Here is a 144179-nt window from a genome sequence, read left to right on the forward strand (position 1 = left end):
GTATGTCCTGTATATGTCCCAGAGTGTGACCCCAGAGGGAAACAAGTGTTCAGGGTGCTCGTTCAGGTTTTACATGAAGTCCCCCATTATCTAAATTGTCATGTTGACAATGCATAGAGTACATGTCTGTCACATAAGATGTGGGGGTGGACGGACGGGGATGGGGACCGGGGGCTGTGTAGACGTCAAGATAACAATTGTGGCAACCTCTCTGTTGCTATAGTAGGATGACAGCGCGATGACAATACAACGCTCCTCTTTCACCAGCGTCCACTAACCCTGGCACACCTGAGCACAATTTACCATCACACTGCATGCTATTCACATGCCGCACAGAAGACGTGGACATTTGAGAGAGGAGATTCCAATTGGCCTTGTATCAACAGTGCTATAATGTTACACATCAAGCTTCTGATCTGACTGGATCCTTATCACACTCTTTCTTTAGGCTATTTGTATCGGAATGTTATAGAATTGTTCATTTAAAAGCATATTCATGTGCATTTTGCAATTAGTAAACCTATACATTAATTTATGATTCATATTTTGTAAACAAGTCTGTTGGAACTTCAACAGCATCCCATGATGAGTGAGTCTCAAGTGCTTCAGGCCAGAGTTTTAGAAGGGAACTTTTCAAAGCACTAAATAGGTTGACCCTGAGCACTGTAATTACACCAAATCACTCAACTGTCACAGGCGCTTAACTGTAAAAGGTTAAGTTGACATGTGACACGTCAAGTGTGTTGGAAAGTAACTGGAAAGTTCAACACACTTGATTCATGCCCCACTTTTCTGTCACCGCTGATTTTCGTTCTGTTCGATTAAACATGGCAAATTCCGAACGTTATTATAGTGACCGTCAACCCGCCAACGCTGTATGCGACGGTTTGGCAAAGGGATGTCTGCCAGGCTAGGCACAGATCGGCCCAAAGGGCCACGGCAAAGACCTCGGCAATTCAAACCTACTCACTTAAAGCCATTAGTGCCCTTGTGTTTATGCTCCTCTTCCTTTAGCCAACAAGGCATGGATGGCTCCCAAATAGAAGTGGTAATTAGGTCCTAAGCAGCTCCCGTCCTCAGACACAGAGACGCTGGAGTCGTGTGGGTCAGCTGGGTAGGCTGCCGGGAACCGTGGCACAGAGAGGCCCCTAGACCACTGTGTCCACTCACATGGGATCGTAAGGCGAATGTGATCCTGACACATTGTTCTGGCATGCATAATAGGGCCTTTTCAGCGCTTCTCAGGGGAGACCTGGGAGCCTGATCTTAAAGAAGTTACGTGACGTTGGCTTGATGGCTCACCCTCCTCTGTACTTTGGTCCAGCACACTCGCACGTACGAGAAGCCGCTCCATGACTCACTTATGTCCATTTTACGCAATACGAATAAAGTCGATATGGTTGTGAATGGAACTTTAGCTGCTCTGATTGATCGCGGCAGTGTGACTCGGAATGTGAGGAAGTGACATCATGGCTAGCCCAAAAGCTTGGGTCACTCCCACTCATATCATGAACTCCTTTTCTCCTCTCCCTTGTTTTCAGGATGGTCAGGCCAGGCAGTCCACTTATACTGTTGCACCTCCTCAGCATCTTCACCCAGACAGCAAGTACAAGTAGTAAGTCAATTTGAAAATGTCCCATATATCACTGGCAATGAATTTCAACCATGTTCTTTCACAAGCCAGTTCCTTATCATTTTATGCCCAGTGTATGCTATTGGCTCTATCCTCCTCCTCATTTAGCTAGCCCTGAGGAGATCCTGTACCCCTATGGACCTGCCGCCAGGGATCTCGAAACCCCCAAGATGGATGATGGGAGTTCTCCTGAAATCCTCATCCAAATTGCGTTCATCTACTTCAACAGCCCCTACCGCTCTATCTTTGTAAGGTTTGATTCAACCCATCACATTATCCATAATTACCTTTTTGATGGGAAGCAGCTTCCTCTGACCTCTCTAACTGCGGTAGTAAAAGGTAAAAGCACATCTCTCCCTCTTTCTGTTCACAGGTCAACAACAATGGCGTCATCTCCTTCAATGTGCAGGTGAGCCAGTTCACACCGGAAGCCTTCCCTCTGAGTGACAGCAGGTCATTCATTTCGCCACTATGGGCAGATGTGCACAATGGCATCCGGGGAGACGTGTACTACCGTGAGAGCACTGAACCAGACATTCTAGAGCGAGCTACGCAAGATATCCGCAGATACTTCAGGAACATGCCCAACTTCACAGCCACATGGATTTTTATTGCAACATGGCACCAGGTCACTTTCTACGGAGGCAGCCAGACAACTCCGGTAAAGTACAGATGTAGACCCTTACGGGTCCACTTGGGTAAAGTTTTACACTCATTGTTATGTTATTACTGAACATAACAGAATGCCGTTACTTTGCTGAAGCTATCTTTATTCTCATGTCAAAAGGTAAATACGTTCCAGTCAGTCCTCGTCACAGATGGGGTGGCGTTCTTCTCCATGTTCAACTATGGAGAAATCACATGGAGCACAGGGACTGCCAGTGGAGGAGATCCCTTAACCGGCCTGGGAGGGACGACTGCGCAGGTATTCTAATGACACCCCAAAGTCACATCCCTCTTAGCGTAAATCACATTGCTTTTCATTTGTCTTCTACTAATGTAGAAATTGCAAACGATAAACCTTTTCAACTTAATGTTACCCTCACAACGTTGACCTTTTCAGTCAGGTTTCAATGGAGGAGATGTCGGACACTTCTTCAACTTGCCCGGATCGCGGTCCAATGATATGGTGAACATTGAACAGACAACAAACGTGAATGTCCCTGGCCGTTGGCTGTTCCGCGTAGATACTGATCTGATCGACCCCGCCAATGGCTGCAGTTACAATGGTACATTGTGTGTGTGTGTGTGTGTGTGTGTGTGTGTGTGTGTGTGTGTGTGTGTGTGTGTGTGTGTGTGTGTGTGTGTGTGTGTGTGTGTGTGTGTGTGTGCGCGCGCGCGCAGGGTGGGGTGGGTGGCTTTTGAGAATCACTGGTGTAGATATAAAGCCCTGTACTTCCATGACTTCCTTCCGTCCTTTCTCAGGGCGTTATTACAGACGTGGGGAAATCTTCTGGCTGTCCGACCAGTGTACCCAGCGATGCCGCTGTCTCGACATGAACAACGAGGTGCTCTGCCAGGAGGCACCGTGCGGGCAGCTGGAGACGTGTGAACAGCAGGAGGGGGCCTTCTACTGTCAGCCGACGCGCACCAGCACCTGCGTGGTCTTTGGCGACCCTCACTACCACACTTTCGATGGCTTTCTCTACCACTTCCAGGGCACCTGCTCTTACCTGCTGGCGAGGCCCTGCTGGGAGGTGCCGGGGTTGCCCTTCTTCAGTGTGGAGGCCAAGAACGAAAACCGCGGGGTCGCCGCCGTGTCTTGGCTCCGAGACGTCACGGTGGAAGTGTACGGTCACACTATCACGCTGCCCAAGGGCAGCCTGGGTGCTGTCCAGGTCAGAGGCTGTCGTCTGTACTCCCGGTGATGAGGGGGAAACGCTTGAAAGTAAACCAAGGAGAGAAAACCTTCTTTAGAAGGTGGACTCAGGAGGGAGACTTCTCTGCATTTTTCCTCACATATGTTTGTTTTTTATTTTATTTATTTTTATTGTTTAATATTATAATGGAAGTCAATGGCACTCTGATCGGATGAAACCATAGCACCCTCTTAGGCATAGAACATAATGGAAATCAGATCTATGTCTGGCTTTCACGTCCTTTTCACAACAGAACCGTAGGACTTGGAAGGATGTTTTCACATCTGCTTTCAAACATTTCCCCCTCATGATCCTCTTAAATGTGCATGCATGCTAATCACTGCCTTCCTGAATGTCCCACTTTGTTTCTCTTGCTAGGTGGATGGTCTGATTAAAACGTTGCCGGTCCAGCTGCAGCTCGGCGCCATTAAGGTTTACCAGTCTGGAGTTGCCATAGCATTGGAAACCGACTTTGGGCTGTTGGTGACTTACGATGGACAACACTATGCATCCATCTCCTTACCCAGTTCCTACTTCAACAACACCTGTGGTCTCTGTGGTAACTATAACGATGACCCTGCCGATGACCCTGTACTGCCTGACGGGTCGCTGGCGGAGAGCGTGGTGGAGCTAGGGGGGAGCTGGCGTGTGGAGGATGAGGACTGGAAGTGTACCGATGGCTGCGCCCAAAACTGTAGCGTTTGTGAGCCTGCCCTAGAGGCCTTTTACTTTCGTCCTGACTACTGTGGCCTCATAAACAAAACCGACGGGCCATTCAGGGACTGCAGAGCGGTGGTGGACCCCACGGCCTTCGTCTACAGCTGTGTATATGACATGTGTAGCCACAGGGACAACATCACCACACTCTGCCAGGCCATCCAGGCCTACGCACTGGCCTGCCAGGCCCTGGGCGTCACCATACGGCCCTGGAGAACTCGCACCTTCTGTGGTGGGTTATCAATGCGATTATTGATTTATATATACAAATAATAATAATACTGATTATTTATTATTCCGTTTGAATGCTGCTGTTAACTATAGTTTGGCTGTTGTTATCATGTAATTTCCATTTCTCTCATTGGCTCAGCCCTGCCGTGCCCAGAGTTCAGCCGCTATGAGGTGTGCACGAGTGCCTGCCCCGCCTCCTGCTCAGACCTCACCTCTCAGCTGTACTGTGCCCACCCTTGTACTGAGGGATGCCAATGCCACACAGGTTATGTCCTGAGTGGCAGCCGCTGTGTACGGCGTGAGAACTGTGGCTGTGAATATAATGGCCTCTATTACCCCCGTAACGACACGTTCTGGGTGGGCGCTAATGGCAAAGGAGCCGATTGTACCCTCCACTGCAACTGTGGGCATAATGGGGAGGTATCCTGCGTCAACGACTCCTGTAAGGAGCCAGAGGTGTGCATGGCAGAGGGTGGAATGCTGGGTTGCTACCCTCGCAAGGAGGGAATGTGTTCTATCACGCAGAACCTAGTGACGTCGACCTTTGATGGCGGCTCCGTGCCCTTCACAGAAGACAGCTCCTACTTTCTGCTCAAGTTGTGTGGGCGAGTGCCAGTCAACGGGTCAGTCGTGGAGGTGAAAATGAGCCGGCGGACAGCGAGCAGGGGTCCCTTGTGGAAGAGGCCTATTTTGGTTCGGATGGCTAATCTAGAGGCTCAAATTGGAGGCTTTTTTGATGTTGTCAAGGTTAGTGTTTAGGGTGAAACATCTTTACGTTGTGGGGTCTTCTAGATTCCAGTTGCTAATTTATTAAAACCTTCTTTTTTTGGCATTGTAGTTGAATGATGAAGCTGTGGTGTTGCCATATGTCCACCCACGGGAGATAATGATGATCTACAGAGCTCCAGGCAACGCCACAGTGGTGGAGATCAAGAATCTGCTTCGTGTCCGCTACACACGCCAGGGACTTCTCAACATCTCCATCTCCACCATCTACTACAACGTCACCTGCGGCTTGTGCGGCGTCTTCAACGGCAACACCACCGATGACCTCCGACTGCCCAACGGCCACCAGGCGGAGTCCGCCGAGCAGTTCATGGAGGGATGGAAATCCCTCGCCGATGACCTCACGTGCAACGGCGACTGCGACGAGCTCTATCGAATGTGCACGGACCTTCGTTTGTACCAGAGCCCCTGGTTGTGTGGTATCGTCAATGACCCGGGGAACAGTACCTTCCTGGATTGTCACACAGCAGTCAACCCCTCGCCGTTCTTCAGGAATTGCCTATATAACATGTGTGTGAAGCAGGGCAACCGCTCAGCCCTGTGCTCTGCCCTGGAGTCATACGCCACTGCCTGCAAGGATGCTCAGGTGGGCCTGTCTTCCTGGAGGACTGCCACCAACTGCCGTGAGTATATACACACTCCGCAATGGGCACTATGCACACACGCCATTTTGGAAACTTGGGCCCCTTCCCTACTTCCTTCACAGGTGTTATCGCTGTTACTGGAAGTTCCATTCTGGTCAAACAGAGTCAGGGTGCTGCTATTGTGCGTGTTGGCTCATTGGAAACACTCTGCTACACCAGTGGGTCTCAAAGTGTCCTTGAGAGGGTTTCAAATGGGCCTGTATGGGTCCATTTGGTTCCATTTGTACATTCTCAGAGTTATGGGGGTGCTTTGAAAAACCACTGACACTAAATGGAAAAGAACCTTAATTAGTATCATTGGTAACACCTAAAGGAAGTAGGGACGCAGCACTGAAGTAGGAAGAGTTATTATGTGTGCATATAGCCCATTATGTACAGTACACTCTGATGGGATGCATTGATGATTCATTTTAAATGAAACCTCAGTGAAACATTTGTCTCATTTAGGACTAACAACGCTGGCTTCTGCTGGTCTCTCTCTCTCTCTTAAGTTTAACTTTTATTTCCTCGTCTTTACTGCAGCCCTGCCCTGTTCGGAGAACAGCCACTTTGATGAGTGCACCACCGCCTGCCCGCTGACCTGCACCAACCTGGATGAGCCTGTGGAACCGTGTCTACTGCCCTGCCAGGAGGGCTGCCAGTGCGAGGAGGGCTTTGCCCTGCAAGGCGGTTTGTGTGTGGCGCGCAGCGACTGCGGCTGCATTAGCCACGGGCGGCACCTGGCTACCGACCAAACGTTCTGGACTGACTGGGAGTGCCAGGAACGCTGCTACTGCAATGGTTCCGACAACAGCGTCTACTGCACGCTCGCACCCTGCCCACCCGAGGAGTACTGCCAGGAGAGAGAGGGTCTCTACATCTGCGGGCCGCGCACCGAGACACTCTGCGTGGCGGCCGGTTACGGACACTTCCTGCCCATTGATGGCATACCGTTTGAACTGCATAGCTCCTGCCCACTGAGGATGGCCACCAGCAGATGTGAGGATGAGGAGGAGGATGGGGATCACAGGACGATCATTGGGACCTCCCGCACAGTGCCTCAGTTCAATCTGGCTGTCCGCAATGAGGAGAGAGACACAGGCCAGGCAATATGGGTGAGGGGCTTCGTTTTGGAGGTCTATGGCTATGAGATCGAAGTGTCGCGGAGCTACAAGAACACCGTTACGGTGAGTCTTGATTTTATAATATTTTCATGTCTGTCAGAAAAGCTCATGCAAGACTTCCACGTGCCTTATTAGTGCTTATTTCTCTGGCTGAGTTGTGAAGGTCAGCGTTGTTGCATGTGCGAGGGGGAGTTATTTCTAATCAAGCCGATAGAATAACCAGGCAGAGGGTGAATTCCTCTTTGATTGGCTTAAGGTGTATCTGATTTCAATGGGCATCTTTTAACAGGCTGGATTTGGCTCAGACCAAACACTGACCCTGAGCGACATTTGGAATGGGTTCACAAACTGATTCAAAGATCTGAGGAGAGACACACGCACGCGCGCACGCACGCACGCACACACACACACACACACACAAACACGCACACACGCACGCACAGCCGCACACGCATGCACGCACGCACGCACACACACACACACACACACACAAACACGCACACACGCGCGCACACGCATGCACGCACACACACACACACACACACACACACACACACACACACACACACACACACACACACACACACACACACACACACACAGTCCAATTCACATGGAGACATACACACACCTCCCGTCTATTTAGCCATACAGACAGACAGAGATTATTATACATTAACAACATGACAGTATCCAAACACAGACACAAACTTAAGGTCATAAATGAACAAAACACACACGTACGTGCATATAGCATAGCATAGTGCATAGTCATAGTGTCACACATCCTCTCATTCCTTTGAAACATTTCAATCATATAATGCAGGTGAATGCAATAGTGCATTGATTCAGAAATCAAAAGGATTCAAAGTACAGTATGCATTAACCTCTCTCTGCCCAGGTAAATAAGGAACGTCTGTACGTCCCCCTGAAGCTGGGACTTGGGAAAGTCAACATCACCACCATGGGCATGCAACTGATTCTGGAGACAGACTTTGGCCTGAAGGTGGCCTTCGACTGGAACACGCTGCTCTTGCTTACCATGACCCGCAACCTCTCCGACAACTCATGCGGCCTCTGCCAGGGCATGCCATTGTCACCTCCCTCCCTCACGACCACTGACTGGGGAATGGTCTGGGCAGAGAGGGAGACCTTCTGCCAGGTAGGCTGCGGAGACGCCTGCCCGCGCTGCGGCCTGGGAGAGAGAAATGGGCCGGCCATCGACAATGGCAACATGATCGGGGGCAATGATAATGGCGACCCACCAACCATCTTACGCTTTCACATCGGGGATGGATTGTACGTGTATGTTGAGCCGGAGGCGGTGAGGCTTTGTGGACTGATCGTGGATCGAGGAGGTATTTTTGCACGCTGCCACAGTAAGGTTCCGCCGGCGTTCTTCTATCAGAGTTGCCTGCAGGACACCTGTCTGGACATGGGCGCACGGGACACCACCTGCAACTGGCTGCAGATATATGCCGGTACCTGCCAGACACAAGGGGTGGCCATTATTGGCTGGCGGACCGACACGCCTTGTGGTGAGCACGCGTTTGGGCTCAGCCTAATGTGAGGATGTAGAACTACGGTACTATTGGTGTTCATTTCACTCACAGTCCACTGCTCTAATAACGGAAACATCTGAGAAAATGGGGGATACATAAATATGATCATATTTGTGGTGTGCTGGTCGCTGACCAGACTGTTAAGTTAACTTTTGTAACGTCCACGGTTCAATCCCGACTGAACATAAGTTGAGCAATCGGTTTCCTGTTGCTCTACTATACAGTATAGATAAAAAGCAAAACCTGCCTAATATAATATGATGATAATATTAAATATTACGTAAGATGTAACATAATGAAGAAGAATGTTGCGGATGCCCAATTCTTTAAGACAATCAATGCTACTTTATTTGTGTCCCTTAATAGAGGTGGAGGGCATTGTCCCTATTACAGTGCAAGTGTTAATTCAGGTTGAGGCCAGTTGGCTGAGAAAGTCAAGGCATGTGGTTTTACAGATTTTCTCCACAAATCACACTTTAACATTCTGCTTTCCATATTACTTGTATCCCTCATTTCCTTTGGGTTCTTTTTTCACTTGGCTAAGCATTTTCGTGTCCCTACTATGTACTATATCCAATTAGCCCTTCACTAAATCCCACCCCAAAAAGCGATTGTCCAATGCCAATCCAAATAGTTTAGCAACGGTTGCTATGCAGGTCAAGCTTTCTTCACTGGTAACGTACCTATTGGACAAGGATGGGTTGGGGAGGGACTTAGTGAAGGGCTAGTTGAAAGAAGAAATTTGCACTTTGCTATCATGTTTATAAACAAAAAAATGGTTTAGTATACCAGTGATTATTAGCTACAGGTACAGTATATAGCCAGCACGCATGGTGCAGGGATAACATGATCATTAGCTTACAACTTTGTCAACTATACTTGCTCTCCAGTGCAGAGCTGTTCATCCAACAGCCACTACTCTAGCTGTATGTCGGTGTGCCCACCCCAGTGCGCCCCCGCCCGCGGAGGGAGGGACTGCAACATGGACTGTGTGGAGGGATGCCAGTGTGACCTTGGCTATGTCCTGAACGGCAAGAGCTGCATCCTCATTCAGAACTGTGGCTGCTACACCGACAACCATTACTACGAGGTCAGTCTTCACCATCTGTAGTGAAATCAGTGCATTGTACATCTGTTCTCTGGATCAAACATAGACAGCTGATGGAGGTTAAAGGTTAACCGATAAATCGGTTTGGCCTATCGGCTATCAGTAGCAGCAATTATGCAGCCAATGCGTCCCATTTTTATAGCACTTTCAACCTGGCGTCCCTAATTTGAACATGTCTTAATGATTTCCAAACTATCATGTAACCCTGGATAACCATACATGGAGAAGACTGGATCCATCAGGCTGGATTTGGAGGTTTTGAAAATCTAGCTTTCAAAAATCTCTTGTACGCTTGTATTGGCTAATTTAGATTTTTTAATTCATTAGAATTGATTTAGTTAATTAGTTAATAAATATTGGTCAAACATTGTTATTCGGTGGGCTAGGACAAAATCAGGATCGAATAATCGAACCCAGTATTATCGCGAGCAGGCTAGAGCAGGCTCTAATACAGCGGTAACTGGGTATGATAAAGATAAAGATATCCTACTGTTAAAATAAGCTCAGAACTGTTTTCAAAGCCCTATTATTCTGCCCCTAAAAACAACCTTCAATTCTCCTCCCATCAGCCGAAGCAGCTGTTTTGGAACAACGACTGCAGCAAGCGCTGCCAGTGCATCGGCCGCAACCTAGTCACGTGTGAACCTCGGCGCTGCAGGACAGATGAGGAGTGTGGCCTGCGCTTCGGCGTGAGGGGCTGCTTCACTCCTCGCTCGCAACACTGCGTGGCCTCGGGCGGCGGCGTCTTCAGGACCTTCGATGGGGCGTCCCTGCGTCTTCCCGCCTCCTGTTCCTTTGTCCTGTCCACCAACTGTCACAAGCTGCCCGACCTCTCCTTCCAGCTTATCGCCAACTTCGACAAGTGGAGCACGCCCAACCTCACCACCATCTCCCACATCTATCTCTACCTCAACGAGGAGAACATACTCGTCGATGGCAGCAATGTAAAGGTGAAAGCAAGGAGTTGTGCCCTCATGCAGGGTTTGCTGAACCAAACAAAGCTCTATAGGACAAAACTATATTATACTCGCTATGCTCAGCTCTGTAATGTGAAAGTTAGACATCACCTACACAATAGTCTGCCTGCATGGCCCATTGGGCACTTTACTACTTAGTTAGAACGATGCAAGTTGGAAATGCATGCCCCACCCAGTTATTATGTCTGTGTCCCTTTTATGCCTATATATGGAGTTATTTGCCAGGCATGCCCAAATATGGAGTCTATGCAGAACATTGTGGCCAGCTCCATATATGGAGATCTACGGATGATCAGGTGTGATCAGTTGGCTAATTTGGGCCCTGTCCAGAGCCTGGGCAGAGGCTTTTGTGCTGGTTCTGGACAACAGTGTATCCCACCGACTCAAGGGCACTGCACTCCCTGCGGTGGTGTGGAACGCGTGTGTCAAATTTGAAGTCGGTGGGGCGAACAGTTCTCGAGTTACGTGGATTACAGACGTACATACACCTGTACACAGGTACAGAGATGTGGTGCATTTAGAGATAGTTAATACAGTTATAATTACTTCATTTAATTCGTATTAACCTGATGAAGCTAAGCAAAGTTTGTGTTTGTTTGGAGTATGCTGCAGCCTTCTGTTTAAGTGGCACTATGTACATTTTTGTTAATTAATAAAATGTTATTTTGGCCAATCTGTATGGTAGAGTAGAGTATGTTGATACAATATAACATACAATTGAGGTGGTTGTATTGTATTTTGTCGTCCTGCTCTGCTATTGAGACATTTAGATCGTGTCAAAGGATCTGACACAAATGTTGACCTAATGGTCAAGATTCAATTTATCCCCTGGGCAAGCAGGCAGGCTCTATGGAAAAAACTTTCAGCACTTGCGCTGGAAACCAGGTTAAAAGTGAAGGTATAGATTGGGTAGAAGAGGAAAGTTACAGTGCAGCTTTAATACACTATAATAATAAGTATTGAGGAAACCCAAAGTACAAGCATTTAAATACTTTATTGTACTTTTAACAGTTGTGTTTATATCAGGGAATGTTTTTGGCTCATGATTTCGTGTGTGTGTGTGTTTACAATTCCACATTTGTGCTTGCATGTATCACAGCATGCATGGTGGGTACATGACATGTGTTTCAGCCTCTCTCGCCTCCTCTCATGTCCCCCGTAGGTCAACGGCACGCCAGTGTCTGTGCCCATGGTCACGGGTCTGTTGACGCGCCTGTCCTCCTCGGAGGGCTTCCTGGTCATCGAGACGCCCCAGGACGTCGTCATCCGCTACAACCGCTTCAACACGCTCAGCATCACCATGGGCCAGCGGCTTCAGAACAAGGTGTGTGGCCTATGCGGGAATTTCAACGGAGATCCCACTGACGATTACATCACCTCCAGGGGCAAGCCGGCTCTCAGTGCCCTGGAGCTGGCCCAGAGCTGGAAGACCAATGGAATGCAGAACAGGTGAGCCTCAAGGCAAATTATAATCGGACAACCTTGTCAATGTCACTCAACTGAAAAACGTACTTTTGAAAAGGATTTAAGGATATTCATTACTGGACTCACCTATAGCTGGTAAGAAGAAAGCACATGAAAGGCCTGGGCCATGGCTCAGTGGTCCAGGCACCTTGGCTGGTAATCCAGTCTGGCAGTGTGCCGCGGGTTCGACTCCCGATCCCGACGGCCTTTACTGCATGTCTTCCCCCCCCCATCTCTCTCCCCATTTCCTGTCAGCCTACTGTCTGTCCCTCCATGAAAAAATAAAATAAAGATGAAAGCCAAAAAAAAAAGCACATGAATAAGGCTAATAGTCCAAGCAGAAATGCAGAAGAAAATAAATAACAATATAGCTGCAAGCAGCGATAAGACGGGGCCAAGCAATAAGCCCTTTTAGGCTGCTCAACAGTGCCACTTTAGGCCACCCAGCGGTATTGCAGCTGTTCGTACCCCAAACAGACAGACAGAAAGACGATGCATGCCTGTTCAAAGTGCCTGTTAGGCACTCTGAACTGAGGTGCCGGAGATTACTGGTCAAGAAGTCCCTTCGGGCTTGGTCCCTTAATGATAGGGTCCAATAACAGCATGTTGTTGTGTGTTGTAGGAAACAGAGGTTAGTAAAAACAGAGAGATGTGTTCGGGTGAGCGGTGAGTTTCTTATCACCACGGTGTGACGTCATGTTGTAGTTTGCCTGGCCTGGCCATCGATAAGCGTCTGTGGCCCAAAGTCGGTTGTAGTATGTTCGATGTGTGCATTAACGTTGGCAGTAGTGAGGCGTCGCTCAACCGGCCGAGCCAGCTCAGTTGCTGTCACCTACAGTAGGTAGAGCATTAAGGGTAGAGATCTCTGTTTACCCTTAATTGAAATTGTATTGAAATGTGGGATTATAATTTGTGGTAGATTGGACGTTGCATGTATGATTGTTGTAAAATAGGCCACTCAGACACTTTGGAAGGCAGTCATATAAAACTGTAAGCATGTTTTATGACTCCAGAGATGATGTGCACCGATTTGTTAGAGTTTTGGACAAAATCTGTTTTTGAAGAAAAAGCTAAAATGGCAGATTATTTTTGTTATAGCATATGGGTTGTGCCGTCATGATAGGAATCCAGGGAAATCATTGTATGACAAAACAGTTAAATAGTTATAGGCAAAAACGCAAAGCAGCCTGGAATAATGCAAAGTTTGAAACTTATCGTCTCTCACTGCATCCATAAACCTCCGCTTTGAGCCTCCTCTTCTCCTCTTACCTGGCAGATCCATCTTCAGCATCCTTCTCCCAATGTACCCCTCATCCCTCCTTTTCACATGCCCAAACCATCTCCTCCTGGCCTGTCGAAGACAATAACTGAACACGTCTAAACTATAAACCTTTCTACACTCTCACTTAACCATGAATTTACTTTTGTATTTATTGCTTTAGTGTGTCTCCTATTGACAAATATTTGGGGTGTTCCTTTGATTGATTGATTGATTGATTGATTGATTGATTGATTGATTGATTGATTGATTGATTGATTGATTGAATACTGTGTTATCAGTTTGCAAAAGGTACAGAAGTAAAGTTATACAATAATGCTTAGGGGGGCATTCCACTCATTTTCAACATTTTACTATGTAATTAATATACCTTAGAGCTGTTGTGTGGAAATAATAAAAAATCCCCCCCCTTCTGTGTTTCCTAGAACTGTAATTATGAAAGAAATCAACATGAAAATTAACATGGTGAAACACATCTTGATGACATCATCAAGATGTGTTTCACCATGTTAAAGGTATATTAATGACATAGTAAAATGTTGAAAATGAGTGGAATGCCCCTTTAAAGGATAACGCAAAAGGCCCTAAGGGCTTGTTTCCATTGTGGTCCTGTGTATTCAATTCCTCATGCCTTCTAACAGATACTAAATTATACTGGCATAGGAAGGTGAATTTTGATTACATTTTTGTTTCTTTTTTTTTCTTTTTTTATGATGTTTTATTGGGTTTTTTTCCATTTTTTTAAATACAAGACATACAAGGAACATGGTACAAAAAACAAAAAACAAAACAACAACAACAACACCATCAATGACAAAACAAAACTGACAATAACACATACCCACCCACCAACCCACATTTTTGTTTCATCAGTTTGATATACTACTCATACACCCACAGCTGTGACGAGACCCAGTATGTGGCGCTGGCCCAGTCTTGTGACAACACAGCGGTTCTGGACCTCCAGGGGGAAGGCGGCTGTCAGAAGTTGACCCAGATGAAGGGCTTCTTCCAGCCCTGCCATGGCCTGCTAGACCCCCGGCCCTTCTACGAGTCCTGTTACCTGGACGGCTGTTACAATCACCGCAAGGCCCAGGTCTGTGGTTCGCTGGCAGCGTACGCTGAGTCCTGTCGCTCCCTGGGCGTCCTCTCCACCAAATGGATCACCCAGGAGAACTGCTGTAAGGGCACCCCCAGGCGCAAAGTCTCCAAACAACCACACCACACAAAGAAGGCCTAGCAAGTTACTATACTACTATTTTGGTGAATGTCTTACCTTACAGCCACATGGGTAGATAATATAGAGTATGGTAGGGCTCCATCTAGAGAAGATTAGGTATTATTGCTTGGTATGTGTTTGGGCATATTTGACCACTTTCAACCTGAGGTGAATATTTTGGTAATGTATGTATTACTATGTATACATACATTAGACAGAGAATGGGAAAACAGAGACAGACATAGCATATGGGAGACACAGGAGACTGGCGAAAGGATTTTATTCTTGGCCAGGAAGGACCACAATTCTGGTCCCAGAAAACACCATGGCCCTTATTTATCAACGCGGTGTACACCCAAAATTGGGTGTACACCTGGTGTACACCGTGTTGATAAATAAGGGCCCATATCTGGGCGGTATTCAGTGTTTTTTGTTTGTTTGTTTGTTTGTTTGTTTGGTACAACTACACACACAGATCATTGATTGTAAATGGAACTGAAAACATATAGGACGAAATTGCACACAGGGCTTTTTATGAATACCATGTCTCATTACGTAGAAGCCACATGGCTTCAGTGTGACAGCTAACATTGTGTGTGGACCTGTCTTTAGCAGAATGGATCTATGACCCCTGTGCAGGAGAGACCTGCAGAAATGTCACCTGTGAACAGGACAACGGAGGGGAGCTGTGTGGCTGTCCGGAGCTCCCCAGCGGCTCTTCTCTGGGTGAGTGGTAATGTGAGACAGAGGAGGCACAAAAATAAAGCAGAAAGATATGCAGAATGATGATGGTGGGGAGTTGTAACAGAAAGAACGATAGAAGTTGTATTTATAACATGCCCGTGAATTGCTATTATTTTATCCAATACATTTGAAGCATGTTGTCTGTCCGTCTGGAGTCTTTGGACAAATATGCCAATATGGACTGGACAACGGTTAACTTCAGACCAAAACTCAATCAGTGTGAGAGAGAAAGAGAGAGGGAGATTGTGTGTGGTGTTAAACAAGAGCTATATCAGTGAGAGAGAAAGGGGGGAGAGGAGGAGGGAGGGAGGGAGAGAGCCTATTTCACCCATGCAATAATGCATGCTGGGTACCGAAAGCTGAACACGCTGCTGAAATAAGACAAAATACATTAAGATAAGTTACGTTCATCACATAAAAAAACTAGTCTTTGTTAATCAGGATCTAAAGCCTGTAGATTCATACGCACGAAATTAGCTGATCTACAAGCTTGTGACCCCAGCAGCACCATCATACGACATATGAAGCATTAGTCATACTGTATTCCTCTCTCAGTTGGTGATGATGCCATCATCCAGGCGGAGGTGATATGTAAGCATTCCCAGATGGAGGTGTCCATCTCCAAGTGTAAACTCTTTCAGCTGGGCTTTGAGAGAGAGGACGTTCGGATCAATGACTTCCAGTGTGCCAGCATCGAGGGAGAGGACTTACTCTCATTTCGAATCAACAACTCCAAGGGACACTGTGGCTCTATAGTGCAGGTGTGAGAACCCATCATACTTGACATCAATGCTCCATGAGAGATAGGAACCCTGGCGTCCCTATTTTGGCCACATTTTGTTTACAGAATACAATACAACATTTACAGAATATTTTCAAGAATAGCTCAGATATCCGATCTTCAAGCTATGATGCATTTGTTTGTTTGTTTTCTAAATGTGGTGGTCACTTCTTCTCTCATAGTCGAACGGGACACACATCATGTACAAGAACACGGTGTGGATAGAGAGTGTGAACAACACGGGGAGCCTCATCACTCGAGACAAGTCCATCAACATAGAGTTCTCCTGCGCCTATGAGCTGGACCTCATGATCTCCTTAGAAACTGTCGTCCGGCCAATGCTCAGGTCAGATGGGGGACACGTCACTGTAAAGCAGGGGTCTTCAACGTTTTTCAGCCCAAGGACCCACTAGCTGAGAGAGAGAGATGGAGCAGGCACCCCCACTACATATTGTATAAAACTGTGTTGCAGATTAAGCCTTTTCATAGATTTCATAGATAGTTGGATTCATGCTAATTTTCAGATAGTTAACCTTTTAAACCCTCAATATTTAGTCAACTTGATCATTGGCTCTGTACCTTTTTCCCTCCACACCAACTCTACGAAAATAGGCGATCTACAGCCTCACAACGCCTTGCACTGCGAGGTGTTGTGAGCTTGTAAATCTGCTATTTTCAGCTAATGTTCCCATCACACAAAGATTTGGTGGACCCCCCAGGGGTCCCGGACCCCCTGTTGAAGACCCCTGCTCTGATGGCTTCATTTACAGTATACTTTGTCACATTAAGGAACTGAAATTAACTGAAATGATATACTGTACATAGGGTGCATGCTAAAAGAAAAAACATCACAGTTTCTTGTGCAAGTTAAGAGACAACCCATAGAAGGCACATAGCGGCAGCCAGCAGATATAGAATTTCACACATCACAGCACACACACCACAAATCTCTATCTCACGTAGCTGGTATAGTCAAGTCAAGCCATACTGTATTAATGTTAAAGTTATGTATTAGTTAGTTACTTTGAGATTAAAGAGTATTTGAATTGGTCAAACTAGCAATAGAATATATACATGTTCAGAAGCATCTTCCATAAAACTCAAAGGTTAAAGCCTCAATCTGTGATTTCTGAAGTAGAACAACAGATACACAGGTTTAGCCTAAATACCTAAATAATTATGTTTATACCAAAACATAATTATTTTACATATTGTGCTAATAGATTTATGGAAAAGAGCACTGGTGTGGGCGGTGCTTCTTTCACACTGCCTGACAAATCACAGATTGGGATTGGACTAACACATTGTTTCTGCTTTCTCCTCCCACTGCCATCCTCCAGTGTGATTAACCTCACCCTACCTACCCAGGAGGGCAACTTCATCACCAAGATGGCTCTGTATAAGAACTCCTCCTACCGCCAGCCGTACCGGGAAGGGGAAGTGGTGCTCAGCACGCGAGACATCCTCTTCGTGGGGGTCTTTGTGGAGGGCGCAGATGAGAACCAGCTCATTCTCATAGTAAACCAGTGCTGGGCCACCCCATCCCGCCAAAGCAACGACCGCCTGCGATACATCATCATAGACAAAGGGTAGGCTAACTGGAGGACAACATGTTGAATATGTGGAGATGATTGTCGACTGGTTTCCGTTTACAGCAAGCAATGGGCTCCAAAGACGTTAGCTCTCTATTAGAGGGACTGTCTCTGTGTCCGTCTGTGTCCCCGGAACTAGCCGCTGGACAGATCGGTGCCAATTTATGTGTACACTGGTCACTAGGCTAGTCCACAGAAATATTTACACCAAATAAAAAGAAGAAATTCACAAACACAACAGCATGTTTTATACTTGCTGAAAATTTAACATTTTCCAAATTTTGAGTCAAACATCATAGATGTAGATGACTGTTGCATTGTTCCCATGTGGATCCCGAAATCCACTTGATTACTGATCCTGATGATTGATGTTTTTGACAAGGTTGTAATGAGGCGAGGCCACAGTTTAAGAATCACTGACTATGTACATAAAGCTGCAATTTATATACTGCTACTATTTATCAGAGATAAAGTTTGAAAATCAATCAGGTAATGTATCAATCAGATATTACAGATCTCTCCGTACCCTCCCTCTAGTTGCCCCAACATCAAGGACAGTACCATCGGTATGGCAGAGAACGGCATATCCCTCACCTGTCGCTTTCACGTCACCGTCTTCAAGTTCATTGGAGACTATGATGAGGTCCACCTTCACTGCGACGTGTCCCTGTGCGACTCAAACGCGGCCACCTGTAAAGTGGTGAGCATCCCCCTGACTGACTCCCCGATTCCAACTGGAGGACTTTGTTGAATGTCCTTCCTTTTCTCTGTCTCCCTACACTATCCTGTCCAAATAAAAGCTAAACTGCCATCAGCAACACAATCTCAAAAGTGGAGAGCATCACTACAGTTTCCCTATACAAACACTTATTTTGTAAAAAGTGTTGACAAGCTGAAGTTTTCTACACTGTATTGATCTATGCATACTGTGTCCACAGAACTGTCCACACAATCGAAGGATGTACTCAGAAGATATTGAACATCAAGAGCACATATTAACTGTGGGACCCATCAGAAGGAGAGGTAAGCATGCATCTTGGCCTTGTTTCCTTGTTTGCTTGTTTGCATGTGTGTGTGTGTGTGTGTGTGTGTGTGTGTGTGTGTGTGTGTGTGTGTGTGTGTGTGTGTGTGTGTGTGTGTGTGTGTGTGTGTGTGTGTGTGTGTGTGTGTGTGTGTGTGTGCGCGCGCGAGTGCGTGCGTGCGTGCGTGCGTGCGTGCGTGCGTGCGTGCGTGCGTGCGTGTGTGTGTCTTTGAACGCTGTTTGACATCTTGGTTAATATTCTCACCAACCATACTACAGTTACAGTTTACTGCAAGCTTTCCACATGTAACCATTAACCACATAAGCACTGTCTATACACAAATACACATGATGAATAGCGAAAATAGCCGATCTATAAAGTGGATGAACCCTGGTCTCCTGTGTAGCAAACCAAACATCTGCCGCTCAGTCAATGGAGAATCACCTCTGGGTCGAGGGAGATGTTAGGCTTGTCTACTATGTCTATGAGGCAAACTTGTAGAGCATGTAGACCTTGTCTGGCTTGAGAGACAGATGCCAGATTACCCCTGGTGTCTCCACAGCGTCTAACTGGTGTGAGGTGAATAATGGAGGATGTGAGCAGATCTGCAGCAGCAAGGGAACAGGGCCTGTCTGCAGCTGTGTGACCGGAATGCTACAAAGGGATCGAAAAAGCTGCCGAGGTGAACACACACAAATGCACAGTCACACGTTCGTGCACAGCCACGCACGCACGCACGCACGCACGCACGCACGCACGCACGCACGCACGCACGCACGGGACCCAATGCCTCCCTGCTTGGCACTCAGCATCAATGGGTTGGATTGGGGTCAAATCAACTAATGATTCCCGAGTGCTGCGCATGCTCCAAGAGATGTGTCAAATGCAGAGAACAAATTTCACTGCAGTAACGTGTGTGACTAATTGTACGATTTGACTTTGTATCATGTAGTATTAGTAAACTGTAGTACCCTGTAGTACCAAAGAGAAGAATTAACAGACATCACGCTTATATTTAGTTATAACTGCACTGAATTCAAAAGATAACATTTTAGAAATCTATGCGCACCATGCAAAGACCATTCATCCTCCAATGCCCAGGGGGCAGCACCCTCATGGCTTCCAAACCATGGAGATTCTAGCTTGTATGGCACCCTGTGAGAACCACCCCCTCGCCTCTCGTATAGTGAGTGGGAGACTTTCCCCCTAGCTCACAAAGAGCTAGGATCAGGGAACCCACTCAAACAAAGTTAATTGACCCACACAGTGACATAACATTGACATGACCACCCTGCCCATGTCGTCCATACTAATCCACCACTGCATACCATTTAGTCCGGCCTGAGGAAGGTCGCAAGACCGAAACGTTGCTTTTGCTTTAATAAAGATCTCTGAAACCAGTAAGTGGCAGTGTGCGGGTGTCCCTCCTTCAACATTGTATATGCCTCGTCATCATCGCACCTGCTCCAAACCTGCCGGGTGTGCGGAAGTCATCTCTCTATAAACATTAGTTTTGCACAATGCTATATAGACAATATTTTAGGACAATGAACAAAAGAAGCCTGTCAGCTGTCGGACTAATTTAGAGAAAAAGGACAAGAAAGACATTACATATGCATTGTGGCGACTGTGGCCCAAGAGGTAGAGCAGGTCGTCCAATGATCCATGGGTCGGCGGTTCGAATCCCGGCTCCTCCTGTCTACATGTCGAAGTGTCCTTGGGCAAGACACTGAACCCCAAATTGCTCCCGATGTGCTGGTTGGTACCTTGCATGGCTTCCGCCGCAATCGGTGTATGAATGTGTGTGTGAATGGGTGAATGTAATGCACAATCTATGTAAAGCGCCTTGGATAAAGGCGCTATATAAATGCACCATTTACCATTACAAAAGAAGAGTATACACCAATGAAATTGTACATATTTAACATGATTTAACTTTATCTGAGTTTTCTTTTCTTTTTTCTTTGTTTCTTCCATTCACAGCTGTGAGCTCAAGCAGTAGCCTAAGACCCTTAGTTCTTCCTATGACTGCCAGCACTGTGATGTCCCTGCTCTTGGTTCACACACACATTGGTCTCCTCTGCTAACCTCCTGAGAACATGGAGAGGAAAGGTAAAACATCTAAAAAAAAGAAAGAAAGAAAGAAATAAGAAAAAGAGAAGAAAAGACCTGAAGAAGTGTTGGAGAAGCACAACATCTTGAAAAGCTTGAACGAGCCAATTGACCAGTTTTCTGCTAGTCAATCAAGAGAATGTTGTTCCTGCACCAGCACAGATGTTACTGACATGTCACTGAATGTAGGCCCGATTCACTTTCAGTTTGGTGGATTGTAACAACATTGCTCTATGTCTGATTTATACTGTGTTGTGCGATAGTGTAATGCACCAAAGATAGCTGATCTACAAGCTCATAACGCATTACATCGCAATGCATTAAAAGCTTGTTGATCTGCTATTCACAGTGCGACACTGACGCGTGACTAATTATAAATCAGGCTTTAGTTGTGCTCACCAGATGGAGTGATAAAAGTCACCATTGTCACATGTGTTTTTTTACACTGTTAATTGATTCATTTTTCACTTACAATGACAACAAAACACTCTCAGCATATCTCTCTCTCCCCACCCTCTCCCATATCCCCTTAACAATACTCTCATTCCCAAAAAGCCATACCAACAAAAACATAACAAATAAAATCTGCATTGAGATAGTATAACAAATTACAACATTTCAAAATGAACACCAATGTCACATTTATTTGCAACAGCACATGTAGGCTAACAGCACATGTAGGCTAACCTGACTCCGCCAGATGGGGCAGCAGAGAGTACACTGGGTTCCCCCCACGTAGGCTACATCTCCTCTGTCCATTGATTAAAAACAGCATCCACTGCTTGGCTAGAATCAGAGGAGAGCTTGTCTGTTATCTTCCATTTTGTGTGACACTTCCAGAATGTTTGTTTGACATGTAGAGTTTTTGCAGGATGGTGTACACTTTGTGATGGCATAGTTTATTACATTTATTTTGGATGTCCAGGTTGATTCTGTGAATGAAGTTACTATTTATGTGTGAAGACGGAACATTGTTTAATCCCTGTGGGTGTGACTGTGACCCATATGTAGAATAGAGCTCAGGATATGTTTCCACTGTAAGATATGAAATCACCGGTGTCCCTCTGCCAGAATTAACCAAATACACTGACTCAGAAATATGTCACTTGTGCCATGCTGTACCTTTAAAATACTTTCAAACTACAATGATTTATTTCTATTGTGATCAGTATGATATTTAGTATTCTGAGAGTTTAGTTACAAACTTCTGTTTGCCTGTCAAGATGGCCCCATGGAAATTACATTAAAGACAGTTATAATAACTGTTGCTCTTTCGGTTTGTGATGTAAATGTATGTGACAGAAAACATGTCTCTTCAATGTCATTACTGAGACTAATATTTTCCATTAGTGCCTATTTTGCTACCTTTGTACAAATGTACAGTCAATTTGGTTGTATTTGTATGATTTTTTTTTTAAATACTGGAATATCTTTTTTTATATTTTGATGCCCGTGAGGTTCTTATTCTGAGAGAAACAGCTCCATTCCAGTAAAGTTACCATAATAAATCAAAATGTTCTCTAAATCAATGTGTGTCACTGTTTTTTGTTTACATTAGGGTGCTCCATTTTCAATTCATCAGAACATTTATGCAAATATACACTTCTATGAAAAACTGGAAACCATCATATAAATAATAATGCCACCGTGAAGAGTCCCAGACAGGCCGACTGATTGATTGATTGAAATATTTATTAACAGTTTGCTGCTTGCAGAATGGGTACATTTCACATGAAAGCACTGTGAACTCAATACAAAGACTGTTACTGTGGAGATGTGTATGGACGGCATGAAATAGAAATATGTATCACACACTCATAGCAGCTGCAGCCATTCTAACTAATAAACTTAGCTGGCCTATCTCACAACATTTCCCCGCCCCCTTTTTACGCCCCCTTTTGTTGATAGTGGTGTTATTTTTTTTGCGGTCCATAGGCTTCCATGTTAAAAGAGGTATTTTCACAAGCCACAAACTACCGTTTTGTAAAGGTAAGGTTTATTCTACTTATTTGAGTTGTTATACCATTGTGGTTTCTTCATATTATTATCGGTCTTTGACATTTTAACATTAGGAAATGTACTTAGATTCTCCAGAGAAAAAAAGTGGTAATGCCTAATGTTAAATGACACCACTATCTACCGGAAGTGGGCGTGGAAAGGGGATCCGGTCTAGAGCCCGCCTACTGCAGGTCGTTTTCAGTTCCGCTACACACCGGATCTGCAACCTTCTAAGTGAATTGTTCCGTCATCGCTCCGCCTTCATTTTTGCCCACTAGTCACATGATAGACGCCAGTGTGGTTTCAGCCAACGTCACAGCGTTATTTACAACGTCACTTTGTCCTTGGTTAGTGGATGGTTTCAGACAAATTCAGAGGAAGACAAGCGCATGTTGAGCTCACACTTCTAGTCTAGTGCGTTTTCAGTTCACAGTGGCCTATGAACGCACACGGCATCAGGTAAACAGCTCCAGCCATGTCAACGTGGCGAGGACTACATGTTACTGTGCGCACGGTTCCCGGATTATTTAGTTGCTTGCGGGTGACCCGACGACGCACGTTGCTTTGTGGACACAGCTGTCAAAGCTTAAGCACTGGAACACATCTGCAGAAAGACTTCTTCAAAGGTGAGGTTTCACAACAGCAGCAACATCATTCATTAATATATGTCATTTTTGATGAATTGAACAAGGTGCACCCTCTTGTAAACAAGTGTAATGCTTTATTGGGTCGTCCACTCACAGTTAACAGTCTTTGTATTGAGTTGTGCTTGAAATGTACTGTAATTCTGCAAACTGAAACTGTTAATACATATTTCAATCAATCAATCAATGAGTGTTTCTGAAACAATCAATATGCATGGATGTCAGACTCATCTCAGAATCGTATCATGCATTAATTGTTGTGCAACAATGTTTGCTGTAGATCTTGAGTCAGAGTTCAACGCCTTTAGACAGAAGGCATCAGCTGCCCTGCCAGGGGGTGACTGGACCCCCTTAGACACCCATCCTCGCCTGCCACCGGAGAGAGCAGACATAGTGATCGTTGGAGGGGGTGTGGTGGGATGGTCCATCGCCTACTGGCTGAAAAAGAAGGAGCTGATGCGAGATGCTGTTCGTATACTCGTGGTCGAGAAGGACCCAACGGTAAGAGAAGTTCCTTATTATGTCATCCCCTGAGGCCTGAGCTGAAGTTTATTATTTATTTGGACAGAGGTTTTAGATAATCTTGTGTAAAGCACTTTGAATTCCATTGTTGAAATGTGCAAATAAATATGACAGTCCTCCTTAGCCGCAATTTGCAACTCTAGATTTTTTTATAATGGGATGAATCTAGAGTTGCAATACCCTCCATTGACTCCCTACTACATCTGCTTGTATTAAACGACGTTAAACTCACCATCATTGCAGCTGTATGCCAAGCTTGAATTATCCTCTTTCAATCTGCCGAGCTTGTTTTTCATAAAAATCCACCGTAGACATGTTATGAGCTACTTTCTGTCAAGAAAGTGTTGCAGTTTGGAAGCACTCGTTTTCTTTAACGGGTCATGCTGCTGCCTCCTGCATTATGTGCAGATTCGAAACAGGTGGTACGCAGGGTCGTTCAGTGACTTACGACGAGTGCTTCCAAACTCCAGCACTTAGAAAAAGCACAGAATTTCTTGACAGAAAGTAGCTCATAACATGTCTACGGTGGATTTTTATGAAAAACAAGCTCCGCAGATTGAAAGAGGACAATTCAAGCTTGGCCTACAGCTGCAATGTTTATGAGTTTAACGTTGTTTAATACAAGCAGATCGCAAACGCAATTTGGATGAGTAGGGAGTCAATGGAGGGTATTGCAACTCTAGATTCATCCCATTATAAAAAAATCTAGAGTTGAAAATTGCGGCTAAGTCCTCCTGGACTGACGGGACCCCTGGTTTGATATGCATCAGTAGGACCCCCCCATATCTCTGAGAGTGTACAAATCGAAGTATGGAACTGTCCATTTGGTTCCTATCAGTCATTTGGCTGGGCACCCCCTGGAAGGAACCCTCTCTGTTCTGGTGGTTCCTGGACCCCACTTTGAGAACCACTTGCCCAAACCATTGTGACTAGTGGATAAGTTATGGAAAGTGCAGCTATGTTGCCAAAATGGCTCTTACTTGCCCATAATACAATTTATTTTAATTGGATCAGTCTATAATGGTTGCTCTCTGTCCCTCCAGTACTCCCAGGCATCCACTGTGCTCTCTGCAGGGGGGATCCGACAACAGTTCTCCCTGCCTGAGAACATCCTGCTCTCCCTGGCCTCTGCTGACTTCATGAGGAACATCAATGTAGGTCACATGGAACTAACTAACTGACTAGTGATAGCGCATGATGACCTACTTCAGATGGAGTCAGGTCACTGTGCACGGTGAATACATTAACATAAACACATCATGAAATGGTTTCCTAAAATGATGCAAGCTATCATTTGTTGTCTTGCGAGAGAGCGTCTTGCAAATCCAGTACACCCGCTTGTAAATGTTTTACATTGTCTCTCTGTTTGCAGGGAAATGAGTTACAGTTTTAAGGTTTCTGAATCTGAGGTAGACTGTCACATTGTGTTCTCTCAGGAACATCTCGGTGTTCTGAATGAAGATCCTGTGGACCTGCAGTTCAACCATTCGGGATACCTCTTCCTGGCCAATGAGAACGTGGCTCATATCATGGAGGAGAACTACAAGACACAGAGGTATCTTACCTGTACTATTCCATATGGTGAGCTCATGGTGTCTCAAATGTCTTTCCATTACCATGCTGTTTATTAAAAAAATGTCTTGCATCAAACTAGGAATGCTGGAGCAAAAGTATCTCTTCTATCCCCCACGCAACTGAAGGCCAAGTTTCCATGGATCAACACAGACGATATCGCACTTGCTTCATATGGTGAGTGCAAATTAGAAACTGATGTCATCAAATATTTCATAGGTACATATGCAAGCTGAGAACAAGAATGCCGATCATCCACTGACCAATTGATATTGATATGTGTGCAGAGAGCACAGCTAACACCACACTGACCATTTGATCCAATGACCATGCATGTTGTCTCATTTGTTATGATGATTACACAAATTTGAGATGTGTATTATTAGCCAATCAGCTTAAAGGCTAAAGGGATAGAGAGAACTACATGATGTATTAGTAAGGACATGAATATTTCTGTAAACATCTGACAACTGTATACAAAGACTTTAGCTCTCGAAAGGAAAAGGACTGTTGGGAGAGATAGATAGATAAAACTGGTGGTCTGGGACACCTTTCCGGGGTCTTGGAATCTGCTATGGCGGTCACTGAATAAACGAAAGATGACCAACAACACTCTTGTCTTCTTCATTTCCCAAAAACCCACATCAAAACAACCTTGATTTAGGAGTAACATATACAGTCAGTTGCACTTGTTATGAAGTCATACTGTAGGTGAATAGCACCTTTTACACTCAGGCAAACATTTTTTATGAAATGCCAAATGTGCATCAAACGACACAGAAACATTCTGAAATCTTACGCAACAAATGGTGATCTCATCCAGTGATAGAGCTGCTCGAGCTCCAACATAGCCTATAGCAAATAGTTCTAGCAAAGTTAAACATAAACCTTTTCATCTTCCTGTGCTCTGTCTCTTCCCGTCTCATCCAGGGTTGGAGAATGAGGGTTGGTTTGACCCGTGGACTCTGCTGAATGCCTTTAGGAGAAAGGCCATGTCCATGGGTGTCCAGCAGTCCATTGGAGAGGTCACAGGTGTGTAAAGGCCACACACACACACACACACACACACAAAATTGTCATCTATTTGAGCATAGGGCATAGATATTATGTTGGCTTGCTTTAGGTTTTGGGCTGGCCTGTACCGGAATTATAACTGTCTGTGTTGGTGTATCTCCTACAGGTTTTAGCTATAGAACAAATATAATGAACACTGTGGAAGGAGACTGTATGGACTTCAACAGGATAAGCCATGTTAAAGTAAGTGTGACACACCTTGTAGCTCAGGTGGTTTGGCAAAATCTCAATGGAAATCTGAGGCACATAACTATAGAGGGTATGTGCGTGACATACCTGACAACGCCTACTGAGTGGCAAGAAACTACTTTCTGGCCTTTACAGCCCATACATGCAAACAGATTGCATTGCAGATTGCATTAAACGATGTTAAACGACATTAAACTCACTTTGCCACTTGATTTGCCACTCAATTCATGCATGCAATCAACTAATGCTTGCAAGTCAACCAGTTATGCAAGTTTCAGTATCGATATTTACATGAGTTAACTGGAGGGGAGTCTCCTTCAAGTAACGTCAGAACCGGTTTACCTTTAGCAGAGAACTGCATCTGTGAGAAGTAATACAATCTTACTGCAAAGTTAGCTTTTAGTGCTTTACACAAGATTATCTAAAACTTCTGTCCAAATAAATAAACTTCAGCTCAGGCCTCAGGGGATCACATAAGGAACTTCTCTTAAAACTGACATCCCATGAGATCTGTGCAGATGGTTGTGAATATAATTTGCGCAGTAATACAATTTACTTTTTAGAAGAAAGTGACTCCATCGTGTCAACAGGTGTGTAGCGGAACTGAAAATGACCTTGCGATCAGCTTGCGATGTGTGTGCAAATGCAGTAGGCGGGCTCTAGACCGGATCTGAGCACATGCAAATAGAAACCAGGTTACGCTGTCAAAATACACACACGCAATACACACGCAGCTAACAAAATGTAATAACCGGATTAAGGTTGGCGAACATGCGCTGCTCCGTGCTTGCGGTTATGGTTAGGTTAGGGTTTTTTAGGTAGGTTGCGCAGTGAAATGTTGATGTGGCATACTTACGTGGACAATTGACTGGCAAAGTGAGTTTAACGTTGTTTAATGCAATCAGATAAGACTTTTCAGTTTTGGGTGTATCGGCTGTCAAAGCCAGAAAGTATTTTTTTGTCATTCAGTAGGTGTTCCCGCATAACGTCCGGGTATGAGGATGTCACGCGCATACCCTTAATCAGATTATAAAAATGTCTTATAAATCCTGACAGTTTTCTGAAAAAGCTATGTTTCCATGTCAGTCGTTCTTCGATTTTTCAAAAATAGCAGACCTACAAGCTCGTAGCGCGCCACTCGGTGGCGCGCTATGAGCTTGTAGATCTGCTATTTTTCAATAGCTAAAGCATAACATAATGCTAACACCAAAAGGGGTTCCCGCCCAAAATGGGTTAGCCATTACAATGTTTACAATGTAATGTAAATCGTGGACTCATAGGAATTATATTTTAATATGGGTTCACCTGCCAAAACCATTCATACTAACCTTGTGAGCATTCTGTAAACATTGTACATTGAACATCATGTACTGTAATCGTACATAAAATACAACAAATGCTTTGTGTCAAATAGGTTCAGATGCCCAACAGTCGGGAATATCAGCTTGTTAAGACCGCTCTTGTCGTGAATGCAGCAGGAGCATTCTCTGGGAAACTGGCAGAGATGCTGGGCATTGGCTCGGGTCCCGAAAGCACCATGGCTGGCATCCCCGTTCCTGTGGAACCTAGAAAAAGGTAGCTAAATGCACCAAATTCCCCCATCATTTTTCTGCAGTATCAAAATATTCATGAAAATCATTAGTGATACAGTTTTTGCATGTGTATTTTATTGCAATTATAAATCATCACTCAGCCTAGTTTAGTAGTTTCAAACTTAAAATAAATGTCAAACAAATATTAACTAAGGCATGAACCATCCATTGGACACCAGACTTAAGTTGTTCCATTTATCAAGTGGCTTGATGAGTATTTACACCCCTATAGCCTATTTATGCCCAATAAACTTCAAATTCCATGTTATTTTATGTTAACTTTTAGAAAGTCCAGATACTGTAGCGATTTCAGTCCGTTCCTGATGTGTTTTTTTGTAAAGAGCAACATAATGAAATAACTAATGACAAAATGAAAGACAATTTCAGTCACCAGGAGCAGGGATGTTTGTTTCAATGAGTCTAACATTGAGTTGGAAATGGAATAGTTGTTATAGGAGGGCTTTTCTTTTCTTGAATCACACAACAACAACATTGAATCAACAACAACTTAAAAACTGTCTGGGTCGCACACAAATGTCTGAGTAGACAGACGACAGACCACAAGTGTTTTAAAGTGATTTCTGGTATTCAGTAATTTATTATGATGCAAGTGAAAGCAGCAAAAGCAAGATAGAGATATTTAAGACGACAAGAATGTCTTGGACAGTTATGCAACTTTGAGTTTTGTAACTAATATAACTGTCCCTTTCTCTTTTCCAAAGGTATATCTATGTACTACACTGTCCTGATGGACCGGGTCTGGACACTCCTTTCCTAGTAGACTACTCTGGAGTGTACTGCCGGAGAGAGGGACTGGGTGGGAACTACATTGCTGGGGCATCGCCAGAGGAGGTCTGTAATACTACTTTGTGGTTTCCCTCCCTGGTTTTCTAAATGTGGAATCTATTACACTTACAGTATGTGTCTTTCTGTCCCAGGAGGAGGAGCCTGATACCAGTAATCTGGAGGTCGACCACCAGTTCTTTGAGGAAAAGATTTGGCCTCACTTGGCCCACCGTGTTCCTGCATTTGAAAAACTCAAGGTAGGTGTAGGCCTATGCCTATTTCATGCTGATGTAGTGCGCCATGATATGTCCTGCTTTTTCAGCAACTTGTTTTCAAGGGGGTCCTGTTGATGTATGTTAATCTTCCAAAACCAGAAATGGGCACTCTATTGTGCAACCATTGGAACTTTTACTTTGGACATTGTGTTTTGTAGATCGTAAAACAGACATTTTCAGTCAGACAATCTTGGATTGAATAATATATTTATTTGGCGTCAAGGCGTCATTTCATTAATTCCCCATAAACATGAAACTATTATAAGGAATACATTATCTGCCAAATAGATATTACAGGGAATTAAATAGACCCCTCCAAAGGAGCCCACAGGTGGATGCTGGGGTGGGGGCAGTGGTGTAATGGTGGTTTTTTTTTTGGGTACCACAGCGTTTTAATGACGTTGCGTGCATGCAAGCACGCACATGCACACGCGTACGCCTACATGTGTGCATGCGTACAGAACAGCGCACCAGTAGTTTACTGGTGTATAAATAGTAGTAGGAAACTTTAGGAACTTTTATAAATCTTCTCAAGGAATGCCTTGAATTAAAAGGTGTAAGCCATAATACAAAGAAAAACAACTAAAATGTTTGAAGGAATCTTTTCTTACTCGGTGGAGGACGAGGACGAGGCATTCTTAAAGGGGTATTCCACTCATTTTCAACATTTTACTATGTCATTAATATACCTTAGAGCTGTTGTGTGGAAATAATAAAGTTCCCCCATTTTATGTTTCCTAGTACTGTAAGTATGAAAAGAATCATTAACATGGTGAAACTGTTCATACTTACAGTTCTAGGAAACACAAAATGGGGGAACTTTTTTATTATTTCCACATAATAGCTCTAAGGTATATTAATGACAGTAAAATGTTGAAAATGAGTGGAATGCCCCTTTAAGAACAGTATTGTTGGTGGTATTACGTTCTACGAGCATGACACCACTGGGTGGGGGTGAAGCTAAGCAGAAAGCGGCATTATAAAAACGATGTACGATAATTATCATATCTGTACGATGTTTGCCCTCAAAAATGCTCAAATGTACAATAATTTCTCCATATCACCAAAACATTCGCGATCCGTTTTGGACTAACTGACCCTGGATCTGTACTCGGCGGCATTAAAAACACCGGTCGCGTCTTTCCAGTCCAGTTTCAGCCTTTTATCTGTGCAAGGTCTAGGAAGTTGCCTGCTTTGCAGCATATGTGATATGTTTTTGTCTCATAGGAGTCTCAAACAAGGTTTCTTACACTCAATTCACTCTTCGTGAAATTACACCTTTTACATTCTTTTTTGGCTGTGTACGATAGTTTTTTCAAACACGATAATTGTAAGCCTCCGGTACGATAATTAAACATTTCCCATCTGGCAACACTGAACAGAATGAGTGAGCACTTCGCAGGGAGGTTTAAATGACCTGCTAGATGGAGTGAGGCGTGAGCATGTGAACTGAACTGGCTCTGCAGGCTTCAGAAAGACACAATGACAGCATAAGAGCTTTGTGCAGGGTACTTATCCTACTGGTTTTCCTCCTCATCTCAGGTTACCGGTGCATGGGCCGGCTTTTATGACTACAACACCTTCGACCAGAATGCCATTGTGGGTATACATCCATTGGTCAACAACATGTACTTTGCCACAGGGTTCAGTGGACATGGCCTCCAGCACTCCCCCGCAGTGGGGCGGGCTGTGGCAGAGCTCATTCTTGATGGAAAATTCAAGACCTTGGACCTGAGTGGCCTTGGCTTCAGAAGAATCCTGGATCAGGAACCCATGTTGGAGAAAAACATTGTCTAGAGTCTAGACTCGGTTGTCGTGAACTGGTTTTAATGCCAGGAAGTCAAATTTGGCATTGACAAATGGCCATAATTCCTCTGTTCAAGTTATCTCTGCAAGGTGGAGATAGAGTGTGGCATGGGATTTACACTGCTATCCCAGAGTGTGGCATGGGATTTACACTGCTATCCCTCTGACTCATGATATGTGCTGGTACTAGTCGGTCAGACGCATGCAATTCACTGGCATAAGCCAAGGCTACAGGCTGAAATGCCAATTCTCCAAAGTTGCATTATAGTTGATAATCTATATTATGTCTCTCCGGTCCGCTGTCATTTGCCTTTTCATAGTTCAGTCATGATATGGCTTACTGGTCTCAATCGGTTCTCAGTTGCCGTTTGTAATGGCAATATTTATCAACAAATGCAGTAGATTCCCTCAAGACATTTATCTTTTAGCTAATTCCGATCAGGGATTGCTGCAGCAGATCATTTTTTTCCATCCGTTTCTGTTTTCTGCATCTTCCTCGGCATATGCTCTCTCACCGCATCTAGTATAAACGTCTTCTGCCTTCCTATTTTCCTCTTTGCTGGCAGCTCCATCTTCAGCAACCTTCTCCCAATGTATCCCTCATCCCTGCTCTGCATGTCCAAACCATCTCAACCTGAATTTGTTCTCACATTGCATATCAATTTTATATTGTGGTATTTTTTTAAACATTTAAAATGGCTAGTAAATAAAATGCAAAACTCATTACAAGTCTGAAGACAGTCCAACAGCTGAAACAGCTTTACACTGCGATAGTGTAAGTGGATGTGAAATGGTTTCATGCTGAGCCACGCCCACGCCGGTACGTGAATGTGGTCTTACAAAAATGTTGCTTCCCTCCCTCGGACATGCTCAGACAGATATGCTGATGTCTGCTGCTGTTGTATTTTAGAATTTTGATGCTGGTCTATGAATTGGCCTTTAGGCTTTAACCCATTTACGGCCAAGCTACACCAGGCTTTTCTCGTGCGTTTAATTTAGGTCCAGTCCTATTTTAAAAAACGCACGCACGGGCCGCACGTTTAGGGTAAACGCACGAGAAAAGCCTGGTGTAGCTTGGCCGTTAGGCCTGACGTTGAAATTAAAAAAAAGTCCTCTGAAAGAATATATATTCAAAGATTTATGCCGCATTTTCACGATTTTTCAAAAATAGCAGACCTACAAGCTTGTAGCGCGCCACTCGGTGGCGCGCTATGAGCTTGTAGATCTGCTATTTTTCAATAGTTAAAGTATAACACAATGCTTAGTTAAAACACCGAAAGGGGTTCCCGCCCAGAACGGGTTAACATCATGTAATATCATGTTACAAGTGATGACAACACGCAACACTACTTTTTGATGTGTTCTCTGTCCAAAGATTCCATACAGCCGGCCTACTCTAGTTGCCTCGTAATTATGTAATGACGAATGTGACACGTTGTCAATCATTGGTTAATCATGGTTAAGTCAGTCTGTAGGTTTTAGCAATATTCAACCAATGAAAAGCACTGTATTAACGAGAGCTTGTGACTAAATAATGCCTACATTAGATCCATTGGAACACAGGTTCTTTTTTTCCATTTCCTGAAAAGTAATGGTTTTGGATATGCAAGATTTCCACCTGACAGTGACTATATGCATATCATCCACCCTACCCAGCACCAGACAGACACCCTACCCAGCACCAGACAGAACACTGAAGGCAACTCTATTGAGCACAACCTTCTAGTTCTTTCTTTTCAACCCTGTCAACATCTTAGAACCCTTAAGACTTTTTAGTAGAAGTAATAGTGGTTTATTTGATGGTGACAATTACACATTGACAAACTGATTACACAATTATCAGATGTGTTAATATCAAAGTATTTGTACTGTAGATACGAATAATATCTGAATCAAAACAATTCACAGTTGAAAAAAGGAAGCATGTTTCAATATTAAGAGATGTGTTTGTAACCCAGCAGCAGAAAATATTGCCTGTTTGGAGTCTACAAATATTGATTTTAAGATTACTGTGAAGGAACTTTGGATATTTTACTCTTTTACAGTATGCAATACGTTTGCAGCATTTGACCAGTTACATTGAATGCTAATGCATTTAATTCATTTTTGTTGTATTTGTATGTATACTATATGCATTTGTATACTGCTACTGTTGGGGAGAAATCCCACAGGTGTCATTTATTTTATACAATTTATTTTGAATACCTCACCAAGATGCTCCAGCAAGGCCATGCAAATGTTTCAGTTGGAGCCACTGTTCTGCAGAAGCTGTTCTTAGAAGATAAATGGTTTTGAACATAACAGTTTGGGTGCCAGTTCAGTTAATAGGTCTAATATCTGGCTCCCCCTAGCGTTCAGATAAGCTCAGTCTGTAGAAAATAGAAAATTCCACTGTATCTTCTATGAATCAAACATTGTGAGACATTATTGGACTAAGTAATATTTAATTGCAGACAAACTTATCAAATATTTTTGTAACAAAGTATTTGTTTGGATGCAAGTTTTTCATCTATTGTGCACCCATTACAGTGGAATGTACCGGTATATTTTCCAGGAATGATCTTTGGGAGGAAACTGGGGCTGACGAGTAGTGCGATTTTATGAATGTTGAACTATAGTTATAATTTTAATAAACCTGAGTCACAAAGATGTAATTTTGTGCTTTGAGTTAATTGCCACCAGTACGATATGGTTGTGGGTCAAAGTTCAGATAATCTCCCTGACCTCGTGTTTCATTGAATAAGCCCACAATGTTTCTTGGAGGCATGGCAGTAAAATCCCCTAATAATGGGTCATTGTGTTTTATCCACAATCATCATAATTCACTTTCTATTGACGGTACTATACTTATAATAATAGTTGCACTAATCTCATGCCTCGTAGATGATTGAGGCACTTACCAAGTACATTTACCATTCACTTGTCTGGGCACAAAAGTCACTTGTCCGAAGCACAAGCACACAAAAATACATTTTAAATGAACTGTAAGTTGGTTTTGGTGAATACGTTGAATATGTTTGAATATTCTCAGTTTACAAGTTAATAGCCCTAGAATGTCTGTGATCTAATATATACATTTCATGTATTCCAAATACACAGCCATGGATCGTTTCTATCCACGCACGTTTAGCAGACTGACCTTGTCTGCATTTAAACTTGTATCACTGCGTGTGCACTCACCCAATAATTAATTCCTAAGGCTTGAAGTCATTTTGGGGACTAGTTTCATATTAATTTGAAAGTTCTGGCAGAAAACGTATATTTAGTCAAATACGGACGACATTCTCTCCGGCGAGGAGAGAATGTCGGGCTTGTACAATTTACAATTTAGGCATTTAGCAGACGCTCTTAATCCAGAGCGACTTACATTTAAGCAATAACAAAAGCATGGCATACATCACATATATAAAAAGTAGTTATCATGAATCATGCGTAAACTAAGAACGTAACAGTGGAGTATCTATGTAAACTATACATACTATACTATATAATATATTATACATGTGTACTATAAAGTGCTATGACTACATAAAGTGCAATTCTAGAGCTGTCTACGTAACAAGCTATAAGTCTGTTTAAAATACTATCTAAGTCTACATAATGTGCTATCTAAGGGGCTAGGCTAGGGCAAGTGCTACGGGCCATGGTGGAGTCTGAAAAGGTGGGTTTTCAGGCTACGGCGGAAGATTGGGAGTGAGGCTGCAGTTCTGACTGTGATGGGAAGTGCATTCCATAGTTTTGGAGCCAGAAGGGAGAAGAGTTTGGGACGTGTGGAGCGTTGTCCCGGCGTTTTTAGTGAAGGTACCTCCAGCTTCCCTGCGTTGGCTGATCTGAGTGTGCGGGAGGGTTTGTAGGGTACGATCATACTTGTGAGATATGGGGGGGCCATGCCTTTGGTTGCTTTGAATGCCAGCATCAGAGTTTTGTATTCTGTGCGGGCAGCGCGGGTCCGGCCTGTCCTAGCTCTGGTCCATAGCCTTCTACGATTCTGCCCTGCAGTATAAGGCTATGTGACTTTCAGTTTTAAATCTCAAATGGAAATCAGACCAGCCTCTCCTCTTTTGTGGAAATCTCACGAACGTTTGACCTACTCACCAATACAAAGACGGTTTGTGTCAATAGAAAGCCTACTTTCCTTAGTGGATGCACTCTGAGCCCCCCACCACGCGTATAAATGGTACTTTTTGGCCAAAAAGGGCTTTTGTTTCCACCGGAAAAAATATATATTTTAGTTACTCCGCTGCGCCCTCTACTGATATTGCCCAGAGAACTGCCTCATAGAGAATATTTTTCCTCCGGTGAAAAGAAATCTCTTTCTGGCCAAAAAGTACCGTTTATACTTGTGGTGGGGGGCTCAGAGTGCGTCCACTAAGGAAAGTAGGCTTTCTATTGACACAACCCGTCTTTGTATTGGTGAGTAGGTCAAACGTTCGTGAGATTTCCACAAAAGAGGAGAGGCTGGTCTGATTTCCATTTGAGATTTAAAACTGAAAGTCCCATAGCCTTATACTGCAGGGTAGAAGCAGTAGAAGGCTATGGACCAGAGCTAGGCCTGTCCCAGACAAGCGGACAAGCCTTAATGTCAAGCCCTGGTTTAGGTACTGTTGCCTCACAGCAAGAAGAACCTGCAATTGAACCTGACTTCACTGGGGCTGCTGACTGGCCTTGGAGATTGCATTTTCTCCTCCTGTCCACATGGGTTTCCTCTGGGTGCTACTTTTTCTTCTCACACGAAAATAGCTTCCTACACCTGCCAGTTTACTGGCAATTAGAGCTGGAGCTGGACAAAATTGGGATATGTGCAAATGTATATATAATCTTTATTTCAGACAGGAGTCCATATCACATAAGATCAACGTACAAAAAACAAAGACAAAACATGGGGAAATGATAAAAGCGAGCAATTAATACAAAACAAAGTACAGTAGTGCACATAAATGTATACTGACCTACCTAATCAGCAGCAGGCTGTTGAGCCAGTGCTTGCGCAGCCTGGGTGTGACCCAGTAACATGGGGCGTGGGCACTGGCACACCAGCAGAGGTAAACAACTGACTGGCACTGTGCCACCTAGAGGTCCTAGACGACTGTCTCATTAAATCTTAATATTAAGAAGATATGGCAATAGACATGAGCTATGTTTAATAACAACTTAAGCCATACTCATTGCAAGCCTAAAATAGGGACACCAGGTTGAAAGTAGTTACGTTATAACTTTCCTCATAGTCATAGAAGTACTTCCATTCCTGTTTACGTCTGCATGTTGTGTTATGCAGAACAGGGCTTTGGACAAAGTGCTCTATTCTACCAGAGTGAAAATGATTGCAAACATAAAGTGCATGCAAAGTGCATGTTGCTCTTCAGGGTGCCTGCATGGCATGCTGTGCCCCAGCGCAACACATCATACCATGTTGGCATCTTTGAGGGCTCCAGTCAACAGAGGGAACTTGGAACCTCACCACCATTTCAGCCTGATTCAAGCCAAATGCATTTCTTTCAGCCAAAATTACTGGTGGGGTCTGCTGTACCCTGTCACAGTTGCACACTCATTTATTTTACACCATAATATTTGTTGCTATCTATCAGATTTACAGTGAGTGGTGATCACATAAACTAAGAAAGCATAGTTTGTGTCATGCATTTCTTAAAATTCTCATATACAATTTATTGATGGGAGGTTGTTAATAATATTTTATGTCAACCTTTTGTTGTCTTTGTAATATCCCTATGGTACATTCAGGAGATAACTGTATAGCACCACTGCAGCTGAATATATAATAGGAAATACTGGCAGCCACTTCAAACTTTCTTTGTCCTCAGGATTTGCATCTACTTAATGGAGCACCAGCCTTTCCTGTTGAGGTCCTGTTGAGTGCAGTAGTCCTTACCTAAATGAGAGATATAAAGCTATCTTCCATACATATCATCTGTGAAAGTGTCCTTTTTATAATTAGTTTTGCCACTGGAATAGGGCACAGATGCAGTACCCCCTCCAGCTCTTCATTTTGATGCAAATGTTACGCAGACTTGCAGGTTTTCGAGGGGGAGGGGTGCCAATGGAAATGCAATTGAAGGATTTCTTTGTGGGGCCCGGCACAAATCCCAAATGCTCTCGGAGTTGAAAACAAAAACAGCATGGGTGCTGAACTGGTCACACTGGAGCCTGTGAATAGATGCACCTTGTGTGAGCTGTATAGATTTACGTGCTTCCGGGAAATGTGTGCAGCCACTGAATATAGAATATTCTAGATGCCCAATGGCATCCTATTATTGTTTACACTGTTATGGGACCATGTTATGCTGTGGTTTGTAATGGAGAGATTCGCAGCCAACCACATTTAGCAGGAACCACTGCTCATTTTAAAAGCAGCAGAATTTAGTGACAACATCAGACATAGACTGGATGCATTCTGACTGGCTCGTGCGACTGTTTGAGGCCAGTGTACATGGTGGCATGTGGCTGGGATTAGGAAATTTCACTGTGGATTAAAATCTTTTCCAACGCCTTCATGGCCACTTGCGAGACGAAAGGAGTCTAAAGTTCCAAAAGAAATCCAGTGTGAAGTTTCGTGCCCATGGCCTCACTTTGCAGGTACGTTAAAGTATTACGACGATTAATGCTTTTATTTAGAACTTGTTACAATCTAACTTTAATGTTTTTATTTTAACATTAATTTAGTCTAAAAAATGTCTCATTCATTCTCTTTAAAATCTGATTGAAATGTTATTGATATTTACCCCAATTATAGTTATATGTTTGCTTTTTCTTTTACTGAAAGGCTTGACATGCTGATGCTGAAGTTGCAAAGAGTTTGCAAATAGCACAGACCATTATTTGTGTCTAGTTTTCCCTTTGTGGTATGGCAGCTTTGTCAGTTACATAACAGAGAAACACAAAGGACCACAATACCATGGCTAAACTTGTAGTCCACTGCAAAACTAACTCAAACTACTGTCCTGTAGTGTTCCTGTTCGAATGTTAGATTTTGTTGTTAGATCCTCTGTCACTAGTAAAATAACAAATATCTAAAATAATCAGACTTGGAAATAAGTCATAGATCTCCCATATTACAGAATGTGGTCCTAATATCTCTAATATACCCATCTCTAATGTGCTGTTTATAACTTCACATTCAGCAAAACCTTTCACAAACCTCCAAAAGCAGTCTCTTTAATTCAGTGTTTGTTCTCATGTTTTATATTGTACATTGCAATGCACACTACATTTCACACATTGGCCTACACTGTTATCATTAGAGAAATGTAGACAAGGAGTTCACATCCACCTATGGACACGTGAACGCAGGGAATTCAACCTGAGTATCTTTGTTTGGGGAGGGGGGGGGGTACATACAGTTGAATTCTCCCCTGGACAACACTCCAAAAATGTTCCTTTGGTTCCCTCCCACATTACCATTTATCTTGGATGTAAAGAAACAAAAGGGTGAAGATTGGAGAGCAAACAGAGGAGGATGGTAGGAACTAGGATGTGGTGGCCTAGTGGGACAGCAACTGCTTCAGTGTCCAGCTGGTGATCCCCTCAGCACCACATAGATGCCTATTATGTGTATACATTGCATACATTTATCTAAGATATTGTACTTTTTCTTACAACTCCAGGATGTTCCAGGCTAGGAACTTGAAGAGAAGCCACAGAACACGGTTGGTCACCAAAGATGGCCGCTGCAACATTGAGTTTGGAAACATTGAGTATAGCAACCACTTTGCTTTCCTGGTGGACTTCTGGACCACCTTCGTGGAGATCCGCTGGCGCTTTGTCTTTCTGCTCTTTGTGGCGTCCTTCACTGGGAGCTGGTTCGTTTTCAGCCTGCTGTGGTACTGGATCGCAAAGTCCAACGGGGACCTGAGTGGACAGAACCGTACAGATGGACACGTACGGTGCATAGACAATGTTAATGGCCTCACCACAGCTTTCCTTTACTCTTTGGAGACCCAGACCACCATTGGGTACGGTGGCAGGGCGCTGACAGGTCACTGTGCTGGCACAGTGGCTCTCATCATCGTTCAATCTCTCATTGGTGTCTTCATCAATTGTTTCATGTGCGGGGTAATCTTAGCCAAAATCTCCTCACCCAAGAAAAGGGCAAAGACGGTCACTTTCAGTGACACAGCTGTCATCTGCTTAAAGAAAGGCAGCCTTTGTCTCCACATGAGAGTGGCCAACCTACGAAAGACCTTGTTAATAGGGAGTCAGATCTATGGCAAGCTGCTAAGGACCACAGTAACAGCAGAGGGCGAGACCATCATTCTGGACCAGCTGGACATTGACTTTACGGTGGATGCTGGGAAAGACAACTTGTTCTTTGTATGCCCACTGACCCTCTACCACGTCATAAACACGTCAAGCCCCTTCTATGAGCTGTCAGTAGACACTCTTCCACAGCAGGACTTTGAGTTGGTCGTCTTCCTGGATGGGATGGCTGAGTCCACCAGCTCCTCCTGTCAGGTCAGAACCTCCTACACTCCGCAGGAGATCCAGTGGGGATACAGCTTCTTGCCCATCATCTCTCGCACAAAAACAGGCAAATACAGAGTCGACTTCTCTAACTTCTCCAGAACGGTACGGGTCACCACGCCCCACTGTGCCCACTGTTTCAGAACCGACGTGGACCAGCGCAACCACAACAATCAAAATCAATTGAATCACATGGGGAAGGCGGGAATTGATAACCCCGGGTTTGAAGTGATTGAGATTCAGGACTCGGTGGACATCACCAAAATGTGAGAAGGCAGACGAAAACTGAATGTGACCTCAGTTACACACAGAAAGACAGGATGTGGGAGATGGCAAAGAGAGATCTGGGTTTATCACTTCCTTTGTGAGACTGATGTAAATGGTTTGACATTTACATCTATGAAAGCCATCTCTTTCAAATGTTGAAAAAAAAAGGTTTGGAGCCTCCAGGGCAAGATGAATATGATTGTATCAATACTGTATCCATGCCCAGTGTTTCAAAACGTAATTACAGCACAGAATTAAACTTCACAAGTTGTTAATCTTGTTGGACAGAACAATATGTATTTACTTAAACCAGTGGCAGCTAAGCTGTTGCTGGTGACGGCTCGTTACAATCAAAGCACCTTTCTGACATGGGACTGAAGCTACTGTACTGTACTGTAGTTGGCTCGACAAAGAAAGTGATGGAGGGTTGACAGTTAAGGGGGAAGGGAAAGAAAGTACAGCACAGTGGGTACTCTTTGTGAGAAGATTATGAACTGAGTCCTTTATAATGAAAAATTGTTGCCGGGAGAATAGTAGGACAGACATTTTGAGACATTATTCCTACTAAAATTACTAAATGTGTCTTTTGTCATGTTGACATATTTTTAATGCCTTGATTACTAATTATCAATTATTAATTAGGAAACTGTGAACATAGCTGCTAACTCCATGTCCTTTAATGTGACCATTCTATGTTTTCTAGATTCTATTGTGTATGGTATGATGTGTTCTCAGGGAAAACTGCATCCTAATTTAGCATACTAAAATAAACCTATGATTTTTTTTTCACATTACCCTGACTTGTCCTCAATTCTTTGTGGGGTCTTGATGTCTTAGTTTGTTTCTCTGTAGGCCTACTGTATGTGTATGCTGTTGATATTTGTGGCAGCGGTGGCCGAACGGTTTGCGGAGCGGTCTTGTTATCGGAAGGTCGCCAGTTCGAATCCCTGGACCGGCACGTTAAAATTACCACCGCTGAAGTGCCCTTAAGCAAGGCATTGAACCCCTACCATGAAATGTTCTATGAGCAGGGTCTGGCTGTAAACAAGCATCTCGAGCTTAGTCCATTCACCCTGGGTAAACAAAGAACTTTGCTTTGCTTTATATGCACTCATAGTTCTTCTTGGGAGCCATGAGAGGGTGCTGTTTGGCAGTAAGACTTATCAATAGGAAGAGTTGGCAACTGAGAACTCTGGGCACCATTATTTACACATTTATATATTTGTATTTTAGAAAATGGGGGGAGGGTAAAAACATGATAAATACAATAATTTTTACATAATTTACTTAATAAAAGTATATATATTTGTTTTTACATTTAGGGAATAAATGCTACTTAACATTGAGGGGCCTACAATTTTTAGGTGCCCTCTTGATCCATTGTATCCAATGTACAGTACAGGGTAAAACTGAGCTTGGAAAGGGTATATTTCTCTAATGCTTAGATTATACATAACCCAATGCCAAGTAATTATTATAAATGTTAACTCTATGGCCATTCAATTATATTTCACTGCACATTACAAGATTAACATGAACTAATTGTTAAAGAATTAACAGTTTAAGTTTCACACAAACAAATCAACTGTTTTATTCTTACCCCATGCAAGATATTATGGTCACCATGACCTGATTTGTGGCATGCTTTGTTTGAAAATTAGCAGTAACAAAGTGACAAAGTAACAAAGATACCATTCACCACATGTTTCTGAAATAGTTACTCATAAAGCTTGAAACAAATTGACCTGCGCAGTGCGCACAGTGGTGTGAAAATAAGTAGGCTACCGGCCTGCCATTTTGTGGGACTTTAATATTTACATGTTTTGATACTTTATACTACACTCCACTACTCAGAGGCAAATATTAGGCCTCTATTCTATTAACTCCACTTTATTGTTGAATAGCAGTTACTATGTATACTTTGCCATTCTTGACTCAATACAAATTACAGTACATTATCTGATCAATTATGTTAAATTAATAAAGCAATTAAAATCAGCTAATCTTTATCAACATTAAAGTGATGCACAGTGATTAACACATCAATGTACAATCCAATAATGTGAAATGGGCCCTGCATATGAGTATGTGTCTGGTGCTGTGAGAATATTTCTAATACCGTTGTACTATTTATATTGTGGTATTTCTTTTTTTTACAAAGAAAATGCTTCTTCCACCACTGCCTGATATCATGCATAATATTCCTACAAGTTAAGTGTTGCTGATGTGAAAAGGAGCACTGAATGATACTTGAGAATGCTTATTATAGCAACTCTATGGGCTTCTTTTTCTGTAAAGTCGCTTTTATTGGTAGTTGCGGGTTGTTTCTAAAGTGTAGTTGCTTATTTAATCTTGCTTATTGCCTATTTAAACCAGTGGTTCTCAAATATTTATGTATTTAAGTGTTTATGTATAACGGCCTAACCCGATCTACAAGCTCACAACGCGTTGTGAATAGCTGCAAATAGCTGATGTATACAGTACCGGTATTTAGGTTTAAAGTGTTCATGTGATGTGGACTAATCTTTTGAGCTTGTTTTCGTAGACCTGGTTGCTTATTTCTCTCACAAAATCTGGCAACACTGATGCTTACCTCCACATCTTAGCCCATGGCATCATAGAGTAACATGGCATGCACCTATGCTGTTGAGCACCTGCTTCTACGGGATGCCAAGCAACGATAACACGTACATCTTCGTCATCATGTGTTAGTGTAGCGTAGCCTATATAGGTTAATTAGTCTAATAGTAATTATATATATATTATTAGACTAATAGTAATTAGTCTAATAATATATATATATAGGTTAATTAGTCTAAAATATATATATATATATATATTCATTTTTTTAACGTTCTGTTCATTAGATTAGTGTAACAGGACCACATTAATACTGTGGAAGTGAACCCCAACTCTATTAGAAGATGTCTTCTTACCATTCACACAATTATTTTATTATTATTATTATTATTATTTATAATTTGCAGTAGTCTTTTAAACTCTTTAATCCCTTAGTATATTTAGAGAAACCTAAGTAAGCCTTTGTCGAGCCATGATGAGGCCCATAGGGAAGGAGCCTATCTCCTATCTCCAGTTTCTGTAGCATGAGGCGACGTAATGAACAAAGTCACTGAGCACCATGCCCAATAGGCTACAGTAAAAAGGTCACATCCATATATTCATTCGAGAATCGAGATCATTACTTACTTTCTGCCCATGAACAATACTTGCTTTGATTTGATCATTTTTCTATGGTCAGTTACCCTCACGAGTTACCCTCATGTAGGCTATGTGTACTGCTACAAGTAAAGCTATTCATTCATCCTGCTACCAACGAGGACAATGGAATAGCATTGCTAGGGTATAACTTGGGCACAACTACTGATATTCCCAAGAAGTGACTCACAAAAAAGGATGTTTAAATAACAAATTATGGCTTATTGTAGTCAGTGACTGACAGGCACAATGTGATCTTTACTTACATCATTTTGCCTTTGTAAAATAAGAAAAGAAAGTCATATCTTTTTATATGTCCCCTTCCTTGCCCATGCAGATTTGTTTGTAAATCCAAACGTATTTCTGTAGCCCCTGCAGTTTTGCTGACCACCATTTTAATATTTATTCGGGTATTCTGAAGCTATGCCAGGGGCATGAATGTAGAACATATCAGTCACTTGTTATATAAACCCACAGATGGAAAAACTGACTGAATCAGCCACAATGTCTCCTCCAATGACCATTCCTCTACATGCCAAGGCATTCAATATATCAAACTTTTAACATGTTGTTGTTTAGTGGTCTACAGTGTAGAGGCTGTTCATTTTTTCCCTCCCCATGTAATCAAACCAATGCCCAGACATTCACAGAAGTTGACATTTCTTTACTGAGAATCACATGATTTTATTCTGAAGGTCTTGCCAGGGGTATATTCCAGTTACCACTTACAGTTCAGCTGCGACATACATGCACACTGCAACGATGCAGTGAGGTATAGCATGAGCAGAGATGACAGGAGCAAACCGACTTGACAAGGATATTATTAGCTCATCTTCATTTGCAGACTCGCTGATCTGTTTGACGTACCTCGTAATAACCATCTCATACGAGTGCCCCCAGCCATAGTTCCATGTGAAATGTTGAGTTCTGGTCAAGTCAGAAGGATTGTGTCCGGCTGAGTAGCCACATTGTATGTAAAATTCACACAGCAGTATTGTTTTGATTCCTTCTTTCTCTTCAAGTACTTGATAGTGAAAGAGATAAAATCCCACTCAATTTGTCAGCGGTTGATACTTATATTAGTGACATGACACTGTCAAAAAATGTGTTAAGACCTTTTCTTCTCCATATATCTCAAAAAATGAACTGACAATAAACATAGGCTTGCATGGTGATTCAAACTGTCTAGAAAGACCACAGTGTAACAACAACAAAATTGAGGCAATGGGGAAGAGACAATGTTCGAGTATGCGACTTCAGCAAAACTCATTATTTATGGTCTCTCTGGCATGCACTAGCAGAGTCCTCTGGGACAGATCCATGAGCTCAAGTTCACCTTTACCTCTGAGCAAAGTGTGCGGCCTAGTAAAGTCGCGCAGTATTATATTTTTTCAAATAAACCTGAGTGGAAACAAAGTGGCATGTTTGGTTAAAGCCCTGGCATGCAGAAGGCATTTTCTTGTTATGGTTTTCCCTCCTTTACTCTACTGTCTGTACATGCACTTACATGACATATTTATGAACAAAATGTATGTCATGGGAGAAAAAGTCAAGCGGAAAACTGAAATACAAGGCTTTCCCCTTTAAAGGAAGGGGTAGATAATGACTGAAATAAATTGGAAAGGGGGCCTCCTTACAATATGAAATCACAACACTGGGCTTGCAAAATTCTGGTGTTCTCACAGAGATTAAAATTCACTCTCTCTCCTCTCCCGGTTTGGGGGAGAAATAAAAACACAAGCCGCCTTGGAAAAGCAGCTGCTCATTTATCAGAATAAACAAGCCTTTGAAGCCAGGCATTTCAAATAGGATTTAAATGAATAAATATACCACTCAATGATAGTAGCTCCAACATAATTTATGAAAAAACTAATGGCAGAATGTTTATGGTGCTCTTCTGCGTTCATAAGTGAAGGCAATCTAATTTTGACAAATATCCTGGCAAGGAAAAACATCTCTCTGGAAGGCATTTCAAGCAAATAGTGGTGTTTCATGAACATACTCGTATCAGAATATAAAGATTAATTCAAGGTGGCGCGGGGGAAAGTTCCTTCCCAATACCGTCGAGACTGGTGTTGGATTCCTCTATGATGCCTTCGGCTTGGCCCGGGCTCTCCAAAGAACACAATGGGCTCTATGCACACATGCCATTTTGGAATGAACTTGGGCCCCTTCCCTACTTCCTTCACAGGTGTTACCGCTGATACTAATTGAAGGCTCTGTTCCATTCTGGTCAAACAGAGTCAGGGTGATGCTATTGTGCATATTGGCTCACTGGGTTCCAAATGGCCCTGTACGGGTGTGTAACTCTGAGAGTGTACAAATGGAACCAAATGGACCCATGTCCTTGAAATTAAAACGTTTGAGAACCACTGCACACTAAATGGAACAGAGCCTTAATTAGTATCATCGGTAACACCTGTGAAGAAAGTAGGTAAGCGGTCCGGAAGCAAGGTTAATTAAACAAGGTTAGGAAGCGAAGACCGTACGGTGGACTCCATGTTGCTACCTGGAAGGAAAGAAACATGCGCAATGGGCTATATTCAGCCAACACTTCCGCGTTCAGCCTTGGTTCAGCTTCCTTGGTCTCAATTGCGCATGTTTCTTTCCTTCCAGGGAGCAACATGGAGTCCACCGCACGGTCTTCGCTTCCTAACCTTATTTAATTAACCTTGTCCGGAAGTAGGAAGTGTTATTCTATGTGGATATAGCCCATTGGCTGTGTTCATTGGGTAGGAGGACGGCAGGGAAGGGCGTTCTCTACTGAATCCTACAGGTTGGTCGGGGTGCCTGTTCAGCGGGGAGATGGAACTGGGAGGAATAGCGTGTTTCTCTGCACACGTTAAATCCTCTCTGCAAAACTCCTCATTGTCAGGTGAAAAGCGCCTGGCCACATACTGTACATGTATTGGAGGAGACGCGTCTACACACTACCCAGACCAAACAGTAGGGGTTGGCAGAGAGGGGGACTATACACATGGGGGGAAATGCCATAATAACGACTAAATTGTGTAGGAAAATAATAATAATTAAAGAACATAAAGAGTCATGTGCAACGCAGTATTTGCTAAACCTTTTCAATGTCTGTGAACACTGCACAGATCTGACAGTTAATAAATACCATATGGTCTAAATAATATAATTTGTTCAATTCTCTGCTGCAGTCTCTAGTATTGGCATGCATATGCTGAGGATTAGCTCCACGCATAGACCAATGCCTTTCTTGGTGTATGAAAAAGCCATTGGGGTTTTTAATGAACACCATAACTAGGACTTTATTGATGTCATCATTCAGCCTGATGACACTAGCTTGGCATCTCACATAGCCAACTCAGTTCAATGCTGTATGACTATGAATGGACAATGCAGTCCTCTTTGACATACTACAGAGTTTTACATCATAGATGTGCTTCACAACCCTGTTTCAACCTGACAGTGTAACATTCAAATGAAAACAAAATCCAACTAAAAATATCCATGCCCTGATTCTTCCTGTCTCTTATCCGCTGCCTCTCTCTCCCTCTCTCTCTCTCTCTCTCTCTCTTCCATGTATGTGGAGTTTCATGGATTTAACTCACTTATATCTCATGATAACATTTGGATGTCATGGATAAAAAACAGATGTTGAAGATTCCACCCCGGGACTGCATGTCTCCGGGTCTGTCTTTGCTCACATAAGTCTGCCGGGCCACCGTCGGGTCCCATGTCTCGGAAGACCGCTCTCAGCCTGCTAATTCTTCTTCTCCTCCACCAGTTATCGGTATGGTGGCTCGGGTTGTTGGGGGTTAGGCCTGTAAAGCTGCTGCAACCTCACCGGCCGCCCATTGGCTGGCCAGCCACCTGATAACTGCCCTATGACCCTGAGGCCTACAGGCTGGCCGTGTCCGGGAAGCGGGTTGCTGGGGCTGAGGATGAGCTGGGGCTGAGTTTGTCCTGGCTGTGAATTAGAGGCCGGTATGCTTCTATGATGGCTCGGGGCAGAGGCAGGGGGAGAGAGCGGCAGTAGGATGGCCGGTGTGAGGCCATAGCGAAGCTGAAAGACTCGAAGTGGCCCCTGGGCTATGAATCCATTGGGCCGCTGGGGGGGTTCCTGGTGCGGCTCTGTGTCTTTCTTTGTCTCGTGAACTTTGTTGTCCTTCTGCTCTTCTGCTTTCTTAACTTTGCATTGCTGCCGCTTGGCCTGGCTGAGCTCCTGGACCTTCTCGACTTGAGCCCGGCGGATGTGGTAGGCCTTTCTGGAGCTTTGGAATGAGTCCAGGAACTGCTCCAGGCTCACGTTCCCATCCATGAATTTCTCCAGCAGCTCCTGTCAAAGCAGAGTAGACAAATAAACATATATCAGAAGGCAGGACAACCAACCAAAGGAGCTCCAACTCATGGGAATTAGATCAAACAAACTTCATGAAGAGGCTTTTGACAAAGGCTTATATTGTTTATCTGTGACCTTTGGTGCAATTCTAGACTTGCATCCTTTTCACTGTGTACATTTTGTGTGTCACGGAAAGGTTCATATAATGTAATGATGATTTGATCGCAATTCTGTGGGTGCTGTTATGTATTTGACTGCAGGGAGGTGGGGTGGGCTCCATCTCGCAAAGTCTAGACAGTAGACAGACACCCTTAAGCCTTAAAATAAAGTAGGGTTTTCTGCACTGACATAGAGAGATGGAAAGCTGAAAGTGGGGTAACCGTACTGTATGATATCACAGGCTGGCGGGATTTGATCCTTGACAAGCAGTGTCACGTGTGCCTCTAGGGATATGAGACCTTAACAGTGAATCTGTCACTAAGCACAAAAGAGACCTCATTTAACTTGGTAAAAGGAAAGGAAAAAATGCTTCAAACAGCATCTGCAGGCAGCACCGTGACTGCAGCTGAGTTTCATGCACTGGCTATAGCCTTGGGAATAAGACATAAGCTTAAATCCAGAGATGGAAGTGGTTGGGCTGTGGTTGGGAATTATAACTCTATTATACAATGGTAGAAAGAAATGCAGCTAATATCTTTGTATTCATTTATTTATTTTAAGCCTCCCTAGGGGCTATGAATTATATTCAAATTGACCAGGATCAAAGAGTATCTCTAGATCAGATCAGAGGTGAGCAACCACGTTTTTCTCAACTATTTGTTTTCACAAATCCGGTTGTGAAAGATAAAGCAATGACTTAAGCCTCCTGTTCGTGTTACATGCGAGCCGGCCTAAGTTTGTGTATCCGTCCCCTGAATGATTCAAAGATAAAGGTGCATCCGGGTAGCGCAAGGGTAATGTTTTCACCCACCACCTGGGAGATTAGGGTTCGATGCCTTGTGCCAAATAACACAATTTTCCATGTTTGTCTTTGGGAAGCCAGGAGGGGATTCAAGGGGAACTTCGACAATTTTGCATCCAAATCCCATGTTAAAGAAGTTGAGGACATAATGTGTATTGTGTGCTGCCTGTTTGTTTTGTTTTTTTGTTTCCTTATTTCAAGGCCTGTGACATCACAGACTTGAATCTCAGTTCTTCCTGGACTACTGTTTGGACTACTGTTTCCTGTAGCTTTAGTTTTAGGTCAGTCAGTTCATTAATACATTTGTTTTAACCAGTATAAAGTAAATAGCTGTATTGTGTATGCAAATATTTAGTGCCATTAGTTGGTGTTTACATCTTCTAATGTTATTGTGGGAGCGTCACAGTGCCCTTCACTGTGGAGGTGCGGATAGCCTAAAGGTAATTGACACCTTTTAGAGAGATGTGTTAATAGCATCAGTTGGAGGGACTACAGAATGGAACTACAGAATACACAGGCTGTGTAGCCCACCGTTTCCCAAACTGTGGGTCGGGACCCAATTGTGAGTCACCAAAAATATAATAGTATATATTTCAAATGATTTAAAAAAAAACATGTATATATATTTTTTTGTATATAAATGTTAAAACAAACCAACAAACAAATCTAAGAAATTTCATAAATAAAAAAGAATAATAATTATAATTATAAGTAGTGAAAATATTCTCCCCAGGACCCAAACTAGTGAAAATAGCAGTTCTACAAGCACACAACCAGTCGCGTTGCGAGCTTGTAGATCTGCAATTTTCACTAGTTTGGGTCCCCGGCAGACATCATATTTCTCTTTAGGGTCTCGAGCTTAAAAGTTTGAGAACCACTGGTGTAGCCCATTGTAGTCCAGGAAGAACTAAGATTCAAGTCTGTGATGTCACAGAGACACAGACATCATGTATTTAAAAAAAACACCAAACACTAATTAATCAATCATTATTATGTGGGTGTAAATCGGTTACGTGCCAATTTAAGGTGCCTGTCAGCAGGTTAACAGAACTGGGAGAGATATTCAAAAAGAAGTAAAGTGGTCAGTCACTCCATCATCAGAGTTCTATACCCATACCAGGCCAACAGTGGTGGTTGGCAATAATAGGAACTGTGTATAGTGCGTTGTTGAGGAATTGGCAGAATAACAACATTGGGGAGAAACCCACAATAAGGACCCTTTACTCTTTTGACATTCACATTCTTGCCAAACACAAGAAACTTCAGGAACGCTGCTGACAAGTTTTGTTGATTTGAAATTTGAACTCATGGATGACATCCACAGCCTTCGTCTTATCAACATAACTTACATAAGTTGTGACATCACACTAGGTTTCTGCAGAACCATTTTATACTGAATTCACACTGAATCCCAATAGCAGCTATTGTTTGGACTCTCTTTGCCTCAGAAATACAATACTACTGTAATATATTAGATTATTTTTACATTTTGATAACCGAGAATGCAATCACCCATACAACATGAGCAAGAAAACTATCATGAATATTTTAAAGGTCCCATTTTTTGTTGTTACTGTTTGGTGTGCATAATGCATTTCTCCATACATGTTGTAGTCACATTTTAAATAAAATTGGTAGATAAAAGGAAATGCACATCAAACAGCTTCATCCAGTACATATTTTGTTCCTTTTGTTTCTTTCTTTATTTTCTCAGTTTACTGACAGCTGGAAAAGTCTAGGCTAGTCAAATAATTTGTGGTTTGTTAGAAAGTGTCTTTCCAAGTTCCCTTTCTTTACCATCACTGTACAGTTGTTACTTGGGAGACAAATACATTTTCCATTCGACATGATGAAAAATGTTACGCTCATTCTACCTTCTTCTCATTTCTTCCCAAAGCCATTCTACAGCTGCCTCATCTTGTTAGCTGTGGTTCACACTGATGCATCACTCATATGCTGCCACAGACATTTCTGTGTTCAATTGCACTAAGCCATTCCTCTGATACAATAAGTTGGAGTTACCTCTTGTCCTGTAATTACAGTAATAGCATTTGTATGTCGATATATTATTGTCTTATGTTCTATATGGGTGCGTCACATAAAATGTATGTACGTCATTATTTAATGTATGCCCTGAAATCCTGAATAAACAAAATCTGCAAACTGTGAAGTGTGATTGGACGGTGGAAGAATGAATGAATGTTTTTGCCCACATTTTTAACTGGATTGGTCAACCGGTTTGATCTTAAACACATGATTGGCCACACCTGTTCTAGATCAACAAAGACTGAAATCACACCAAACCCATGACTTCACTAACAAGGTAGACAGCAAGAAACACAAGCTTTGTGTATGTTGCACCCACAGTTGCTCTAATATGGACAGACGTTTCCTGAGCACTTACACAGGACAGTGATTCAGCACAGGCAGGTTTATGAAAAAAGCTGCCTGACCTATCTGTGGACTGCAGGCTTTTATTGATTTCTAGTCGTGGAGTAATTGATTTGGAGCCACGAGTGGTGGAGGAACTGTTGTTTACTGCATGGATGTACTTACCCCCGTCACAGCAGTGTTTGTGTGTGTGTGTGTGTCAAGCTCTCTCACAACACAGCTGAAAAAGAGCTTGTTTGTTCTACAGGACCATTTGTCTTATTATGTTTTGTTTTGTCTTATTACCTCAGAATCCTCCTCGGCACGCCCCACCTCTTCTTGGAGAAGGTTCTGGGCGGTCTGCAGGCTGTGCTTCTGGACATGGGCCTCTAAAAAGTACAAAAGAAACATCTCTGATTTACAAATGAGTGGAGGGGAGTTATTCATGAATTCAATTGTGCTGAAAGGGAATGCAGTAACGAGTTTGAGTTTTGGTTCATGTCCTCACTAACACACCCCCAGGGGGGAGGAGCTCACTGCTCATTGGTTCATGTCCTCACTAACACACCCCCAGTGGGGAGGAGCTCACTGCTCATGCTGTCTTGCTTCGTTTTTAGTAAATAGTGCAAATAGTAAAACAAACAAAAACACTTGGCAAGTGTAAATAGTGAAAAACAATTAAGTTATTCAAAGAAACCAGGTAAACGTCAAACCTATAGCATCTGTCCAAATAACATTCTTAGCGTTTGTGGTCAAATAACATGTGGAGTCGTAACCAACATATTTGCATAGTATAACTAGGATCAAAATGGAGGAGAAAAAAAAGCATGGCATATAAAGATATCCATCAAGAGTAAGACTCATCATCTTATATTTCAGGGCTCTTTTTCACTTCACTGGTGAAGAGAAACCTCAGGGGCTTGTCTTAGATGCCCGATCCCTGAGACTTACACCCCAATGCACATACACACATTTCAATTACTTATTTATGCCCACCTCAGTACCAACATTTTCTTTTATTCCAGACGTGCCACATCTAGATTTGATTATATTGTTGACGCAGGCACTCTGTTACTTTGTCTGATGCTCTGTGATGATGCTCTGTTTTTGTGTCTCACACGAACACTGAGCATCTTTCACTTTCCAGGAAAGAAGGCAGTCATAATGTATTAGATCAGCCCAGCTGACTAGAAAGGGTCCCCTGTCCCCTCAAGTAAAGCGGTCACGTGCCCTGCTGTGATCTAGTCCTCTGGTTGAACTTTGCCAGGGGTAAGGTTCGGACAGAGGTCACAGTGGCAGGGGGGGGGGGGGGGGGGGGGGGAGGTTATCTGATGATGACAAAATGGTTGATGTTTGTCACACGCTGCTGCCCACTCAGCATCTCTAGAGGTTCCTCTTCGAAAGCAGTGCTTAAGTTCTCAACTAGTGGTTGTGCCCAGTGTTACGAGCAAATAACTTCAGCACTTATATTCTTTGTCATACATACAACTAATAGTGAAAGTAGCAGATACAAGTAGCAGAAGCTTGTACGGTCTGCTATTTTCACTGTTTTTGAAATTGTTTTTCAAAATATTTTGGTTGAAAGTGGGTAATAGAAGAATGTTGTTAGTTTTACAATACATACAGTGTCCCGACTTGGTCTCAATGCAAAACTGAATCTACCGTAAATGGCAACGCACTGTTGGAGCACAACTAATATTCAAAGATGCACCTACATGTTCATCCACACCCATATTAATAATATAGCACTCCACGTTTGACTGTCGAGTAATCGGGCTAGACTAAGGACCAAGCATGCGTGAGAGAATGGTCTTGTGCGCAGCCCCACATCGCAGCTGTTGGAGATGGGGGTGTAATAGGAGGTGACAGCCAGGCAAACAAATACTCCTAGAGCAGCTGTGTGTGACCTACATCTTTGGGGGTTGGAGCAAAGTGTGAGTGTGTGTGTGTGTGTGCGCGTTAAGAGGGGGATGCTAATGCAATCTAGTACGCGGTGAATGGTGCTATGGAGTATACTAGACTAGAGTAACATACAGGTACAATTTACAATTTACAATTTACAATTTAGGCATTTAGCAGACGCTCTTAATCCAGAGCGAGCAGGTACCTATATCAAAGGGATCTCAAATCAATTTAGCCGTCGTAATATAGCACCTTTACCCAAAGTAATATGCATTGCATTCACCAATTACACACCGACGGCAGAGGAAACCATACAGGGCATCAACCTGCTCCTCGGGAGCAGTTAGGGGTTCAGTGTCGTGCTCAAGGTCACTTTGGCACTAACCATGAGGATCGAACCGGGAGCGTTCCCATTCCCAAGCGGCCCCTCCACCTCCTGAGGCACTATAATAAATCTTTTAAGGTCAGGAATAGCTATTGGATTTGGATTAGAGCATTGTAAAATGCATGTACTTGTACTTTTGATTTAGAGTATAATTCTAGCCATTATGACATTCTCGTGACAGAAAATGCGGATGCTATGTCTCTAGCACAGTATTGGATGATATGTCTCTAGCACAGTATTGGGTGGATGCTATGTCTCTAGCACAGTATTGGGTGGATGCTATGTCTCTAGCACAGTATTGGGTGGTACTTTACTGAAACTGTGAGGTGCTGTAAATTCTGCGCTGTAATTGTATTCAACTTTTGAAAACCTTTTCTTCTCGCAAAGTAAACCAACAAAAGTGTGTGCGCCAACAGCTCATCTCAACTTGCAAAATGGCCAAGGGCACCCTGGGGTACAGGATAAGACAGATCCAGTCTACAGATGCTAGGCTGATGATGACAAACCTTGATGCTAATCTATGTAATTAGGTCCCTCTACTGATCACCTGCATTGAAGCCGTGTTAGATATGTATGTTGATTTATTATGGTGTGTTAATGTTGATTTATTATGGTGCGTTAATGTTGATTTATTATGGTGCCTTAAACCCTACGCTGAACCTGTCTTGCTGTCAAAGTCACTGTAGGCATAGCCTGGCAATGCCAAGCAAATGACAGACTCGTCATGTTTCCAGGCTGCTGTAGGCAACTAGACATGTCTACAGCCATGAAGTGGTATACAGTAGAAGCTCACACCGACAGTGGCACACAAGTACATTGCTTGACATTTAGTTTTATTATCGTGACTGTGATTAGGGTCAAACTCAATTCATGTTCAATTGCGCATAAGCTGAATAATCACTTATTAAGGGTCATGCCTACGTTGTTGTTTTTGTCTCGTAAATGTTAAATTATCTGCATTTCTAAAGCGCCTTTATACCAACGCGCTTTACAGTGTATCACAGCTGCCAACCTGCTCATCGGGAGCCGTTAGGCTTAGGGCTTCAGTCGCTTGTTCAAGGACACTTTCACAGAAGTCAGAAGTCCTGAGGCATTTCTGCCCAACTTCTTTAACACCATAAAATAGCATCTTCTACCCCAGCCTACTGCAGAAATGGATTTATCTGTACTGAACTGCCAGTGACCTTACTTCTTGTCAAAGGCTGCTAGATATCAGTGGTGTTGATTGATCGCATGCCTGCTGCAGGGAGCCAGTTAGCAATGAAACAAAACAAACATATGGATGCAGTTGCAGTGTACTCAGAGTTATATCTTTATTATTCCCCAAATGGCACCAACTCAACCTCAAACGAAGAAAAGCTGTTCGGCGTGCCGGGCTATACCTATCTGCTGCCGATTACACTCACACATAGTGCAGATACTAAATAGGGCTTTGCAGAGTGCAACAATTAAATGGTCATCCCATGGCTGCACACTTCACAGGAGAGCTTAAAGACTGTGTAGATTGATTATTCAAATACTTCTCTATCATTCTCCTAAATGTCAGAAGTTAAGGAAAAATCACACCCGTGTGAACTGAGTGGTGCAACTCCCCCCCCCCCCCCTCCCCTCTCTCTCTGTCTCTCATTAGCAGGCAACAGTGCAGCACTATCTCTCTCTCTCTGTTTCTGGCACAACAGCGCCACTTTTGGTACTCATTGGTACTGGTGCTCATAGTCACATAGGTAGGTGAACGGACACATGAACACATAGGTAGGTTAACACAGACATTGCTGTTCCTTGGAGTGGTTGCACCACTCAAATAATAATGTAAAATAATGCATAAACATCAAGTCTGGTTATTTCCTCCTGTCCTCCATTATTTCACAGGGGTTACTCGTCACCACTGTTAAATCACGTCAGTTGATGATCACGTATAGTCCTTTCATATGATAATTCAGTAACATTACAAGATGAATCCCTGACTTCTTATATGGTGTTAATTTCAAATAAAACATAATTAACCACAAATTTATCCTGGGACAGGGCTAGACATGTCAAAACAAATCATCTTTTGTCACATTTGATCACTATTCTTGCTCTAAAACCATAGGGAGTGCATCTGTTCCTGTAGTGACTGGTTAAGGTTATATAATTATTGTATTGAACTAATTGTATTCAAATAGAAAGTTTGACCTCCAAATCAGGTCACATTTTTAGAATTATACAATTCTAAATAAATGTTGATGGAGGAAATCCACACATACTGTACTTTGATTTAAAATTGTAATCGATCGATTTTGAGGAAATTTTGTTGTTGTTCAGCATTAAATTATAGCCATGCATGCACAATTAAAACGCTGCTTCATCTTGTTCTGTCAGACACAAAACAGGATGAAAACAATCGTCACAGAGAGAAGAGCACAAGCACAACACAGACGATTTGGTCAAACAATTAAGAGGAATTTAATTACCTCAAAATTAATTATATTTCTATGAAATAATTGTATATATATATATTTTTTTTTAATGTTTTTTTTTGTGGCTTTCGCCTTTATTTTATTTATTTTTTTATGGAGGGACAGACAGTAGGCTGACAGGAAATGGGGAGAGAGATGGGGGGGTGACATGCAGTAAAGGCCGTCGGGATCAGGAGTCGAACCCGCGGCACACTGCCAGACTGGATTACCAGCCATATAATTGTATATTAAGGTTGTCAGGGTACTGTAAGGCTTAAAATGGAAGAATGTGGCATTACGTCACCACAATTTTAGAGGAGCCCTCCAATCAGTGAGCAGACAAATCTTACATGAACCAATGTAATAGTGGTAGTGGGTTTGCTGGTGCTGTTATAGCAGTGGTTCTCAACCAATGGTCTGGGGACCACCAGTGGTCCTTGAGGAGAGATCCAGGTGGTCCCCAGCTAAATGATGGAGAGTTGGTAACCACACATGTTTCACCCCAATTGGATGCTGTGTTCATGATTTACGGCATTTTGTACAAAACAGGTCACTCCTGAAAACTTCAAAACAATCAGGATGGAATATGAGAAATCAAACAGACCCGTCTTGATCACATGACTATAGAGATCATGTCTCGTGTGTACCGATTTATGCGATATTTGGATAAAAAGGAGTAATATCAAAAACTTTGTTTTACATAAGTCGCAGGTTTCCTTTGCCCCTAGGGAGTGTGCATACAAAGTTTTACACAGATCGGTGGTGTTGATATATGATCACACTGAAATTTGTCTTGCGACCCAGCAGCCAAGTATGCAGAACACATATACACACATTTGACATAACACAAAGAACAAGACAATTTACATACATAAAGACATGAAGACAAGAGCAATATCCACCGCTTAGATTACCCCGTGGCTACTACAACTCCTGATTAAGCCTCAAGGTCGACTGGTGGACAAAGGACCTCTTTAGTCTGACCTTATTGTATGCTGGTACACCATATCTCTTTCCTGAAGTTAGCAACCTATATTCTCCATACAACACATGCATACAACACATGTTATAGGTAAAAACACGAATGGGCCAGTTATAGCGCCACCATATGGCTGATGTGTACATTTTCAAGTGGCATTTCTTCCTCGGCATAGTGGGAATGGCCAAAGGTGCCGGAGATTAGCTGTAGTGTACACGGACGGACGGACACACACGCGCACACACACACACACACACACACACACACACACACACACACAGTGCAAAACATACTCTCCCCATGCCTTCGGCTGGTGGAGACAATAATGGGCCTTGATATGAAATGGGTTGAGAACCACTGTGTTATAGGTTCAGGAGATGAGCAAGAGAGGAGCTACTTGAAGTTCAAAGAGGCGAGGGAGGAAGCAGCACGTGGCCCTAAGCAACATTCCCTGGCATCCTGAGGAAGGAGATCATACACTTAACCCTTCATGGACCAGGATGGTAAAAGGAAAATTAGGAAGTGGTGGGGTGCTTTGACTGTAAATGCCTTAACGTTCACCAAACAGAGGCTAGTTGTAGACAATTTAGCATTAAATCTATAATCTAATATGATTTATGTCCTTGGCATCCCCAGGATTGGAACCCGGGTCTCGTGTGCGGGAATACCGGAAAAAGACATTTCTAAAACGGAGCTAAGACAGGCAGGGAGATATTGCGCTTTGAGCTTCAGGCAATAGCACTTGTCCTACATAAACAACAAGGTTCTAAATTTCTCAATGGATAATATATACTGTACAGTGTACACACACACACGACTGTGGCTCAAGAGGTAGAGCAGGTCGTCCAATGATCCATGGGTCGGCGGTTCGAATCCCGGCTCCTCCTGTCTACATGTCGAAGTGTCCTTGGGCAAGACACTGAGCCCCAAATTGCTCCCGATGTGCTGGTTGGTACCTTGCATGGCTTCCGCCGCAATCGGTGTATGAATGTGTGTGTGAATGGGTGAATGTAATGCACAATCTATGTAAAGCGCCTTGGATAAAGGCGCTATATAAATGCACCATTTACCATTTACACACACACACGCATGCGCACACACGCACACCCACATGCTTGTGGTCCAGTGCTCAAAAAGGTTGAGAACCACTGCTCTACCATATAGATTGGTCAAAAGAAAACTGCATTTTATTCATTGCTTTAACTCAACTGTGTGTAAAATTCAGCACATCACCTTTCCTCTTAACGTGTGGTCCAGTGGACATCACATTTAACTCCATCTGATTGTTGGTCGGGAGAGAGTGTCCCACTGGGACAGCAGCAAGCTGCTCCTGCTCTTTGTTAACTGCCCTAATTAACCCTCTCTCCTTTATATATATTATTTACTACTGTACTGCATAGCTTGATTAGCTTCTAAAAAGACAGATGATTTACCCTATTTTCAGTGGGAAGACAGTGTTGTGCATCCAGAATAGGGCCATGTAGAAATCTACAAACGTAGATTGTTCTAATCCACAAAAGTGTTGATGATGATGATGGTGATGCTGCTTTATTAATCCCCAGGGGGAAAATTCTATGTCACGGACACTTTCCTTCAGCCACTTAATTAATGACTGTCAGTGAAATGATACGAGTGTCATTCACATGTGAATACAATAGCATTAGATTGGGCTTGCTTAGAGCTCATGGTTGTGTTTGTCCTACAGCTAAAGAGGCGATGGCTTCCTTTTGTCTGGCTGGAACTTGTTACATTAGACTTGGTGGGATTTATCATCAAAGCTTTAGTAAACACGCACCATTCCCCCTGTTAAATCCGGTATGAGGGTGTTTCCAGTAAAGACTTAATCCAGCTTTGATAATAACCACTCCCAAAAAGAAAAATAAATTTGTGACAACAAGACATTGGTAAGACAAGCCTAACCATTGTAGATTCATTTCTGTTGGCCTGAACATGCAAGTGGCTGTTCGCAACTATTGTCTGTTGTTCTGTTCTGTTCTGTCTATATACAACAGTCTTACTGTGTAGGACTGGCTGTCCAGTGTTTTAGGACTGGACTGTTAACTGACTGATTTATATTTCATTGTATGATGGTGACGTGCGTAGAAAATAGCCGATCTACGAGCTTGTACATGTGCTATTTTTGTTGGGTGACACCATCGTACGAGTATAAAATAAGCATTAGTGTTTCAGTGTATTAACGTGTACACACTAATGAGCATAGTAGGTTTATTATGAATCTCTAAGCCTTTAGAGTCAGTGGCATTAATTAGCAACAGTGTGAAGGGCAAATATGTTGTGGGAAGAATTCTAGATTGTAATGCTGGCTGGCAGCGGGGAAATTAGCACTGTAAAATGAAGAGAGGATAACATTCCAAGGTTGTAGTTCCACCTGAGGACAGTGGCGTACTTGAGCACATTTCCACGTCTCTCTCTAGTAGATTTCCTCTGCTGTCATCAGGCTGCATTACACAATACAGCTGTCTGCCCTTACCCGGAACACAGTTTTGTCTCTGCCACAATTACTCGCCTCAAGAAATCCTCCTCGTTGACGTTTTGTCCTCCCTTGCAGCCCCAAACGAGAATCAGATGTTACACAGAGGAAGGAAGGCCCCCCACCCATCCTGCTATGTTGGCGTTGCTGGTACCATGTGTGTGTGTGTGTGTGTGTGTGTGTGTGTGTGTGTGTGTGTGTGTGTGTGTGTGTGTGTGTGTGTGTGTGTGTGTTGACAGGAAGTTTAACATTCCACCCACCTTCCATCATTGGGAAGCAGCTGAAGCTGTCTGAGGAGTGTGCACTCATTCAAACACATACCACATCACCGGGGAGGTCAGAACAGATTCAACTTTGTGTTGTGTCTGATCCATAAAGTTTACACTCGGTAATTGGTGCAAGGAGCACAGGCCTCCCTCCCTCCAAAAAAGCATAAAGGAGTTTGGAGACCTTATATCACCTGCTTACGGTATGACAACCATTTCAAGAATTTCAACAGTTCAGCCATGAGGCACAAGAGTTTAAGAACAATATAAAACTATATATTTTATATATATAAAATATATATTCCCTCTGCCCAAAGCTCCCCCACATATAGCCACTGTCAGAAGCATGACTTGCAAAAACAAAGACAAGGCCCCTTCCCACCACTCAAATTCCATGACAACCACTCCGAGCTCCCTACTGGTATTTGATATACCCCACTCTGTTCCCATGACCACACTGGAGCTTACACTGAGCGGTTGAAGAAGTCTGTCTCATTGACACTCTGAAGCCTTTCTGTACAGTCATGTGAAACTCGTATTTGTCGTCCGTCCCCCCCTCAGACAAAAGGCCTTTGAAAGGCAGATTTGCAGCACCACTCGATGTAGGGTACACAATGTCATAGAGGAAGGAAGAGGGGAATAGAGTGGAGCCAAGGCTAAGGCAGTCAACAAATATTTCATATTTCTCTTATGGCTGTGAAGGCCAGAGCACTATGGGTAAATTACTTCCAATGAATGTATGACTGATGGCATCATAGGAAAGGGAGGAGATGGACTGTAAGGAGAGCAGGGTGCTAAACACTGGGGGTTTCAATCTCTTCTACATGCTTTGATATGCATGGAATTCAATTTCACAGTGCACGTATTTGTACATCTATGCAATAATAACATCTCTTGAATCTCTAGGTATGAGCTGATGTAACTGAGAAGAATAATTGATGTAGTATACCCGGCCGAATCATGTGATTATTAGCTATTTCTATAACTCAAATTCAGTTAGAGAAGACTGGATTCATCATCTTAAGGCTGTTTAATAGTCTCTGTCGTGTTGGGTGACAAAAACTATGTCATGTTTTACATTGACACTGATGACAGACTGATACTTTGTGAGTATAAAACAGCCCTTTCTCTCGTACGTAGAGGCCCTTATCCTCTTGTCTTGTGTAATTATTTAAAGCTTTTGTAGCTATAACACAACTTCTCCTTTGGACTTTTCAAGTTATGTTGTTGTAATTTTCTTTGTTTCTCTTATTCCCATACCATAACATATCAACTTGCCTCTCAGTCGCAGTTTTTACGGCATAGTTCTGTGTGTGTGTGTGTGTGTGTGTGTGTGTGTGTGTGTGTGTGTGTGTGTGTGTGTGTGTGTGTGTGTGTGTGTGTGTGTGTGTGCGTGTGTCAGAGCTAATCTCGCAAACTGCTGGACCGATCAGCACCAAATGTATTTATTTATTTTGTATACGTAAGTCTGTAGCAGTGAATCGTGGCCGTGAACAAATTGCTGTAAAACCATATGTCCAGGAAAAAGGGATGGCATTTATGTATTTAATGTATTTAAATCATAATATTAAAGAAGCCCCTTCACCAGACAAATGGCTCAGAGAAGAGCCTGAAACAGACTTAAACTGTACTGGCATGGCCATATTTTCCATTCCACCATAGATACACTCAAATTATTGACCCTGCCAAGCAGTCCTCCCGAATCCCGCCTCGACCGCGTTCTTCCCTGTTATCCTTCATGCTAATAGAAGCACCAGGCCAGCCACATCTCAAACTCACCAAGTTTACGGTGCTTTTCCCAGCAGGCTGTGGTCAGGTTGGACAGCTCCCTGTATTTCTCAGCCAGCTGGAGTTTGCCATTGTTAAGACGGGGTTGGTAGGCAAGACTGTCCTCGGCCACGGTCCGGTTGGAGGAGAGCAGCATCTCTCTGTCCACCTGCACGTCCTTAAACTGAACACATACACAGAACAATGTAAAGCTCAGTCAATACACACTGTAGCAAATTACATTAAGACCTGAGGTCCATTCTACAAATGTCATTGTTTCCCAAACATTGTGTCGGGACCCATTTGTGGGTCACAGACTTTTTCCTAACATATCCAATCTACAAGCTGTCAAGCTTGTAACGCGGTACACTTCTGCTATCTGCTATTTTCACTAGTTTGGGTCCCAGGCAAATCTAATCTCTCATTTGGGTCTCGGCCTGAAACCAGCCGAACCACTGTTCTGTTACTGCTATATCAGTGAGCTGTTCTCAAACGTTTTCATGTCTAGGGCCCCCAAAATGATATGTATTTGGCAACTGACCCACATCTCAAAGGACTTTGTTCCAGGGACCCCCAGAAGCAAAGTTTTGAGTTAAAAATGTTTGCTTTATGAAAATATATATAATATTCAAAGATTGGCACAAATGTCAATGTTTTTCCAAAAATAGCAGATCTACAAGCTCATAGCTATGCGCTTGTAGATCTGCTATTTTTGAGTAGCCAACCAATGTGCTGTGCTATATATATCTAAAATCTAAAATGACACAGATGGTTTACCCGTTTTAATGGGTTAAATACCAAAGGATTAGCATGCATGTAGCACAATTTCCATATAGTCAATATTTGGGATTTCTCACTATGCACATAATTTATGTTCAAATTCTGCATCTATTTTTGGATAGCTACAGCCTGAGCCTATACAGCTACGGCTTATCAATTGATGAGGAAAGTTATATCAGTTAGTGATGTGCAATATGTGAAATGAACTGTTCTTTGTCTACCCTGTAGGATTATTCAAATATTGCTCTGCGAAATTGTGTAACAGAATATCAAAGAAAAGGCAAACCATGCATATCAATGGAATTATATTACAAGTCCTAAATACAATCAACTATGTAGCCTGTCCTTAACATCCCACCAGAGAGCGGATTGGGAGGATTTAATCTTGGCCTGATCCAGTTTAGTGCTGCCTTGGAAGGCAAGGGATTTTTGAATATGAAGTTATTTTTAAAAAAAGTTATTGCTCACAAAGACTCACTACCATGTACGGTAATTTCAAATATTTATTATTGTCAGACAATATGTATGGCAGCATGTACAGGCTTCTATGGCAACAGTGTGGCAATCAGACAAAATAGTGAATACCAAACAAAAATCAACCTCAACTTTCAAACAGCCTTTTCCTTTGACTTCCTTTGACAAAGAAACGATCTATAGCACAGGACGACAACACAGGATAGATTTGTAATAAATAAATGCAGAGATAAATCCATGGTAGACAGGAGATTAGAGCGTACAGCCATGCATATACTTTGAGCCAGGGGCTTCTTGCATTTCTTGTACCATCGGCTGGTTACAAAGACCTGTCAACGACACCCCTCAAGGCCTCAAGATATTTTCAGAAGTGCACCGACTGCAATTAGTTTTACTCTATGTAAATTACAAATTTAGCATGGAACTTCATTGACTGCATACGTTTATCTGAAATATTTATGTTGTTGCATACTTACATTTGATCAAAGTCAATGTACATCATATCAAATCAATGCAAGAGCTCTGCACTCTCACACCAGTGCCTCATCCATCAACTGGCAATGTAACATAAAAAGTCAATTACAAATTTAGCATGGGCATGGAACGGCTTTGCAAATCTCAACAACCCTCTATGCATTATGAAATATTTATGCTGTTCCATACTTACATTAGAATGATTAGATCAAAGTCAATGTATATCATATTGAATATCAAATCAATGCAAGAGTTCTGCACTCTCACACCAGCACCTCATTCATCATTGTTCAACGGGTGATGTAATGTTAGCTGGCTACAACTGGGTAGAGGTACTAAAGGCTTAAAGCTGGGGGGAAATGTAGTTATCTATCATCTATCATTAAGCCAAAAATGACAGTCCTGATTTGCTAATTACCTACTGTGATTACATCATTTGTCTCAATGAGTTAGTACTGTCAATGAACAGGTTTGGTTATTGCATTTCAGGAAAATACATAGTCTAGAGTCTAGTTGGTTAGACCAGAGGGGAGCGGAAATGCATTACACTCGATTCTTATAAAATATCTCAATAGTGATCCGATTTACAATATGACTATTCACTCTTGTTATTTGATTTTAAATGTAGCAACCGTGAATCTGAGCATACTTCAAGTAATGGCATATTACAAGCCAATGTTGCTACAACCGGACTTCAAATGCTTACTTCCTACTACTTACACTGGTCAGAGAAAATCACTGTCTCCTATACGGTAATCACTGTCTCCTATACGGTAATCACTGTCTCCTATACGGTAATCATTTTCAATAAAAGGTGAGTGAATATGTCCTGTGAAACCGCCGCAGTTGTGCTCGTCTCACGCACACTCCCACCAGTGACAGAGTTGAATAGTGTGTTTCTACACGACGCACAGGGAAAGGGCGTTGAATGAGCTGATGATGAAACAGCCAGTCACGCCTTGTGACACGCTCCATATATGGCCGTCTATGAAGATCATGACACTGACCTCATCAAACCCTGGATAGCCATACATGGAGAAGACTGGATCATCACCTAGATCTGCATATATGGAGCCGGCCAGCAACTCTACATCTGACCTCAAACCTCAAAACCTTAGATCTCCAATTCTCCAGATATGGAGCTGACCTGTTCTGACATTGCATATGTTGATTCTTCCCCACTCGTCCTTCCTCTTCGATGTCTCCCTTTTGACTGATACCTGTCCATTCAAACTCTAGACGGGCCCGCCCCAAAGTTATTTGTGCAGCCGTGCCCGGCAGTTGGCGGAAACTAGTTTTCAACAGGCCCAAAACTTTAGCCCTACCTGGGCCCTCATCAAACCCTGTACACTCAAGACACTGCCCCCGCTGCCTTAGATCTCCATATATGGAGCTGACCTGTTCTGACATTCCATATGTTGATCTGACCTCATCAAACCCTGTAAACTCAAGACACGCTCCATATATGGCCAGTACAGCATTTATTCCATATATTGAGCTGACCCCCCATGCCCAAGCGCTCGCCCAGCCGTCTACCGCCACCCAGGCGGATGCGTGCACACAACCTCTCCCTTCAGGGCGAGGTCGCTTCTCGCCCTCAGGGCGTCTTACTGGTACTGTATAGCATGTTCATATCTAGATGATATGATAATAATATTATCATTCAGTGCACACACTCATGTGAGGGGATGTCACAGGTTGTTTCCCATACTTGATGGACAACACAACTACAATATACCATTGTGGTATACAGTATATTTGTTGTGTTTAGTCTCTGCGACAAGCAATTCTATCTCGGCAGTAATCCTTGTGCAATCATAGCCCGTGTCTTTATACATCACACTGCTGTAAATGTGTAAATAAGGATCAAACAGTGGCCTGGTGTATATTATGTCTGTGTGGCAAGAGGACCATGAGCTGCACCTGCCATAGTCTTCAGGGGCTCATACTGGATTTTATTATCACATTTCAGGTGCTGAAAACCCCCTTAAGGAACGCTTGCACAGTTATGACAGCTATGACACCATCTGGTTTGTAACTGGTTTGAAATATTTACAATCGGTATATGACAATGCTCATGTGTCTATTCAAAAACAATAACTCCCTGTATGTTAGCTTTGGTACGCTTTGGCCTCTCTATCAGCGGGTCTTTCCGTTCTCTAGCAGTTTAGCTGGAGGTGCCCAATTGTCCCTGATCAGAAGCTGAAGCGCCAAACTACTCTTCTCCTAGATGAGGCGTGAGCAAGCAGCCGGCTTAGTTCCCTTCTGTAGGCACATGCTTAATCACATGTATCAGCGGATGTGTGCAGAGACGAACAAGCTTCACACAGCCAAAACAGAGAGCAGCTGTGGCTGGTCACAGTGCTCAGTGTGAAAACCCAAAGAATGTAAATGGGAGTGATTGATTTCATACAGCCACCTCTAAAGCACTTGATGCCATGCATATTGATGTACTGTAATTAATTTCAGCTTACTGTCAATCGTGGGAGCTGAAATTGATACTACATAATTATTAATTAACTATGCAGTCCTACGTTTAGAAGTCATTTAAGAAAATATCACAATCTTCGGTCACTTTAACAAGAATAGAATATATTCAAGTTCAATGAGTAAACCAATAACTGATTTATTTCTTATATTATTTTATGTATAACTATAGAAATGTCTAACATCATTATCCTGCATTACGCCTTACTAACACGACTACATCACTGCATCACAGCAGACGATAAAGTCTAGTTGTTTCAAGAGCAACTTGATGATACATTGTGAGGTTCTGCAATTCAGCAAACAAATAAACCAACCTCATGTGAAGAGACCATCACCTCAGCATTCCTTAATCCACAAAATGTTCATCACCGCTTTTTTTCTCTTAAAAGTAATTCCCTCTAGATTAGAGCCAAGGATGATTTCCAAGCACTCAGCCACAAGTGTTGCATTGTGTAGTTCTTGCACACTTTTGGCTCTTCTAATGGATGTTTGTGGGGCATTCATCATCCAAGATTCAGAAGAATTTGCAGAATGCAGACCCAAAGCAAAAGAAGCATGTGTGCATGCCATGCAGATAGGCTGCTACAGATCTGCTGTTCTCTCACAATTTCCTGTGACTATAAACAGTATAACGCATCTCATTCCAGCCCATATCCCCAATTATCCACACTGTTTCTTTCCTAAACAGGAATTGAAACAGATGCTCCATTTCCTGCTTTGACTGGTCCAGCCCGTTTATAAAACAAAGCCCTTTAGTCGCCCTCTGGGGCCCAGCGCTTGTATTTTTGATGCACTGACTGTAAAGCAGAGTTGACAGTATTTACGGTCGCAGACAAATGACACTCTGGGAACACTTTGGATTTGGAGTCCTGTTCCAGCAAGTCTGTCCGTGAATGAATTGCTGCAACACTGTTTTCTTCTGTGGTTCTGCATGATTGGTGGCATGAAATAAAGTAAATATGTGTTTTTGTTATACCTTTGACAATTTAAAGGTAGATTCTGGCGTCTGCCGTCTACTTTAAACAATTTAAGACACTGAACTCCTACAGAACTGACTGGTCATGGGGATCTGCTCGTAATTCCGATGGCACATTAGTCAGACAACGTGGGTTCACGTGCGGTTAGGGGGCAGGGTTTAGCCTCGCGTAGCCAGTCTTCATCTGCCTTTGCAATGCATATTGCCCCAGGCAGATTAAGTCTGGTCCCTCTCAATTGTGGACTTCACGGCCGAAATGCTGACGAGCCAGCCAAATTTGTCTGGAACCAGGCTATAACCAACTAGGACCCAGTATTCAAATATGGGACAGAACATTGCAGAACAAATTTAACACTGAGGAACGAGACTAATATCCACACAGTGATATTACATCATATTAGTATCGCTACGCGAGGCTAGGCAGGGTTAAAAATTAGGCGGGTCGGACCCACACGCCGCCCGTCGGAATAATGCGCCCTCGGAATAATGCTGCTGACCCCTGGTCATGTTGGTCTCCCGCCGCAGTCTGAAAACAAACACCACCTCACCTTCAAGATAGATAGATAGATAGATAGATTAGATAGGCTACATAGTTATTTGTTGGTTATTTGTTATTATATGTTTTGTTATAGTCCAGACATCCGAAGGTCAGAGACTATCTGTTTGTCCGTACTTCCGTCCGTTCATCGTGAGCAACTATGTTGCACCGATTGACTGTTCGATGGGAAACTTTGCATGACCATTTGTAGTACGGTAGGTCAAGGAAGAATCACCAACCCAAATCTTTCAAATCGGCCTCATGGTGGTGCTATAACAGCCCCCTTAACGTTTTAGGTCCTACAATCAGTTTTCTTCAAAACATAGTTTTTGCTACTAGTCCTACAAAAGTTTTTCCAAAACTCATGCAAATTGGTACACATTATCTCTGGAATTATGTGACGTGTCAGTCACATTTGCACCACTCCATGTGCTATGTGTGTCCCTGCATGGGTCCCTGGGTCCGTCCGAGCAGCAACACACACACACACACACACACACACACACACACACACACACACACACACACGATGATTTCGGGTGTGACAGTACAGTACCTACAGTGACAGTACAGTACAGTAAAGGGACCCCCTGGGGACCCCCACACGGTAACTCTGTCATTTCTCAACCGTTTCAGGCGTGGGGCGGCTCGCCGGAACCGGGGTGCATTCTGGGATGTTCTGGGGACCCCCCAGGGACCCCCCACACAGTAGTAAGTAAGTAGCCTTGCCGAGCCATGAGCTCTCCTGTTTCTGTAGCGTGAGGCAGCTTGATGTACAAGTACACCCCCTGGACATGGCGCTAGTATGTCGCAGGGACTTACCCCCAATCCAACCCTTGATGCTGAGTGTCAAGCAGGGAGGCACTGGGTCCCACAGGGTCCCATTTTTAGAGTCTTTGGTATGACCCGGCCGGGGATTGAACCCCAACCTCCCAGTCTCAGGGCGGACACTCTAACCACAAGGCCACTGAGCACACAGTAGCTCTGTCATTTCTTGACCGTTTCGGACGCAGGGCAGCTCGCCGGAACCGGCCCGCCACCCTGGACACGTTCCTGTGGGTCTGAAAGTTCCAGGGACCCCCACACGGAGTAGCACCACTCAGTTCACACGGGTGTGATTTTCATATTCTATTTCAATATGCTATGACTGACTTCCAAAGGTTGCAGGGCAACCGGGTGGGCAACACCGCCTGGCCCTCCCAAGGTGCGCTTTTTTCTATTTGTTTCTGCTTGACCATAAATGCTAAGAATGTTTACATAGTATATGTTTGATGTTTACCCGGTATCCTGGATTCTTTGCAGCATTAAATTGTCTTTTTTGCACTCAAGACTATTTACCCTGCCATTTGTTGACTAAAGTTCATGCCATTTACTCAGATGTTGCACTTGTTTGGATAAGAGTGTCTGCTTTATATCTAAATTGTTAATAATTGCTTATTGAGACTCTCTAATTAAGAGGGCCCTGAGAGCTCATGGTTCTTCTGTTCAATCTGTTGCAACACTTGTTGTGAGTTACAGTGACTGAATGTCTCCAGTTAAAGGAGGAACAGTGCAGTCCACTGGCTTTGCAAATCCCAGGCTTTTGTCAAATACCGTGACATCAGCAGAGGGTGACAGTTTAGACAGGCAGGTAGCGGACAACCCCTGTTCCAAGCATTCTTGTTAAGCCAGAGGGGGGTTTACCAGTGGCTAGTGAGGCAAAAAGCAGGCATTCATCTTTTTGTCCCATAAATGATCCCCTTAAAACCGTTGCCCCCGGAGACCCAAGAACATTAATGAAGCGCAGCAGTGCTCCGCTGGCTCGTGAGAGTGGCGATGGAGCCAGTCGCACAATGAGCCCAACCACCACAACTATGCAGTGTCAGTCACACCACAGCCAGCAGACATAACAGCGTGAGCTAAGGGGTAATGGGAGAGAGTCACAGCAGGCACTCCGCTGATGTTTGCTGGAAAAATACGCGTGACAGACGGGGTACATGTCGTAGGCTATCTCTATTCTCTACCAACCATTGGTATTATATTACTAGTTCATTACAGTTATATGGTACACACACCCTGGCTGAATACACACCGAACCCTATTGCTGAGAATCCTAGGTAACTGTCCAGCTCCCGAGGGAGAATTGTATGACCTCTTGATGATAGGTGACCACTGTGGCAAGGCAGCATCTTTCTTTCCAATAAATTCTTCATCAGAGGTAGGTTTCAAATATCATGCCTTGCCTTGGTCAGAACTGAACCCAGGAAACGAGGCACACCCTGAATAATAAGCACAGTTTACTCTTTAACAGAGACAATATTATAACCTAATAGCTTATGAGACACTCAGCCAAAAATCTGTGAACTGTGATCATAATGGTCAATAATGGCTGAGAAGGGGGAAAAACAATACAAGACCATGCTCATTCCTATCTACAATGAGCTTTATTGTTCTCGGCAAGGGTAGATATAGACAGGAAACGTATAGCTTGTTGGCATATTAAATGTGTGTATACATTGGGTGGGGGTTGGGGCATCTTCCATGCATTGAGAGGTAAAACAACAGTCCGTCAGTCCATCAGTGAATCAAAAACATATTATTTTGTGAATTATTGGTGGAAAACATGACATTAACACATGTTCCAAATTTGGGGTTGAAAAAACGAAAGAAGAATCCAGCCCTCAGACACGCAGTCATTCGATGAGCTTTGTAAAGCGGATCGTGCACATCATGTGCCATGTACATGAGCCATCTAATACTAATATAACGAATAGCTGTTAGAAAACCGAGCTTGATCACTGCCAGTTATGACTCCATTCAATTGGAAAAGGGAGAAAGATCAAAGCAACACTTTATTTGATTGTCAGTTTGCTTCTTCGTGGAAAGGAGAGAGGGAAAAAATTACCTTTTCATTTAGTCGAATAATTTGATCCATTTTATCCTCATCTTGCAGGAGCTCCTGAAGTTCACTTGTATTCAAAGCCCGGTACCCATCAGGACATGAGTTTGTGTCCTTAAAATTGGACATTGTAATGTATCCTTTCAGTGCGGTTGAGACGACTTGAAACACTGTAGCCCGCTCGGTTACATTTCGTTCACGTTGGAATGCGATATGTGATCAGCCTCCACACACACACACACCAGCACACACACTACCCAGCGCACAGCGTCAAGCTGTTATCCGGTGCGGGGTAACTTCCTGTCGGATTTCTTTTCAAAATGCAAGTCTAGTACTCTAGTCTTCACGACGATCAAACAAGCGGGGATTAAGAAACCATCCGAGATCCGATCATGCGGTATTCGGCTCTCTGCCTGAGCCTCTTATCAAAGGAAGCACGGTCCGTATGCGCGTTGGTCAGTGAGTTGGAGGAGGAGGGGTCGCCATGTCGGTGTGAAGCCCCCCCACCACGAGAAACGTGTCGATATTCTTAGCACTTTCAAACAGCTTTCTGAAACTGGCAAACTTGCATGGTTCCTAGGCTAGCTCACACTGGCAAACATTCATACATGCATACGTCATAGAATAGTTCTAACATGATTGAATACGCCTTTCCTCACTGTCCCTTTTTGACTAGATGAAAATCCTCTTTGGACCAAATATCTACACTGTAAAATCCTCAGAGTTACTGTTAACTCTTTGGTGTGGGGGTGGGCTGTGGGGGGGGGGGGGGGGGGGGGGGGGGGTATCGCACACACGTCTCAAGGCATCGGTATTTAACCTTGGAGGCCCCTCAAGGAACCCTGGGGGTCCTAGCTCTTAATCTCCCTTTGCAGTTTATCTCTAACCCTGAAGCCAATATTTTAGACTTAAAATAATATAATAATATCCTATATGTCTCTATTACTCTCTAACTTTAACAACAAGGAGACAAGATGGCCTCAAGTGATAAAAAGTGGAAAAAGTCAATCAAAGAACAAGATGTTTTAGCAGAATTTACTCTTTTGTCAACAAAGGTGCTCTCAAGACTCTTGCCAGAGCCTTCATGCAATTCCACTTTGTATATGCTTGCACCTCTTGGTTCTACAACATCTCAATGTCACTAAAAACGAAGCTTCAGCCCTCCCAAAACAAACTGATTCGACGATACTTCTCAACCTAAAGCCTACCTAATTCCAACACATTGTGCTAGCCTGGGATGGCTCTGGGTAGAAGACTTGAGTGACAGCCACAAGAGGGAGCGATCTGGATACCACCCATGTAACAAACATGTAATGGAACAATTCTAGTATACTCTGCCACCAAAATGTGGAATGCCCTGAAACCATCCTTTAAAACATATAGATCATCTTTCAGGAACAAGATGACAAAAGAGGAGGAGACTAGAAAAAGTGCCCTTCTGGGCACAGGTCTCCACCAGGAGGATAGGACTGTGTGAGATGTTTGGCAAAATGTTTAGGATTAATATAAACATGTTTTTGAGGCATTTTGTTCCAAAAATGTGTTTTGCAAAAATCAACCTGTTGGTGGCGCTATAACAGGCCAATGTGAAAAGGGTGGGATATATTCCTCAGCCTAGTAAGAAAATGTGTGAAAGATTTCACGTAAATTGCATGCTGCGTTCATGATTTGAGGCTTTTGTTCAAAACGGGGCAATCTTGCAAACTGTGAAAGCTAATTATAGCCAATTAGGATGGAATATGAAATATCGGACAGATCCGACTTGAGCACATGACCATAGAGATAGTGTGTAACGATTTGTGAGATCTTTGGACAGAATCTGGAGGAGTAATATCAAAAAATGTGTTTTACAAAAGTCGGCCTCCTGGTGGCGCTATAAAAGGCAGATGCGGAAAATGCAGGTCAAAGGTTTGTCCTTGGCCTCTAGGGAGTGTGCATGCAACGTTTCACGCAGATCGGTGCAGTTTTAGGTAAAACATGTGAAAAGCTGCCTCATGGTGGCGCTATAACAGGCCGTTCTGGAAAATGTTGGGCAGAGGTTCATCGTTGGCATCCAGGGAGTGTGTGTGCAAAGTTTGGCATCGACCGGGTTAACGGTGCCGGAGATTAACTGGTAACAGACGGACGGAAGGACGGACGGACACACGGACAGAGTGCAAAACATACTCTCTCCCCATGCCTTCGGCCTGGTGGAGACAAAAAACAAGGAACAATTAAGATGCAGACACTGATGCTGAAGAGGGTGTGGAGGAAGATGCCGAAGATGAAGAGGAGGAGCAAGAAGATGATGATGATAACCTCAATGCATGCATTAATGCTAAGCATTATGTACAAGGGGATGTAAACTTATTTTTCCTAACCTCGCGTCACCAGCCTTCCCACCATTTTTCCCAGGAGGAGGTGGAGGTGGCATTCACTGTTGCCATTTTTTTCTCTTTTTCTCTTTTGAAGCATATAAGTGGTCGTCTGGTCGAATGTCATATTTGTTGTTGCATTTTTGTGTCATTTTCATGCTATGTTGATGAATTAAATTTTTAGGACCACAATGGAAAGTCCCCCAGGAATCTTTTGTGTTGGCATTTCTGTCGATTAAAGTATGCAATCAATCAAACACAGACAGTGTATGATTTTTGCCATGAAATTACAGTGTGTAGGAAATTACTTTATTGGTGACAGTAATATTTTTGCAAAGCCAAAAAATGCCAAAACAAATGTAGGTTATGCATATTCTGTACATAGTGACGGTGAGGTGATACTACAGGCTGTCATTTTCACTACTGGGGAATCAGTTGTGCAAATCTCAGTTGTTAAACTATAACATAAAAATCACACCTGTGTGAACTGAGTGGTGCAACTACACACTCACTCGTTTTTTTGGTTTCTAACCATAGCAACCATGCTCGTTTTTTTGGTACGAACAAACACGGGTACCCGGGTACACGGGTACAAAGCCAGTTGTTGGAGTGGTTTGCAACACTCAAAAATCTAAACAAAAAAAGTCTAACTCATGTTGATTAGGTGATGTAATGGTGATGTAAAACAAACGGTGACAACACAAACATTAAATTCTCTTTATTATTAATGGCATTTAATGTTTGTGTTAGGGACAAGATGACGTAAATCTTCCCTTCATTGTCAATGGCGTTTTTAAACATTAAACATTGCACTAAAAACAAACATTAAACCTGTATATAGGAAAAAATCAGACACGTCTGAAGTGAGTGGTACTGTACTGTACTGTACTGTACTGTACTGTACTGTACTGTACTGTACTGTACTGTACTGTACTGTACTGTACTGTACTGTACAAGCCTCCCTGGCGTGTGAATTCTCCTGTGTGTCTGTGTATTAGGCTGTGCAGTGACACTTGGTGGTGAACAAACGCTATTTTCGCGCTCGGACACAGGGACACACACACACAAGTTCTAACTAGAGACCTTTATAAACAACTGACCACATAGACTTTGTATAGGTCCAAGTTTATTTCCCATTGTAGTGTTTGTGAAAATAAGTAGCTGACAGCAAATAAACCTGGACTCAAGCTGTTTACTAACGATGCAGTTTCACTGACATATACTTTAAGTAAAATGTGTGCTCCTATCTCAGAGTTGCATCTTTTCTCGTGTTGCCATGGATTTATCCCACATCATCATAGTCGTCATCGTCCTCTCCGCCATCGACCTCACCGATGTCATCGTATAGCTCCTCTGTGGAGACGCTGTCTTGACTATGATATGTGGTGTTCTCTGGTTGCTGGTAAGGTGGGGGCGGCAACACTATGTCTTCAACCTTCAAATAGTCAGGCACTTCCATAAAGTTCTCATAGTTCTCGACATCTGAAAACAAAAAAATATATATATAGATAGATAGATAGATAGATAGATAGATAGATAGATAGATAGATAGATAGATAGATAGATAGATAGATAGATAGATAGATAGAGATATAATGGTGTCACTATAGGCTATATTAAGTATGTTGTAACCATTTATTTATTAGGCCTACTTGTTATTATTAGTAATAGTAATAGTACACATATTTTGAGGCCTTGAAGGCCCATGGGTGAATATTTGCTTATTTTTAAGATAGATACCTTTATTATCCCGCTGGGAAAATTCCCCCCTGTCCATGTATGAGTGTTTTGCTTTAATCCTTGTTGTAATGGCCTTGGCCTTGAACAAGGCATTGAACCACTACGATGAAATGTTCTATGAGCAGGGCCTGGCTGGAAACAAGTTCTTGAGTTTAGCCCAGATACCCTGGGTAAATATAGTAATCATTTCATTTCATTTCATGTATTATTTCACTATTGTGTTATTTCCCCCTGTTTGTAACTTGATTGAATCAGCACCTTGTAATTGTTTCGAAAGGTGCTTTACTTACATTCAGATACTTGGATCATGATCTTTTACCATTTAGCATTTTCTTAAAAACACCAATTATAGCCAATATGGATTGGCTATAATTGGCTTCCAAAGATTGTGGGAGGAGCTTATTTTACAAAAAAAAGAGGCAGAAATCACTAACGCATTGTCTAATCGACCCCCACATTTCAATCACATTTTGAGAGGCTTCTAAACAATGCAGGGCCAAAAGCCTTTTCACCAGATTTGATATACTCTCAGGAGTAATGTGACAGCATCAAACAGCTTTTTGATATTCAATATTGTTTGCCTGAAATTGGCCTCTAATATTAGTATGTGGGGCCTATTTCCTTATATGCCATAATATATCACAAGGCAACATGTAATTAATCCTAAATTGAAATCGCATGTTGAGAGGCCTCTATAGTGCACACCTCCAGAAATGCTTTCACTTCTGTTAGGGAGCACCGCAAATGTGAAATGTTGAACTGTATGTCATAAAAACTAGTTGCTCCTGCAGTTTACTCAAGTCCTAAGGGCTGCAACCCACCACACACAGCTATGGATATGCTACTGAGCCTGGCAGAGATATGTGCTCTGCTGAGCCTACATCTACGGTATGTGCATATACATTTAGTAGCATAATGACACAAGGGGAAGGAAGGCGCGCAGCAATGAGTTGTATTGGAGGATAACTGAGAAAACATACAGCGCATAAAATAATAGAAAGTGCTGCTGTTGGTAGAAGGAGCTGGACTGTTGCTTGTGACTGCAACTTGTTCCTGTTCGTGATAAAATGGCCACCAACGTAATCAAAAAAGTCAAGAACAAGATTCCTATACAGGATCTCTTCACTGGTCAACAAAAATACCCTGAAGACCCTTATAGGAGCCCTCGTACAAGATTTCTTCGACTATGCATGGCTTGCATGCAGCTCTTGGTACCACAGCACCTCAAAGGCCCTTAAAACAAGGCTCCAGACTTCCCAAAACAAACTGGTCAGGCTACTACTTGGCCTCACTCCCCGAACCCACCTCACCCCTGCCCACTTTGATAGGCTGGAATGGCTTAGGGTTGACGACAGAGTAGGCTACAGCATCTTGCAATGGGACTGGTCCACAAGATTACCACCAAGATACCCTGCATGTACCTGTCACAACACCAGAGGGAGTTCAACAAACCATGTGCAACTCAGTTTCGGCACAAACAAGGGACTAAATTATTTTCGCTCCTATGCCACCAAAATGTGGAACGCCCTACCAACAGTCATTAAGACATGCACATCCCTTGACTCCTTCAAGCGCTCTCAAAGTCTGATTCCCCCATCCACCCCTTTTGACCTCCTCTATGATCATTTCCTGTTTTTGGCTATATAGAAGTGTATATTTGTACGTCTCTAAATGTTATGATGAATTGAACATGGTGGACCCTATTGTAAACAAGTGTAATGCTTTATAGTGTCGTCCACAGTTAACAGTTTTGTATTGAGTTGTGCTTGAAATGTACTGTAATTATCCAATCTGTTAATAAATCAATCAATCAATCAATCAATCAAAGGACACAATGCAGCAAAAAATTCTACCATATAATCCACATAAAATCTTGCCTGTTTCTGTCAGAAACTGAGACCTGGGTGGCAAAGGGGGTGGCAAAGGTGGCAAGTCATCTTCAATATCTTTTAGATGATATTTGCTGTTTCTGAGAAGGAAAGGAGAATTCACTGGGATTTAGTATTGGCAGTCTGCATTGACAGAAACAATTTCAAAATTCCATGGCCCATCAGCCATCTTTACAATTTTAACAAGGTAGAATGACCATAATGGTCCAACTTTGTCCAGCAGGTTCAAGGAAATCGCACATTGATGACTAACTAGAAAATGTGTAATACAAATTAAATACATACTGAGCATAAAACTGTGGTGTGCTGGATCTGGCTGGTTGTGAGGTTCTGTATTCATCTGTGGAACATTTAAAAATGACATTGCATGAGAAATTGCACAGAGAAATAAGTCTATTCATTATTTAATATTTATTTATGACTCGAAAAGATCAATGTCGTTCTTTAAATCACAACTTGGTAATAGCAAGGTAATAACAACAACAAGGTTGGTTAAGGCTCCATTGAAACATTAAGCCCCAAAATGTAATGTCTGCATCATTTCTGATCTGCAGTGTAAATATATAAATATGTTGTGTCTTTTGAGAAGGGTCCGGCTGCAGATTGCAGGACATGGGTGTGGTGGTGTGGATGAATGGGCTTTAACCTTTAACACGTCACATACTGACATCCTGTGTCTGTTGCCAAGGCAAAACACAACATTAGTAAACATTAGTAAGTATTACTGGTATATTGTACGATAGTCTAATGATGCAGCTCTGAGTCATTATTATTTAATTGTTTTCTGGTCGATAGGATGGTTCTGTATACTGTGGGGACCTCATGTTTTTGTATTGTCTTGGTGTTATGTGCTTGTTATGTCTTGTTTTTGATGTGGGTGTTTGAACAGACTGTGAAGACGAATATCCTTCGGGACAATAAAGATTATTATTATGGTCACTGTAAACTAGGTGTGTTAACTAATGCACATATTGGGGGGAAGCTATACAACATTGCATTGTAGGCCTATAGAATTTTATGTTATAGGCTACCATTACAAATGGTGGGTTGGATAAAAGAGAGAACTTTTCCAAGTGTGTTTTGAAATAGTTTCTTCACAGACATTAGTGCTGGTAGGCCTATAGATGCTCAATTCTTTTCATTTACCATGTAGTTTACGTAAGTCTTCAAAAAAAGAAAGAAAATGGATTCTCTCGTATACAATAGAGCACAATATGTTTTACAGCATCTACAAGCCCACAACGTTGTGAGCTTGTACTGTAGATCTGCAGTTTTTTGCCAAATGTTCACCCCAGACTAGAGATGCTAGGGTTCATATCATGTGGTTAATGAAAAGAGGGGCCAGCACATTGAGAGTGCTTTAAACAAAAAACAAAAAAAATACTTTTGGATTGGATTGGATACCCTACAATTCAGAAATGGGCTGGCTTCTTGGTGTAAATGGGACAGTGGGTGTCCCATTTACAATATACAGGTGTACAGTTACAATATAATCCCCCCCATGCAAGCCATATACTCAATCGTTATGTGAACACAAATTATGTTTTAACAAGTCCACTCAAGTAATACAAATAATAAGAGGCAGAAAAAGAATGGAAACAAGACTATCACCACTTATAGTATCAAGCTCAACAGACCTTCTTTGGCGATGCATCTGTTGATCAGGAGGAAGATGAAGCTTATCAACAATGATACTACAATCATTCCAATGATAACCCAGAGCCAGAGGTGTTCACGTAAAATCTCCATTGGTGCTCTGCCACAAGCAAATTAGTTTTATTATAGAATAATCCCCAAAAAATAGAAGGTACTCGAGGTAGTGCTCTAATCCTGATCTCTTGCTTTAATGGCATCTGCAATTTTGCTTTACAATGTAGAGACTATGGAAAGAAGATGCATCACTTCCTCTTTTTACTCCTCACCAAGTATCATGGTTATTTTGGTATGCATGACATGAACTTCCTATAATATAATAATTTAACAAAACTAAAACAAAACTAAAACAAAATTCTCTCTCACAAAACAACAAAATACTCTTTCTGGTTCTGCTTTAGCATCAAATAAACTAACCTGTTAAAGCATTATACCGTAAACTTGTCTGGCTTTTGAAAGAGGTTCACTGGTATTTATTCACTGTTATCTGTATGAACACAGTGGTACAAATGACCATTTGCTTTCTTTTATCTGCACGCAACACATCCTCTTATGGACAGCATTGTTCAAAATGTCTACAGTGTTTCCTGTTACTGTCCAAAAAAAGAAGACAAGTGAGTTTGATTCAAACACTGTTGAACTGTATACATACAGTATGCAACTAAAAAGAACAAAACACATTTTGTTTTAGGTATTATTAGTGTGGTTGCCCTAACAGGGCAACCAGACTATACAGGGCAACCAGACTATTGTTATTGTACATTTGGATACTTTGCCGCACTACTCCTCCCACAGTTTTTGCCGCACACACTCGAGCCATATGTCAAATCGACCGGCTTAACCGGGAATCATGTGCTTGTATTTTGCTAAGAGATGTATAGTTTAATTGATATTAATTAATTAGTTCTCCATAGACTTATAATGGGGAAATATTATTTCCCTTGGAGACCGTAAGCGCCATATTTACAAGACTTGGGGGGAGGTTCATAATAATTATGAAAATTAATTGAAAGGGAATTACATCAGTCGGCCTCATGGTGGCGCTATTACAGCCCACTTTGCGTTTTTCCCTATAACTCTTGAACCGTAAGTCAAATCTAAATGTCTTTTTCCATGGATTCCTTGGGTCATGATGCATTTCCACATATAGGCCACGCCCATTTTCGTCAGGGAAAAAAATCCTGCAAATTTGAATTTTCTCCAAAACACACTTTTGGCTCCTCCTCCTACAGATTTTGTCCAAATCTCACGAAAATCGGCACACATGATCTCCGGACCTATCCGATTAAAAGACCAACTGCAGAATTTTGGTAGTGCGTATACTTCGTCCGTAATCGTCGTCCGAAGTTAGTAGGAGGGGCCTATTTTACAAAAAATGCCACAAATCACGAACGGAATGTCCAAACCATCCCACATTTGAATCACATGTCCCGGGTGGTTCAATCAACCAAGTTCCGAAAGCAATTCCATTTTCATCCATAGGGGGCGCCGCAAATGCGATTAACCGATTGTTGCAAAAACATGATTTTGGGGGGATAAATCCCCTTTACTTACGCATGATCACAAGGTTGACGCGACATTGTAATTGGCTAGCAACATTAGTGGGAGGGGCCTATGTAAGCGACTGCGGCAACCACACTTTGCACTTTTTCAAAATTGCAACCTTTCCAGTTTATATTCATATTTGAATAGAAAAGAGAGGTCATGCGACGCATTGTGAGCTTGTAGATCAGCTATTTTCAAATGGTCGAAATGTATATAGGGTCGAAGTGGTTACAGTAATGTATGTTTTTCTAATCAAAATGTAAATCTCCAAAGTAACTAGTAACTAAAGTTTTCAAATAATTGTAGTGGAGTAAAAGTACAAATGTTGGCTCTGAGATGTAGTGGAGTAGATGTAAATGTATTGGAAATTGGAATACAGTCAAGTAAAGTACAAATACCTTAAAATTGTACTTAAGTACATTATTTGAGTAAATGTACTTAGTTACTTTCCACCACTGGGTTAACGGCAGGAGGATGAGTTAACAAAACGTCAACAAAGAGAGAAGTATATGACCAAGCTGTCCGTCTGATGACAAAAAAGATTACGAAAGAAAGGAGAGAGATGTATGACTAAGACACAGAAGTGGTCAATGTTATCCTCAACTTCATATTGACATCTGTTGTCCAGATCATATCTCACACCAGGGCTGCAGGGCTGAATCATTCAGGCCGCGGTAGTCAAGTCATACACCCAGCCAGGCCACCCTATCCCTATACCCACACACGTGTACGTTTGGATTACAACAGAGCCATAGAGTATAGACAGAGTTGTGACATTGAGGGGGCAGAAAACAGCCCGGTCACGTGGTTCATGTACTCGCACGAGCCCTATCGACTACAATAGATTCTGTAAACTTCCGGTGTCCCTATTCGCCAATAGAAGTCTATGTAGAAGAGGACTGGCCCCATGATGTGAACGTACTCTATGGGCTCTGGATTACAAGTAGGGCTGCACGATATGGACAAGATTTCATATCTCTGTATTTATGCCAAATATTGCGATATCGATACGATATACGATATTACCGTTAACATTTCATATTCTACATTTTAAGTGTTGCAACACTTATACATACACGTGTGGGGATTGAAAAACCATAAAACCTGGGTGATCTATGGTATGCTATCAAATGGTATGGTATGGTATGGTATGCGATCTATGGTATGCTGGTATGCTATCAAATTGTATGTTTATTCACGCAGCATAGTACTGTACAGTATATGAATGATACATTCTCTGGCTGATTTTAGTTTCTACCCTTCTAAGGACCAGCTGAGACCCCAACTTTGAGAACCAATGGTGTAGTGACGGGCGGGAACCCCTTTTGGTGTTTTAAGAATTATGTTATACTTTAGCTATATTCGGTTTCAAAATAGGCCCAAAGGGCAACCAGACTATTGTAATTGTAACACTTTATTAGTGTGGTTGCCTATGGGCAACCATACTATTGTTCCCCTTACCTTTTCTTTTCAGTCATTAGTGTGGGCAACCAGACTATTGTAATTGTAACACTTTATTTTTACTGGAGTAAGACTTTTTTTGAAACGCTACTCCTCCCACAGTTTTGACTGTACGCACTTGAGTTATATGTCAAATCGACCGACTTCATCGGGAATGGTGTGCTTGCTATAGATAAATGTTGTATAGTTTAATTGATATTAATTAATTTGTGAATTCATTTTCCCCATTCACTTAACATGGGAAGATCTAAAAGTCCAACTCAAGTATTTTTTTCTCTGACACCATAATAGCTATAGTTAGACTTGGCAGGGAGGTTCATAATAATTACGAAAATTGGTCGGCCTCAAAATTATTTTGTCCCTGGATTCCTTGGGTCATGACGCATCTCCCCATATAGGCCACGCCCATTTGCGTCATGATAGATTTTCCGCCATTTAGAATTTTCTCCAAAACACACTTTTTGCTCCTCCTCCTACAAACTTTGTCCAAATCTCACAAAAATCGGTACACATGATCTCTGGACCATTCCGTTGAAAACACCACAGGCGGAATTTTGATGGACAACACAAACAATATTTTGGACCAAACAAATAATTACAAAGAAGAAAAACAACAAAAAAAGTGTTGTAACCTGCCGTTTTTTTCTTCTTTCTAATTATTTGTTTGGTCCAAAATATTGTTTGTGTTGTCATGAGTTGTCACGACTCGAGTTGGCTTTGTCCGTGGCGTAACCGTCTTTAAATAAATACTTTAAGAAATGTCTATGAGAATAATGCATTGGGTTTCATTTCCTGGTCCAGGGTAGGAGGCGGGACTGCGACGCTCTATAGCAGAGGGCTGCAGCAGAGGATAATTGGGGAATCTGCTGCAGGTGTGTCAGTCTGAGTGGGGAGGAGAGACAAAGATTAGGCACAGACAATGATTGAATGACTTGAGTGTGTGTGCGAGTGATGTCATGGCCACACGCAACAGTTGCTATCAACTGTGTTACAGTGCTCTGTACATATGACGACTGTAGAATATTTGGGGAAGTCATGATGTATACTGCATGGTCTCCTGTAAACTAATTTCCTTAATAGGCTAACTCATCTCCTCCCATTGCTGTGGTGCACAAAGCAGCAATATGTGTTGCATGTGCATGTGTTTGTGTGTGCGCATGTATGAAATTATATTTATTCCTGAATCCTTACATCAGTTGATTGCATGACAAGAAAAAGTAATCAAATAATCATAATGAATCACAAATATGGTAGGAACTAACCTTTGATGCAACCTTTGATGCCTTCCAATTCTACAGGCTATGAACATAATGCCAACAACATCAATGTGGAATGTGATAAATTCATATGCTCTGTAAGGGAGTGGTCTCACAAAAGACAATGTGATACTCATTATGCCAAAACATCATGGATTGAGCAAGTCTGCAAAATGTTTTCTGGTGAACATCACATGTGAAAATAAAGCATGTGGTGTGTTTTACATGTTGACTTTTCACATCTGAAGTGAATCCATCTATGAACATCTATGTCACGTTTTAATTTCACAAGTGAAAAATGTGCCGTTATATATTCACATGTGGAAACAATCCCATTTGGCGTTCCCGCATGTAATTCTGATGCAAACGCAGATGTACACAACACAGACACAGATTCACTCATGCATACACACACATGCGCACGAACGCACGCACATACTGTACACATACACACATGTCAGAGAATATAGTTATATCCAGTTGGCCAATTATATGTTTACTGCAGCTCAACAGTTAATGAGAGGCCCAGGGAGGTCAGGGCTCTGCATTTGAAGGCCTAACGACCATTATCTGTGATGGTTCTGATGACGTGCTCAAAGGCTGTTCCATACACGGACAGCAGTGTGCAGAAAACTGCTATCCAACAATCATGTTGTCTGTGGAGTCTGGTGTGGCTGTGCATAGGCGGGTGGTTCGTCATCTGGTGTTTGGTGGCGGGAGCATAGCCAGGAGGTCTGTGGAGCTATCTTCCGCCAATAAGGCTGGGGATGGAGAGTTTTGTACAGGCAGTGTCCTGGTCCAGGGATTATTTTGGATTTTGTCAAGCAAACCAAGATGTGTTGTTGGAGCACACATTCAGCTGCATGAGGCGTATTCCATGACACATATGCACTCCTGTAACTTGTGTAGAGTCAGACAGTGGCTTGGCTCTCAGTGGTGAGTTGGCACTCTCCTCAGTCCTCAGTGTGCTCCCAGTTTCTGACCTTCCCTGAGGAGATATTGGTCAGGTCAGGTGTTTTGACCATGACAGCTTGTGTGGTGTATTGTGATGCCAAGCTTGTTTGTGGTGGCTAGCTAGACCATCTCAAGAAAAAAGTTGTGTGTCACGAAACTTGGTTGTGATGCATGGAGATCCCAGTTCAGGCTAGCATCCACTTCAGCCCTCAACCCGGGAGATCAGAATCAGATATTATGTGGGCATAGAGCAGGGGTTTTCAACAGGTGGTCCGTGGACCACTGGTGGTCCGTGAAGGTATTGTATGTGGTCCCTGACCATGTAATGTAGGATTTGTTGATTTTCTTTCCTTCTTTCCACTAGTTGAGAAACCATGAAATGAGTCATGCTCTCTCCATCAAATGCCCATTTATTTCAAATTATCCCATACAGCAGCACTAGCCTGGTGCAGCCACACTTCACCCGCCCCTATTGCATATGCATATGCCCCGTCCACGTAGCCCAGCGCAGTGGTATATTAGTATCGCAACGCGAGGCTACAGCAGCACCATATTGATGCACATCATGTATTATTCTATTGTGAACAGATGGTGTTCTGTCAAATTCTCGTCATAAAACATCAGGTTTACAATAACTAGGAAATTATGTATAACTCAGGATCCACGTGGCATGGCTCCAATGTTGATTGAGTGATGTTTTAATTGATTAATTAAAATGAATATCATGAACATATATTTGTATATCTGTTAAGAAAACAAAGCTCGAAAACGTATTTCCAGACATAATAATAATGTTATAAAACATTCATACAATTTCAACGAACTAGACAACTAAAATAGAAACATGAGTACAGTAAATGGAACCTGTTACAACTCAACTAATTGATGGTTATAGGTCCATATCTAGGTCTACACCCTACCCAGACAAATAGGGACTGGCTGTGACAGGGTCTATACAGACAACAAGGATAGATCTTGGTGGAGTTCATTTCTTGTATTTTCTAAGGTGCTCACGGGCGATAATGATTCTCTGAATTTGGGCAGTTCCCTCGTAGATCTGGTAGATCTTGGCATCCCTCATAAGTTTCTCAACTGGGTATTCGCTGTTGAAGCCGTTGCCTCCAAACACCTGAACGGCATCACTGGCGACCTGATTGGCGATGTCACCGGCAAATGCCTTGGCAATGGAGGCGTAGTAGGTGTTCCGACGGCCTCTGTCCACCTCCCAGGCTGACCGCTGATAGGCCATCCTGGCCAGTTCCACCTTCATGGCCATCTCAGCCAGCAGGAACGACACTGCCTGGTGATCAGCAATGAGCCTTCCAAAAGTACGCCTCTCCAGTGCGTAATTGGTGGCTTCATCAAGTGCTCTCTGTGACAGGCCTGTTGCTCCCGCTGCTACTGGTGGCCTGGTTTTGTCAAAGGCTCCCATAGAAATCTTGAAGCCCGCTCCCTCTCCGATGAGGACATTCTCCTTGGGGATCCTCACATCCTCAAAGGTGATACCTCTGGTGTCTGAGCACTTCTGTCCCATGTTCATCTCTTTCCTGCCAACTTGAATACCAGGTGTGTCACCGTCAACAATGAAGCCAGTAAATGCCTTGCTGGCAGGACATTTAGGGTCAGCCTCAGTGCGAGCCAGGAGGAAGTACCAGTTCGCTTTTCCTCCATTGGTTATCCACATTTTCTGTCCGTTAACAACATACTCGTCCCCCATCTTAATAGCTCGGGTTTTGATTCCAGCTACATCAGAGCCTGCCCCAGGCTCCGTCACACCATATGCACACATAAGTGGCTCCTCTGTCATTCTCCCCAAGTATTTCTTCTTCTGTGCATCATTACCGGCAAGGATAACAGGCATTTGACCAAGAGAGTTTGCCTCAATAGCAGTTTGGACTCCTGTGCAGCCATAAGCCAGCTCTTCTGTGATAAGGCAGGCATCAAAGATTGACAGGCCCATTCCACCATAGACCTCTGGAATGTGAGAGTTCATCAGACCAAGCTCCCATGCTCTCTTGATGACCGGGTAGGGATACTCACCACTTCTGTCATAGGCTGCAGCAACTGGAACAATCTCTTCACGAGCAAACTTCCTTGCCAGCTCCTGGAATTCCCTTTGTTGGTCAGTGAGATCAAATGAGAACCCCAACGACGCTGCCGGGGCTTTAGCCTTCGCACTGACAGCTGTGCTCTGAAGCCGGATTCCGGTTTGCACAGCAGCTCTCAATACCTTGTGGAAGAGCATCTTTCTTATAGAACATGTTAAATCTAGTGCATTCTGACCTCGTTTTTGGCTCCAATGCAGACCTCTGAATTCATGTGACCAGCCTGTGACATCTATGACGTCATCTCTAGACTATGACATATGTATGACATATGACTCCAAATTTGGGAAAGGGTTCACCATGATCACAGCCCATTTGACTTGCAATAAACTAGAAAAGAAGTTCCTAGTCCAACATTACATGTTACAGGTTTGAATTTGTTGCAACATTATATGTGTTGTTATAGCAACCACAGATAGCACCTCTGTGCGAACCTAGAAAGATCTGACCCTTCCTCATGCAAAAATAAACATTTCCTGACCCTTCCTTTTACAAAAGAAAAAATTGCAAAAATAAAAAATACAAGCACACACAACTGCATAAAGCTGAACATACAGTTGAAGTTTGAACTAGATTTCTAGCACAAAGTATGTGGGAGTAATTAGGTGCCAAAGAAAAGTTCTGTAGAGAACTTGTGTGCTCACTGGAGCGAGCCCACAATTCAAATTAAAGATGGGACAGAGTCAGGAATGATTTAGAGATCCATAATGAAATGTTGCTATTAAGAGAAATAAAGGAAGATCCTGACTTTGCCCCAAATAAAGATGATGGTACCTTCAAAATTTGGAATAAAAAGGGACTGAAGATATCTGGCCTATGTAAGTTTTGAGTCACTACAAAGAGACTAGTAGACTACGATCTACCACATTCTCATTTCTTTAGATATTTGCAAGTTAGAAGCTATATCCAGAATAACAAACACCAGACAGAGAAAGACCATTTACAGATTTTCATCCCTTGACACAGTTCCTCGTAAAAAAAACTATAAGCGTGCGAGTATCAAGCATCACATTTCAGCATTATATAATATCTTGGACAAGCAGAAAAAAACAGAAGAACTGAGAGAGAAAATAGGATGGCAAGAACTACACTTAATTGTGCCTGAAACTGAATGGGAAAATATAAGCCTATCCTCACATAAAACAACAGCATCTCAATTCTGGTGAGAATACGCATGGAAATGTCAAATGAGATATTTCTTAACACCTTCTTAACACCTTCAAAAGATAAGTAAACACCAAAATGCTGGAGAGATTGCGAAGAAAACCACGCCACAGTCATATCTTCTGGTTTGACCCTGTAATGAAAGAGTATTGGGACAAAATTGGAAAGGAAATGACACAGGTCCTAAAAATTAATGTAGATATCAACCACGATCTTGTTAAAATACTAAGATTAACAGCCCTTAAAGATGGAGTGCCACAATTTTTGTATTTCTCCAGTTTTTCATGTAGTCTATGAGGTGACAGTACTTCATTAGATACCCTGTCGTTTTGATAATATAGTGACATCACACTATCAGCCCCTCCCCTAACCCCTCCCCCTTTATCATACAACTACAGCTGTGGGTGCAGCTTCAGTTCAGGTGGATCACCACCACCCATCACCACCCACCAGGCAAACCAGGCATACTTAATGAACTGGTGGGCGTGTCCACATAAAAGCATGATTTTAACAAATACTATACACTTTTTGGAAAAGGTTCTTCCTCCTTATATTATAATAATACCTGATGATCATGTTTTAGGGTGGAAAAAAATCGTGGCACTCCATCTTTAAATGTATCTATGGTGTGACCCAATCGCCATTGCACATCCGGTCTAGAGCAGATACGGAAATGGTTTGTGACTGTGGGTGTGTGCGCTCAAATAGGGGCTCAAATGCTACACTAGTTCTAACTGACTGAGCACTGGGCAGTAATTAAATAAGCATGCTTTCCACGCAGCGTTAACTTGATGACTCTTGAGCTGCACATCTTGAATGGTTCATATTGACACAATTGCCACATTTTTAAGTCACGTCTGCGTTCAACGTACTTTCTCTCTCTTTTAGTAGTGTTGACTAGACAAATAATTACTTAATTTTAACAGCAGACATGGAGAATAAAATAATAATAATAAAAAAATATGTGTGATCGCAACCCGCCTGTCAGTGGTCACGAAGACTTTTATTGTGAAGGTTCCTGAGCGGAATGCTCCACGGTTCTGCTGCTGCGTGCTTGACACCGGTTGTGATGTTAGCCTGTTTTCTACTTGGACACTCCTAGCAGCTCTATCTATCCCACTCACTGCACTGGTTACTGTCACCAGACACTTTAAAGAAGCCATGGCCGATCAGGCCCCGGGATCTCCCCGGCCGTCCCAGCATGACGGTAAATTATGTTCTGTTTTATGCAGGCTATGTGTGAGTGTGATGTTGTGTTGAGGGGCTCCAAAGCATTCCAGGCGAACGGCCTCTGTCTGCATCATCCTCGGCCTCATAACATTAGCTAGCATCAGCAGCCGACGTGTCACTGGCTGTCATTATTATCAGCTAATGTTAATGTTTACAGATCCTCGTTGCATGCAATTTACCTTCAGTGACACATGCTTGCAGACAAAAGGATTGCAGCTTCTATTGTTGCCAAAAAAGAACAGAGAGTCATGTCATTGGCTGCTAATGTAACGTGACGTTGTTTTGGAATGATAAGTTGTTGTAGTAGGAGCTAACGTTAGCTCATAATACCAGGACAGCTAGTCTAAGCTCTGCTGACAGTTCTACCTAAAGGGCCTGAAATCTAGCTCGTTGACAGGTTGGGCCATTTTCAGTTTAAAACAAACCTGATGTTATGCAATGCGTGAAGACACACTGTATTGTGGGTTATGACTGTATAGTACAGTACAAGTACAATAGGTTGTGTACAATATCATAGAGGCTTGGAGGCATGGGTTGAATTGCAGACTGGGGGTCCTGTGGGTCCACTACATGATTAATGCCAGGAACGATCAATACATATGATTTTCTGGCACCGTTTTCCTGTCTGTTTTAAAATGTGAATGCACCACAGAAAGTCCCTAAATATTGTTTTAATTTGAGCTGCAGTGTGGGGGCTGATACCAGCTTACTGTACTGTACCTATTGTAAACCTTGGATGTAAAACCAGGCATCCCATTGTATTCTTGCCAAATGAAGTCCTTTGTTCTAATTTTGTTAATATGGATTCTGTGGATTGTCCACATTTTATAGCTGTTACAGAGCTATGAATGTATATTAATCAATCTCGCTTATAGTACATCTCATAGGCATAATGCGAGTTTTCTTGGTGACTCTGTACAGCGTAGTTGGTTTGCCTGCCTCAATTTCTCAAAGAATTTGTTAGTCCTACAGATAGATGCAAAGCAAATGAAAGACCCTTTCAGCGTAGGCAGACCGACATCATGGTGGATCTTGTCTTTGGAACATGATGAGGTTTAGTCATGCGATGCGAGACTGCAAAAGAGGATGCGAGAATGTCTTTCAGTTATCAAGTCTATTAAAAGGGCCTGGCTGTGCGATGTTGTATACCATTATAGGAGGACGAACAAGTTGGAACAACCTAATTTTGGCCTTCCTGATTGAAAAGAGGTTTTTGTCGTTGGGTTCTGTCTTCGTTTCTAGTAGCAAGTCCAACTGTTGTAGCTTCGGAGGAATATTTTTTTGTATTAATTCCTTGCGGTCATGAATGATGCTGATCTAGAAAAGATAATCAGGCAAATGAATATGTTATTGTTGTACAGTACATGGAGTCCATGGACTCATCAACATTGGTGACAAGACTAGCCTGCCTGGTATATACCTTACCTTATACTAGATTGGTGATGATGTGTGTGGGTGGCTGAGTAATGTAGTGCTCACGGTAGATCATTTTTGGACAGTGATATTGACTAAAACTGCAGAACAGGTGTTTACGTATCCAAACACCAATCACTCTGTCACACTTGAATGCAAATAATCTGCTGTAGCCAACTTAATGTCAAGATTCAAGTTGAGTGGAGCCCCATTCAGCATGGCCCTCCCTGTTTTATATATTAAAAAGCTTACGGTAAGAGTAACATTTAAGAACTGATCAGATTTTTTTTGTTTCATTCGGTTGTGAAAGTTTCAAATTTCAAAAACTTATATTATTTGAATATACAGTTATTTAAATTGTTATGTAAATTCTGGATCTAGCTGTAAAACTGAAACCAGCCCTCACCTCAAAGTTGCTCTAAGAGAGGCTGTTTGTAAGAGTAAGGATACTTCATGCAGACTGTAATAAATAAATAAATAAACAAGACTTTGAAGTGACTAAGTGAGTGCTATTCCATCCTTCAGTTCACACTAACATACAACTTTAACCACTTAAACTTTGTATACTCAGTTGACGGAGTCCCATACGGCTCTATATTCGGCACGGTAGTGCATACGGTACTAGTATTTCCCTCTATACCGAATTGCTTTTCCGAGAATAGCCTATCAACAGGTTCACAATGTTATGAGCTTGTAGATCTGATATTTTCACAGAATGTTTGCTCCAGAATCGGGACGCTAGGGTTTAAGGCGCGGTTATGTTTCTGGATGGATCATTGCGGCTTATCTTGCTAGGTATTCAAGGTTCAAGCTTTATTGTCACATATATACTTGTAATACAGCTACATTGCACTGCAGGTAGTACAATTGTTGTACTTAGAGCCTCCCCAGTAGTGTGGACAAAAATAAACAACAGTTAGGCGTAGAAGATTGTGGCTGTAGAGTGAACAGAACGGTATAACACTGTGGTGTTGTGTATTACCAGACCAGTATGTGCAATGGTGTGTTGTGGTGAGTGAGTCACAGTCTGTAATCTAATCTCTGTATAGTCCATGTTGCTATTTTGAGTTCAATGAGTCTAGTTTAATTTCAGAACCTGGATCAGAATTATTCAGATTTTATAATCGCCCTTTTTTAACAGAGGATCTTTAGTTTAGTTTTTAGACTCTTTGGTTGGTCAAATCAAATGGGGGATAAAAATCACACCCGTGTGAACTGTGAAGTGAGGGGCGCTAATATATTAAAGTCTAACTCAAAGGTGCCAACACAAACATTAAATTATCTTTATTGTTAATGGCATTTAATGATTGTGTTAGGGACAAGATGACGTACATTTTCCCTTCATTGTCAATGGTGTTTGTAAAACAAACATTGAACTAAATACAAACATTAAACCTGTATAGTGTATATAGTCTGAGGGGCTAGCGCCCCTCAAAAATAGTTCCTGAGCCTGGTACATCGGCCCTGATGCTCTGATAGCATTTGCCAGACAGTAACATTGAACAGTGGGTGACTCGGGTCACTGATGATCATCTGGGCCTTCACCCTACCCCTCTGGGTGTAGAGAGGTAGTGAAGCCTTCACCCTACCCCTCTGGGTGTAGAGAGGTAGTGAAGCCTTCACCCTACCCCTCTGGGTGTAGAGAGGTAGTGAAGCGATGCAGCCAGTCGGGATGCTCTCAGGCGTGCACCCTCACCGTGCACCTTGTGTAATCTGTGTAACCCATATAACTCATCCAGCACTTGCGTTGTGTGTTGCCAGCTTGTGGTCCAAAGAAGGCCGCTGGAATCACAAGTCACAACTGATGGGAATGGGAACTCTCTGGGGAGATGAAATGGACAGCATCTTATCATGAGGTGTTCTAGATTAGGAGAACATCCATTAGAAATCGCCACTCACCACATCTGAACACCACAAGTTGTTGAACATGAAGCAGACACCACCTCCCTCCTATTCCCTGACTCTTGTCTGGTCCTGCTGGTGAATAGAGTGTCCCTCTGGGGTAGCCGAGTCAGGAACCGAGGGGTTGAGCCGTTTCTGTGAAAACCATTCCAATGAAGTTTTTAAGCCTGAATTATGCTTAAAGTAGTTGTGCGACACGATGCACAAGTTGCCCAACCAACCAAGTATAACTCAGGCGGTATAGTCTTTGATGAAGTAAAATAACAATGTAGATGATTTAAAATTTAGCAAAAGCCTTTGAGGATTACTTTTTAGCCTATTTATAGAAAATTAAAAGATGAATAGGCTTTTCTCTGCAAGAGACCAGATCAAAAGAAAGCCTGTGCCAGGATTTTGTTGTTTCATTCCCGCTGTGCGACTAAAATATCGAAACCTCCACTTTTGTCATTAGGACGTTTCTTCTTCTAAGAAAAGGGATTAAATTGTCATCAATAACCATGATTTTATTGCTTTGAATGCTGGCATGTTCAGCACACAAGTAATCAAGTCAAACTTGATGTACATCTAAGACAAGTCTAGTGTACTGAAGACAAGCTGAGGCATGTATAAGATTTGTTTTTGCTGGAATCGGAGACTAATTTGGCCTCAGTTGTTGAGGTTACTTGGCTTGGCTGCAGCCTGTAGCCCATGAATCGCTAACAGATCACTAGCCTCGCATTCATCACTGACTATTTGACCCAGATCTACAAGTTCAGAACACGTCGCAGGGATATGTGCGCTGGTAGATCTGCGTTCTTCACACATACTAAAAGTCACCAAAACTATGAATCTGTAGTTCTGTTTGACCTGCCCTCCAGGTCCCTGCGAAGCCATTCAATGATTCATTTAGTGACTAAGTGAATGCTTGAGGGAATACATTTAGTTCTTGAGTAACTTCTTATTTGCTTGTACCGGTATACAATCTCATTATTTCCACCGGAACAGGCAAACTCAAAGGCATTTTTATCTGGAACTGCAATGAATAGTCAGTGTAATGAGTCGCATCAATTATTTACATTCAACAATTCCACAGGGGTTTATCCATGTCTGAAACTGGTTTATGGAACTCATTTTTCCTGACTTATATCAGAAAGCAGGTTTTCCTTTTATAAGTTATAAGTCTTGCTGTGCTGTCTTTCTTATGTCCAGGGGTGCTCCAGCAGAGAGTGGCAGCCTTGGAGCAGGAGAGGGCAGAATTCATCAAACTCAAGCAACAGCTGGAGGCCGAGTTCAACCAGAAACGGGCTAAATTTAAAGAGCTCTACCTGTCTAAGGAAGGTGAGGATTCCACCTCACTTACTAACCCCCCACCCCTACAGTAAACTTGACTGGGATCCTTGTCTGCAGAAGTACTTTGTTCCTGTCATGTTCCTATCATGTCCTGACTGTTTCATTGACAACATAGACTGGCTAAGCCAGTTTTATGTAACTCTCTTAAATTCTGTCAACAAACTGCCCTTGTATGGCTTCTCTCCAACCCCGCCACTCCTGCTTTGATTCACTTCCCATCTTCTTCCCTTTCAACCGCTCCTTACTTCCACCCCTCCTCCCTTGTTCATCCTTATTGTGGTCCCTCCTCCCTCTCGTTTGATCCCGCTTTCCTCCTCTTCTTTCATGACATCTTCTTCTTCCTCCTCGCCATCCCTGCTGGATTGCCGCCACCCATCCTAATCTCCAGAGGAGCTGAAGAGGCAAGCGGCATCCCTGGAGGAGGCCCAGGCTGAGTTGAGCAGTGTCCAGGTCCAGCTGACTCAGACCCAGGCAGACATGGAGAACATCAAGGCCGTGGCCACCGTGTCGGAAAGCACCAAGCAGGAGGCCATTGACCAGGTCCGCAGTCAGTGGCAGGAGGAAGTGGCCTCACTTCAGGCCATTATGAAAGGTAGTCCAGCATCACAAATACAGGTTGTGCTGTGAACCAACTCCCTGGTGATCTATATGTCTGAGCCCTATATGATCTATGTGAGCCCTGCACTCTTGCTATTTCTATGGCATAGCAGTGGCGGTACCATTTTGTGTTTCCAGTCGATAGAAGCCATTTTTCCCATAATTGATATACCCGTAAATATTTTTGGAAATCTCTATGGGAAAAATGAATGGGGTCTGGAACGATGGAACCAGAAAATGGCCGCAACTGCTATGGTATGCTGTAAATGTAAATTAATGAAAGAAATTATGATTCAACCTTTAATGCAGTTACACAGCTTGAATACCTTTTTTAAAAAGTCCTACCTTTCAATATTCTACAGTTTATGGCCCTGGAGGAGCTGGTCTATAATAGTGAATGTAGGTTACTTACTGACTGACTCCTCATTGTTGAAACACACATGATCAACATCACACCCTCTCCCTGCTCCAAGCAGCAGGCGATGTCCCATTTCCTTGTGCTGCTTTCTAGAGGCTGAAACTCAACACAGAAACACATGCTTCTGCATTATCTCACAGCCAGCATTTAATATTTTACTAGACTAGTTAATTTAAATCAAATGACTCCTCAAGGAAGAGGACAAAAAGTTTGCAAGCTTTTATAGCAAAAAACAAACAAAACAAAAACATAGGTCTCTGAAATGTGCTTATTTGGTCTGATCCTGCTATTTGTTCCCCCAATGATATCTGTAAAACATTTCAGTTGTCCTTCTTTCCTACTCGCTTGCTTCCATACATCTATACTATTGAACAATTATGTTGTGGCACGTGAGGTCATAAGCTCATCTGGTGGGTTGGGAACGGCTGTAGATGCAGGGCCTTTCCAATCATCTAAAAACAAACTGTTAGTAAGAGTGCTAACTATAAACTTGTTACATCTAACTCAAGTTGAGAGTCCACACCACAACTGTAACTAACCACAACTATAACGACAGTGGTGACAAACAATATTGTTGGGTTCACTTTCAGTGCAATTTCATGAAACAAAATAGTTAGTTATAATTCTTAGTGTGGATGGCTGTTTGCCTAGAAAACAGCCAACAAATTAACCCATTTAGACCTGAGAACTGATTCTACAAATGCCTTCTAAATCATGACAGTTTTCTGAAAATCCTATGTTTCCATATCAGTGGTGCACTGGTGCTCAACCTTTTTCGTGTCAAGGACCCCCAGAATTATATGTAATTGACCTCGGACCCCCATCTGAAAATATGTTGTTCCAGGGACCCCCCCCCAGAAGCAAAAGTTTTAGTTAAAACTAGAAAAAGTGCCCTTCTGGGCACAGGTCTCCACCAGGAGGATAGGACTGTGTGAGATGTTTGGCAAAATGTTTAGTAGTAATATAAACATGTTTGCCTTGTATGGCAATTGGATGATTTGAGGCATTTTGTTCCAATCAACCTGTTTTGCAAAAATCAACCTGTTGGTGGCGCTATAACAGGCCAATGTGAAAAGGGTGGGATATATTCCTCAGCCTAGTAAGAAAATGTGTGAAAGATTTCACGTAAATTGCATGCTGTGTTCATGATTTGAGGCTTTTGTTCAAAACGGGGCAATCTTGCAAACTGTGAAAGGCAATTATAGCCAATTAGGGCGGAATATGAAATATCGGACAGATCCGACTTGAGCACATGACCATAGAGATACTGTGTAACGATTTGTGAGATTTTTGGACAGAATCTGGAGGAGTAATATCCAAAAATGTGTTTTACAAAAGTCGGCCTCCTGGTGGCGCTATAAAAGGCAGATGCGGAAAATGCAGGTCAAAGGTTTGTCCTTGGCCTCTAGGGAGTGTGCATGCAACGTTTCACGCAGATCGGTGCAGTTTTAGGTAACAAATGTGAAAAGCTGCCTCATGGTGGCGCTATAACAGGCCGTTCTGGAAAATGCGGGGCAGAGGTTCATCGTTGGCATCTAGGGAGTGTGTGTGCAAAGTTTGGCATCGACCGGGTTAACGGTGCCGGAGATTAGCTGGTAACGGACGGACGGAAGGACACACGGACGGACACACACACACACGGACGGACACACACACGGACGGAGTGCAAAACATACTCTCTCACCATGCCTTCGGCCTGGTGGAGACAACAAAAGCGTTCACTGGGAGAGAATATATATTCAAAGATTTGCGCCACATTTTCACGATTCTTAAAAAAATAGCAGATCTACAAGCTCATAGCGCGGCACCGAGTGCCGCGCTATGAGCTTGTAGATCTGCTATTTTTCAATAGCTAAACTATAATATAATACTTGAAACACCAAAAGGGGTTCCCGTCCTAAATGGGTTGTTAAACTGCCTGTGTGTGGTCTCTCTGTCCCTCCCGTTCACCAGACACGGTGTGTGAGTACGAGGTGCAGTTCCACCAGCGCTTGGAGCAGGAGCGAGCCCAGTGGAACCAGTACCGCGAGGCCGTGGAGAGGGAAATGGGCGAGCTGAGACGTCGACTCACCGAGGGCCAGGAGGAGGAGAACCTGGAGGATGAGATGAAGAAAGTGAGCTTTTTTAAGTTGTTTTTAAAGGAGACCACTGGGGCTTTTTCACATTTTGGTTCCACCAAAAACATTCATCATCGTTAATGTATGTTGGTTACACAAAGATATATAAAAAGCAAAAAAGACAAACATTGCACTGCATTAAACAGACAAGTAGAAGTACATCACTCACTCTTGCATACCCCTATACTCCTCACACAAGATTTTGCCATCTTATAATGAGCATTATTGATGAGTGATGACCAATTATTAGAAGATAAGGTTGAAAATGGGTTAAGTGCTTTGTATTCATTGCTGGTATCACGACGATGTCAGATCGCCCTGTATAATTCTACATAAAAGGGTCCCTGTACTATGAACAGAACACCACCTTGTCTTGGACAAAACTGAGAGTTTGAGCATAGCCCAAATGTCAAACCCCATTCTTGTACAGAACGGAGAGAAGAATGGTTTTGTACCACTAACGATGAGCATACACCACAATGATGTAATCTGGTGTAGTAGTAACTCAAATGTCCATTGTGGCTTTGCAATAATCATATGCCCAAAAGGATATTAACCATCTAACAATGCTCAATAGAACTAGAACTGCACTCTGTCGAGTGCCTACTTGCGCGTTGCACACAGAGTACGAGTGCGCACTAGAGTAGGCCATAAATGGCCTACTCTAGTGCGCAAGCAGAGCGCGCAAGAACTGTCGACCGCTACGAACTTTCAAATCTCAGCCTCTATGTAAATGTTTTTTTGTGGCTTTCGCCTTTATTTTATATTTTTTATGGAGGGACAGACAGTAGGCTGACAGGAAATGGGGAGAGAGATGGGGGGGAAGACATGCAGTAAAGGCCGTCGGGATCGGGAGTCGAACCCGCGGCACACTGGTGCCTGGACCACTGAGCCATGGCCCAGGCCGCCTCTATGTAAAACATTGAAATTAAATACTAAAGTCAGCCAGTTATTTAAAATAACTGGCTGTCAATGGTGAGGTAATTACGATATGACAATTTCCACAAATCAATGCACTTTTTATGACTGACGGATGGAGTTTCAGCATCGGTCGGACACTTGGCCTAACATTGAACCAGCCAATTGCAGTGCAATCATCCCCCCAGGCTATGAAATGGAAGTATATCCTTGATTGGCCTAACGACTAATTAGACAATTAGCAAATCCAATAGCCCTCCAGGCTATTGGGTAGTCTATCAGTTGGCCACAACAATGGACAGGTCAATTGCAGAGCAATCAGTGGGATCATAAAAGCGTATGCAGTAAGAACAATGGCGGCTTGTCTGAAAACAATCACTATTTCACATCATAGTTCAACACAAATATATAACAGGTCATACACTGCAACAAATTCACATTCATTCCAAAATGTGGAGAAAATAAAAACAAATACTTATTTCCATTGTGGTCTAGCCATATACAATGTTTTGTCTTGTTGAATCATGCATGCAGTCAATATAAGTAATTGAGTAATTTGTGTTAGAGCAACAAGCCTTATATAATCCACATACCTTATTTTCATCGTAAATCATGAACCCTGTGGGACAGAAGAGTTGGAACTTGGAACCAGTTGCAAACTCACATCCAGGTTTTAGGACTAGAAATGGCAGTGGTGGAAAGTAACTAAGTACTTTTACTTCAGTACAACTAAGTACTGTACTTAAGTACAATTTTGAGGTATTTGTACTTGACTTGAGTATTTCCAATTTCCAGTACTTTTACTTCTACTCCACTACATCTCAGAGCCAAAATCTGTACTTTTACTTCACTACAATTATTTGAAAACTTTAGTTACCAGTTACTTTGGCGATTTTAATTTTGATTAGAAAACATACATTAACACTATACATTTTGACCATTTGAAAATTGCCGATCTACAAGCTCACAATGCGTCGCAATGCAAATTCTAATTTCTGTGTGTTTTTATATCAAAAGTCCATAAAAAATTGTTTTAATGACTTCCTGAAAACGTGCTGCGTGATGACGTGTAGAGAATAGATACACATCGATAAAAGCTAATAAAAATGAAGCTCACCAATGTAATTCCCATGCTTCCTGATTCCTCCTCCACAGCTGGTTTTGATTAAAGATTCAAGAACTACTCAGTTTTTAATCCAATTCAAGATGACATCCAGACAGTGTATTACTTGTTTTAAACTTAATCATCACGCTAAAATATGTATATAGGTTGTGTACAGGTTAGAAATAATCTGCTGGCTTTTCCAAATGTATCCCTGTCACTTTTGTTTACAAATGAAGTGCAGGAAGTCACAGACTTTGAGACCCCATAGCATAGACCCCACGCTCTGATTGGTTCAGAAACTTCAGAGCCAACGTTTCAGGCTAAAACGTCAAAATAAAATGTCCACCATTTCCGTTTCCCTACACCTTTAAGTAAAACTAATGAGTACTTTTACCACCACTGAAAACCGGTATGCTAGAACTCTCATATCTATGCTGTCGGGCAGAAACCAGCTATGTCCAAAATCTTAATTTTCAGGAAATGTGGGGGAAGGCACAATACTGCCTCATCAAAGTCTTTATGGTGACTTAATACAGGTCAGATACTTGAATGTGTCCTTATATTATCATCATTTTATTGGTTTAGGTTTTTGACAATTAATGTGGAGATCTTTTTCCCTCTGACTTCGTCATTCTAATCAATGGGGGACAAACCATCTAACTCCACAAGTTGGAGTTAGGAGTAAGGTGTAAGTTAGGCAGTTTGAGGATACAATTTTAGTTTAGTCAGAAGCGCTTTTTAATGTAGAAAATGGATATAGCTGGTTTGTGCCCGACAGCAACCATATGGTATTAGACTAGTATATGTCATTATTTGTATTTCATTCTTAAAGGCCCAGGAAGATGCAGAGAAGCTACGTTCGGTGGTAATGCCATTGGAGCAAGAGATAGCAGCACTGAAAGCCAAGCTGTCCACTGCAGAGGAGAGAGTGAAGGAACTGGAAGCTTCCACGGTTAGTGCACTTTGATGCCAAATTGCCAGAATTGTTATGATATGCAAACTATGTCATTGTGTGGTTAGACCTGAGAAGACTAAAATATAATATAGTGCCAGTGGTGTCATGCTTGTAGAACGCAGTACCACGCCGTGGTACCAGTCATTGTTTGATGTGCATGCACAGGGACGGAACGGAACGTATATGTGTGTGCACGCTAGATTCAAGAGAAGGCGCACCTAATCAACCTCGCGTCACCAGACTTTCCAAGACGCACCAAGTACCCAGTGGTCTAGGTTTACTGGCGCCGTGTCAAGTATCGTGCCGAATCAAATGGCTACTACTTTGCATAACAACAGGACAGCTTTAACTGTTTACCTGAGCGCACGTAGTCTATACGGTAAGCATGCACACTTACAGCAGTAGGCTATGGCAGACCGCTCCAGTAGGCTACTGCTGCGATCTGTTCTGCACACAAGAAGAATGCCTCCTCCATCAAAGAACATATTCATTCGTCCAAAGCAAACCTTTTCGTTTTGCTAGTGTGCAGTAAAGATGTTTGTCTGACTATTTTAAGTCTACTTTTGTGTTTGTGTCAAACTATCATACACTATTTAACAATAGGCTTAGCCTATACGCTTAGGCTATATCAGCTGTTTTGTGTGCATGCCGTGATACGCACATACACGCACATGCGCACGTGCACGTGACATCATTAAAACGCTGTGGTACCAGTAAAAAAAACACCATGACACCACTGTATAGTGCAATATCTCCCCAGTTTCGGTATAAATTTGGTCTCATGCAGGAGTCCCACGTTCGAATCCTAGGTAGTACTTAAACGTTACAGATGGCACCTTTAATATATGCCTGTCAATAGAAGCAAATTGAAAACGCATATGGCCTAACAACTTTCATTTATTACCAGTAATTTAATTAAATGTAATTCTCATTGCTCATCCATTATTCATACATACTGTAGCATAGCGAGTTTGCCAAGTTACAATTAGCCTGTACCCTGGCAGATAATGCATTGTGGTCACGGAGCATTGAGGGATCCCACCCATGCAAATTCAATTTGAATGTACTTTATGCAGTGAACTCTTCACTGCGGTTGCAGATTCTGGCAAATAGTTTGATGGTCTCTCAGCGTTCCTTTTCAGATAAATGGCCAGAGATTGGTTACATCCAAATATTTTCCTTGGCTCCAGATTAGAAGATACATTAGTCCAAATATTTTTCTGATGGATTAAAAGGCTACTTGGTGTGCTTGATCGAACAGTGCCGGATGATTGGTGGCTCAGCCAGTATGTAAGTTAAAAACAATAAAGCACTCGCACAACTCGCACCAATGATGCAAATACCAACGTTTTATTACAGGGTGTCTACTCTGTGTTTTGTATTTGATTAAAGCTCACTTTGCATTGTGGCAACGGGTTGTGCTACTATTTTATGCTTGTTGACTTTGATCTGTTCAACATGGACACATGCTGGTGTGCACTCCTTTCTTTGTTCTGTAAGTCAACTAGTGTGTAAAGCATATCACTAGAGGTGTTCACCTCCCAACTGTCCCGTCTCAGATTTAGAATAAATTAACAGCAGGTAATTTCTGTAATGTAGAAAGAACTGCTGCGGTTTATGGTCGTAGTTGTTGCTGTTTACTGTGCTGTACGTGTTTGCAGCATTTATACTGTACATCCATCAAACATGGGTTTGGGTTTAGATGTGCTTTCATCTTTCATGTTGGTGCATACATAGCATGGCATCATAAGGTTGCATGTTGTTTACCATCAGTAGATTCTACAAAATGTCTTCTAAATCAGTAGTTCTCAAACCTTCTAAGTGATGTGTATTTGGCTGTGGACGCCCATTTGAAAATATTTTGTGCCAGAATGAAGAAGAATGAAAAATTCAACATTTTTCAAACACTTTCAAGATTTTTTCCAAAATGTTTAAAAAATCACACCCGTGTGAACTGAGTGATGCAACCCCCCCCCCCCCCTCTCTCTCTGCCTCTGTCTCTCATTAACAGGCAACAGTGCAGCACTATCTCTCTCTCTCTCTGTTTCTGGCACAACAGCGCCACTTTTGCCCCTACTGCTACTCATAGTCACATAGGTGAACGAACACGGACATTGCTGTTCCTTGGAGTGGTTGCACCACTCAAAAATAGCAGATGTACTCATCAATACTCACAATGGGTTCATGTAGATTTGCTATTTTTTGAGAACCACTGTTCTAAGCCACCGTTCTAAATGCTTTAAAAAATGTATGTTGCTATATACATACATTAGCTAAAATCTAAAATGACACAGATCCTTTCCCGGTTTTAATGGGTTTATGTGAAAGTATGTGTGGAGGGAAGGGGGGACAATGTGGGGGGAAGGGGGGACAAACAATGACAAACGGTGTCTTTTTCTCCCGTGTAGGTGAAGGAGCTCAACCATGTTCTGGAGGCTGAGAAATCATGTCGTACGGACCTGGAGATGTACGTGGCCGTGCTCAACACCCAGAAGTCTGTCTTGCAAGAAGATGCAGAGAAGCTACGGAAAGAGCTCCATGAAGGTCAGTGCTCCATTCTATTTATTCTTTTTGGTTCTTCTGCTTTCAAACCCTCATGGGTTTGATTCCCGGGTCTGGGAGCAATTTTCTTTGCCCACTCCTAGTTATAAAGGTGCTCGCATTAGCCTCATTTTGATTGTCCGTGACTGTCGTGCTTGTTGGGTCAGTGTGTCACAAGCTGGAGCTGGAACGGCAGCAGCACAACCAGCTGAAACACACGTGGCAGCGAGCCAACGACCAGTTCCTGGAGTCCCAGCGGATGCTGATGAGAGACATGCAGAGGATAGAGAGTGTCCTGTCATCAGAGCAGCTCCGTCAGGTGGAGGAGATCAAAAGGAAAGACCAGGTACGAGGGCTGCAACTGTCCATTTTTTACTCGGCGATTATTCCGTTGACTAAGCAAATCATTGAGAGGCAAATAAAATAAATGATATATCAACAAATACAAATACTTTTTGAATGTGATTAAACACTTAAGCCGTATTGTAAAATGATATACTGCAAACAGTGAAAAGAGACAATCTACAAGTTTACAACGTCCTGTGATGTGGCACGTTGTAGATCTGCTATTTTTTTTATTTTTTTTAATATGCACGCCTAGTCTCTCTCTCTCTCACACACACACGATAAGAAATGTATGAATTAGAAATATTAAAGCTCAAAAGAAAAACTGCCTTTATAAAATTGTAGTCACTCCCTTCAGTGCGTTTTAATATGCATGTAAAATACAGCTTTGGAAACATTGCAGGCAATGAAATGATTGTACTTAAGCTTAATAGCAATAGTAATGAAAAACGAATAAAATCACATTTGTATACTATAAATATAAACCATAAATGTGTGAAGCAGTAATCCTGTACTACTGTATACAATTCTACATAGTGTTTATGTACTGTAGCTATATGAATAAATAGCAGTCACGTGCGTACTGTAAGTGGCTGGTACAGGCTGGATAGCCGAAACGTTTGTCCGTATTTGTTCAAATATGAAATAAACTATTTGAACTGCAGTCTTGGTTTGTGCGACCCACTACCTTTTATTTTGATAGGTTTACTACAAAACCATTTTATTTTTCCCATTCTAGGAGGACGACGAGAGAGAAAGATTAGAGCAAGTCAAGGAATTGGAAGAAGATTCCAGGGGAGATCACACTGAGCCTTTGGATGATTTATTTCTGGGGCTAAGTGTTGAAGAGGTACGGAGGAGGACATGCCATTTCACTACCTTCCTCCAATGATCTTTGTATGCTTATCACATCTTACATCATATTACGCTGGACGCTGTTTCTTCATTCTCATAAGTAACATTGTTGTCTTCAGAGAAAGCCAAGGTGACACCTTCACTTGTGGCCTCAGGTATTGCATGTGCCTTAATCAATAGCATCAGAATGTAGTTTTTCCGCTGGTTATAAGTCAATCAGCAAAATATTAATCTTTCAAGAAAGCATGCTGTGAGTGTTGTAAACTCAACCATTGCAGGATGTTTTAGCATTTTGCACCTGCCTTCCTTCATTTTACCCGTATAATTTTAAAAACATTTTATTTTTTAGTAATGTATAGCACTGGTTTGCAACATAGTGTCCTGGGTCCCCCAAGGGTCCTAGGTTGTTAAGGGGGTCCCCAGCTAAATAATTGTTAGTTAGGAGGTTCCAAATGAACCCTTTGTACACTCCCAGAGTTAAATAAACACTGAGGATTTTACAGTGTAGATCGGAGTCCCAGAGGTACAAATCAAATGGCGTTCCGTGGCCTAATGCATATGAAATCGGCAAATGTTGGGAATCACTGATTTATAGAGCACTATGGCCCCTTGTTTCTCTCTCAGGTCCACGCCAACCACAGCGCCCACGGCTCCATGCACTCATTAGACACAGAGGTGGTGGCTGGTGGACCCATGGACCCCTACAAAGACAGCCTGCGGCGGGTTCAGTCCACAGACAGTTTGGGTTCCACCTCCTTGCTGGGGGCCCCACAGGGCCTCGGGGGACACAACTACAAGGCCAAGTCGGCCGGCCACCTTGACGAGTCAGACTTTGGACCCCTTGTGGGGGCAGACTGCGGGGCCTTGGAGGGCTTCGGCAGCGACTCGATGTCGGTCAGCTCCATCAAGCTGACGTCTAGCCACTTCCTGCTCACCAAGGACCAGGAGAAGGCCATCAAGGCGATGACGCCCGAACAGGAGGAGACGGCGTCGCTGCTGTCCAGCATTTCCAACGCACCCGACAACGCATACCTGCCGCCGGGCGGCTACCGGCTGGTCAGCGACAGCGAGTGGAACCTACTCCAGCAAGAGGTGTTTTAATAAGTCGCTTGAACAGATTCAATATGTATAGGAGGGGTCTATGGTCAATGTTGATATTATGTGGAAGATGTTGGTATGTTGATATTCTTATGGATGGCAGTGGCTCAGGAGGTTAGAGCAGCCATCTGTCTGGGAACTGGAAGGTCCCCTATTTGATGGGCTGGGCTCTTATTATATAATCACGGGTGACGTGACGACGGATTGGTCTATGGATCTGATTATTCACAGGCAGGGCGCGCGTTGTCAAAATTGGACCTGTGCAGGACGCTACAAATACCCCTTATTGAAGGTTAAATATAAATTATGGGAAATCTGGTAGCTCTATTTGTGCAAATAAACTTTATGCTGTACAGTAGCATTTTGTATACCGGGCAGCACATTTAAGAGAAGTGATGAAATATAAATATTTAAGCGCTAATACAATATATTTAGAATTGTAATGGCTTGTCCTGGATAGGTTAAATCGAAATAGAAAGTGGTTTAATGCCAAACAATCTTACATACGGTGGTTTAATATCTTACATACGGTGGTTTAATTGGTAGAGAGGTTATACTGAGGACACTGATAAATGAATGACCTGAAGTATTGAATGCATGAAGGGTATTTTTTTTAAGCCAGCTGTACAGAATAATAAAATGAAAAGAAAGTTGGCAAAGAAAGTGATAAAACAAATTCATGCCTTGAGCAGTATTCAAAATTCAACTTACTGGCTTACCTTAGATTATTTGCTTTCTTTTTTATGATTAATATTTGTTGTTTTTCAATATACAGGTATTTGCAATAATAATATACAGGTTTGCAATAAAAGAAACCTACCTAAAGCAGAATAAAAGAGAGAAACAGAACACAAAAGTAAACATTAAAAAACAAAACAAAGAAATATATAAAATAATATATGATATTATTCAGAAATTCAAGTACAGTTCATATAATAGTCTGCTCAGTTCACAATTAGACAGTGCCTCCAGTGTGCGCCTCCCATTTATCCCATTTTAACAGATAGTTGTCTACTTTGTTAAGAAGCTTGAAAGATAGTTTTTCCAATGCTGCTACCTGACCAAGTTGACTAAACCAAACATTCACAGAGGGGGCAGAAGGAGCCCTCCATTCACACATAATAAGTTTACAACCCAGCATTAGTGCTGTTTGAGCCCACTCAGCATCATAGGGTGTCAGGTCGTCAAGGGAACTGGGATCACCTAGAATCCACATATTTGGGGAGAATGAGATCTTACATACCAAGATACGCTCAATGTGATCGCGAATCTCCTCCCAATAATGGCGTAATAAAGGGCAGTCCCACAGCATGAGAGTGCCCTCCTCCTCCTGCCACTTCAAGCAGATTATTTGCTTTCTGATGTTCCCGTTTGTTACAGAGCCCAGGCCTACAAAATATGAATGCTATTTCTCCAAAACATACTTAAATATTTGTGTTTTAAGCTAGGTGTATTAACAGAAGCACAGGCCTATATGAGTCAAACTGATTCAGGTGGTATAAATGTTTTATTACTGTGTTATATGAAAACTAAGTTCAACTTAATTGCTTGCCTGTGTCGTGATTGGTGAAAATAGCCAATCTACAAGCCATGGATGGGACGATAACCGTTCACAATAATCAGCTTTTGATGAATTCGCTTTTGTTGAGCTGCAAATTCAGTACCACTTTTAAACCCTGATTATCGCAATAATATCGTTAAATGCAATTATTGTTTGTTTTTTTGCCACAGTAATCGTGGAGTGTATTTTTCGTATCGTCCCATGATATCCCTGCTACAAGCTCACGTTGTCCATTGCAAAGCATTAACCTCAGTGGTCATGTCATGTGACTAGGTGAAGAACGCCGGCAGGAAGCTCGGCCGCCGCTGTGACATGTGCTCCAACTATGAGAAACAGCTGCAGGTCATCCAAGGACAGGAGGCCGACACGCGAGATCAGGTGATTGACTCTACGCCAGCCAGAGTTATATTGGGACTTGTGTTGTTGTTGTACCTTTTGATTTTTCGAAACATTAACAAAATAGCAGATGTACTAGCTCGCGCTATGAGCTTGCATGTCTGCTGTTTTTGAACAGCCAACACTAAAGTCTAAAATCACACGGACCCTTTCCGGGTTTTAATGGGTTAAAACTATTTTCTTTTACATGAGCGCAGAAGCATTGTAAGTGGAATGGTTGACATTTTCAGCCTGTTGGGATTTCAGTGACTCAGCTGTTCCACCGTGACCAACTTTGATTGCACTGTAAATTTGAATTTGAACCGTAGCCTGTCAAAATGCCCTGGATTGTTTAGAGAAAATGAAAATTGTGTATTAGAACCGATACTTCTTGTCACTTTTATTTTATGCAGTGGTGCAAGAGGTAAACTAGTTAAATGTCTGCATTCAATATCTTAAGGCAAAGTTCAAAAGTACTGCCATAAAAATGTTAAGGCATGGTGTTAAGGCAAGCTGGACTACGTGCCCATTCTAGCCATTCTTTAAATGTCTCTCCTAGATGAAAACACTTGTTTTAAATGTCTCTCCCAGGTGAAAAAGCTTCAGGTGATGCTGCGTCAGGCCAATGACCAGTTAGAAAGAACGATGGCTGAGAAACAGGAGTTGGAAGACTCTGTGAAGTTGGTCAATGAGGAAACCACTGCCAAGGTCTGGACACACACACACACACACACACACATACACACACACACACATAAATGCGTCACATCACTTTAGCTTGTAGATCAGTTATTTTTGGCAAGTGTCACGATTGAGCAATGTTATATAAATAACCCTTTATTGCCACAATATAGTCTCATTGCCCAGCTCATTGCAGAGTTAGCTTTTTACACAATAGTCTTTGTGGCCTTGCCTGGCAAAACAGATCTGCCACACAGCTAGGTTCATATGGTAAGAATTTGATTCATTCCGATTGTATGACCTATTGGATGGTAAATTATTTGAGTGCCTGCATTGGCAGCTGATATTTCCAAAGCTACGGGTCGTACCTACCTGAATCAGATAAGCAAATTGATCCTTGATTTTCTTGAATAAAAAGTATGGTGTTCTAATCGGACCAATATAAGCCTTATCATTACTGACCCCAGGTCTGCTGGACTGGAATATCTTATTTAGTCAACCTGTACACTGTACAGTATGTATGGTTGCAGGATTGGTTGCCTATTGCCTCAGAGTACTTAATTCTGTTAACCCTAATAGTATGTATAGAGTTCCATAATCTAAAATGGACTTTGTTCGATGTTAGTTTCTTTCAGTATGAAGAATTAATCACTGTTGATGGTTATTGTTTATTTGAAGTAAAATGACGAGTAATGAAGTAAGACAAGGTTGTGAATTAATAAAGTATAAATGTTCAATAAGCCTCTGCCTAACCCAACATTCAGTCAGACAAGTACTAAATCGCAGCATAATTCGATGCTTTATAGAAATCCACAGCTATGCCACAAGGAATGTTCCACCTCTGTCAAGTTATCAGTTAATAAACTGATAACTTGACATGTGTTGGCTACTTGATTCATATTTGGAGAGCTTTCTGTTATTGTGTTTTTGAGGTGGTTGTTTCTGTGATGTTTCCTAGGTATCTGCCCTCATGCAGAGAGTCCAGGAGTCAGAGACACTGCTCAGCACACTGCAACAGGCTTTCAGTCAAGCTAAGACACACACGCAAGAACAAATGGTGAGCAGTCCCACATTACCTAGTCACTCCCAGCAGGCTCTTGTCTGCCTGTGTCTCTGTCCACATCTCCACCATGGAGTTCTAAAGGATAGAAAGCGGACCGGGAGCGACAGCCTTACTATTCATTTCAATGGAAGTTGCTCAGTGGAGCTTTGAACGCTCGACTTCCGCATTTGCCAACCAACTTTTGGTTGGCAAATGCGGGAGTGCTAACAAGCGCTCAATGTTAAACCCCAGCTGCACGGGGTTTCCTCGTGCTAAATGCACGGGCCACCTGCAGTTCCAACTTTGACCACTACGTCTCGGCGGCTTCAACGTTGACCAGCCGCTCTGGGGGCTTGATCTCCACCAGAACAAAACAAATCCCGCTCAAAATAATGTGATCTGACAAAACATTTGGATGTTCCTCTAACTGTATATATATTTTTTAAATATATTCAAAATAGTTTGTTACAAACTCACAACATGGCACGATGCAACATGTTGTGAGCTTGTAGATTGTCTATTTTCACTATTATTGAAACAGGGCTTAAGTGGTTAATTCATAATGTATACGTTTGGGTCACGGTAGACACCAAATTTGTCTTCTGGGTATCTCGAGCTGACAAAGTTTGGGAACTCCTAGTCAGTTCAATTGCATGTGGGCCTCCCAAAAAAGCGTTTAATTTCCCTCTGTGAATTCCTGTCCAGTTGGTATAGCCTGGCTGGTTTCATTGTCCATGAATTATAAAAGGGGGAAGCAAACCATGACACATGACTGGACTCTGTTGCTCGTCACGCTAGGCGGTGCTGTTGCGGTCCAGGGAGCAGGTAGCGGACGAGCTGAGCCGCTTACAGAGGGACAACGACAGCCTGCAGGGCAAACACAGACTGCACACAGAACTCCAACAGCAGGAGAACTTCCACATGCCCGCTAGCACACAAGTAGGTCAACTGCTCTACTGACTCTGTGTCACACGTTTTAGATTGTTGTCACGGTGTTCTCGTTAGAGTTGACGCGTCGCCTTTCATTCCGCTAATAATCAACGTGTTTAACCCGTTTAATGACACAGATGCTTTCCCGGTTTTAATTGGTTAATATAGTAGCGAACAATCCATCTTTTATCGCCAATTGTCAGTAGAAAACTAGAAATACAACATTTTGTGACAGCCCAGTTTAGCGAAAACAAAACGTGTGCACTGTCCCGCCAGGACCTCCACGTGTTGGTGGTGCAGCTTCGAGAGGACGTGGTGGCGGTTAGGACGGCCGCAGACCACCTCGAGGAGAAGCTGAAGGCAGAGATCCTGTTTCTGAAGGAGCAGCTCCAGGCAGAGCAGTGTCTGAAAGAGAACCTGGAGGACACCCTGCAGTTGGAGATAGAAGGCTGTAAGGAGGAGATAGGTGAGTTGTCTGTCCACCACATCTGTGTACTCACTCCACTGAAACTATGAGTCATCCCAGAGGGTTCCAGGATGTAGACCAGTGTGTTATGTTGTACTTGTACTTGTTGTGTTGCTGTTCAGTTATGTTTTACTTGTTGCCCAAATTTTATTTAGATTATCCATTTCCAGCATTAATTCATAGTACAAGAACATCTTCCTGAATCTTATTGTTCAAGGTGGCCAGAACAGTTCTCTGCTTCCTGAACAGTTCACATCTGTGTTCAACAGAGTGACATTGCCTTTATCAATATGTTCACCCTTTCTGGAGATAGTTCCTTTTTTTTATTCATATCCATGTTTCTATTCTTCTTTCTTCTCCATTGATAACTGTTGTTCAGACATCTTGGAAGGTATGGAGCACATTTTTCAACAAGTTCACTGTGTGTATGTATGTTAATAGCTGTCAGACCCTACTAATCGTATGAGGCCTAAAAATGCTTAGATCACTCCTCAATGTCGTCTTTTCCTATACATGAGGCAGTAGCAGCGTTTCACTGGGTAGATATTTTTAGACAATTATGCAGCATCATTGCCCAATTAAGCACTACTTCAGAACAGGCCATGGTATGTCACATCTAAGGGCCGTTAGTCATTATATCGTATCGTTGCTGTAGGCAGAAACCTTTTATCTCTATATTTTAAAAATGTTTTTTTTTCTCCTTTTTTTTTAATGAATGCCCTACTTTGTAATACAATCCTGAAAAAAATAAAAGGTTTCCACCCGACAGAAACCATATCACATCTAAGGGGTGTTGGTCGGCCTGAAGGTTTAAAGACGATCCTAGATGGTATTTTGAGACTGTTAAATTATAGACCTTCCAATATCCAGACTGTTACTGTCACTGATTTCGGTCCATATACAAAGTAAAACAAAATGTCAAACAAGGCATTGCTGAATCAAGTTTTCTGTCACAGCAAATGTTTTCAGCAAAATATTTTAGTGTACTGTTTAGCTTTGGAATGAGTTTGAAGTGTGCTGCAGCCATGTTTGTTTACATTCAACACGCATCACGTCCATCTAATATTCTAATGTCTAGTGTAATGACCCTTAGTTCTGTGTGGAAGATTGATCGACAGGTGCATCATTGGTTAATTATTACCCGATGATGGTTATTTTTGTTTGACAGGAAGTAATCAACTTTTGATATAGAAATACACACAAAAAAATGTTTTCCTTTTTCTTTTTCAACATAATGTATTACTTATTTACCGGGTAGGCCTATGTCCCCATTATGACTGTGGATGATTGTAATGCTTTAAAACTAAAAGGGTGAAAAACCTATTTAATTTCACCTCTCTTTAAAACTTAATTTACCACTCATTTGATTCTGTTTGAAGATGTAAACCACATCTTTTATTAATTTACCATTCATGCATTCACTACTTTAGTTCATTCATCGATCAGTGTCCTCAGTATAACTGCTCTCTACCAATTAAACCACCGTCAATTTCTCTGCACCTTTTAATGAGGACTTTTTAAGTCAAGAGATATTGCTCTATCATCTCCTCCATACTTAACCCCCCCAAAGATCACAGTTGATCTTAAAATCTGTTGTGGATTTTTTTTTTCACTTAATTTTTATTGATGAAAAGACAACAAAGAAAAGTACAAAAAAAGGAAAAAACAAAATGTCACCATATTGTCACTACAGTTAGTAGCTACGTCTTGTGGTTATTATACCACATCTGTCGGATTGCGTGATTTGACCAACCCTTTTGATAGTTTGAAACTTTACTCAAAGCTGCTTTGTGTTTAGGTGCTTTTATGCAATAGCATGTGTGTGTGGTGTCACAGGATTTTGCACCCTATAGCTCAAAGCGCTTTTGCACAGTACTGTCTATGTTGCTTAGTGTGAACGTAGTCCTGGCGTGGCGTATGTTTGAATTTCTACTTTATTAACACTCGATGGCTCAGTCACTCGATGGCTCAGTCTGTTTTAGTCTTAATAGCTTTTGGGGTTTGACATGTAGATTGACTTCCCCTTCTCTTTATGTTTATATTCTTCCATCTGTCTAGTGTCTATCTTTCTCTTTCTCCCCCTCACTCACAGAATCACACCCTATTGATATGAGCAAAGCAACTTCTTTCTGCCCACTTAACCCCCCCCCCCCCCCCCCCCCCCGCCCATATGGCACAGTTTTGATATGTTGTTCGTAAATCAACACAGTTTTCACAGGAGTCTGCAGTGCATGAATAGAGAGCGTGTGTGTGTGAGTGGTAACCAGTTGTCATGATGCTTAATTCCCACAGCGTCGTTCTCCAGTCTGAAGACAGAATTAGAACGAGTAAAGACAGAGAAGGAACAGGTATTTACACTTTATTTATATTACGTAGGGTAATATCATGATATTACACTGCATTACCTCACACAACGATTCCATCTCACAGTTCTTTACTTTTTTATTTATTCAAGCTTTAAATTCTTTAGGAGGCATCAGAGAAACATGTTTTTCCACTTTTAAATATTTTGCCTCAGCTAATACACAATACAAATACAATACAAACTTAGTGTAAATTTAGTGTACAAAATGGAACCAAATTGGACCCTTCATTGTTCATTTGGTTCCATTTCTACACTCGGCATTATAGGCCATTTTGCTATGAATACAGGTGTACCTTGAGAGATTCTGACTCTGGTTTGCCGTGGGCACATAAAGTTTCAAAGTCAGCGGTGTAGACTAGAGAATGGGGCTTGAAGCCTGCATGGAACATGTTTTGCATAGTCTCTGCCGTAGAGAGGATGAAAAGCCTGTGGTGGAGGTTTAGAAGCCTCATTGCACACCGTCTGGGGGACAATGTGACTTTGTGACTCAAACGGGATACAGGAGCTGTGCAAAATTGCAAATCCACTCATCCGTCTACAACACGGAATGGTCCCACGTTGTCATGATGAATGATCGATATGACATGCTGTTGTGGTACAATAAAGTATATTATAGGGCGTAAGTGGTTAAGAAAATGTCCACCCACTCTGTTGTTTTGTTACAAATGAAATAGAAGCCTGTGTAATGGCGTGTTCTAAGCTTTGATGGTGTTTTGCTTTCCAGTTGGCGAGCAGCCTGGCAGAGAGGACTGTAGCACTGAAAAGTCTGGAGGCTGGCAGGACTAGTCTGGATCAACGGCTCAGGGATCTCACCACTACCAAGGTCAGCGCTTGTACACGTAGCTACGACCCTAATATGTCTCTGTCGCGTCCCATTTTCTATACATGTAGTCTCGGGGCCCGCAGGCGCTTTGTTTTAAGGGAAAAAAAAAATCCTGGGCGAGCCCAGCAGGAAAAGTCACGCACCAATAACAGTGCAGAGGGGCGTCGCTCCAAATTTGGTGACGTCGGTGTTCTCCACTGCGTTCTACTGGGGAGGGGAGGAGGAGGCGGGCAGGGGAGAACTTAAAATAAGTTCTAGGTTGTCGCTTTTGAATGCAATTCAACTGCGTACAGCCAGGTTTCATATTGCATTATTAACTCAAATCAGACTTTTTTTTCTTTATGCCTGTTGAACGTTATATATCATTCATTACTGTATCTACTTAGAACTGGAGAGATTGATTTCAAGTTTCAAGACACACTACCATCACTTGGTTCCCCCTTGCACTGTCACCCATCTGTCATTATTACTTGGTGTGTGTGTGTGTGTGTGTGTGTGTGTGTGCACGTGTGTGCGCGCCCTACCGTTCGTCCGTGTCTCTTTTATTAGGTCATCTCTTTTACAAGGGAGCCCTGGCCAAGAAAGCAATGAAGCAGGGATTTCAACATAACATACAATAAAACGCAGAAAAAATACAATAATACTAACTCAAGTAAAACAGCATCAGACCTCAGTTTCAGTCTGTACTGAAATTTTAAAATCCCCCAAAGGGATGAAATGCTCCAGTTTAATGTCCTTAAAAACTAAACTAAAAGCCATCCTCCCAAATTCCGTTTGTGTGTGTTCATGTTGCTTGTCTCTCCATCTGTGTGTCTGTGCCTGGATCCAGAGTGCGCTCGAGAGCCAAGCGTTGGATGAGAAGGACAAAGCCCAGCGGCTGCAGACAGAGTTAGACGTCAGTGAACAGGTGCAGAAGGACTTTGTCAAGCTTTCTCAGACTCTGCAGGTAAGCACTAAGCAGGTCTTTGGCCATAAACTAAAACAGTGGTTCTAAAAAACAATCATTAAGGCAATACAGGGCCAGGCAGTCATGTCTCATGACTCCTCATCAATCAAAACAATCAATTACAAAATACATCACAAAACAATCACAGTAAATCACAAAGAGTTAAAGAAACCAGTTGAAACATTACTTAATCCCACAACAAACCACTGGAAGTTGAAAGTTATTCATTTAACCCCTTCTGGAGTTTCCCAAATATTTTGAACTGAAACAGTCCCGGAACATCGGTCAGCTATATTTCCCCCGGATAGGATATTTTTCCGACCAATCACAAAACTTGTTTCATTCATGGAGAATGTAAACTGATTTGTAAAGCATCAACGTAATTTCCTTGAGCGGTACTTCCGCCAAAATCCCGCAACTTCCGCCCCAAAAAATGATAGCGTCTACACAGTGTAGGTCTTGCCCAACGTGAATCTCTATTAGCTTGGATTCCCCTTCGATGATGTCACTGGTAGGCAGGTTTCTGAACTGTCCAAAGCCCTCCTCTGAGACACAGACCGATTACTGTATATGAAAATAGGTTGAAAATGGCTGAAGTTGTCCTTTATGCTTACCATACTCAAAGTGGAGGCATGTTTTGTATTTTTTACAGGCCTAATATAGCCAGTTAAAACAATTAAGTTACTATTTGCTGCTCTCTAGTGGTCAGAAATTGCTCGGTGTATACCTGTGTCTTCTGTTCTGCTTAATTTTCCCATAGATTTGTTTGATTGGTCGGAAACCGGTTATTTTTTAGGAAATGGGGGAAAAGATGTGTGTCCGTGGATCCAGGGTAGTTATTATTTATTTTCTAAATAACTTGCCGGCACCTGCCGGCACTTGCCGGCGCCTTCCGGCACTTGCCGGCGCCTTCCGGCACTTGCCGGCGCCTGCCGGCACTTGCCGGCGCCTGCCGGCACTTGCCGGCGCCTTCCGGCGCCTGCCGGCACTTGCCGGCGCCTTCCGGCACTTGCCGGCGCCTGCCGGCACTTGCCGGCGCCTGCCGGCACTTGCCGGCACTTGCCGGCACTTGCCGGCGCCTGCCGGCACTTGCCGGCGCCTGCCGGCACTTGCCGGCGCCTGCCGGCACTTGCCGGCACTTCCGGCACTTGCCGGCACCTGCCGACGCCTTCCGGCACCTGCCGGCACATGCCAGCATATGCCGGCACATGCCGGCACCTAACCCTAACCCCCAACCCTAACCCCTAACCCTAACCCCCAACCCCTACCCTAACCCCCAACCCCTAACCCCTAACCCTAACCCCTAACCCTAACCCCCAACCCCTAACCCTAACCCCCAACCCTAACCCCCAACCCCTAACCCTAACCCCCAACCCGGAGGAGGCTTTGCCGGTGGCAGTTGCCGGCACCTGCCGCCAGTTGGTTCCGGCAGTTGCCGGCAGGTGTATCTTGTACTGCCGGCAACTGCCGGCAGTTGCCGGCAGGTGCCGGCAGTTGCCGGCAGGTGCCGGAAGGCGCCGGCGGGTGCCGGCGGGTGCCGGAAGGCGCCGGCATGTGCCGGCGGGTGCCGGAAGGCGCCGGCAGGTGCCGGCAGGTGCCGGAAGGCGGCGGCAGGTGCCGGAAGGCGCCGGCAGGCTGCCGGCGGGGGGCCGGCAAGCGCCGGCAAGTGCCGGCGGGTGCCGGCAGGTGCCGGAAGGCGCCGGCAAGGCGCGGCAAGGCGCCGGCGGGGCGCCGGCGGGTGGTGGCCTGTGCCGGCATATGTGCCGGCATGTGCCGGGGCAGGTGCCGGCATGTGCCGGTGGCAAGTGGCAGGTGCCGGCATCCGCCGGTCTGTGGTGGATTAGGAGGCTTTGCCGGTGGCAGAGGAAACACTGCCACGGCATAGGAAACACTGCCACGGCTGTTGTCGGCAATTGGCGGCGTCGCCGTGGCTGCTGCCGCTGCCGGAGAATGCACTCACTGCTTATGGCGAACTGAGCTCCTGCTTCCTTCAATGCATGAGGAGTGAGCAGGCCGCTTCTTATCACCTGACAGGGGGAGATTCCCCGACAGGACGTAGCCGTAGCTCGTGTTATTAACACGTTATTCCAACCAGTTCCTTTACCATCATGAGCCCCGGTTGACAAAGGGAGGCAGTATAGAGACCAGGTTATTACTGCATGTATTTTGTGAGGGTATCTATCTACTCTAGGGCAGTGGTTCCCAAACTTTTTCATGTCAAGGACCCCCCAAATTGTATGTATTAGGTCCGTAATAAGAAGATTCTTATGGCTCTAGCAGTGATTCTCAACCTGTTTAATTTCAAGGACACCCAGTTTGACATGGATTAGTCTACGGACCCCCATTTAATGGCATTTATATCTCTGGGACCTCCAATTTATATTGTAAAAATGTTAATTTAACTCTGAGAGTGTACATTTGTACACTCAGAGTTACAGACCCAAAAGGGTCCATTTGGTTCCAAACTATCATTTACAGTAGCTGGGGACCCCTTGGAACTCCCTCAAGGACCCCTAGGGGTCCCTGGACCCCGCTTTGGGAACCCATGTCATAAGCATCTCAATTGTGTGTGCCAAAGTGTGCATGCTCTATGCAAACATTATGCAAACCATGCCCCCATCGCTGTGATTTTTACATGATTTGACAGCAAGGCAGGTGTGCCAACAACTGCAGCCTTGAGGGCTTGTGAGGCGTGCCCGAGCGAGCCGCCAGCGGCCTCATGAGTTGGCAAACTGTGGTGGACAGAATGTGATCCGTCACCCTCTTCACATTTGCACGATAGTACTTGACAATGATTGTGCACTAATGTTAGCGGACAGCCAGCTACATAATGTCAACAGACTGGCTGCAAGTGGGTGCACGTCACTTCCACCCAGCCAAAGGGAGCACAACATAGCCAATAAAAGGATTGGCGTTGTTCCCGCTGGCCAAGTGGTCCAGGCGCATGCCACATATAGGCTTTGGCCTGACAGCGTGTCGCGTATTTGAGTCCCGTTCATGACGACCTTTGCTGCATGTCTCTCCCCTTCTCTCTCTCCCTCTTTCCTCTCCCACACACACAAAGCCCTGTATACTGCTCATTGAAAATAGCCGATTTACAAACTCACAACGCCTCGCAATGCAAAGCGGTGTGAGCTTGTAGATCTACCGTTTTCTGTATTTTTGAAACATTTTGAAAAATGTTGGTAGTTTAGACTCTATAGTTTAGACTATCTTTTACAATATAATGAGCACCCAAGAATTCTAGTTATGTTTAAAATGTTGGACAACCTCCACCGGACATAGCCCCCCTGTGATCTTTAAACTGAAATTTAAAAAGTCCAAACGAAATAAAAATAAAAACTAATGAAAAATAACCTGTCCATCCGCGCCTCCAGGTACAGTTGGAGCGAATTAGACAGGCGGACTCCTTGGACCGGATAAAAATCATCCTCAACGACACCAACTTGACCGACATCAATCAGCTTCCGGACACATGATACCGTTAGACGGAGAACTGCAGCGTAAAGCCCTGCTTCCCCTTCATCCTTCGTCACTGGTCCCAGTAACCTTCTCTGCCTCCCCGCCCTCCCCCATAACCACCGTGGAAGGACGCGTCTGGAGGGAAAAAGGACAAGTCACGATTTTGAGGAGAAAAAGGCCTTTTTCTGTACATTTAAGACTCTTGGAGACACCACGGATAGAATAATGAAGAACACTATTACTACTACAACTACTACTACTACTATGACAAATTGTAAATAACTAAGATAACTGTCTGCGACAGAAGGAGTGGAAGCATTGCCTTCCGTTGTCTGTCTCTGTCCCTTGTTTCTACTGTAGATATGACTATCTGTATTAGCTCAACCAAAAAAAAAAAGTTTGTCGTCTTCTAAAAAAGCACTTTTCATCTGCCTCCCTCTCTTCCCAGGTAAACAAACATTTGAATGCATACTTGTATGCATACATGCACACGACTTCCTCCACCGGTGGTACTGTATATGTTTCAGTTCTGATGGCAGATCTTAATCTTGTCCCCTTGTCGGGGTGTGGTGGGGGTTATTTGCTTCATACTTTTTCTAACTCAAGTTTGTTCATTTCATCCTGTGGCAAAGCAATGGCAAAATGAAGGAAATTCGTGGGAAAGATTTGCACATAACTCTCCCAGGAAAAAGTGGAACGTTGTGTGCATTGTCCCATTTCTAAACGATCTGTGTTACTGTGTCCTGCGTTTCATCCTTGCTCTATAGCTACTGGGCTAGAACCTTTTTGAAAACTGGAGAAACATTAGCAAAGGTTTTTCTCCTCCTGTTTTCATGAACTTTTTGACTTGTCAATGAACTAATTGGAACACTCAACCGGGCACGGTATCACTCAAACTAAAGACATCGTTTACTGAGGTCAGGGCAATGTCATGGCATATGTAAATCCTGATGTATATTTGTATTGGTTGTGCGTGTTTATTATGCACCACCAATAGCCGATCTACAATCTCACAATGTGTTACAGCATGACGTGTTGTAAGCTTGTAGATCTGTCATTTTTGGTGTCTGACAGCAACATGCAACTATAGTATAAATCAGTTTTAAGACAGTGAAATCGGTGATGTAATACCCAACCAACCTTGGACAGCCTAAATAATCAGGCTGTCTTTTTTGTAATCATACTGCTTAGTTTATGATGGTAGCTTATTAATTCCAACACTGACGTCACGTGACACTGACTCCCATGGCTGTTCTCTGCTTCTGCTTCAATAAAGCAAAAGATTTCTTAAACTCTAATGCGGACAGCTGGCTCAAACTTGTCTGATATTTAGAGCTCCGACTTAAAACATCTTTTGCTACATTGCTTTGAGAACATCTTGGAAATCCCAAGGCAGGAATATATCTATCTTGTACGTGTGGCACTCAGTGGGAAGACCCATTTAAAGGAGGAATCATTCCAGAAATTAATACAGCCATGTGACTGAATACTGAAGATGCTCACTTATACAAAAGAAAAGAAAGCTCTGTGTGTGATTCTACTGAAAATAAAATTAACTAGTGATTGTAATAAAATCATATTGTTGGGAGAACCATAAGACAGTTGTCACTGCAATGGACTTCAATGAGGACTGATTGTTCAGTAGGTGCATTATATTACTGATTCAGTGAAAGTCTTGGTGAATGATTAAAGCAAACCAATTTAACATTAGGGTGTCCAAGTCGTCAAATGCAAGAATAGTCATGTATACACCGTTTTACTAAACTATAATACTTGCAAAACACAAAAACATCTATACGTGGTCTGTAAGGGCAGCAGGCTATTCGAAAATAAGCGCACACAGCAAAAACATTGTTGCATTTCTAGTGAATTTCTGAGGATCTCGTGGGCAGTGGTGTGGGCAGTCACGTCTGTTCATTCCAGTTCTGCCACTAATAATGTGGCAGAACCAATGTTCTTTGTGTGATATTTTCAGTGGTGAAAAAAGTACTCGCATTATTTACCTAAGTAAAAGTATCAATCCTGGCGATGTAGAAATACTCCGAAATTCATAATGTACTTGAGTAAAAGTACAAAAGTATTGGCAGTGGCACCTAAATGTATTTAAAGTACCAAAAGTAAAAGCACTCGTGCAGAATGTCCCATTTCAAGTTTTCAAATGTATACAATGTAAGGCCGATTCTAAAAACGCCTTCTAAAACCTATCCCAGGTTTTCTGAAAACCTTCAAATTTGTGCTATCCATCCTGGCACTCCCTCGTGGCACGAATGGTATGTATACAACCTTTTAACATTTAACTAATTTGCCTCGAGTTGGTGGTAGTTGTTTCCTGGAGTGTCTTTAATTTAGTTATATGTTTAATCATAGGGCCCCATACCTGGTCAGATTTTCCCGGTGATCCCTTCAAATTGAATAGAGGGTATGCGTGTGACATCATCATACCCGGAAGTTATGCTGGAATGCCTACTGAGTGGCAAAAAACTACTTTCTGGCCTTGACAGCTCATACATCCAAACAGAAAATTCCTATTTGATTGCATTAAATTCACTTTGTCACTCGATTTGGCACTTGATCTGCCATTCACTTTATGCATGCGCATACCCTCTATAGACGTTTCTCCAAATTTAGATACATCATGAGGTCTTTAAGCCATACAGAATATTACAGATGCTTAAGGGTCAGTGTTGATTTCCACTCCAATAAAAACCTTCATCTTGCTAATAAAGAAATAAAAGAAAGATTCTGTTTATACCCCTCCCAATAGGTTAGTGATCTGGTAGAACCCCAAACACAGATCTGTGTTCCAGGCTTCGGCAAGCTGTTTAAAAATAGCCGTCCAATAGCCTTGTAGGCGGGGGACATGACCAGAACATGTGTGTCATGTTCGCTGGGGACATATGACATCGATTACAGGAATCTGTGATGTTGGCGTATATTTTAGAAAGTTTGAAATGAGTGAAATAAATACAGTGCACATTTCATGTTCCAGTTCATGTTCCCAATAATTATGCCTTTCCCAGTCATGGGTATGTCCAAAATCGTGTCAATTAATGACTTGGGGATAGCATCTTTTTAAACTGCTATGATGGGTTAGTCCATCATAGTAATTTTACTCATAATGTTTGCAAACATCAAAAATGTTTTCTCTCCGGGTATAATTTATTAAACAAAACACATGTCGCGCATGGGACATCAGCCATCCAATCATGAGACAGAACACATTTTCCATTTACATTTTTCCATTCCTATTTTGTCTGCATTCTCTTTTTTTCCCCTTCCTGTGTTGTGCCATTGTTTGCTTAAAATGAATTGAAATACACATTACACAATTTTATCCAATCAAAAAAAATTGGAGGAAATTATACAACATCTGCAATCCTCCTCCTGCTGCCTTGATGTTCTGTCAAAAAGGCTTTTTCAAAAATGTATCAAATTGCATGGGCCCAGATCTTCTACAAATTGACAACACATCTATTCTCTCAGGTTTCTTACTTTCTTCCCACAGGCCCTTAAAACATCAAGCCACGAAAATAATCTAGAGACATCACAAATTAACCATTTATATCACACACCTGGACAAATTATCGGCACTGCACAACTGTTTGTCTTCTAAATTCTGGTTACTTTTTTCTCCCCAACATGAAATGTTCTTTAGGATGAGTGTGGTGGTGCAGTCAGGGACTTTCCCCAGAGAGCCATATTCTCAAGCAGTTTAATTTCAAGGACCCCCAGTTTGACCATTCATTATACGGACCTCCATTTAATGGCATTTTTAACTCTCGGACCCCCAATTTATATTGTAAAATCAAAGTTAATTTAACTCAAGACTTACAGACCCACATGGGTCCATTTGGTTCCAAACTATAATTTAGCTGGGGACCCCCTGGAACTCACTCAAGGACCCTTGGAGGTCCCCGGACCCCACTTTGGGAACCACTGTAGCACCAGTGAGTCTCTGGCTGTGCAGTGTGCACCCACTAGGTACGTGCTTATACTCATGTGGCCTTTAGGTGGCAGCAACACACTAACGCTGCATCTAAACAGCTTCCTGTAAAGTCACAAGAAGAAGGGCGAAGCTAGCTGGCACCACAGGAGAAAAAAAGTGTTTGAGGAAATATTCGTGTTTACAACATTATGGAGCCGAGGAGGTTACACCCTTTTTGGAAATGCCTTTTATTGAGCGGATTGACGCTATGCGTAGTATTCGGTAAGTAACGATGGAGGCGCTGACCGGGTTGTAACAGCGTTTTGGTGAAACATGTTAGGATTTGAGATAGGGCGTTAGTAGCTAGCGTTATCTCCCACTGATCACTGGTTCATTATATCCTGACAAGCATCACCTGATGTACGACTTGCTTAGTTTGGGCCGTTACGTTGACCGACGTGATCCGTTTCAGTTTACAGGGTTATTTATTCAAAAGAAACGTACTTTTAAATATGTAACTACACAGTAACACTGAAATGCTACTGTACAGCCAAGGGCTACCATTTTACACCGGAATGTGCGAACTATCGAATTGTGTGGCCGGCAGGAGTCGTTGTTTATGCTATTTCTGGAGATTTTTAGTCGACTCACGAACGTGAAGTTAGTGAACGTGAGATGATGGTACGTCCGAAGCGAAGCTCATAAATTAAATTACAATAAATTGAACCTGGTGATCTTTCACGTTAGTCGGTGTTTGAGGCTTGTGGTAATTTACAATCCGGTTATCATTCAAACTGGCTGGCCTGGGCCTGGCTGGCGTTACTATTCTCCCTCGGGACGAGTCGGGAGTGATCGAGTTAGATTGGTCACCACATTCGGTGCAACACCTCGACTATTATCAGTTCACTGCTGGCTAATGGTAGTACTAGCTTCCGCAACGTAAACAAATTCACTGGGCAGGTTATTTCCTTTTGCTATTGTAACGTATTCCCAGAACGTATTGTAATGTGCGTAAAATCACTGTTGAATTGTGACACATTGTGGCCTATAGATTTAGTAATGCGGGCCTGATTACAACAATAACATGGTGTGTGTGTGGCGTGATTTCTTTCTACGCGTGTGTGTGTGTGTGAGAAAATGTTAGGGAGCAAATATCCGCCTGTCCACTGTAGTTTCCTTTCCTCTCAGCAATACAGAACGGAAACCAGAAGCCCCATACTCAGCAGAAATCAGTGCAAATCACAAAATGCTACTTACACTTGACACAATGATGGCAACAAGATATGGGTTAAATGCTTAGAGTATACTCAAGATAAATGACGTTATGGTGTGAGAACAGAGACACCATTACAGAACTCATCTGGAGGAACACACAGTGGAGCCTGTTCAGTTTCATATATGATTATATGTAGGCCTACCAGTTTTATAAGGTCTGGGCAATGACCTGAAAATAATAAATATATCCAAAACCATCATTTAAGAACGTCTAACTGAATTAATCATGCTCACGTAGGTTAAGCAACTAATCGAGAAGCAAGTTTATTTAGATTTTTGTTTTATTTATTTTATATCAAGTAGAAAATGTATAATTTACACTACGTTGTAGTATCCATAATTATATACAGCACAGACCTTGTCAGAGAACTGAGGGCTGCAGCAGTGTAAAAAAAAGCGTATATAATAATAATAATTGTTTATTACTTGTAAGGCAAAAGTTTTAAATAATTATGATATTGATTCAAAGTCATATCACCCAGCCCTAGGAAATGTAACACATTTGATCTGTAATTGTGATGCCTTGTATGACAATTTGGCTCAGATGTTTAGATTCTTGCTCCCTCCCATAGTTGTATATTATTTCACATTCACAGTACAGTCCTGAACAGTTACAAAGCTGTTTAGGTTAATGGAACTAAATGAGGGAGTGTGCTATGATGATGATGTGGAAAGATGGCTCTGATACTGTCTGTTATTGTTTTTTTAAATGTTTCCCGGAATCCCTTCCCAGCACGCCAATTAATATTGTTACAACTGCAAGCAAATCACTGGACGATATCAATGGTGCTCCACCAGTGTGCTGCACTCAAAAATGTATTCATTTACTGTCAATGAGATATTGAAACATATTGTTTCTTTTCATTGGATATTTCAAAATGTAGGGCAAAATGACTCACCCAGATCATCTTGTCAGTTTGTTGCTTCCCCTTTTAACCCTGTGTTATTCAGTCAATTAAGTCGTTTAACATGGAGGTAAATCATTGAATTGTGTACTTACTAAGGGACATTTAGAACTAGATGGTACATAACGACATTTAATGTCGGCTCTGGTCCATACATATCGTTATATTGTTCTTGTATTGCCCTGCTTTAACTGGTAGTCTGTCTCCATCTTTTTAACAGGCACACATCCTGCATCAGCCGTGGACGTGCATACCCCGGAAGAAGTGATAGTCGAGAACGGTACCACAGGAATCCTTAAATGTTCCTTCAAGTCCAACGAAGTAGTCAGCAGTCTTGCTGCAGTGACGTGGACATTTCGACCAGCTGGATCTGATGCAAGTCCCTTTTCTGTAAGACTGCCTCATCTGATCTTTTAACCTCTTAAAATGTAGCTGCTTTGATACAATTTGTTACAATACAAGCTAAGGCTAGCTATTATTACAAATAAATAAATAAATATATATATATATATATATATATATATATATATATATATATATATAAAAATCTACAAGCTCACAACAACGTGTTGTTTGATAATTAAGATGTCTTTAACACAGTACCTTGCTTGATTAGATGTATCAATTTTGGCTAACATTGACTTGAACATCAATTCATGTATAGTACGATAACAAATGTCACAAATACTTCAATTGTGAACGCATAACAAAGCAGTCCTCATACATCAGTCAGTGTAACGTGAAAATATTTACTTTCAAATATTGTTTGGCTCAATGCTATGGGAATGTTTTCACTGAACAGGGAATGGGGGTTAAAAGACTTCCGCCTCTGGAACCACTGGACCCCTGCTGGTTTAGGATTCAATCCCACTCCAGCCTTTTCCTGTAAACAGCTCACTTCCCCCTTTTTAGAAGCTGAAAAAACACCATGTCTGATGTCTCTGTCACAATAATAATGTCTTTGGCTTATACGTTCTCCTTTTACTAAATTCAATTGGAAATTTAATTAAATGGCTAGGCATTATTTGAGAACTTGTAAAGGTACTTCTCCACCAAAGAGACTGTTTCAAACTCCAACAGATTTCAACAAACTAGCATTTAGTTCAGCACAAACCAGTCGGCAGATTAAACATTGTTTTTTCTTATGCAAAGTAGCCTGCAGTGCTCATTGGTGAGGTGTGTGGCTACCTTAACCCATTTTGGGCGGGAACCCCTTTTGGTGTTAGCATTATGTTATGCTTTAGCTATTGAAAAATAGCAGATCTACAAGCTCATAGCGCGCCACCGAGTGGCGCGCTACGAGCTTGTAGGTCTGCAATCTTTTAAAAATCGAAGAACGACTGACAGAAACATAGCTTTTTCAGAAAACTGTCAGGATGTAGAAGACATTTTTAGAATCTGATCTCGGGTCAAAATGGGTTAACATGCATGCTACACATATTGGGGATGTGTAAAACTGACAAATTAAAATCCATTACTATATTTCTATTAATAATGATTAGATGAATAATCAACCCATGTTCAGGGGATTTGTTCATCAAATGATCATCGCCATCCCAGGTAAAACATTTTTTTAATTACTTCCTGTAAACACAAAATAAAGAATATATATATATATATATTAGGCCTGTCAGTCGATTAAAATATTTAATCGCGATTAATCGCATGATTGCCCATAGTTAATCGCCGATTAATCGCAAATTAATCGCAAATTAATCGCATATTTTTTATCCGTTCTAAATATACCTTAAATCAGTGGTTTTCAAGATTTTTCATATCAAGGTCCATTATTTATTCTGCATTTCAGCCACGGACCACCATGACATTTAGCCTTCCTGACCCAAACTAAAGAACTGTATTGATGTTGGTACCATTAGGAGAGATAACAGGCTGTATGTTGATCAAAATAACATGTTCTCTAATTGTGTAGACTTCTTGTAAATTAACTTTAAGTAATGCATTTGTTTAACAATTATTCAACTCTTGAGAGTTAAAGATCTATAAGGGTTCATTTGGTTACCAACCCTCCATCATTTAGCTGTGGGCCACCTGGAATCCCCTCAGGGACCACTGGTGGTCTTTTCAAGTTTTAAATACTCAAAATGGGAGAATGCTTGCTTTATTGCAAATGCCATGGAAGAGGGAAACAAAATCATAAACTCAACACACACTCACACACGCACGCACGGGCACACACACACACGAGCCCCTGCCCCTCTCTCTCCTGCAAGTCAACATTAGCTTTAGCACTCATTAGCATGGTCTGTGTAGCATGATTAGCATCAAGCTTTCACAACTAACTAACTATGTTTGTCAACCAAAACTGCCAGAGTTTTGCTTTTGCCCAATGCCCACTTCAAAGAGCTTCTGATCTAACACATTGTGAAGCAAATTAATTAATAACGAGCCGAACGGAGGCATTCAGCCTCTGCTCACAGCTCAACTGCCCTATAGTACTGACGGTACTCCGGACTGAGTGTGGGAATGGTAGAGAGAGAGTGGGGGGGGGGGGGGGATGAGAGAGAGGCGGGGCTATTGGAATTGCCTGCCTGCATTCAGATGCATGCGTCTCTCAACCGTTCTGTGTGCGTTAATCGCGCGTTAATTAAATTCACGCCGTTAAAAGGACGTTGAGTTAACGCACGATTAACGCGTTAACTTTGACAGCCTTAATATATCTATATATATATATATATATATATATATATATATATATATATATATATATATATATATATATATATATACACATACACAAAAATAAATATACCAGTAAGACATGTGGAATGTCAGAACAGGTCAGCTCCATACAGTATATGGAGATCTAAGGGTGGTAGCTGGGACATTCTCTTGAGTGTACAGGGTTTGATGAGGGCCCAGGACCCCAGGTAGGGCCGGGCCTTAATTTTCGGGTCTGTTGAGAACTCTCTTTGTTGGCTGCAGGGCGCAGTTGCACTAATAACTTTGGGGCAGGCCCGTCTAGAGTTTGAATGGACAGGTGGGCCTGTTGAGAACTCTAGTTTTCGCCGGCTGCCGGGCGCCGCTGCATTAATAACTTTGGGGGAGGCCCGTCTAGAGTTTTGACATTTTAATGGATGGGGAAGGATCAACATATGGAATGTCAGAACAGGTTCTGAAATATATCCATATATGGAGATCTAAGGGTTTGAGGTCACTCAGGTCAGATGTAGAGTTGCTGGCCTAACCTACTGTGAAGCTGTTCACAAAAAGTTTACCTAACTTAGCTACTGCAGGGAAAACATGCACATGTACATTTGTTACTATTTTTTTTATACCAGCTCCATATGGAGACCTAGGGATGATCAAGTGTGATCAATTTGCTGATTTGGGCCCTGTCCAGAGGCTTTTGTGCTGGTTCTGGACAATGGTTTATCCAACCGACTCAAGGCCGGGCACTGCACTCCCTGTGGTGGTGAGTCTGGTGACTGTGGAACACGTTTGAAGTTGCTGGCGCAAACGGTTCTCGAGTTACATGGATTACATTTATAGATACCGGTAGATAGATGAAAGAATGCACTTCATTATTGAGGGGCGCTAACCCCTCCTATAAACACCTATAGTGTAGATTCTGTTTGAACACATACGGCCATCGACAATGAATGGAGAATTTAAGTAATATGTGCTTTAGCAAATCGGCTGTCGGTATGACGGTGCAAACCCTTGGGCCTTGGCCAATAAGGGACCACTATTATTGGTGACGTAACTAAGGTATGTTTCAAGGTCGGTATAAGGTAGGTATAATGGGTTTAAAGGATTTGGTGCCTAATAAGAGCGCCCCTCACTTCACATGGGTGTGATTATTATTTGATTAAAAGTAATAAAAAAATTAAATCAATGCACATTGTGATATTGTTGCAGATCCGCAATTTTGTTTTGCCAAATGTTTGCCTGTCATCACATGTCCAGATATGGGTTCACGTGGTTGACTAAGTTCCATCCCACCCCTTGTTCCTGCAGATTTTCTACTTTGGAAATGGGAAGGCTTTCCCATCGGAACCGTACAAACAAAGGGTGCAGTTTATCGGGGACCTCAACAAGAAGGACGCCTCCATCCAGCTGGTCCAGGCGCACTTCAACGACAACGGCACGTACTTCTGTGACGTGAAGAACCCCCCGGACGTGTCGGGCACGCCGTCTCGCACAGAGCTCAAGGTCGTTCTGAGAGGTAAATGTGCTGTCGAGCAAAGCAGCTGAAGCTGGTATTAATGATTTGTTATATGTGGTGTGGGGCTCATATTTCTGGCAAGGAACACAATTTGAGCACAACCACAAACATCACATGAGCGGGACCCCAATCCTCACTGTTCAGTGTTCATTTACCAGTAACTCTGAGAGTGTGCCAGCGGAACCAAATGGACATGTCACCGACCGTCCAATGTAATTTGTTTCCATTTGCGCGCACTCAAGAGTTATAGACATTTTGGACCCCTTGCGGTTCCCGCACCCAACGTTGATAAACCGTGGTTTAACCCATTTTAGGCAGGAACCCCTTTTGGTGTTAGCATTATGTTATGCTTTAGCTATTGAAAAATAGCAGATCTACAAGCTCATAGCGCGCCACCGAGTGGCGCCCTACAAGCTTGTAGGTCTGCTATTTTTGAAAAATCGAAGAAGGACTGACATAGAAACATAGCTTTTTCAGAAAACTGTCAGGATGTAGAAGACATTTTAGAATCTGATCTCAGGTCAAAATGGGTTAAGTGGTTAATGTTGTTGTTTTTCCTGTCCAGAGTCCCTTCCTCAGAACAGCACTGCTGTTATCGTGGGAGCCGTTTGTGGCGCTGTCATCGGACTCATCGTTATTGCCGTGGTCACCTGCCTCATCATAAAGAGACATCAGACTCGCCTTGATTACGAAGGGTACGTTGTTTAACTTATTAGTTATTTCAAGGGATGTCGCACACAATTGGGGTGATTATCATCGCACATTTCAAGTGGTGCAGGTTTGATTGCACAAGGAAAACAGACACTTGGCATTTGGCAATGGACTTTTTTAACATTGCCACAATCCACTCTGTGTAGTTCTAACATGATTTGAATTAGTAGAGCTAAAAAATTCAGTCAAAGAACTGCTTAGCCTTAGAGCCTGAATGATGGTAGATGTTTGGTTCTGATGATTCCAATTTTGTATTTGTTTTTATTTATGTATTACTTATAATTTAAAAAAAGATACCATAAATACACAAAACATTTTGTCTTTATATACACATACAGTCAAGCAAGAAAATATATATAAAATACACAAATTAACATTGCTTTTTGGATTACTATTTTTTAGCAAAGAACCAATGTTTTTTTGACAGCTGCATGACTGCCAATCCTGATGTTGTCAAACATGTAAAATAATTTCAGATATACCTGCCAAACCAATATATTGGTCGAGCTCTAAACTACACAGTCTTTAAAAAAGTGCATCCTAAGGTTCATAAGAATCTCATCCTGTAAGCATTCTGTGTGTCTGTGTTGAAAGGAGCTCATGGCCTGGTGTGCTTGAGGGGGATCTGCAAAAATACGTTTGTTTCCGTTCCTGTTTTCTCTGCCTTTGGGTTTTTCTTAGTCACTCAGTGACAGTTTGTCATCAGACCTTTAACACCCTATCTCTTTCTGCATGGGTGCTGAGTTCAGTATATCTGTGTTTTGGCTTTACGATTATTTCAATAACAAGTGTGTGTGTTAAACGGAAACGCTCTGCAAATGGAATACTACATTTAATCCGCCTAATATTGTTTGACCCTGCAACCATCTCTAACAGACTTGAAGTGTCACAAAACCTAGCTTAATCACATTCAACTATTTTAGGAATGTCAGGTGAAAATTTCATAAATGTTCAACAACCTTTGGAACTAAAAATAGCAGATCCACAAGCTCGCTTCACGTTGTGTTATGTATTTGTAGGAATAGGGCTTAAGCGGTTAAATGGATGCCTACAAATTTAATTGAAAGCACCAGGATGGAAGTAACAGTTGCTTGTCTCTAAAGAGAGATATTTAACATCTTGAATTAATTCAAAAACTTCTAAAAACAAATGTGAAGTCAAGCCTGTGAGTGAACCAAATTCCTAAAAATAAAATTACACAATGAAAATACCAAGCAATCACTAATATTTTATACTGTACTAGTGTACTTCATCGAGCACAGTGGTGTTGGTAGGCTGAAATATCCAGTTTTTAAATCGGTTGCTTTCAGCGTCACTGTCGGGTGTCTAAAGTAGACGTAATTCTTTGTAACGGTGCCTACAGTATATCAAGGAAGACATAAATCCCATAACATAACATAACATCACATATTTGATCACGCAACACATTGAGACATTCTACTTAACAGCATCTCTAAGCTTCGCTTGATGCCTGCTACTATTCATCTGTCAATTGCCATCTGCCACATTCATTATTCCATGTCAAACTAACCACTAACTCACACATTGATTTTTTGTCATGTTTTCTTTTTCCATTACTAACAAACTTATTACATGCCTGTTGCACATTTTATTAAGGCTTAAGTGTGTGTGTGTGTGTGTGTGTGTGTGTGTGTGTGTGTGTGTGTGTGTGTGTGTGTGTGTGTGTGTGTGTGTGTGTGTGTGTGTGTGTGTGTGTGTGTGTGTGTGTGTGTGTGTGTGTGTGTGTGTGTGTGTGTGTGTGTGTGTGTGTGTGTGTGTGTGTGTGTGTGTGGCTTGCAACTAGAAGGGTTCAACTACCTACCTTGACCTTTTCATATTGAAAAGATGTGATCGAACAGATAGAGATGTGAACGCTTGCATACTGTATCTTGACTTTACTGTGGACATTAGATGAATTTACTGTGAGGCTCTACTGAAGAAGTTCAGTTCTTTGTTAATAACTACACAGACATGCCAATACTAGGGGGGTGGTGGTGGCTTGAGTTATTATAAATCTTAAATGTTGATTAAAGAAATAACCCATAATTGTCATTATCGATTTATGATAGAATTAGTTGAAAAGTTTGTTAGAAAGGAAATGACGAAACAAAGAACAAAGAAGAGAAACTAATTTCAACAACCATTGTGCAACAAGCATCTTTTGTAAAACAAACTTTCCTGTTTGCAATTCTGTCACAATGTAGCTTAATATTTGATTTACTTCTTAATTTAATTTAATTCAACCTCATAGCTCTCACCCTTTTATTATGCACATTTTTGAATAGCATCTTGCATTAGGACAATGGAATATTCAAATGTTCATGCCCAACCATACCCCATGCATTGTCTTTGCCAAATGCCTGTCATTCCTTTTTAGCATATCTGCCTATAAGGCAACTATCATGCTATTTTGTTCACATCGCATTCATGTCCATGTGTCATCTCTTTATTTGTCTTTTTTTGTCTGTCTTCCCATATTTGTCTTTGTCGAATCTTACCATTTCTCTGCGCACCAATGCTTCCTGAACTGCCCCAAATTGCTGAATCACAAACACCTTAAATAGATGTACTTCCACGGAGAGCGTGAGCTCTCACGCACCGCAACCGCGGAAGAAGGAGTCAAACTTGGAGAGCTCCCGATGTAGCAGCCCCTCGGGCCCACTGCAGGTAGGAGCTGGGATCCACTGAATGCCACCTCCACAACACCACAACACAATACAGGAGGTGGCTAAAGCCTATCTCAAACCAAAGACTTGCGACTAAATTAAACCGATTTTAAGCCTGATTTATACTTAATAGTTTAACATGTCAAAAATAGCCGATCTAAAAGCATATATTAAGCATTGGAACTGAAATCACAGTAACTACCCCTAAAGCTTTATTGTTAACTGTTGCACAGATTCAGCATAAAGATTCGTAAGGTGCCTTACCAGACGAAACAAACACTGGCTTTGTAATTGTCTCCACCAAGCCGAAGGCATGGGGAGAGAGTATGTTTTGCACTCCGTCCGTCCGTCCGTCCGTGTGTCCGTCCGTCTGTGAACAGCTAATCTCCGGCACCGTTAACCCGGTCGATGCCAAATTTTGCACACACACTCCCTGGATGCCAACGATGAACCTCTGCCCCAGAATTTCCAGAACGGCCGGTTATAGCGCCACCAGAAGGCCGCTTTGTGCAAAACAAGTTTTTGGACAGTACACCTACAGATTTTGTCCAAACGTCACGCAAATTGGTACACAGTCTAGAGCCATTCAACGAAACGGGTCTTTCAGATTTCTCAGACTCCATCCTGATTGGCTAAGATTGGCTTCCAAAGTTCGCAGGAGTGCTCAGTTTCAAACATGATACTGCAAATCATGAACACATCGTGTGATTTACGTGAATTTGTGCACGCACATTCCCACTAGGCCGAGGAAGAAATGCCACGTGAACATTTTCAATTCAGCCTCATGGTGGCGCTATAACTGGCCGAAAAGTGTTTTACCTCCAACTGCACACTGTGCACAGATCTGTCTAAAACTTTGTATGCACACTCCCTAGAGGCCAAGGAAAAACCTTTGCCTGGAATTTTTCACATCTGCTCTTTATAGCGCCACCAGGAGGCCGACATATGTAAAACACATTTTCTAATATTACTCCTTCAGATTTTATCCAAATTTCACGCAAATCGATACACATGCTCTCCATAGTCATGTGATCAAGACGGGTTTGTTTGATTTCTCATAATCCACCTTCATTGCCTAAGATTGGCTTCTAAACTTTTCAGGAGTAGCCCGCTTTGTACCCGTTTTGTACAAATCGCCACAACTACTCAACGCAGCGTCCGATCGCGGTGAAACTGCATGCATATTCCCACTAGGCTGAGGAAGAAATGACAGTTTTCAAATCAGCCTCATGGTGGCGCTACAACAGGCCAAGCCGCGTCTCACACACACACACACACACACACACACACACACACACACACACACACACACACACACACACACACACACACACACACACACACACGCAAAACATGACTATATTACTCCTAAACATTTTGCCAAACATCACACACACTCCTATCCTCCTGGTGGAGACCTGTGCCCAGAAGGGCACTTTTTCTAGTTGCAGACTAATTTGTCAAGAATGCAGCTAAATAATCAATTGCAAACTAGTGTCAAGAGTTAACTTGAGTCTTGAATGTACTTCTGTTGGGTGTTTGAATTTAAACTGAAGAAAAATGTGAAGAAAGATCAGCTTTTCTTGCTCCAATGAATTGCTATTTGAGACTATTAGAAGATGGTGTTCTGAGGTAATGTGCAGGTGTATGTAAGGTGAGAGTCCTGTATAACAAATGCAACCTGGTCTCATGCCAAAGTCATCAGATCTTTCCCCCCCCCGAACCACACAAATGTCACGATTTGAAGTCAAGGTCAAGACCGAATTGCGGATCATGTTAGGTGTGATTTTTTTAATCACAGTCCTAGAGCTGGCGTTACACATGTCATTTTGTGATGGTTTCAGTCCAGACAGACTGCATCAAATCCATATGATCTGCATGGTCCATTGTTTCATGTGCCTGAAATGTGTTTTTATATTGTGCTTGGTCTGTTAGGCCAACTAATTTCCTCATCTTTTCCTTTTCCCTCTCTCCCATTCTGTTCAAAGGGGCCGGTGATATACGCCCAGTTGGATCACTCAGGCATGAACCTTCCCAACTCGATCCATAAGATGGAGCCAGTGGTCTACGCTGACATTAGGAAAAACTGAAGAGGAGGGGGTGTGGAAATGTGGACCAAAAAAAGAAAACTAACAAAAAATAAAGGACCAGACCTCTCGATCAGCTGCTCTTGGGATTGGGCTGGGGGAGGGGAGGGGTTGTATATCTAAAGGACGAGGAAAGAATCGGCACAGGTTTGATTTATACATTTTAGTTGTACTTTTCCTTTTAGTCCTCTGAAAGCATTCCATTTCCATTCCATCGTGTGATAAACTAGCATGAAGGGGCCAAGACAGTGGCCTTAAAAAAACAACATTACCGTTTGCAGTTAACAGCATGTAACAACTTGTAATGTCCACATACTTGAGGTGGCTTTTACAGTGCAGGGATCGTGATAATACAAAAAATATCAACACAACAAACAACTCAAAATAGTGGCTGGAAGTCCATTCATTTGCAACAACCAGATGAATGTGAGATGATTTTAACCACTTTAATTTTGACCCTACTTTCTGGGCATGTCATTATACTGTAGGCACAGAAAAAACTCCCACACACTGTCTTCAAATGCAAAGAAATACTTTTTATTCTATTAGACCAGTGGTTCTCAAACTTTTTCATGTCAAGGACCCAAATCGACATTTATTAGGCCACAGACCCCTTTTTTGGTTACTATGTTTCTGTTACAGTCACCTTTGTAGGTCTGCAAAAGACTTGCTTTTTATTGTACTGTATGTCAAAATTTTAAAAGAAATGAGCTACTGAAGATCGCTAATTTGCTATTCGACATACAATACATTAAATAAGGCTATTAGTAGTTGTAACCAATGTGAGAAAGCTGTCTGTAGTTTTGGTAGCGTGCCCCATTAGCAGTGTTTTGTGTGTACTTCATGTCGGTGGTTCTCAACCTGGGGACACCCCCTCAAGGACCCCTGGGGGTTCCCGGACCACACTAACAGAACCACTGCTGTATGTACAGTAAAATCCTGTCAATTTAAAGACTTCATGCCACATAAATCGGTCTCCACTGTTGTGCTTGGTAGCAGTGTGGACATTTTGTATTGCCTCAAGTCATACAGATTTGGTGCTCAACCAATTATAGTTCAGCGATTTAAAATATATAATGGTGTCCCTGACATTTTACTGTGAATGCTTAAAATGTTGTGCTAGGTTCTAGCATTTTATTGTGGTACCTTTTTGAAAATACTGCCTTTCTCTTTGGCCTTCTCCAGTGTATGACTTTTTACCACACTAAAAAAAAGCCCCATATTTGAGTGGCTGCTCTGGCTATCGGTGCTTGTTTGAAAATGTACATATAGAGCACCGAAGTCTGACGTCAATATCGGTAGAGGCCGCTAAGTCCACTGGCTTTTTCTATTTGCATTGTAATCCCCATAGGGGGATTTTAGATCCCCTCATATAAGAACTGTGTTTGAAAAATAAACAAATCATCCTGGCCGTTTCACTCATATCGATATGAAGAATCAACTGACTGAGAGAAAACGCTATTGTTACTGCTGCTGAATTAGTTACATTTTCTCAGAAACAAATTACATGAAATATGACTGTCGTAAACGATACAGAGCCACCTCCCCGACAATTTCGCAGAGACAGTTTGTTTATTTTTGGTCCACAAAAGATGACCGCATGCTATTCTCCATAGAGAAAAACTTCCACGAACCAGGGGATGAGCGAGTGACGTCAGGACTTCGGGCGCTCTATATAAATATGCATTATGGCGTACATACATACACATTACGGCAATGTCATTTTTATGATTTTGTCACATCTAAAAATGCTTGTTTTCGATACTGAGAGCTTTGTGTCGTCGTCACTATAGATCCTGAGGGCAGTTGAATATAAGAGGTTGACTATTTATGCGTCATTCTAAATATGTTGAAATAAGTTCAATTAAGGTGAAATGTAAAAGAAAAAATACTACAGTACAAATCAACAAAAAATACTACAGTACAAATCAACAAAAAATAAAAACACTGCATGTAAGGCATTTCATGTATAATATGGCACCATTATGAGAACTTGTTCAAATGTCTGTAAAGGTGTTATTTGTTTTATAGTAAATGGCCAAATATACAATATTACATTCCCATATTTAGCTTTGTACCTTCGAGATGCTTTTAAGCTTTAAATTGCATTCCAAATCACTGGTATGTCTTGAAACTCTTAAAAATGTGTTACATTTAACAATTACTTCCGTAAATGTTTGGCTACTCACAGTCATGGTATTTGTACATCCAGTCTTGCCTTTAGTGTAATCTAGTTGATTCCTTAATGCAGTAAATTTCCATTTTTGACCAATATTTGTATATATTTCTCGCTTCTGTAAGATATAGTGCTATTTACTGTAACTCATTCCAATGTCTTGTCCTAGAAACATATATTTTAGCAATAGAAGTTGTAAGTACATTATGCTTTATGTTCTCTCTTAATTATTTGACAGACACATTACACAAACAGTAAATAGATTTCCAGATATCTTTTCTATTTTGATTTTCACTATTTTGCCATTTTGGGCTTCATTTCAAAAACGCAAAAATGTGTGCATGACACTGACAACATCTAACGCTGGTCCATTTGCTCCTGTTTGACTTGTTGCAGTGTAGAAGTGATGTTAACTATAAAAGATATTCAGTTTATCAGACCTCAAATGCAGCAGATATTGTTTGCGGTTTGAATGAATGCTGTCTGTGGTAGTCATTCTACTCTGTCTAGTATGTCTAGTATGTTGTGTTTTGGGATGGTAAGGAGTGTTTTGTGTTATGTTGTAAAATCTGCACTATGTCTTGCATTCAGAAGACTACAAATGCCCTGTGACTTTATTTTCCTTCATCTCTGAATGACCTTTGCCTTGTGTTTGGTGTTTAAAACTGGAATGTTGTACATTTAGTGCCTTTTACATTTCATACGCTTACTTGAACATCTGCTCAGAATAGAAAAGATAAGATTCATTTATTTTTCTTTATTGTATTTCCTTTTTATACGCATAAAATCGCCTCTGTATCCAGTGTTCAAATTTTTATAAAAAACCTATTCCTGGCCAATGTTCTATGTACTTGTGATTATTATCAACTCTGAGAAAAATGTCTAATCAATGCATATCGCCAAGACTACATAAATATGAGGTCCCCACTGTATACAGAAGCCTTCCTATGAATCGGTTGAGGTTTGTTTAATGCTGCGACGATGGCTGAGGGGGCATTTTTCAACCCTTTTTCAACCCCAACGTTCCAGATTGCATGAGGTTGAAGAAGCGTTGCAGGGGATGATCAGTGTCATTTGATATTGAATGTGCTAAGTGTGTGATGGCCTTATTCGTTTTTTATGATTTTCAACAAAGTACTATAGTAGTATAGTATGTCATTTTTCATAATTTTCGACGATAAAAAAAAAGATGCAAATCATGAAAGACTACTTAGTATACTATGTTTTTTCATGATTTGCATCTTTTTTTTTAATCAAATATGGTATGAAATTGTGTATTAGAAATAATAAATATCAATATCAATAAACTGCAATATGTCCAGAACTCAGCTGCCCGCCTACTTACCAATACCCGTTCCAGAGACCATATTACACCAGTCCTCCGTGACCTTCACTGGCTACCGGTCAAACAAATAATCCACTTCAAAACACTCCTGACCACCTACAAAGCACTAAACAACCTGGCTCCCCCATACCTCTGTGACCTCCTCAAACGTCATGTCCCCTCCCGCTCCCTCAGGTCTGGTGATGCAAACCTCCTCGACGTCCCCCGTACATGGGGTGACAGAGCTTTTGCCTTTGCTGCCCCAACCCTGTGGAATGCCCTCCCTAAGGCACTCAGAGATGCCCCCACCCTCCAAACTTTCAAAACCGCCCTCAAGAGCCACCTCTTCAACATTGCCTTCCCTAGCTAACCCTTTTCACTGTCTTTTAATGTTTTTGAACTTTTAGTGTTTATTTCTTCTGGAAATCTGTCTTGAAAGTAAAGAGCTTAGGTGGTTTGGGCATCTGGTTAGGATGCCTCTCGGGCATCTCCCTAGGGAGGTCCTAGACGCACGTCCCCCTGGGAGGAGACCCCGGGGCAGACCAAGGCGCAGTTGGAGGAAACACATCGACTCACTGGCCTTGGAACGTCTCGGAATCCCCCGGGAGGAACTCACTAATATTGATCTGGATAGGGAAGTCTGGAGCACTCTGGTGGAGCTGTTGCCCGCGCGACCCGACTGCGGATAATCGGTTGAAGATGGATGGATGGATGAAGTAAAGACTTGAGTAGGGTTTGAACCCACAACCTCCAGATCATGTAGCCAGTGTGCTAACTCACTGAGCTACTTGCAACCTGACACAAGTCACACAACACAGTCTTCCTTTGCCTTTGAGTAACATTGATACAAAAAAATAACATGAGATTTGTCTATCGTTTGTTGTGCTGTTGTTTATCTAGATGTTCAAATGTTTATGAACAAGCCTCTGCTCTCCTATCATTAACTATTTAGCTTTTTGTACACAGAAAGCACAGTGGCTCACTGGGCACAGAGCTTTCCTGGGAACCAGGAGGCCACAGGTTCAAGTCCTGCCTCCGACTGTGTCTCTTGTGATTTTGACAAGTCAAATGGCTTCAACAGAGAATTGCTGAGGAAATGAATCCTAGTAGCCTAAGTATGTAGGACTAGCTTGCCAAAGTTTGTTTTATTGTCATTGAGAATGCATTGGGCGTTTAAGTTAAATAACTCAGAAACTACAAAACGTTTCAAAGAAAAACGTTCCAGCATGTGTGCCCACAGTAAGCTGAATTATAAAACGTGCCATAGAGCTGCCATTGAGCCCCATTATAAACTTCTCCAATTTGAAAGCACTATATTTCTAAAACTATGAAACATTTCAAAGATTCCTTTTCAGGCAAATGTCCACCGTAGGATGAACCTAAATAGGTTTGAATGGGGTTTCTAGGTGTACGTATGTAGGACTAGTAGCATGCCAAAGTTTGTGCTATTGCCATTGAGAATGCATTGGGCGTTTAAGTTAAATAACTCAGAAACTACAAAACGTTTCAAAGAAAAACGTTCCAGCATGTGTGCCCACAGTAAGCTGAATTATAAAACGTGCCATAGAGCTGCCATTGAGCCCCATTATAAACTTCTCCAATTTGAAAGCACTATATTTCTAAAACTATGAAACATTTCAAAGATTCCTTTTCAGGCAAATGTCCACCGTAGGATGAACCTAAATAGGTTTGAATGGGGTTTCTAGGTGTACGTATGTAGGACTAGTAGCATGCCAAAGTTTGTGCTATTGCCATTGAGAATGCATTGGGCGTTTAAGTTAAATAACTCAGAAACTACAAAACATTTCAAAGTAAAGTCGGAGTGATTTTCAACTTTTTTTCTAATCCTCGTTTTTCATCCTTTTTGACCATGGGCTATAGCCCATGGTCTCGGACGGCATACTAGCTTGCCGTTTCCGTTTTTCATCATTTTTGAGGATTTGAAAAAAAGACGAAAATCGCCCAGAGACCATGGACTATAGCCCATGGTCTCGGAGTGATTTTCAATTTTTTTTCTAATCCTCGTTTTTCATCCTTTTTGATCATGGGCTATAGCCCATGGTCTCGGGCGGCATATTATAGCATGCCGTTTCCGTTTTTCATCATCTTTTAGGATTTGAAAAAAAGACGAAAATCACCCCGAGACCATGGACTATAGCCCATGGTCTCGGAGTGATTTTCAACTTTTTTTCTAATCCTCGTTTCTCATCCTTTTTGATCATGGGCTATAGCCCATGGTCTCGGGCGGCATACTATAGCATACCGTTTCCGTTTTTCATCATTTTTGAGGATTTGAAAAAAAGACGAAAATCACCCCGAGACCATGGACTATAGCCCATGTCCACCGTAAGATGAACCTAAATTGGTTTGAATGGGGTTTCTAGGTGTAAGTATGTAGGACTAGTAGCATGCCAAAGTTTGTGCTATTGCCATTGAGAATGCATTGGGCGTTTAAGTTAATTAACTCAGAAACTACAAAACATTTCAAAGTAAAAAGTTCCAGCATGTGTCTCCACAGTAAGCTGAGTTATAAAAAGTGTGAATGGAGTTTCTAGGTGAAAGTGGTCTCGGAGTGATTTTCAACTTTTTTTATAATCCTCGTTTTTCATCCTTTTTGACCATGGGCTATAGCCCATGGTCTCGGGCGGCATACTATAGATTGCCGTTTCCGTTTTTCATCATTTTTGAGGATTTGAAAAAAAGAAGACGAAAATCACCCCGAGACCATGGACTATAGCCCATGGTCTCGGAGTGATTTTCAACTTTTTTTCTAATCCTCGTTTTTCATCCTTTTTGACCATGGGCTATAGCCCATGGTTTCGGACGGCATACTATAGCTTGCCGTTTCCGTTTTTCATCATTTTTGAGGATTTGAAAAAAAGACGAAAATCGCCAAGAGACCATGGACTATAGCCCATGGTCTCGGAGTGATTTTCAACTTTTTTTCTAATCCTCGTTTCTCATCCTTTTTGATCATGGGCTATAGCCCATGGTCTCGGGCGGCATACTATAGCATGCCGTTTCCGTTTTTCATCATTTTTGAGGATTTGAAAAAAAGACGAAAATCACCCCGATACCATGGACTATAGCCCATGGTCTCGGAGTGATTGTCAGCTTTTTTTATAATCCTCGTTTTTCATCCTTTATGATCATGGGCTATAGCCCATGGTCTCGGGCGGCATACTATAGCATGCCGTTTCCGTTTTTCATCATTTTTGAGGATTTGAAAAAAAGATGAAAATCACCCAGAGACCATGGACTAAAGCCCATGTCCACCGTAAGATGAACCTAAATTGGTTTGAATCGGGTTTCTAGGTGTAAGTATGTAGGACTAGTAGCATGCCAAAGTTTGTGCTATTACCATTGAGAATGCATTGGGCGTTTAAGTTAATTAACTCAGAAACTACAAAACATTTGAAAGTAAAAAGTTCCAGCATGTGTCTCCACAGTAAGCTGAGTTATAAAAAGTGTGAATGGAGTTTCTAGGTGAAAGTGCTTTTTTGACGTGCCAATATCTGCCATTGAGCCCCATTGTACATTTCTCAAATTTGAAAGCACTATATTTCTAAAACCATGAAACATTTCAAAGATTCCTTTTCAGGCAAACATGTCCACCGTAAGATGAACCTAAATAGGTTTGAATGGGGTTTCTAGGTGTAAGTATGTAGGACTAGTAGCATGCCAAAGTTTGTGCTATTGCCATTGAGAATGCATTGGGCGTTTAAGTTAAATAACTCAGAAACTACAAAACATTTCAAAGTAAAAGGTTCCAGTATGTGTCTCCACAGTAAGCTGAATTATAAAAAGTGTGAATGGAGTTTCTAGGTGAAAGTTCTTTTTTGACGTGCCAATATCTGCCATTGAGCCCCATTGTAAATTTCTCAAATTTGAAAGCACTATATTTCTAAAACTATGGAACATTTCAAAGGTTCCTTTTCAGGCAAACATGTCCACCGTAAGATGAACCTAAATAGGTTATAGGCCCATAGCCCATGGCCTTGGATGGCATACTATAGCATGCCTTTTTTCATCATTTTTGAGGATTTGAAAAAAAGAAGACGAAAATCACCCCGAGACCATGGACTATAGCCCATGGTCTCGGAGTGATTTTCAACTTTGTTTCTAATCCTCGTTTTTCATCCTTTTTGATCATGGGCTATAGCCCATGGTCTCGGGCGGCATACTATAGCTTGCCGTTTCCGTTTTTCATCATTTTTGAGGATTTGAAAAAAAGACGAAAATCGCCCAGAGACCATGGACTATAGCCCATGGTCTCGGAGTGATTTTCAACTTTTTTTCTAATCCTCGTTTTTCATCCTTTTTGATCATGGGCTATAGCCCATGGTCTCGGGCGGCATACTATAGCATGCCGTTTCCGTTTTTCATCATTTTTGAGGATTTGAAAAAAAGACGAAAATCACCCCGAGACCATGGACTATAGCCCATGGTCTCGGAGTGATTGTCAACTTTTTTTATAATCCTCGTTTTTCATCCTTTATGATCATGGGCTATAGCCCATGGTCTCGGGCGGCATACTATAGCATGCCGTTTCCGTTTTTCATCATTTTTGAGGATTTGAAAAAAAGACGAAAATCACCCCGAGACCATGGACTATAGCCCATGGTCTCGGAGTGATTTTCAACTTTTTTTCTAATCCTCGTTTTTCATCCTTTTTGACCATGGGCTATAGCTCATGGTCTCGGACGGCATACTATAGCTTGCCGTTTCCGTTTTTCATCATTTTTGAGGATTTGAAAAAAAGACGAAAATCGCCCCAAGACCATGGACTATAGCCCATGGCCTCCAGATTCCCAGGCAGGCTCTGTACCCAGTGAGCCACTGTGCTTGCTGTGTACAAAAAGCAAAAAAGATAATGATAGAAGAGCCAGAGACTTGTTTCCATTGTGGTTCATAAGCATTCAAACCTCTAGAGATAAACAACAGCACAAGAAAAATAGACAAATCTCCTGTTATTGTCTCCACCAGAAGGCATGGGGAGAGAGTATGTTTTGCACTCCGTCCGTCCGTCCTTCCTTCCGTCCGTCCGTCCTTCCGTCCGTCCGTTATCAGCTAATCTCCGGCACCGTTGGCCCGATCAATGCCAAACTTTGCACACACACTCCCTGGATGCCAACGATGAACCTCTGCCCCACATTTTCCAGAACGGCCTGTTATAGCGCCACCATGAGGCAGCTTTTCACATTGTTTACCTAAAACTGCACCGATCTGCGTGATACGTTGCATGCACACTCCCTAGAGGCCAAGGACAAACCTTTGACCTGCATTTTCCGCATCTGCCTTTTATAGCGCCACCAGGAGGCCGACTTTTGTAAAACACATTTTTTTATATTACTCCTCCAGATTCTGTCCAAAAATCTCACAAATCGTTACACAGTATCTCTATGGTCATGTGTTCAAGACGGATCTGTCCGATATTTCATATTCCATCCTAATTGGCTATAATTGGCTTTCACAGTTTGCAAGATTGCCCCGTTTTGAACAAAAGCCTCAAATCATGAACGCAGCATGCAATTTACGTGAAATCTTTCACACATTTTCTTACTAGGCTGAGGAATATATCCCACCCTTTTCACATTGGCCTGTTATAGCGCCACCAACAGGTTGATTTTTGCAAAACACATTTTTGGAACAAAATGCTTCAAAAACATGTTTATATTAATCCTAAACATTTTGTCAAACATCTCAGACAGTCCTATCCTCCTGGTGGAGACCTGTGCCCAGAAGGGCACTTTTTCTAGTTTTATTTTTATTTTGTACAAGTGTTGTTACTCAAAGGGAAAGGCAAACTGTGTTGTGGCAGGTAGCAAGTAGCTCAGTTACTTATCACACTGGTTACATGATCAGGAGGTTGTGGGTTCAAACCCCACTCAAATCTTTACTTGCCAAGATCTGCCATTGAGCCCCATTGTACATTTCTCAAATTTGAAAGCACTATATTTCTAAAACTATGAAACATTTCAAAGATTCCTTTTCAGGCAAACATGTCCACCGTAAGATGAACCTAAATTGGTTTGAATGGGGTTTCTAGGTGTAAGTATGTAGGACTAGTAGCATGCCAAAGTTTGTGCTATTGCCATTGAGAATGCATTGGGCGTTTAAGTTAATTAACTCAGAAACTACAAAACATTTCAAAGTAAAAAGTTCCAGCATGTGTCTCCACAGTAAGCTGAGTTATAAAAAGTGTGAATGGAGTTTCTAGGTGAAAGTGCTTTTTTGACTTGCCAATATCTGCCATTGAGCCCCATTGTACATTTCTCAAATTTGAAAGCACTATATTTCTAAAACCATGAAACATTTCAAAGATTCCTTTTCAGGCAAACATGTCCACCGTAAGATGAACCTAAATAGGTTTGAATGGGGTTTCTAGGTGTAAGTATGTAGGACTAGTAGCATGCCAAAGTTTGTGCTATTGCCATTGAGAATGCATTGGGCGTTTAAGTTAAATAACTCAGAAACTACAAAACATTTCAAAGTAAAAAGTTCCAGTATGTGTCTCCACAGTAAGCTGAATTATAAAAAGTGTGAATGGAGTTTCTAGGTGACGTGCCAATATCTGCCATTGAGCCCCATTGTAAATTTCTCAAATTTGAAAGCACTATATTTCTAAAACTATGGAACATTTCAAAGGTTCCTTTTCAGGCAAACATGTCCACCGTAAGATGAACCTAAATAGGTTATAGGCCCATAGCCCATGGCCTTGGATGGCATACTATAGCATGCCTTTTTTCATCATTTTTGAGGATTTGAAAAAAAGAAGACGAAAATCACCCCGAGACCATGGACTATAGCCCATGGTCTCGGAGTGATTTTCAACTTTTTTTCTAATCCTCGTTTTTCATCCTTTTTGATCATGGGCTATAGCCCATGGTCTCGGGTGGCATACTATAGCATGCCGTTTCCGTTTTTCATCATTTTTGAGGATTTGAAAAAAAGACGAAAATCACCCCGAGACCATGGACTCGGAGTGATTTTCAACTTTTTTTCTAATCCTCGTTTTTCATCCTTTTTGACCATGGGCTATAGCCCATGGTTTCGGACGGCATACTATAGCTTGCCGTTTCCGTTTTTCATCATTTTTGAGGATTTGAAAAAAAGACGAAAATCGCCCAGAGACCATGGACTATAGCCCATGGTCTCGGAGTGATTTTCAACTTTTTTTATAATCCTCGTTTTTCATCCTTTTTGACCATGGGCTATAGCCCATGGTCTCGGGCGGCATACTATAGCTTGCCGTTTCCGTTTTTCATCATTTTTGAGGATTTGAAAAAAAGACGAAAATCGCCCAGAGACCATGGACTATAGCCCATGGTCTCGGAGTGATTTTCAACTTTTTTTCTAATCCTCGTTTTTCATCCTTTTTGATCATGGGCTATAGCCCATGGTCTCGGGCGGCATACTATAGCATGCCGTTTCCGTTTTTCATCATTTTTGAGGATTTGAAAAAAAGACGAAAATCACCCCGAGACCATGGACTATAGCCCATGGTCTCGGAGTGATTGTCAACTTTTTTTATAATCCTCGTTTTTCATCCTTTATGATCATGGGCTATAGCCCATGGTCTCGGGCGGCATACTATAGCATGCCGTTTCCGTTTTTCATCATTTTTGAGGATTTGAAAAAAAGACGAAAATCACCCCGAGACCATGGACTATAGCCCATGCATGGTCTCGGAGTGATTTTCAACTTTTTTTCTAATCCTCGTTTTTCATCCTTTTTGACCATGGGCTATAGCCCATGGTCTCGGGCGGCATAGCCTACTATAGCATACCGTTTCCGTTTTTCATCATTTTTGAGGATTTGAAAAAAATACGAAAATCACCCAGAGACCATGGACTAAAGCCCATGTCCACCGTAAGATGAACCTAAATTGGTTTGAATCGGGTTTCTAGGTGTAAGTATGTAGGACTAGTAGCATGCCAAAGTTTGTGCTATTGCCATTGAGAATGCATTGGGCGTTTAAGTTAATTAACTCAGAAACTACAAAACATTTCAAAGTAAAAAGTTCCAGCATGTGTCTCCACAGTAAGCTGAGTTATAAAAAGTGTGAATGGAGTTTCTAGGTGAAAGTGCTTTTTTGACGTGCCAATATCTGCCATTGAGCCCCATTGTACATTTCTCAAATTTGAAAGCACTATATTTCTAAAACCATGAAACATTTCAAAGATTCCTTTTCAGGCAAACATGTCCACCGTAAGATGAACCTGAATAGGTTTGAATGGGGTTTCTAGGTGTAAGTATGTAGGACTAGTAGCATGCCAAAGTTTGTGCTATTGCCATTGAGAATGCATTGGGCGTTTAAGTTAAATAACTCAGAAACTACAAAAAATTTCAAAGTAAAAGGTTCCAGTATGTGTCTCCACAGTAAGCTGAATTATAAAAAGTGTGAATGGAGTTTCTAGGTGAAAGTGCTTTTTTGACGTGCCAATATCTGCCATTGAGCCCCATTGTAAATTTCTCAAATTTGAAAGCACTATATTTCTAAAACTATGGAACATTTCAAAGGTTCCTTTTCAGGCAAACATGTCCACCGTAAGATGAACCTAAATAGGTTATAGGCCCATAGCCCATGGCCTTGGATGGCATACTATAGCATGCCTTTTTTCATCATTTTTGAGGATTTGAAAAAAAGAAGACGAAAATCACCCCGAGACCATGGACTATAGCCCATGGTCTCGGAGTGATTTTCAACTTTTTTTATAATCCTCGTTTTTCATCCTTTTTGACCATGGGCTATAGCCCATGGTCTCGGGCGGCATACTATAGCTTGCCGTTTCCGTTTTTCATCATTTTTGAGGATTTGAAAAAAAGACGAAAATCGCCCAGAGACCATGGACTATAGCCCATGGTCTCGGAGTGATTTTCAACTTTTTTTCTAATCCTCGTTTTTCATCCTTTTTGATCATGGGCTATAGCCCATGGTCTCGGGCGGCATACTATAGCATGCCGTTTCCGTTTTTCATCATTTTTGAGGATTTGAAAAAAAGACGAAAATCACCCCGAGACCATGGACTATAGCCCATGGTCTCGGAGTGATTGTCAACTTTTTTTATAATCCTCGTTTTTCATCCTTTATGATCATGGGCTATAGCCCATGGTCTCGGGCGGCATACTATAGCATGCCGTTTCCGTTTTTCATCATTTTTGAGGATTTGAAAAAAAGACGAAAATCACCCCGAGACCATGGACTATAGCCCATGCATGGTCTCGGAGTGATTTTCAACTTTTTTTCTAATCCTCGTTTTTCATCCTTTTTGACCATGGGCTATAGCCCATGGTCTCGGGCGGCATAGCCTACTATAGCATACCGTTTCCGTTTTTCATCATTTTTGAGGATTTGAAAAAAATACGAAAATCACCCAGAGACCATGGACTAAAGCCCATGTCCACCGTAAGATGAACCTAAATTGGTTTGAATCGGGTTTCTAGGTGTAAGTATGTAGGACTAGTAGCATGCCAAAGTTTGTGCTATTGTCATTGAGAATGCATTGGGCGTTTAAGTTAATTAACTCAGAAACTACAAAACATTTCAAAGTAAAAAGTTCCAGCATGTGTCTCCACAGTAAGCTGAGTTATAAAAAGTG

The 144179-nt window shown here is 42.3% G+C and overlaps 7 protein-coding genes across 10 annotated transcripts; 4 read left to right on the plus strand and 3 right to left on the minus strand.

Annotated features, from left to right (window-relative positions):
• Positions 1 to 1542: 1542 nt before the first annotated feature.
• Positions 1543 to 21327, plus strand: tecta (tectorin alpha; the record flags this gene model as incomplete). The annotated part of the gene is made up of 23 exons (XM_079508623.1): positions 1543 to 1606; positions 1742 to 1881; positions 2007 to 2294; positions 2421 to 2558; positions 2697 to 2862; positions 3059 to 3471; positions 3871 to 4441; positions 4580 to 5187; positions 5279 to 5849; positions 6393 to 7036; positions 7875 to 8511; positions 9426 to 9625; positions 10213 to 10593; positions 11783 to 12069; positions 14264 to 14544; positions 15195 to 15308; positions 15882 to 16087; positions 16290 to 16453; positions 17448 to 17696; positions 18237 to 18399; positions 18638 to 18722; positions 19284 to 19403; positions 20705 to 21327. 23 exons carry the CDS (start codon positions 1543 to 1545, stop codon positions 20806 to 20808), a joined length of 6594 nt encoding a protein of 2197 aa, XP_079364749.1. The 3' UTR covers positions 20809 to 21327.
• A 1797-nt stretch (positions 21328 to 23124) lies between these two features.
• On the plus strand, positions 23125 to 40786 carry LOC306927600 (FAD-dependent oxidoreductase domain-containing protein 1-like). Of its 4 annotated transcripts, XR_013790547.1 has the most exons (12): positions 23128 to 23457; positions 23756 to 23976; positions 25041 to 25151; positions 25434 to 25552; positions 25652 to 25746; positions 26500 to 26601; positions 26750 to 26826; positions 28247 to 28407; positions 29147 to 29276; positions 29363 to 29467; positions 31028 to 32915; positions 32948 to 33938. XR_013790547.1 is itself a non-coding variant. In XM_079507400.1 (11 exons), exons 1-11 carry the CDS (start codon positions 23307 to 23309, stop codon positions 38923 to 38925), a joined length of 1287 nt encoding a protein of 428 aa, XP_079363526.1. In that variant the 5' UTR covers positions 23125 to 23306; the 3' UTR covers positions 38926 to 39028. The 4 variants fall into 4 exon arrangements, 3 of the variants coding, with proteins under 3 accessions (XP_079363526.1, XP_079363525.1, XP_079363527.1); XM_079507400.1 differs by lacking the exons at positions 31028 to 32915; positions 32948 to 33938 and adding an exon at positions 38911 to 39028 and having other exon boundaries at positions 23125 to 23457; XM_079507399.1 differs by having other exon boundaries at positions 31028 to 33938.
• Positions 40787 to 43908: 3122 nt separating this feature from the next.
• Positions 43909 to 70244, minus strand: vps37d (VPS37D subunit of ESCRT-I). The gene is made up of 4 exons (XM_079507917.1): positions 69734 to 70244; positions 61130 to 61301; positions 51196 to 51278; positions 43909 to 47555 (listed from the first exon to the last, which is right to left on the minus strand). Exons 1-4 carry the CDS (start codon positions 69854 to 69856, stop codon positions 47004 to 47006), a joined length of 930 nt encoding a protein of 309 aa, XP_079364043.1. The 5' UTR covers positions 69857 to 70244; the 3' UTR covers positions 43909 to 47003.
• A 3101-nt stretch (positions 70245 to 73345) lies between these two features.
• scimp (SLP adaptor and CSK interacting membrane protein) lies at positions 73346 to 77456 on the minus strand. Its single transcript, XM_079508346.1, has 4 exons — positions 77348 to 77456; positions 75996 to 76050; positions 75699 to 75790; positions 73346 to 73563 (listed from the first exon to the last, which is right to left on the minus strand). The coding sequence occupies exons 1-4, from the start codon at positions 77412 to 77414 to the stop codon at positions 73364 to 73366; spliced, it is 414 nt and encodes a 137-aa protein (XP_079364472.1). The 5' UTR covers positions 77415 to 77456; the 3' UTR covers positions 73346 to 73363.
• Positions 77457 to 83564: 6108 nt separating this feature from the next.
• LOC306928160 (medium-chain specific acyl-CoA dehydrogenase, mitochondrial-like) lies at positions 83565 to 84824 on the minus strand (the record flags this gene model as incomplete). The annotated part of the gene is made up of 1 exon (XM_079508088.1): positions 83565 to 84824. The coding sequence occupies one exon, from the start codon at positions 84822 to 84824 to the stop codon at positions 83565 to 83567; it is 1260 nt and encodes a 419-aa protein (XP_079364214.1).
• Positions 84825 to 86628: 1804 nt separating this feature from the next.
• rabep1 (rabaptin, RAB GTPase binding effector protein 1) lies at positions 86629 to 116620 on the plus strand. Its single transcript, XM_079507373.1, has 18 exons — positions 86629 to 87055; positions 91582 to 91710; positions 92111 to 92314; positions 94691 to 94851; positions 97710 to 97829; positions 100241 to 100376; positions 100541 to 100719; positions 101458 to 101568; positions 102198 to 102665; positions 104506 to 104610; positions 105199 to 105315; positions 106247 to 106345; positions 107129 to 107269; positions 107537 to 107726; positions 110019 to 110074; positions 110816 to 110914; positions 111744 to 111860; positions 115238 to 116620. Exons 1-18 carry the CDS (start codon positions 87010 to 87012, stop codon positions 115337 to 115339), a joined length of 2580 nt encoding a protein of 859 aa, XP_079363499.1. The 5' UTR covers positions 86629 to 87009; the 3' UTR covers positions 115340 to 116620.
• A 2719-nt stretch (positions 116621 to 119339) lies between these two features.
• mpzl1l (myelin protein zero-like 1 like) lies at positions 119340 to 134094 on the plus strand. The gene is made up of 6 exons (XM_079507907.1): positions 119340 to 119529; positions 121648 to 121817; positions 125406 to 125613; positions 126179 to 126308; positions 128889 to 128991; positions 130979 to 134094. Exons 1-6 carry the CDS (start codon positions 119457 to 119459, stop codon positions 131078 to 131080), a joined length of 786 nt encoding a protein of 261 aa, XP_079364033.1. The 5' UTR covers positions 119340 to 119456; the 3' UTR covers positions 131081 to 134094.
• The last annotated feature ends 10085 nt before the right edge of the window (positions 134095 to 144179 follow it).

This window comes from Electrona antarctica, assembly GCF_951216825.1.
Source record: "Electrona antarctica genome assembly, chromosome: 8".
Classification (NCBI taxonomy): domain Eukaryota; kingdom Metazoa; phylum Chordata; class Actinopteri; order Myctophiformes; family Myctophidae; genus Electrona; species Electrona antarctica.

Coding starts and splice junctions, on each gene's coding strand:
- LOC306927600 (XM_079507399.1), top strand. CDS start 23,307: ATGTCAACGTGGCGAGGACTACATGTTACTGTGCGCACGGTTCCCGGA. Junction 26,602..26,749: donor GTCCATTGGAGAGGTCACAG/GTGTGTAAAGGC, acceptor TATCTCCTACAG/GTTTTAGCTATAGAACAAAT. Junction 28,408..29,146: donor CCTGTGGAACCTAGAAAAAG/GTAGCTAAATGC, acceptor TCTTTTCCAAAG/GTATATCTATGTACTACACT.
- vps37d (XM_079507917.1), bottom strand. CDS start 69,856: ATGTCCAATTTTAAGGACACAAACTCATGTCCTGATGGGTACCGGGCT. Junction 51,279..61,129: donor GGAAAAGCACCGTAAACTTG/GTGAGTTTGAGA, acceptor TGTACTTTTTAG/AGGCCCATGTCCAGAAGCAC. Junction 47,556..51,195: donor GTGCCGAGGAGGATTCTGAG/GTAATAAGACAA, acceptor CTGCTTTGACAG/GAGCTGCTGGAGAAATTCAT.
- scimp (XM_079508346.1), bottom strand. CDS start 77,414: ATGATTGTAGTATCATTGTTGATAAGCTTCATCTTCCTCCTGATCAAC. Junction 76,051..77,347: donor CAGATGCATCGCCAAAGAAG/GTCTGTTGAGCT, acceptor AATGTTCCACAG/ATGAATACAGAACCTCACAA. Junction 73,564..75,698: donor TCAGTTTCTGACAGAAACAG/GCAAGATTTTAT, acceptor TTTTGTTTTCAG/ATGTCGAGAACTATGAGAAC.
- rabep1 (XM_079507373.1), top strand. CDS start 87,010: ATGGCCGATCAGGCCCCGGGATCTCCCCGGCCGTCCCAGCATGACG. Junction 100,720..101,457: donor AGATCAAAAGGAAAGACCAG/GTACGAGGGCTG, acceptor TTCCCATTCTAG/GAGGACGACGAGAGAGAAAG. Junction 107,727..110,018: donor AGGCTGTAAGGAGGAGATAG/GTGAGTTGTCTG, acceptor TAATTCCCACAG/CGTCGTTCTCCAGTCTGAAG.
- mpzl1l (XM_079507907.1), top strand. CDS start 119,457: ATGGAGCCGAGGAGGTTACACCCTTTTTGGAAATGCCTTTTATTGAGC. Junction 126,309..128,888: donor ACTCGCCTTGATTACGAAGG/GTACGTTGTTTA, acceptor CACCTTAAATAG/ATGTACTTCCACGGAGAGCG. Junction 128,992..130,978: donor GCCCCTCGGGCCCACTGCAG/GTAGGAGCTGGG, acceptor TTCTGTTCAAAG/GGGCCGGTGATATACGCCCA.